Below are 142323 nucleotides of genomic sequence, written 5' to 3' on the forward strand. Positions count from 1 at the left end.
AGTTCCTTCAACCGTGACAATATTATACTATAATTCTTGCTACTGTTTGGTGATGTGATATAGGCCTTTGGAGTAGCTATTTAAAGGGCCCCTCCTGTCTTCAGATCCATGGGCTTGTTCAAGTGAAGTGCTCACTGTGTCTTGTTCAATCCTTCGGCTTCGTCGCCTTTGCTCTTTATTGAAAGCCGATGTTTTCCCTTCTTCTTCTTCTTCTTCTTCTTCCCTCTCTTTCTCTCTCTCTTCAACAACAGCTTAATAATAAGATCAAGGTCGGAAGATCATGGCTCTCCCAGTATTGGCCGCATCCTTCTTCTTCTTCTTGAGGAAGTTAAGACTCTTCTCAAGATCAAATATGTGCATGACATGATGAACCCTTACAAGTGTCTTCTTCTAGTGGGGAGGGGGCACCGTGGCTCATGAGTTCGGATGGGAATGGGTAAAGAGAGCTTCCTTCAGTCCACTCATCGGTGGGGATGGGGTTTCTTTAGCTGCCGACTCATTCATCCAATTACCAAGAAGCATCTTAACTTGGTAGCTGAGTGAATGATGCGGGAGGTAAACTGGATCCCGTGCTGCCTGTGCTTGGACTGAAGGGAGCTCCCTTTTTGGCAACTTCATGAAAACTCAGAACTAGGTTTATCATTACTTATTTCTTCATCGTATCCCCTCAGACTGCTCTCGGTTAGCTTTTTTTTTTTTCTTTCTTACCTTCTTTATATTTCCTTCCCTTTTGGGTACCAGATTATGGGAAATATTTTCATACCTTCATGTCAAAATACTTGGCTTGAGTTGCTAACTTTCTTGTTCAAGCTTTTCTGATCTGATCTTATCAATTTCTTTTTTGGTTATACTCTTACCTTTTTTTTCTTTTTTTTAATAACAAACCTTTAAGGTTTTGTTGTTGCATGTCGTATTGGCTTTTGAGTAACAAATGCTTTATCATCCTATTAAATGACCATTAAAGCTATGTGTTTTTCACCCGAGAACCCCATTTCTTGTTTTTGCGACTAATAAATATTGTGATATGATATGGAGATGATGGATGGGTTTGGAAATCTTTATTCCTCACCTTTCTCAAGATATCTGATTACGCTAATTATGCTGATTGAATCCATTTAGTTTTATTCTTCCACTTGTCAATCCAAGATATCTGATTACTCTAATAGTGTTGATCGAATCCATTTATTTTTATTCTTACACTACACTGGTCAATCCAAGAAAGCTGCTTTTGTTCGAGTGGGTTACGTATGACCTCTCCCACTAGGGCAAAAGTTCCAACTCTTGACCGACGCTTTAGTCATCTGATGCAAGCCATAGACATTAATTATGCCATTATTTTGGTAAAAGTGGATCGGATTCCTTTTCACCAATTTCGTTTGTGTGTTGCTTTTCTATCTTATGTTCCACATCTGAAACCATGGAGCTGACTGTGGTGGAGATGTTTGTCCACAAGAAGGGCAATGAACAATTCACGTGCACCCAGGTGGGTGCTCATGTGTTCCTCCGCTTGTTTATTCACAAGAAGACGTGCTCTTCCACAGAAAACAGCCACAATCGTGTGTGGAGAATATTTGCAGTATGGAACTGATGCGATCTCATGTAATGGAGTGATTCCGAAATATTTATTTAATGGATCCATGGATGATGGTATATGTATCAACTTGTCATGGCTGCGAAGACAATGGAAGAGTTGGAGCTGTTCATGTTCATCTTTGTGACATATGGGTGGCAATATGGAGTTGCCTCGTTTATCTTTTTTAACTCCTCTATTCTTCTTCCTCAGCTGAAAGACAACAGATGTCTCCATTAATGATTCTCCTTTTGTTTTGAGATTATCACTGTTACAATAATTGAATGACATTGGAGCCCCTTAGTGATGCTTTTCTATCAGGAAGTCGTGTCGTGGCCATGCATGCATCGGATTGTTTGCTAACTGTTACTGCATATGCTGATTAAAGAATAGAAGATGATAAAGAAGAAATGTTGGACAATTATTATGCTCGTGATGAAGAGGACCTTTGAATTCAGCTGCAAAGATTCTCTCGTCGCTTAGCTGCAAGTTGTGTGTGTGTTTTGCAGGATACTTCCTGTCAAAAAGGAATCTATCCAGTACGTCATGCTTTGGCTCTACAGTTGACGCAATGTATGGATCTGTATCTTAAAGTTAAACTAGTGTCAGATTAATCTCTGTTGCACCCTCCTCTGCATGAACGGAAACCCTAGTTCTGATCGATCGGTAGGACACCTGCTGGTGGTATCTCGATCGGGGAATCTCCCTGTTGCTGTTGCCGGTTTCCACGAGGAGCCGAGAAAGTTTTCGGGGACATAACATTCTTGTCTCTGTGGTCTTCGTGTAGGACCCGAGAAAGGAGGGCGTACGATGAACCAAAGCAGCTCTTCCCCATGCAACCGCACCTAAGAACTTCTACCACTTGTCACTGCCCTAATGACTCGCGTGTGCTGTAAAGTGGGATGCCGAGAAAAGGAACCACGCCTTTGGTGGTGTAATCGCAAGCACCACGATGTTTCCCTACATGCAAAAGAAGGAACCACGCCTTTGGTGGTGTAATCGCAAGCACCACGATGTTTCCCAACATGCAAAAGTAGGAACCACGCATGAGGTTACGTTAAATGGTGAGGAAAGTGACGACCTTCGAGCGACTCAGCGACGGAACAAAAACAACTGTTGACTCGAAGAAGAATGAGACGGGGTTCGATGCGATGGCCACAAATTACAATGAGACGATGGGTGAACAAGGTGCGTTTAGAGCCGTACTCATAGGGATCGATGGCCCTAATCTCCTACCAAATGTAAACCACATCGAAGTTGGAGGAGGAGAAGAATTGGCAATAGGTGGCGACAACAGTATGTAAGCCATCTGCTACGATCAAATGTGCACCTCAGAACAAAAGCATTAGACGCAAGCAACAGTGGTTTCATTATCATTCGTTTTGACTCGCATGTTAAACCAACGAGTAGTAGATGGAAATAAATACCTCACAGATTAGTGATGGCACAAAAAAGCTTGGCACGAATACATCATGAATGCCTTAAAGAATTGAATACTTGCTGTTATAACATATGATGGGATCAGCTAATGTACATTTGAAGTTTCAATCCTTTCCTCAGTGATACAACACATTGAAGTGAAAGATACCGTATACAGTACTGCTAACAGTGGCCAAAGCGTCCACAGCTGAGGATGATAAAAATAAAAAAAGAAACAGTTAGCACCAAAGGCCAACGGGAGCACGAAAATTTGGACATGCAGCACGAGTTAGCAAACGATTTCCTCGAAAGAAAATGGTCACCGGACTGTTGTAGTGTTCAAATGGTCAGCTTCGTCAGGTGGTGGTTTTATGTACTTGGCAAGCGTCTTTTGACGTGCCCGCTTCTTTATTCTCTGGATCTTGTCTCTGCTATGTTGTTTTCTTCTTTCTTTCTGCTGTTGCCGCATGTTGCGCTCCCGCTCATATACGCCCTGCCAAACGATCTCACCAGTGGAGGGCCAGAGCCATCTCCGATCAGGGTGGTCTGAATCAGCTTCCTCTGCCAGATCCTCATCTATACCTTTCAGTGTGGTGTAAGAGAACCAGCCGATCCACATCTGACCTCTCCTTTTCTTCAGCCTGTGCTGCTCCTGCATAGCCCCGGACTCTGGGTTGACATAGACTATCCGTCGTGCACTATGGTATGCCCACACATTGACAAGAAGCTCCAGCAGACGGGAATAGCATTGTCTGTCCTGTAACATGCAGTTTAAACATACTGGTTCTTAGTTCAGGCCTTCAAATCTATGGCAACTAGAACCATCGAAGCCGAGCATATCGATACATGTCTATAGTCATATATTTGTATGTGTAAACACATTCGATCATGCTGCAAAATATATCAATATGCACAATATATTCAATCGTAAGTTGCTTTCTTCGCTTGATATAATTCTCATGTATATTGCTAGTCTAACCGCATTTAAGATGAAAGTAGGATCTTACTATCAACAGTCACGATCTTTATTATTGCTATGGATTTATTGCTCGTATCTATCGGTGGGAATTCAATCCCAGTTAGATGGGCAGTGCATGAATATGTACAAGAGTTCGATCCAATTATCGAACGAGTACTTCTGTAAAAAAAAAGTAAATAACAAATGTATTTTTTTGAGTTAATAGTATAGCAACTGTTAGATGGGGAAGTTCAAGACGACAATGTCATCAAGTGGAATGAGGAATACATATTACCACCGAAAGACACATTAGGTAGATGGGAATCCTCAAGGACTATCTAGTTTTTACTTAAATATTGCACGCAGCAAAATGTATTGCACCATTATTCTAAAAGACTTACTTTGACAAGACTAGATTAAGTTCCGAAATATTTAAAATATCAAAGAACAAAAAATACTGAAGCTAATAGGAATGATTATTACCTTTGATATGCTCAAAAGACAATACCCGCTTGTGTTGTGTTCATCATACACCATTGCATCCAAGGCATCTACAAACATTCTGAAAAGGAAATAGGAAGCAATAAATACAGATAGCATGACTAGCAACATTGAAGTCAATAAATCATTACAAGACATAGTGACAACATATCACGGACTAGTTAGTCTGTCATTTCAGATATTATCACAATATTCAAAATAATTTAATAGAACTTCATGTGATGACACCTACCACAGGTTAGTTGACTATGAAAAAAGAAAGACCCTTAAACTTTATGTGAAGCAATTCGAATGTAATTTCTTTTATCACCAAGTAGATCTTCATAAAAAGACATAAATTACTTGCATAACTTGGCTCTTCTTGAAATTTTTAATTATCAGTGGGATAGTTTTAGTCAAACGTTAAGAACTTTGTGTCATGATTCTTATGAAATTAGCCGGTATAATAAAAGTTTCAAAAGTCAACAAGAGCTCCTACTTTACATTTTGGTTTGAGCATCCTCAATATTTATGTAGATTTATTTTTTGTCACAGAAGGAGCTTAGACGTACAATTAGATATATAAAATAGCCACTAGCTCCAATATGAGCAGTAAAAACTTTTGATGTACGGTAGGTACGTTGTAGCTTCATGTAGACATGATAGAACTCTCAATAACTAGGCTGATGGTACTGGATACCAAAAAAACACACAATGCTAGCTAGAAATAATATGTGGAATGGGAACTTAAATCCATATGTCACATCAGAATATTCAGGCTCTAAATTGTGCTCTAGCCCATGCCATCAGTCTAGCATGTAAGGCACATGCATAGGCAGAAAGAACATATTTGCAAGTGGACTTCCTCCCGTGTAAGAAGACCTTATGTGGGTCAAAAGGATTAATAAGCATCATGTATCCCATCTAATGAGCCTATCTCATGGCATAAACCAGGATAACTACCCATGTTTAGTTTGCATTAATCTTGTTAAACCAAAATTGTTGTTTCAGATGAAAAATGACAAAAATGCATTTAAAAAGCAGAACCATGTAGGTTATTTTTCATACAACATTAGCTACTGATTGTCATGGACAGCATGAAAACCATTTCTCAAACATATGCAAGTGGCAATTCAACATGTGCCAAGCCTGCGAAAACTATAATCATTTACAAAGATGTGTACCTTGAGAACATGGCAAACTCAAGGAAAGACCTCGTGGGCAAAACCCAGCTGTGCATCACAGACCAGAAATCCCCATCATTTGGCATCTGAGGTAATGAATCCCAATCATCTTGTACACCATACATTCTTCGGAGGATCTCAACAACAGCAAACCTTCATAGAGCATAAAAGTTTTAAATAAGTAACTAATCCTAGATATACATATTAACATACAAAGGGCACCTCCGTCCTGTCAATCTTTAAAACATAAACCCCAAGAAACATCTATATGGTGATAAGCAGCAGTTCCATGCTACAGAGTAAGATCTTGTGCTCCAAATTTTAAATTCAATGTATGTTGCTCAGATGAAACCAGTCACAAGAAATGTATTTAACAAAATCACATCATTAATTCCTACAAATGACTTCAGAAACATAGATAGAAGATTGGAAGTTGGTTGACTGTATTTAACAAAATCACATCATTAATTCCTACAAATGTAAGCTTTATGTCTAAGCGGTTTTCATCCTAAAATAGTGCATGACATCACAGGTTTCTCAACACACTTCACAATGGAGTAGTTGAAGATCACTACTATAAGATTATCTTATTCTGGTTGAAACTGTTTTGTATACTGAATTGTACTGACAAGAAATATATACAGGAATGACAAAAGCATTTATCTTACCTGCAGTTTCCAGCATTTATGGCATCACAAAAATCCCAAAATTCTAGTTGCCGAGGGTTTCTTGGATCTGTGTCCAGCCGAATCCAGAAGTAAAGAGCATCTCCATGCCTTTGTGTCTGAATGGCCTCCAAGAGTTTGGCCTCAGCTTCTTTAGATAAACTGACCTGTAGACAGTAGCAAAAGCCAGAGCTAATCCAATCCACTTGATCATGTGGGTTAAAAATAGTCAAGTTGCAGATTGTTAGTCTCTGTATATTTGATCTGCAACCACCACAACATTAATCACTGTGCTATAAGGTTTTAGATTTGAGTTTTCATTTGGAATTTCTAGCCTTCATGCTTCCATAAAAAGCATATAAAAAACCATATAGTCTGCCAAGATGTCAAGAGACAAACTAGTGCACTCTCCGCCTGCTACATTCTCCAAAATGGACAATGAACTAACTGCAAGATCTTCAATATGTCAACAAGGCATTTCCCTTTGCGCACAGTAATCTTTAATGACCATAAAGATCTAGCACAACTTATTGATATATACGTTCAGCTAGTTCAATTAGAAAGAACATCAGCAACCAGCGATAAACACATCAATACAAGAGAAGGCCTAAAGGAGAGCATAAAATACAAGGAAACAAGAGAAGGAAGAATGAGCTGCAAGATTAAAGGTGGTGGTTGAGTTGTAACACTGATTCTTATCAAAACCATCGTAAAACAAAGGCCAAAATTAAGGCAACAAAAGAGCATTACAAATAGGATATACCAGTAAAGAAATTGCAAGCAAGTGACAAATAAGCTGTCTTGCGTAATCAAAACAATGCATCATGGGAAAACCACAGAAAGTCATGTTGTCACCGCCAATTATATGAAATTTCTATGCCTTTAAAGCTTAGACCAAGACTTGTTCACAGAAGTTGCAAGCTGTAAAATATAAGATGACAAGTACAAAAAGTTTACAGACGTGTATCATAAATGCTATTATTCTTGTGCACTATGTTATGGCATTTAAACAGCCTATTATTGTGGAGCTTAGAAAAATGTACCTTTCTAGCTGAAGCTCTCCACGATTGAAAACCAATCCAAGCATTCTTATGTACACGATCAATCCGGTTAGCCAAAGCAAAAAATGCTCCACATTCACCAAGTGCATCTCGGTAATATGAATTACTGAGAAGTGGAAGACGAGAAGAAGCATCTACATCATCAGCTCCAGGCCTTCGTCCTTTGGATGACTATTAAATAACCATGCTTTCATGGTAAGCAGGCAAAAAAGGTTTTCATGTAGCTAACTATAATGATAGCAAGAATTATTTAATTGTTAAACACAAGAATTGTCATGTTGATGGCCACATTTGGAATGGGTGAGGACATGCCATCCTAGAAAGGTTTCAACATGAGGCATTTTTATTTGTGCCAGAGTGTGTGCCATCCTTCGTTTACAGGTATCATCAAAGCTAACTTGCCAAGAAACAATGATCTTTGGAAAAAATTGCAATCAACAAAAAGAGGTGTGTGCTGTCCTTTCTTTACAGGTATATATGGCAGAACGGAACAAGAAGAGAAGATCCAAGCTCCTTAGCACCAGTAAGCAGATCTTAACTTACCTTACATCTAATCATTTATCTTTTTATGTACACATAATTCCCTAATTTTTCTTGCATCTATAATTACTTCAGAGAGATGGCCGAATCTCCACATTTTATAAGCACAACATTGAAACTTTTGAACATATGATATAACCTTCTTCAACATTGACTACTATCTAACATATGGATACCAGAGTGTGAGGCAGCTATTTATCTCTGTCCTTTCAGGAATCATTTTCACCTTTCTTTATGATCATTATAGAACGATGTTCTGATAACAAATGTAGCATAAAATAAGATTCTCAACTACTTACTAAGCCAATTCCACGATAGAGTGAGGTTTGGTGCAGAAAAGGCCAAGCCCCTTCACCAAAATAAGGTTCGTATATGCACAAGGGCTGACCTGTCCGCTCAAGCTCCCTGTCATCTCTCTCATGCAACTCATTTCTTTCTCTGTCAGCTCTTTTAGCACTCCTATATACCTCGTCCCATGTTCCATGAGGCTGATCACTCCTATCCCTTAACTGCATTGAGTTTCAATAGAAAATGCTCTGAGAAGTGGTTTAAAAAAAGTCAATATATACTGCAAAATGAAAGTGAAATTTTATCAACCAAACTTTCTCACCTCTTCTTCTTCTATTCGTTTCTTAGCATTCACCATCTCAATGATTTTCTCTTCTTCCCAGGCTACAGAGGACAAGGCTTTGTCAAAATTTGCAGAAGTATTAGCAGAACTGCTGTGATCTAACTGCTCCTTGAGTTTGTTTAACATTCTATAACTTATAAAGCTTCTATTTAGATTGTTCATGTTTCTTAAATTCAAAAAAAGATCCCATTGCCATTCCTCACTTAGTCTCAAAGGGATCTCTTTGACAGGCTTAGGAAGTGCAATTTCTGATGGAAACTTGAGAACCTTTTCTAACAATGAAACATAGCCTTGAATTGTTTCAGATGCCATTAGGTTTCTGGCATGCCTTTTACCAACTGCTGCAACTTGCCGAGCAGATAGAGACAATTTTCCATTTGAAACTACTTCAAGCAAAATCTTTCTCAGCATGCCAACTTTCTCTTTAGAGAAAAGGTATGCATTTACCTCATTGACCACCTAAGCAATCAAACAATGTAGTTAGCAAAATACTATGAAAGAACTGGCAAATCAATAATAAGTATCTAAGCATCTACATACATATTTGCTGATCATGTCTAGGTCTGGAGCAATAATCAGCTTTCCCAGACTCATAGCTTGCATAAGAACACTGGGAAAGGATTGTTCCTCAAGAAATGATCCATATATTACAATATCTGCTATGTTAATAAAGTTGTTCATGTCTCCAGCAACAACAATATTCTCCACAATGTTGCTTGGAAAGCCAACATTTCGAGCAATTGCCTGAAATTATTTATATGATGTTAACATTGATCAAGAAAATATTAGCAAAAACAAGAACACTGGAGCAAGAACGATGATTGCGTTGAGAAAGAAAATTACCTCCAAAGCAGTCCTCTGTGCACCAGTAAAATTTGCACCCAAAATGCCAATTTTCAGAGAAGAATAAGAAGTATTCACATGCAGAAACTGTTGGTGCAGTGGCATTAACGCTTCCAGGATTATGGCATGCTCTATCAACTTACCACTATACAGGAACTGACTGCTGACAATAGCAATTAGAAGTTCCTCTGGTGAATGACCCATATTTTCTTCGGAATTATGGATTTTCTGTGTAGCTGAGTTAATTGCCTCCCATGCTTCAGAAGGAGAACCAGGAATAACCAGAAAGTTGCCAGCATCAAATGCCGAATACATCATCTGAAAGCATAGAAAAACATTGACAAACATTGGAAAATAAGTACAACAATTTAGATCTGAGCTCTGTACCAATCAATATCAGCAAAGTCTAAATATCATCAAACAGCTCAAAAGCATGACAAAAGTGTATTACCGGCATCAAATATGTCGGAAACACTACAACAGTAGCTCTGCTAAAAATTTGCTTCCAGTCATTCAAAAGCTGATCCTGACCATTTGCAGCATATTCACTTGAAGAAAGGTGCAGGACCATTTCGTGGATGGTCCAGATGACAGGTACATTTTTAAATGGCTCCTGCAAAAGACTGTAAGCCAGCATGAATATTCCACCTTGAAAGAAATAATAAGCATTTGCCCTGTTTAAATTGTTAACAACGTATCATCGAATTATCTTATCTAACAGCACATTTTTCTTACTCCTTTTGATATTTTCCTTATGTACTTTATATGCCCCATTTAAGAATATGGTCCTTCTATTCTGGAGACAGCCCCATTAGGTCAACGTGCCATCTGCATGGATAAACACGTATGGCGCCACCACTCTGGAAGATCAAGGTGCTTTTACCAGCAGCAAGATCACCAGCTCCGTGTTGGGAAAAAACCTGTTAAAGCAGAATATTCTTTTCCCTCTTTGTGTATCAAAATGGGTTCCTTATCAAAATACCAACTTGATATCCAAATAAAAATATCAACCAGCACAGCATAAACAATAGAGTAAATAATCAATCACACAGTGAGACCAAATCTTTTAACGTGGAAAACCCAATGTGGGAAAAACCACAGGACCGTAGTCCACCACAAACTTCCACTATCAATAGTAATGATAACAGGTTTACAATAAGTCTTCTCTAGAATAATCAGAGGATCACAATAACATCAAGAACATAGATCTTGGCTCTAGCATATCATCATATAGGATAGATCTCCTCAAAAGAGAATTCTAGGTCTCACAGAGTGGATATAGCAGGAAAGTACCTTAGAGAGGGTAAACTGTAGATCAACACCGTTAAGATTGTAGAGTTTGCTGCAAGGATTCTCCACATCAAATTTGGGCCAAAACTGACAACGTTTGGCCACCGATCGTCAAGCAGAAAACTCAGAAACCTAATCTTTCTCCCTCTTTCTCTCTCTTGCCATGTGCTGCCGCTACTCACACCACGTACGAAAAAACTTTCCTCTCTCTTGTTTTACCCTATCTCACATCTTTCTCTTTTAATTGCTGATTTGGGCTCAATAGGCCCAATTGTCCAAGCCCACATATGGGCTGGACCCAACAATTCTCTCTCTCCAGCTCATATGGTGGGCTGTACCAAGCCTGCTCTTCGCCTACATGCTTCAAGCTTCTCCTTAGGCAAAGACTTTGTCAACATATCTGATCCATTCTCATTAGTATGCACTTTTTTCAACTGTAATTCTTTCATCTCAAGCACATCACGAATCCAGTGATATCTCACATCAATATGCTTGGATCTAGAATGGTATGTTGAATTCTTGGAGAGGTGAATGACACTCTGACTGTCACAGTAAACAGTATATCCTTCCTGTTTCAAGCCCAATTCCTGTAGAAACTTTTTCATCCATAAAGCTTCCTTGCAAGATTCAGTAATTGCTATGTATTCTGCTTCTGTGGTTGATAGAGCAACACACTTCTGTAACTTAGACTGCCAAGAGACTGCTCCTCCTGCAAATGTCATCAAGAATCTTAAAGTGGACTTCCTGGAATCAGTATCACATGTCATGTCTGCATCTGTGTACCCTTATAACACAGGTTCATCATTACCAAAACATAAACATAACCTGGAAGTACCTCTTAGATATTTTAATATCTATTTCACTGCTGCCCAATATTCTTTTCTGGGATTAGAGAGAAATCGGCTGACAACTCCAACTGCATGAGCTATATCTGGCCTAGTACAAACCATAGTATACATCAAACTGCCTACTGCATATGAGTAAGGCACTCTGGACATTTCTTCTTTTTCTTTCTCACTTGTAGGACATTGTTTCAAACTAAACTTGAAATCATGGTCTGCAGTACCGAACTGTACCGCCCGGTACGGGCGGTATGTACTGGTCCGACAGGTTGTCGGTACGTGGACCGCCTGTTACCGGTCCGAGTGCACTGTAGCAGTGCTACAGTACTCGGCATACCTGAGTATACCGCTCGGTACACCTGGGTGTACCGCTCGGTATACCGTACGGTCCGTACCGTACCGGTACCGAGCGCAGGTCGAAATACCGGTACGATACGGTATTGCGAACCTTGCTTGAAATGACCTGCAAGTGGAGAATAAACTACTTTGGCTTTACTCATGTTGAATCTTCCAAGAACCTTTTCAATGTAAGTCTCCTGAGATAGCCAAATCTTCTTTTTCTTCCTATCACGAAGAATATTCATGCCAAGTATTTGTTTCACCGATCCTAAGTCTTTCATAGCAAAAGACTTACTTAGCTCTCTTTTAAGCTTTCCAATTTTTCTAACATCATGGCCAACAATCAGCATATCATCAACATATAGCAGTAAAATAATAAAATCATCATCTGAAAATTTCTTCATAAACACACAATGATCATATGTGGTTCTATCATACCCTTGGCTCATCATAGAGGAATCAAACTTCTTATACCACTGTCTAGGTGCTTGTTTGAGTCCATATAACCTTTTCCTAAGCTTACACACCATATTTTCTTTTCTCTTGACTTTGAAACATTCTGGTTGCTCCATGTAAATTTCTTCTTCTAAGTCACCATGAAGAAATGTTGTTTTCACATCAAGTTGCTTAACTTCTAAATTCAAGCGGGCAGCCAAACCAAGAATAACTCGGATAGAGGACATTTTCACAACTGGAGAAAATATTTCTTCAAAGTCAATGCCTTTCTTTTGACTGAATCCTTTCACAACTAGTCGTGCCTTGTATCTTTGTTGTGAGCTATTGTTTTTAGTCTTCAATTTGTAAACTCACTTATTCTTGAGAGCTTTCTTCTCTTTAGGTAATTTTACCAAGTCATAGATGTGGTTCTCAAGCAAGGATCTCATCTCTTCTTGCATGGCTTTAATTCACTCACTCTTATTCTCATGTAAAATAGCTTCTTGGTAAGTTTCTGGCTCTCCCCCATCAGTAAGCATAACATACTCATGTGGAGGATATCTAATAGATGGTTGTCGCTCTCTAGTGGATCTTCTCAATGGAATCTCAACTGGTGATGGAGGTACTTGTTCAGTTGGTTCAGCATCATCAACTGTAGATGTATCATCACTGGTATTCTCACCATAATCTTTTTGTTCATCTTCCCCATGATCATCATGAACTACAGGTGAAGGAACTGGACCCAAACTCCAAGGAATATAAACAGAGGTTTCTGACTTCTCAATATTATCACCATCATCAAACAATTTGTTTTCAAGAAACACAACATCTCTGCTTCTAATAATCTTCTTGTTCACTATGAACAAATGCTTTACACCCAAAGACTCTTAAGTGATTATAAGATATATCTTTTCCTCTCCATACTCTCTCTGGAACATCACCTTTCAGAGGAACTGATGGAGAAAGATTTATCAGATCAACTGTAGTTCTCATAGCCTCCCCCCAAAATAACTTTGGTAACTTGGCGTGGGAAAGCATACACCTAATCCTTTCTTCAATGGTTCTGTTCATCCTTTCTGTCACACCGTTCTGTTAAGAAGTTTTAGGAACTGTTTTCTCAAGCCTGATACTATGAAACCTGCAATAATTCTCAAAAGGGCCCCTGTACTCGCCACCATTATCTGATCGAATACACTTTAGTTTTCTGTCAGTTTCTCTTTCAACACTAACATAAAACTCCTTGAAAACATCGAGTACCTGATCTTTAGATTTCAAAGCAAAAGCCCACACTTTTCTAGAATGGTCATCAATAAGAGTAATAAAATAAAGAGCACCTCCAAGAGTTCTAGTTTACATAGTACAAACATCAGTATGAGCTAAATCAATAACATCTGATCTTCTAGATGATGGATATGTATGAAATACAACTCTATGTGTTTTTCCAGCTAAGCAATGATCACAAGATTTAAGAGATGTACCTTGCAACTCTAGTAAGAACTGCTTTCTAGCAAGAGTTTGAAGTCCTTTCTCGCTGATATGTCCAAGCCTCTTATGCCAAAGATCTATACTTTCACCTTTTTGAATTGCATTAATCTCTCCTTTGTGTAGCTTAGCTTCCATGACATAAAAAGAGTTAAGTTTCTTTCCTCTTGCCACAATCAAAGAACCTTTAGTGAGTTTACATTTGCTTTCACCAAAATAGTGTGCAAAGCCCTCATCATCAAGTCTACCTATAGATATCAAGTTAAGACGAATATCTGGAACATGTCTTACATCTTTGAGTATCAATTTGCTCCCAATATTGATCTCCAAGCAAATATCTCCAATACCCACAATCTTAGATGTACCACTGTTTCCCATTCTGACATTACCAAAATCACCAACAGTGTAAGATCTAAAGAAATCACCATGAGAAGTAACATGAAATGAAGCACCAGAGTCAATTACCCAATTACTGTCCTGAGCTACAAGACTAACACAACCGTCATCACAAACAATAGTGATATTACCTTCAGCAGCAACTGTATTGGTCTCTTTCTCATTTTTCTTCATGTCATTCTGTTCTCGCTTCCAAAACCTACACTCTTTATTCATGTGACCTAGCCTGTAACAGTGAAAACATTTGATATCTCTTCTAGACTTGGATCTTCCTCTATAACCATATGGGTTTCTACTATGACTTCTTCCACGTCTTTCTTGTTTTTTAGTAACAAATGCACCAGAAGAAGATTCACCATGTTCTTTTCTTCTGGCATCTTCATTTAGCAAACTATCTTTAACCATATCTATAGTTAGAGTTCCCTCTGGCATTGAGTTACAAATTGTCACCATATATGTTTCCCAACTTTCTGGTAAAGAGCTGAGAAGTAGTAATCCTTGCATCTCATCATCTATATTCATTTTCATAGCAACCAGCTTGTTTGCAAGACTCTGAAATAGGCTTATATGCTCAACAATATTACCACCATCTTTATACTTCAAATTTACAAGCCTTCTGAGGAGAGAAATTCTATTTCCCACTGTCTTTTTCGCAATGAGGTTTTCTAACATTTGCCAAACAACATCAGCTCTGGTTTCATCAGAAATATGCTCATGCAAGTTTATATCCATCCATCTTCTAATATAGGCAATAGTTTTTCTATGTTGAACTTCTCATTCTTCATCTTCTAAGATTTGCAATAGAGCAAATCTTCCATCAGACGCCTCCAAGTGGAATAATTTGATGAGTTCAATTTAATCAGACCATCTGACTGCTCCATTTCAATCACACAAGAAAAACTAGTACCAAACAACTTGTTGCTCTGATACCACTTGTTGGGAAAAAAATCTATTGCAACGAAATATTCTTTTCCCTCTTTGTGTATCAAAATGGGTTCCTCATCAAAATACCAACTTGACATCCAAATAAAAATATCAACCAGCACAGCATAAACAATAGAGCAAAAAATCAATCACACAATGAGACCAAATCTTTTAACGTGAAAAACCCAATGTGGGAAAAACCACAGGACCGTAGTCCACCTCAAACTTCCACTATCAAAAGTAATGATAACAGGTTTACAATAAGTCTTCTCTAGAATAATCAAAGGATCACAATAACATCAAGAACATAGATCTTGGCTCTAGCATATCGTCATATAGGATGGATCTCCTCAAAAGAGAATTCTAAGTCTCACAGAGTGGATATAGCAGGAAAGTACCTTAGAGAAGGTAAACTGTAGATCAACACCGTTAGGATTGTAGAGTTTGCTACAAGGATTCTCCACATCAAATTTGGGCCAAAACTGACAACGTTTGGCCACCGATCGTCAAGCAAAAACTCAAAAACCTAATCTTTCTCTCTCCTTCTCTCTCTCTCTTCTTTTCTCTCTCTTGTCATGTGCTGTCGTGTCGTCGTTCACACCACGTACGAAAAAACTTTCCTCTCTCTCATGTTTTACCCTATCTCACATCTTTCTCTTTTAATTGTTGATTTGGGCTCAATAGGCCCAATTGTCCAAGCCCACATATGGGCTGGACCCAACACTCCGTAATGGCCTTTTCGACTAGGATGATTGTCACCAGCAAGGACAAAGCCAAGGCTATGGAGAGGGCCCTGATAGGCTGCATGTTCATCTGTTCCCTTGTCCCTCTCCCTATGCTGCTAGCCATGACTGCTGTGACTACAGGCTGCCGGGAACTAAAAGGCAGGGAAGAGAGAGAGCAAGAGAAGAATGAGGAGATCCAGGCAAGGGATGCACAACAAAGGACTGGAGGATAAGAGTTTCAGCTTACCATGGTATTGCAGCATGAATGCTTCAAGTAAATTAACCGCTCAATCTATCAAGTTCAACACGCATACAGTTATATGTTACCATTACTTGGTTCAGTTAAGTTTATTCCAAGTTTCCAAACTATTAAATGGAAACCAAAACCAAAAATAACCACTTTTAACCCGCTCAAACGGATACAAATCTGAACTATGGTAGAAAATAAGCTAATTTTGTTGATAAGAGTGTTAGCTGAGGACCTAAAATCTATAAAATAAAAAAGTTCAACTAGGAAGATTCTAGAGATGGAATGTACATGGACTTCATGTTACTTTACATCTATAATGTTGGATTATACGTTTTGTATACAAATACGGCAATTAGAATCATTTTACAGCAACATAAGCCATAAAAGTATTGTGGGTCAGGATGTGTAATTTGGATTGCAGATGTCTAATATTCAATTCGTATTTACAGACTTGCAGGCAGACAAACGGAAGGCAATAAGCTGATTGAAATCAGACGGTGACTAATTGTTGATGGCCAAATGCATCTTTGGTGAACTGAAGAATGACAATAGAAATTTCAAAATTTGTAATTGTAATAGACCATCTTAAATGTAGACATGAGTCCTACATCTACAGTTATAGAATGCAGGAACCTCAAATGTGTTTCATGATAACAGCAAACGAACATGATAAAACAATATACACAGGTAGAATATCTACAGCAGTAATTAGTTTGACATAAAATATAGCAACACCTGAATTCTTAAATCAGCCATAATAAACTCTACCTGGAAATTGCAGGTTGAGACATTAAAGAGTGAAAATAGCATTTGAAGAGTAGAAGATGAATTTACCGTGAAATCAGAGGTCTAGACTCCAGAGAATTCATAAGAATGCCATTGTAGCTGCAAGAATGATTAAAAAATCCTGGTCAGAAAGCAATTCATTCAGTAAGGACTAAGAAAATACTTCTAGCTACTGGAAGCCACCTCAAGCTCATAAACAAAGTATGTAGTAATTTCAACAAGCTCCTGGTCAAGTTCATCACTTACTTCAACCAATCGACGGTGGTTTCTTGTGTTTTAAGCAGGATGTTAACAGAGATTCCTATAGCTTGCCAAACAGTATGAACAGGACCATCTTCAAATGAGAAAACCTGCACCATTTGAAACATATTGTTATAAACTAGCAGTTTAGTGTCTTTGGAGCAGCAGTAACGAGAACGTTTTCTATGTTAGTAAATGGTCTTCAATATAAAAAGTTAATTGATTCCTGAAAGAACAAAAAAGAGAACTTGAAAAAACAGAACATATTCTGAAGCATTTGATGAAGCAGAATTCCCCCACTACGTACACTGTTTTCCTAGTGAAAGCCCTTCAAAAATATGAGAAAGGATGATACAAGACTGCTTGTGGAAAGAAGCAAGAAAGTACATGAAATCGGAGCTTGTCAAGTTGAACTAGGATCATACCACATAGGCTTCCGGTAATGATTTTCATTTTCATTTAGTTAGTTTAAATAGGATGGGCAATTGCACTTGGGCAAGTTTTAACCAGCTGAAGTGAGACCTGATGCTTCCTACCAGATATATCCAATAGAAGTCAAAAGAATGTACATGTATGTGTACATATTCACATACATATGAATTAGGAAAAAGAAAGAAAAGAAGAGGACACTTCCTTCAGATGGGTTGACACATATTTCTACGAAACACCTTCTTTAAAACGCCAGCTAAAACTTGCAAGTGTGTAGTACTTATAGAAGATGATACCATTCGTTGATTCTGTAATTTTTTTGCAGCTTCAACTATACAAAGGCGAGCAATTTATTTTTCATTTTCCAGGGAAAAATTTGAACTTTTTAGTAAACTCCTTCGGACCAACATGCAGTTACTTCATCAATAGCAATTTATTTTTCATTTCCTAGGGAAAAATTTGAACTTTTTAGTAAACTCGGCTTCGGACCAACATGCAGTTACTTCATCAATAGCAATTTATTTTTCATTTTCCAGGGAAAAATTTGAACTTTTTAGTAAACTCGGCTTCGGACCAACATGCAGTTACTTCATCAATAGACCGAAAAGAAAAACATCAATCTTGATCTACCTAAAGAAGCATCAACATTTTTCTAGCAAAAGCGAGCATCCATCTTTTTTTCTGTGCAGACCTGTATATCATAACCGATCTCTTTGAGGACGACTGCGATGCTAACCATCTGCAGCTGCATGGCATCCGCGAGCAGATCCGGAACCACCTGCCCACCAAGAAAAAGAAAGGAAGCCTCACCCATGAGACGCCCAACCACAGCACTGCGGATTTAACAGAACTCACTCAAAGAATCAAGAACCACCAGAGCAAGCAGCGGGTTCCGAAGCCCGAACCGCCGCAGCGGCCTGTCGCCGAAAGCCGAGACCGACGAATTCGCCTCCCGGTCCTCCCTCTCCCACCTCTCCAGCAGCTTGACGGGCACGAACCGGATCCCCTCGCCAAAGTCCAGATCCCCGATCTCGCCCAGTTCCCGGCCGCCGGCGCCGCTCCCACCGCCAGGCGCCTCGACGGTGGATCCCGGGAGGAAGGCCTGGAAGAGAGCGACGACGAAGAGGAAGGCGGCGACGGTGAAGACCCACTGGAGGTAGCCGACCTTCTCGGAGAGGAGGAAGCGAGAGAGGCGGTGGAGGGAGGAGCGGCAGGCGGAGGGGGAAGGGTAGGGGCGGAGGAGGGAGCTCCGCTTCGGCGGAGTTCCTCCGGCCGCCTCGAGGGAACCCATTCTACTGGGGACGCATGGCGGAGGAGAGCGCGATGGAGGAAGGCAGGGATTCCACCAAAGCAGGTCAGTGAGACTGAGAGCGGCGACGAGAAGAAAGGCACGGTGCGGCATCCAACGGACAACTGTTACGAGGAGGCGAACGTGGATGATTAGCAGCCGTCGATCTGTTGTCCGGAAGCTGTCTGATATGATGACAGCTTCCTTAGTCTTCGGAGTTGGCGAGAGATTTGATTAAAAAAGAATGAATTGACTAAAATACCCCTTTTCGCTTGCAACAGAGTGATATGTCCAACAGGCAACAGAAAGCAGCAAGCCGGCCGCCGGAGACCGGCTCAGTTATTCAAGTGGCGTGAGCTAGGAAATGGCCACAGCAGGAGAAATTGGTAAAAGTACGTACAGATCAAAGAAAAGGTTTATAGCAACACCCAACGGTATGATCAAATAAACACAACGGGAAGGAGACGGACTGTGGTGTCAGTTTTCCAAGAGCTGTGAACTTGGCAATGGGTAAACCAAACACGACGGACGCGAGCTGCTCTCGGTCTCGGCGTTTTCTTTCTCTCCGAGTGCTGTCAGCCAGGAAATGGTTGGTTATTTAGCAGAAGCACTTGGGGGAGATGATAAAGCTTTTTTTACTGGTGCGCCGGCACTATAATAAACCAAACACGCTGAAAGGAGCTGCTCTCTTCTGTGCGGCGCGTGTGCGTTGTGTGTGTGGTGCTCATTGAAGACTTTCGGTTGGGAGAGGGCTGCCGCAGCATTGATGCTTGCGAGCTATGGGAGAGTGCCTTCATGTCAGAATTCCAATCACAAGTGGGGAATGAGCCGCGGCTTCCTTTTTCAAAGCCTGGAAAGCCTGTACGTTGCCGTAGTAGTGATAGTAGTAAATATAATATTAGATTTAGTGACAGCAGCCAGGAAGGGGATGTAGCTCAGATGGTAGAGCGCTCGCTTAGCATGCGAGAGGTACGGGGATCGATACCCCGCATCTCCAAATTTTTTTGTATTTTTTTATTTTTTTGATTTTTTATTTTTTATTTTTTTTATTTTTTTATTTTTTTATTTTTATTTTTTTTATTTTTTTTTTATTTTTTTATTTTTTATTTTTTATTTTTTTTATTTTTTATTTTTTATTTTTTATTTTTTTATTTTTTTTATTTTTTATTTTTTTATTTTTTTTATTTTTTTATTTTTTTGTTTTTTTATTTTTTTTATTTTTTATTTTTTTTTATTTTTTATTATTATTATTATTATTTTATATATTTTTTTCTTTTATTTATTTTTTTTTTGTGTTTCTTTTATTTGATTCTATGCGCTCAATTCATCATGAGATCAATTTATGATCTGGATCTACAAACAAAACTTTTCTGTAATTCCATGATTCGACATAAAATATTATGTTTCTAACACATTTGCAGCGTAGTAATCATATGTGTGATCTTTCTCTTGAAGAGAATCATCCCTTTCATTATTATGTTGCATTGTTATGATGGAGTCGTATCACACACACCAAGCCGAACTGATGCCTTTGGAGTTGTTACCACAGCACTCTTTTACTTGTATAATCACATGATTCTTACACTGATTGATATGCCAAAATGATAAGCAATGAATCGTGTAAGAAAGTATATGCCATTCCATTCACATCCCAAGGAATTATTTTTTACTCTTCAACCTGAAGGTTGCCGAGTGTTCTTCTCCCTTCGACCAAACTCATAAGTAGCGACACATTAAGGTTGTTGCTAGTTAGCTTAACAAATTTTGATGTTGTGAACGCCAATGAATTATCCGATTTGATTCGAAATTGTGTAAGAAGTATGATGTGATCGATCTATATATATAATGATCGAAATCGAATGAGTTATGCGACGTGATTCCTCACATACTCGAGTTAGTTCCAAGATGAAAAATCGAATCACAAATAAATTATAACTGATCTTAGTAATAATAGATTGATAAGTTGGCCCAAGAAAATATTTTGTGCTGTCACATTTGGAGTCAATCATAAATCACTAAAGATGGCGAACTTGACGTGTGTTATATATATTTAGCTTAATGCTTCTCTCTCTCTCTCTCTCTCTCTCTCTTTCACCTGTGTTATACATAGTACACTCAATTGTTTGACTCGTGGTTCCTCGTCCTTTTCACACCACTTTGAAGACTAGCCATTAGCTGAAAGGTAGACCTTTAGGATTGTGCACATAATCCACTAGACTCAAATTTCAGCAAGCACCTTTGGACAAAGAAGCTTCCGCGTCCTTTATCTCCGAGCTAAGTGATCTCAGATGTGCAAGAATCTTGTTGAATTTTGGTTTCTTCTGTGTGATGGCAATGGAGATGTCATTAGGGAAGAGGTCACGGAGGACGAAGGCATGAATGATGGTCGTGACGAGTAGAGCTGTCACAGTGAAGGTGGAGATGGCGGAGAGTCCAACTGAGAGCGACTGTGTTAGCACATTGGTGACTTTCATGGAGTACTTGATGGTGGCAATAGAAGCACCGGTCATCGGGAAAGTGTACGCCCACCAAGCAAGCGAGAACCTGTCGAATCAAGACCTCAGTCAGCGACAGAGGCATAAACAGCAACAGAAGTCAAGATTAAGAAAGAGAAATGTACCTGAAGCCTCGGAAGAAATTAATCCGCACAGCCTGCGAAACAAGGAAGAAATTTGCCAAATTAGTTGTTGGATGATCATCTTGTAGACACACAACTCTTTGATCGAGGTACTCAAGATGGGCAGCGGCATGGAACTTACGAGAGAAACATAGAGGAACAGAGCAATGAAGTATCCGATCTTTGACCCGTGTTCGAAGTCGCCGCGAATTCTCGCCCATGCCATGCAAGCCACACTCGGAGCAGCCACAAACAAGAAGAACACGGGATGAAGCTCCTTGGGAAGCGTTTCGTTGGTGGGCAGTCTCTGATAGAGAGTGACGAAGAGCACGATGTAGTGCGCTAAGCCGACCGCAAAGAAGAAGATTGGACCCTCTTTGAGCCCCATCGATGCGCCCAACAGCGCGCCGACGAAGTTGCCGACGATGGATAGGTGGTTGGAAGGATTTGCCACCTTCGAGAGCCTGCGCTGTCCTCCGGACATCCACTGGCCATAGATCTTGAGCTCGAGGAACAAGATGGGGGCCATGAGCACATACCAGAGGCCTGCGCGTAGGTATACCGCAACCGATGGCGGCACACCGAGTGCTAAGAAGAGGCAGGCGATCCATGGAGCGAAGAAGAAGTTGACGCGGACGGGGTGGTAGTACTCGCGTCGCACCGCTTCAAAGTAGAAGATGAGTTTGCACGAGTAAATGAAGGATACAGTTCCCATCAATGCAAGCGAGATGCTCCAGAGAACGAGGTTCACAGTCGGGCTTACATGCAGGAAGCTCATGGACGGAGATGTGGCCAACGTCTTCCATAAGATGGCTTGGCTACTGATGCCAAGGCACATACCGAAAGAAGATATGGGGAAACGAAGGAGGAAAGGCCACATCTTGTCTTCGGGAAGAACCGAAACCTCTGATGCCTGCAAAATGTCATGAGTAATAGGAATTATGCATCGATGATCAAACAGGAAGATGATTGATCAGGAGAAGAAGAAGAAGATGATGATGATGATACCCTTAGAGTGTCTAGTTCGGGTCCTTCCAAGGCATCAAAGTAGCGGTCGATCGCAGGAATGGCTGCTTCATTAGTACGTGAATCATTTGCCTCCAGATCTGGTTCTTGTGGCCTTCCTCGCAGGTTAGACAATTGCCTTTCGAGCCTTCCAGACCATGTCTTGAAGGAATCATAGGTTTTATCCCTCTGGTTGTCGCTCCTGATCGCCCTCTGATTACTCTCAAGTGAATCTGTGCTCGTCTTTACGTCTGAAACTACAATTTGTAGACTCTGAGATTGGAACTTGGACTGCTTTGTTTGTTGCGAGTTGATGGAAGCAGAGTCAGGTTGGCTCAGCTTCACATCATCGCCCTGTTCACCTTTGTCACCGAGCATGACCTTTCTGACCTGTTCGATGTGAAGCCCCGAAGGAGAGACTGGCAGGCTAAATAAAAGAGAGTACGACCGATGTCTTAATTGATCTTCCGGTGTTGCAAGCACTGCAGACTTGCCAAGAGAAATTGCGGAGCCATGAACGTTACCAGATTCGGACTCCTGATACAGATAATACATCAGAAAAGTAATTAGATGGTGAGGGCGATATATAGGAGAGAAAGCAGAAGGAACATTGGGATAAAGGATCCATCTGATTATATCAAACACAAGCGACTTACTTCGCCGAATGTTACAACTCCTCGAGGGACGAGGACGGAAGCCGCCTGAGGTTGAGAAGCCATGCCATCGCCACACTCCACAGCACCAAATCCAGTCGCTGCTGTGGATGCAACCTGGTCCGAAAAAGGTGGAAGCTCCTCGGGAGCCACACGCTTTGCCGAAACCTGGACCCGGTGGTGATCTCTGTTCTCCATCGCAGGTGATCACACCTGCACCATGCAAACAATGCAGCACACGAGAGGTTATCTCACGAGCACTGACTTTCTGCAAATCGTTGCATAGTCACCACTAGAATGCAAGAAAAATTAGAGAGACACGGGACAAACTGAAGAGATATGTGATAATAGGACTTCCAAAATATAAGAATGGAATCCAGCCAACCATTCGATCAATATCAAAGAAGGAATAGAAGGAAGAGACAAATAAAAAACACTTTCGTATAACAAAAAAGGACCGGTGGTCGAAGCATGTGTGTCTCTCAGAATCCCCATGCGCTTCCTAAGCCAGAACGCAACTCTTCTCAGACCAGAAGAATAAAGCATATTTCAAACGAAAAACTGGAGGCAAGGGGATGATTGTCCTGAGGACTGCAGGCATGAAGGTTGTGAATCCACCAGCAGATCAAATAGATTAATTCGGACTTACTTGGATTAACTAAGTTGACATCACAAATAATATGGCCATATTTGTGAAACGATTATTGTCGTACTCTGAAAAGCCATATTATTACCGAGTGTTCTCTCCTGACAACTTGACATTTGTGAAACATCACCGAGTGTTCACTCCGTGGTTCACTTGTTAGGTGTGACTGACCATCAGGTACGAGTAAAGCTTCCACTTAATTTAGCATGAAATTATAGGCAAAGTTGTAGAGCTGTCGAGCATATATTATTTACACACAGATACAGACTAAACCATAGGAGTTGGATATTCTTCAAGATAAAAAGCACACAGGAAAAGAAGCGGCACTTGTTTGGATTAAGGTTAGGTCACGTACCCTGTAGCCTTGGCTTCAAAGCAGGTGGAAGAACAAATACGAAGCTCTTCAGTTAACGTCAACCTCAACAACAATTCCTTGCGGAAGAGTTGAGCAATGGACTCGGTGAAGGATTACAAGTCTTCTGAGAGGATGTGATGGGGAAGAACAATAGATAGAGCACGTCGACACGAGGAGGGAGGTAGAGGAAGCAGGGAGGAGGAGATGGAGTTGCAAGAGCAAGTGCGAGAGGATTTATATAGAGGTGGACGATAAGAGGGCGAGGGTCAGGCACGGACACCACGCCGCACCAACCATGGAGAAAGTGGATTGGTCACGTTGCACAGCGCCAGCCCACGGCGACTCTGACGTCAGAAAGCGAGAGGCGGAGTTGGTGCGGGCCGAGTCAGAGTGCTAAAGGACAGTGAGCGGGTTAGTGATCCTGAGGAAAGGATGGCGAACGCTCGAGTGGGCTCGTCATCCCTGAGAATGCACACCAGAATAAGCATCGATGCCACACCTGTTTGATCGCTTTATCTTTACGGTGTTCCATGGGGATCACAAGAGCTGTTTGTTCTCTGTAAAGAGGAGAAACCTCCCCACTGTTAGATTTTCTTCCTTTTTGAGCTCTGAATAGATTAATCTCTCTTTATCACTAGTGTTGTTCTTGGCAAATTGCTTGCATCGGATGGGAGACACTCAGTAGCAGTCTCTGGCCACAACACACCGCAGCGCCCACTTGAGTTGCAGCAGTACGACCGAAGCTAAAGAACTCAGAGTGGGCATCTATCACTCACCCCCTCTCTCATCTATCTACCTAATTCGCCATGTATGTATGGCGGGCGTGGAACATGTTTGATCCATGTCATCGACCACATCGGATGTGCCCGCTCGGGGATTCGAGTTCTGCCGAGCTCAGCCGTCCATAGTGGAGCTCGCCGGTCGGATCGCGGGCTGGATAAGATGTGTTTTTTTCTTTCTTCGAACTAGTTGCAGTGATTTGCTCCTACAGATTTCCTCTTTCTTCGCTTTTTTTTTGCCCCTGCACCTTCTGGCTTCAACTTGTGGAGTCCAGTCGATTCGGTATTTCTTTGGCCACTGCGTGAATCTCACACCCTCTCCGTCTGGGAAGCATGAAAGATAGCACTCGAGAAGGGTGCAGAGTCAAACAAGTTGAAGAAGATTCTACTGTAGAATCGGAAACGGAAGACACGGTCTTACTGCCTATTCTCGTCCTCTGCCTCGTGGCTACAGACTGCACCCAACTGAATCCATCTTTTGGGCCTCGTCGCGCCTTACTGTCATCCATTCACTCGCTCCTCTGTTTCTGAGTTCCGACGTCGGCGAAGTAAGTGGATAGGCTGCATATAAGAGACAAGCCGAAAGTTGTGGCAACTTGGAGGATCGGACCATTACCAGGGCACGAAAAGTTGGAGGCAGCTGCCGGCAAGTGGTGATGAGGTGCATGCACGCCGATGAATCCAAGACGGTGGTGCGTGCTGCAAAAGAGATGGGAACGGAAAGGCGGCGGAGTTGGCATGCGAGCAGAGAGTAGATGGTGAGAGGGTTTTATCTTCATGGGAACCACCCGGTGAGACGTGACTGATCTGACGGAGATCATCAACTTGCTCTAAGATCCTAGAAGAAAAGTTTCACGCTGGATCGTGACAGGTTTTGGAACGTGCGAGGCTCCTTCCTGGCACAAGTATGATGATTCCTGTTATGTCCTTGCAATTGTTAGTCAACAATTTTCTGTATTGTGAGAAATCATTTGAGTTTTACAGTACTAAAATTTATATTATGCCCTGAATTATAAATATATGTATACATATAATATATTTTTTTCAAAGAAAATATATCGTAATACTCGATTCCATGGCTATTTTTCCTCTTTTTTTTTCACGGTAAAATTACGCACACACATATCCCTCCAAGTCGGTGATATCTGTATTGTTTCCCATTATAATTAATTTTAGAATATATATATATATATATATATATATATATATAGATTCAAAACTCAATAATTTATAGATTTATCTTACTAGTTAATCATTGATTGTTCCCCCGATGAGAAGGATTTCTGAAATATTATTATAATGAAATAAGTGAAAGCAATAAGGGATATTTTGAGTATAACATTTTCTAAAAGAAATCGTTATAATATTATTGCCGAATCCTATAATTTCACTACCTCGTCTCACATCACTCAACCTGACATTGATGTCTTGGTCTGACCCGACCCACTACAGTCATATGGGTTGCGAGCAAGAATGTAGCTTCCTCGGGCTTCAGCCCTTCAGGCCCTGTTGGACGTGTCTTCCATTAGCTTCAGCCCTTCAGGCCCTGTTGTTCCTTGGGAAGAAATCCCCGTGTGTGCGTGTGCGCGAGAGAGAGAGAGAGAGGGAGAGAGGGGGGGTGTGAGTGGGTAATCACTCTACCAAATTCGCCATGAGCCGGAGCTCGAGTTCAGGGATAAGGATGTCGAGACTACGCAGCAATAGACATTAATTCCATTTTATAGATTGGAATTTTGAAATTGGATTTTAGCATTGAGCCTGGCCTTCTCAAACAATTCTTCGTTTTCGTAGATCGATGAAGTCACTTTCTTACACGTTAAACATTGGTGCCATTTTAATGGTTGAGGAAAGAGACCCAACGCTGCCATCTTACCCTAACTATCATCTCTCTTCTGTTCACTGGACTACCGATATCAGTGATGTGAACCTAAACCACCCACGAAAATCCTTCTTCATCTGCTTCTCACAGATCCACGTCGCCATAAAATATGTGGCTGCTGTGCCTGCGTCCGTCCATCGTTGTATATTCAGAGTCGTCCTTCTAAGATGGTGCATTCATGCGGAAACATCAGGATCACCGTTGCAAGTTGACCGCCCGGAAACGCCAATGCCGATCAGTTGCCGAGTCCACATTTCGTGCCGACGATATTAGAAGAGTCGATCTCAGTCGAATACTAGTCATAGCCACCAATTAATGTCACAGCAAGGAAGTGTGGATTGCTCGTGGCCATGAAATATATGCAATCTTTATCAGTGCACTACTGTCCATGAAATTGCCTTCGACAGGGACAAGATTCTGTAGATATGTTGGAAGATCAAAAGATGTGGATGAATGAATGCAAAGTCAAAATACAGCTTCATGATACAAACAATAGAGGAAACATAAGAAGAAGCCAAATAACGAGGAGTTTTGCCATTACCGTTACAACCAAGTGAGAACGATAAAAAGAAGCTGCCGCAGACTCGCATAAAAGCATTCTCATTTAAATGTCTTTTCCTATTCAATAGTAAGTAAGATTTGGATGCCTGCAAGTAGGTAATTTACTGCAGATGAGTTTAGGATCTACTCGCCCGTTCAATAGTGAATAAATAAAAGATGTAATAGCATATATATATATATGATAATATTTACATGTTTTCTTTTCGGTAGATGTTGCAAGTGACATAAAGGCACCCTCAAATGGATGTCTTCCTTCCCTCTGGGAAGAGACAAGCTTCATTCCAGGGTGAACGAAGTGCTACCACGAAAAATAACTAGAGAGGGCTTGTCGTTTCACTTGTTTGCTTCCATGAAGACAAGCAGCGGCAGAAGGGTTTCAGATGGGTGACTTGGGGTGGATGGAGATGCACGCGCGACAGTATCACACGAACACCGTGCGACTGCTGTGCGTGAAATTGCGCTACACCCGAATAGTTCTCACGGAACCAAATCACTAAACCACGCATGGCAAAGAGCTATGCGGAGAGCGCACGGCAACACCTCGCCTCTTTCCTCCCTAGTGCCAAGTAGTATACTACAGAGCACACCTTTTTGATCTGCCCTATTCCTCTTCGTCTCGAGCTGACATGGAAGAAGTAACGTCGGAAGTAAATCGCACGTCACACAACAGGCGAGTCCACCAACATTCTCCATGAGATGATGATGGCCTGAGGACACACAAGTATCTTTTTAGCCTTGGTGACAAGATATATCACAAGGACATGCTGTTCCTATGTCTTTGCCCGGCTAGAGATGGGAAAGAATCAGATGCTGAAGGTGACAGTTACAGGGTTATGTGTTCTCTAAAGAGAAGACACCTAAAGTGGCACGATCTGTTCATGGTGGATCACCGAAAATGCAGGTGATATGTTTTTGTTCTTCTCTAATCCCATCGAAGCAGATACTGTCGATCGAGAGTAACATTATTGCATTTATCCCTCTAAATTGAAGTTCGGTATATCATAGGAAAAACCTAAAATAAATTGCATGCGTTGCGATGTTGATTAGCTGATAAAAGATATTTAAGAATATTTTTTGTCGACAACCAAAAGTTGGTAAGCTTTCTAAATGGATATATGTTGAGCAACTTTTGATTTAGAGAATTTGCAGTGATAATAAGATAGCCAATTACATACGAGTCGTCTTTCAGAAGGCAGGGGCACCATCAAGAGGCCCAAACTTGCGACTTACCCTACACTTGGCATACCTTCTCTTCTTCCCACCTCTTCTAGTATTGGATATCCTGAGTTGTCCACTTTAAAACCTAATCCTTGTCTATGCTCTTTACCTTTGATATTGCCATCCACAGGGGGGGGGGGGGGAGTCTTTGACCATTGATCCAATGGCATGCTTGGATGCTGTCCATGTTCTTCCTGAGCCCCAAAGGGGTACTTTGGATGATATCCAAAGTGTCTCCTTGGTGGTTTTCAGACTACACATCCACTACAAGTGTACTGTACTTGCTGTTCTCTCAAGCATCCAATTTGCTCTTTGTCGTAACGTTAATTGAACAGATACCTAAGACCCCACTTATATCCCAAAGGTAGGTCAACTCCACTGTACTGCATCACCAACACCTCGTAGGCCACCAATCTAAATCTAACACACAGTCCAACAAGTTAAAACACTTTTTATCTGTTCTTCTTGGCTTATAGTTGACTAGTTATTGCTAGGTAGGATCGAAGGACCATTAGAGACACCATATGCTCTTCTTATTTAAATGAAAACTTTGACCCTACTGGATTGGGCAGATGGCATCTATTTATTAAAAGTTGTGTCTCTCAAGACATAGGCCCCATCGTATATGGACAATTTTAGCAGTCAAGATGCATAAGAATTAAAGGGTGGATAGGAAAATCGTGTGAAGGTGGCTCAATGGTTCTTATTACATGATTATAGATAACTATTTCGATCATACAAATATTTGAATTAGCTGGAAATTGAGCTTAGCTTCATTTGTCAAATGGTATTCAGGGGAATGAATAATAATCTTATCATTATTTGGCATAATTATGCAGCCATCTTAGCCTAACCTGAAACTTGGTCTCTTTGGCGTCATCCTGCAATCTTACTCTTAACTTTCACATTAATCACTCTTGAAACCTTTGCATTGCAGTAACTACGATGTCATAAGAACATCAGAATCAAGTATCAAATAATCACTCGAGATGCATTCATGAGGTGATTCAGTCGGTCCGAATGGAAGAGCGCCGTCTCTCATGTCTTGCATTCCAAACGCCAAGTAAATTTTGTGATAATCTATCGAATATCTTCACTATGTTGGTGTGAAAAATAACTCCACGTCGTCATGGTTTTCTCTCAAAACCATGCTTTGGAGCAGATGCAATTGATTCTCTACCATAGAAAATGGCAGCTATGATACATGCGAACAAAGATTGTGCAACTTGCCATGTTGTATTAATGCTAAATGAACTTGGAAAATAAATGGTTAGGCAGGACAAAGAGAGCGATACATTAGAGAGTAGACTCACTTGAAACTTGCAGTGAATGCCTGCCACTGCTCTTGCCATGTTAATGTCCCCCCAAATATTTAGAGTCACGAAACTAGTCATCAAGCTATGAAACTAGATGACATAGAGATCTCAACTAGTCAATCGAAACCAGCCACAGAGAAATCTCATCAGGCTAGTCATGTCGCCGACATATTCGGATGACATGGAGATCTCAACAAACGCCATGAAACCAGTCATCAAGCTGCTTTCAATACCCTAAAAGAATTTGGTTTCCATCGCCCTCAATCGACTGGCTCGTCCCTCGCACATAACTACTTGTGCAGGAAGATCTGATCAAATGTTGTTTAGATTTTCCTTTTCTTTTTTTTTTTTGAGGAAAATAGATAGATTAGAAGTGAGCGAGTGCCACGTAAATTTTCTCTTTCGACCCACTTCAACTATAAGATGTGATCGAAGTAGGTCAATTAGCTTGGAGACGTTGTTCGAGTAGGGAAAGCACCATGCATTAAGAATAAGAGCGGGTACAACTTGGTCGTATTAGACCAGATGATATTTCACCAGTCACGATGCAATTCTAGCTATTATTAACTCGGTCGTGTTTATTTTCTAGGTACTTGTGGCCTTACACGCATGAATGACTTGGTAATACGTAGGAATGCATGGGGGTCGAACCTTACTGGCTTGCAGTCGGAGGCAGTCTACGTTGGGTGGCTGCCATATGATTAAGGAAGTGTACATCTACATAAAAATACACGACCTATATAGAAACATGATACAAAATTGTTTCATATGGTAGACTAGTCATTCGATGTTGACGTCAAGAAGAAGACGTGCTTTCGCATTGATTTGATGTGATTCATGTAGGTATTGAGCTTATTGTCAACACAACTTAATACGCCAAGCTTCCATGGTACAACAACATCTCTTTATTTCTGTATTCTATGGAGTCACATTCTAATACTTTGAAAGAGGAACGGTAGCTGTACGTATTTAGCATCCAGCTGCTAAATCAACCTAAAACAATAGAGGGGTGTCTTAGGCAATACGAAGGACGATATCTGCGATGCAGAAGAATTGGAGAAGCATGTGAAACTATATGTTCATATTCGTATATACATGTATATATTATATATAGTGTACAGAAGAATGAATTATATGGTTCATTGCAAGATTTTGTATAGAGTTATACGAATCTTTAAACTCAATATTTCTTCACACCTCGATCATCATCACGGCTTGCTAGGGTTTCTCTCGCCCATACCCAACAGTCGCCGGTATTCTTTTCCCTTCTCTCTTCTCGTCGCCTTCCCAACATGAATCACGTCGTCCCAGCACAAGCACAAGTCATGCATGACTTTGTCGACGAACAAGGGATGTGAGACCAATCACAATCGTCACCTCCTTTTGTCGTTATCGCAAGCACATGAAGTATGCTTTGAGTCATAGACTTCTGTAGGAGGCAGGTACGATGCCTGCCTACGCAACTTGGGTCTCTGATGCTCTCTTCTCTTGCGTGCATATTTACCATCTAGTTGATTGTGAGTGAAAGCACAACCATACTGTTTCTCTTGATACGCTTCTGCAGGATGCAGTCATCTTGATGTGATTGTCGCATCAGCTGAGTGCGAGCGAGAAAGCGATGAGGTTTGACTTTGGCTGATCGGAGGAGGTCGAAATCCATGGGTGGGTTGGGGTGGATAATCTAGAAGAACATCCAATTACATATATTTGTTTGAGTCGTATGAGATAGAGAAGTATTAGAATAATCATTTGACCAAGTCAAAGATGCTGAATTAGTACGACATCTGTTAGGTGTTTATCAAAATAGGTGTGAAAGATATTTCTTCTCCTAAAATTACTATCTCTCCTTTTTTTTTTTGTGTATATTTGTTTCATTTATTTATTTGGTTGCCACGGTGTTGATTATTATGTTTGGACGTATCCCTCACCTGTTCAAACCATTGTTTTCTTCTTTTTTATTTTTGAAACTTTAATTATTAATTAAAAAGTTAAAAAATTATAATTTTATATCTAAGTTTTTATGATAATGGCACCTTTAAAAGTATGGATGTATTCCAATATATGAGTCTTGATGACATAAAAAATTGATATAAAATTATCGATCGTTGTTGGCGTAGGATGTTTCGATCGTTTCTTCGGTTGAAATATTGGACAGGTATTTATCTTCATAGACGACCTCTTATTTTTATTTTTCTATCTCAACTGTTCATCTCAAATAGCTCCAAACAATCGATCAAAATGGTTTTGATCAATTTTTTCTTCTTTTTTTATAATAAAAACTCATTGATTGGAACCAAAAATTGGAATTGAACCATCAAAAACCGATTTTGATTTAGTTTGAAATTGACAAGCCATCAAGTTGATTCAGCTCCAATTCGATTTTAGAATCGATGAAGTTTGGTTTCGATTCCAATTCGAGCAAAACCAACTTGACCTATTTGGATGAGATGAGATGAAATTGACCTATCCTTATAGGTTTCGTATATAATTTTGTAAGTGGTCGTTGATGGTATATGATTTGATATATATATAAGAGTTTCAAAAGTAATAAGTCTTTTTATTTTTTTTTAGAAAATAAACCTAATTTAAAAAATAACATAAAATAAGATTATTTAATATAATTCTTTAAAGCTATTTTGTCCATACTTAAATCACACAGACAATAAGTAATGCCTTAATTTGTGCTGCAACTTTATGAAGTGATTTTATTTTTGTTATTTCAACACACCACTAATTTTGCGTTCTAAATATGAACATAGTAATATTAAATCTTTTTGGAATCGTAGTAATATTAAATCTTTGAGAAAAGTGCAAATATGAACATTTGCATCACGATCACGAATCGGTGCTTAGATACTTGTAACACAATGCAGACAATAATAATAATAACAACAACAACAACGACAATTGTGATCTTTTGGTGAGAAAATTAGAGACGTCAAAATCATCAACACCTCTCCTAATTGGATGCATCCGATACAACTTGTTTTTGCTTGGGACACACATCTTTGGGTTTTCAAGTAGTTGTTCCACAAGGCAGTGCTAAGAAGGTAATATTTCCGTCGTCAAGTATTACGGCCCTATGAGTCGCTGTTGTTCTTGAATTGGGGTTAGTATCCCATGTCGTCGTCGTGCTTGCGTTGGATTCACCGTGCCAAAGATTAATTACAGTCAACGATGTGGTTTATTTTCTTATGAGACGGGTGTGAACAAGAAAAGTAAGTGGCCAATAATTTGAATGTGCAGTAAGGTTCGTCCCCCCCATCATTTTATCTTGATGTTTGGATTTCTCCATCGACAAGTCCGAGTACGGTTCGTACTAATAACATCACGGTGGAGTCAACCAAATCACGGTAGGAGATTTTGTGTGTGTGTGTGTGTCAAAGTTAGAAGATGTAACGTGAGACAAACAATCAAAGAGATGAGCTAAGGATCGGTATATATAAATCAAGTTAGTTGTGTCGTAATCGAAACGACTTGAGAATTTTTCTGGATCGCAATATAAGTTTTTGTGACGAAACTTTGGGATAGTATGAGGTGCTGAGTATCGAATTTGCAAGTACATCACACGATTGAGATGAGATCTATGGACTAAGCTGCCACAACTAAAAAAAAAGAAGAAGAAGAAGAAGAAGAAGAAGAAGAAGAAGAAGAAGAAGAAGAAGAAGAAGAGAAGACGAAAGAAAACAATCCGAAGTATTATTTATTGATAAAGATTTTGAATAGCAAAATCTGAAGGGTCAAATTTCGTCAAGTCAAAAAAACATATTGGAGGATATTGTCATGGGTGTTAATTTTGCTAAAAGCATAGTTTTGTATGTGTGCGCGGTGTGATGGAAGCAGAGAGGCGGATCCATTCACCACCGGAGGTTCCCAAACATCACAACGGATGGTGACATCGTGTGTATCCGATCCCACCTCGGCCTTGGATCCTTCTCCATATCCCACCTTGCCTTCATACCATCTCTACATTGTATTCTCCCTCATACCCAATTTGTCTTCTTTTGGTTGTAAATAATCATGTATTCATGATCCACATGAATACATGTTATAATAAACTCAGATGATTGGACATGCCCAGCCCCTCCCTCCAAAATCGGATCAATCCAATCAATCATTTCATTCTCACTACTTCCTCCTCCTCCTCCTATCAGTATATAATTTATTTTTTTATATATTCTTCTTTTATTCATAATATATTTTTGTATATGAATTTGATTTGACATTTTAATCCAATTATAACACTATTTGTAATTATTTTTTTTGGGTGGGGGGGATGGGGGTTGGCGTCTCGGCCACCTGTCACCATTGTTGAGACACCGGGGATGGACAGTTAGTGTGACATGGAGATGCAGCTACCATGCACGACAAGGTAAGAAAGGGCCCTTTTTAATCGTATTTTATATCTGTTTATTCTAAGCCGTTGCGCACAAGGCTTTGTTTCCTCGCTCGCGCTATAAATTGATCCGCACTCCGCGGCAGCCACATAGCATCGGCAGGGCGAAGTGGCAGCAGGATAAGAAGAAAGCCGTTCCCTTTCGTGCCTCCCGATCACGGTTCTCTCGCGGGGAGAGAGAGAAACAAAGGTGAGAGCTTGATGCGTATGTATAGCAATCGTTTTCGCTTGGTTTCGCCCCCCTTTGCTCCTTCCTCGGAAAATAGATCACCTCCTGCGTTGAGGAGGCGCGCGTGATCGTGTTGTGTAGTCGTGATTGATCCGAAGACGGAGGCCTCTGATAGGGCGGGGAACCAGGAGGGAGCGGTTCTTAGCGGCTGGATTCCTTTTTTTTTACTTCGAGTGGTTTTGGGTGGAGCCGCTGGTGGCAGGTGCCCAAAGGCGAGACCTTTGTTGGATTTGATGCCTCTTCCTTGAGGATTCCTTGGCCTATCGCCTCTTGGTCGCGAGTTGGATATGCTTGGCTCTCCCCTGACTCACATGGCTTCGTTCGAAGGAAGTGGTTCCTTGAATTCGTTTCGGTGTTCTTGCGCATGTTTTTGAATTGCTTTTCCCTGATCTGCTGGTTTCGTATGCTAGTTTATATTAGATTTGCTTCACGTCCTGTCTTTCCTTTTTACCATTTTCACCGGTTAATCTAATTGGTCTGGAAAGTAGTATATTCTTGCTGTTCCTCTCGGAATTTGTCGCTTGCAGGAATCTTCAGCTGCCTTTCTGCCGTCTGAATCTTTTTTCTTCTGCAAGCTTTGACTCCCATGTCTAATCGAATATGGTTCTTGATTCCATACTAATCGCGCGATGTTTCCGATGCGCTTCTGCCATTTGGTTACTGAACTCTGCTCGGATGGCCGTTACTTTCTGCTATGCTGACATGAACTTTTTCTCATTTGCAGCAGTACCGATATCGCCTGTGAAGATGAGAGTTGTCAGCCTCGAGGGCGTGATAGACGAATTCGAAGCGCTGACCAAGGACGCTAGCCGGACACAGAGGGAGACACTCCAAAAGATTCTCGAGCAAAATGGTGAAGCAGAGTACTTGCACAAGTTTGGCCTCGGAGGAAGAACCGACCCTGAAAGCTTCAAGGCCTGCATCCCTTTGGTCACTCATTGCGATTTGGAGCCTTACATTCAGAGGATTGCGGATGGTGATACTTCTCCCGTTCTCACGGGGAAGCCTATATCTTCGATTTCACTCAGGTGATGATGCCTTTGGACTCGTGCCTCTTTGTGGTGTTGCCTCCGCCCACAGCGTCCGTCCTTGCTAATTCTAGAGAAGCTTTGTTTGCATTGCCACAGTTCTGGTACCACACAGGGGAGGCCCAAGTTTATACCCTTCAACGATGAGCTAGTTCGGACCACCATGCAGATCTATCGGACTTCGTTTGCATTCAGAAACCGGTATGGGTTTCGAACACAATTAAGGACCAATTTTCTCATCGTATTGTTTCGACGAACTTGCCATCTTCATCACTGCTACTACAAATTTGATGTCTGCAGAGAATATCCCATCGGGAATGGAAAAGCTCTGCAGTTCATCTACGGCAGCAAGCAGGCAAAAACTAAAGGGGGCCTTATTGCGACGACTGCTACGACCAATGTGTACAGGAGCGAACAGTTCAAGCGCACGATGAAGGATATCCGTTCTCAGTGCACCAGTCCTGACGAAGTTATATTTGGTTCGGACTTCCAGCAGTCCTTGTATTGCCACCTCCTGTGTGGGCTGATGTACTCGGATGAGGTGCAGATCATCTCTTCCACCTTTGCTCACAGCATAGTCCATGCTTTTCGAACTTTCGAGCAGGTGTGGGAGGAGCTGTGCACCGATATCAGAGAAGGGGTCCTCTCGAGCAGAATCACCCTGCCATCCGTACGTGAGGCCGTGTCCAAGCTTTTGAGCCCCAATCCGAGCCTGGCGGACTCTATATGCAGCAAGTGCGTGAGATTAAGCAACTGGTATGGTGTGATCCCGGAGCTTTGGCCCAACGCCAAGTATGTTTATGGCATTATGACCGGATCCATGGAGCCATACTCGAAGAAGTTAAGGCATTATGCAGGACGCCTACCCCTCATGAGTGCCGACTATGGGTCTTCGGAAGGATGGATCGGTGCTAATGTCAACCCGAGTGTTCCTCCTGAATTGGCTTCCTTTGCTGTGCTCCCCAACATTGGCTATTTTGAGTTCATCCCTCTGGAGAAACCCAAGGGGCAGCAGCTGGCGAAAACTGCCTCCACCATTCACTATACAGAATCTGAGCCGGTCGGCCTGACCCAAGTTGAAGTCGGCAAAGAGTACGAAATCGTCATCACCAATTTTGCAGGTATTACTGTGCTCCGCTCTCTTCGTTTACCTTTTTCTCCTTTTCGTTTCTAGTAGTGGCTGCAAATCTTCTTGTGATGAAGTGCTCGTTAACAAAATTGGTAAGGACATTAGAATCGATTTTGCAATCAGCAGTTTGACATGCCTACCTAGTATGCCAGAGTGGTGCAGAGGAAAGATGAAGAACTTAAAAGGGCAGTTTGAAATGGCCTCATGAACTTTACTGATATCTGTTCATGCTAGCTATTTCAGAAATAAGCAGTCTTGATTTTGCTCCGATGGCTAATTTGGATGTCCGTGTGTCCTTTTGGGCTTTGGTAAGAAGACTTAGAACAGTAGCCATGGGCGTCTTTCGAGTAAAGGGTTGGCATTGATTGAAACAAAACTAGTTTGGTCTTACTGTGGAAGAAAAGACGTTGATCGTGTAGGTATCATCATCAAGCTTAGATTGTGACAAATGCGTGGTTTGGACTTAATTGGCTGTGTTGGCATTGGGTTGTGTCCCACCCACCAAGCACACTGTTTACTTTGGATTCTACCCTAAAACCATTGGCCGCCGGAGCAATCTCTTCTTTATTTTTCACCAAATCTTCCAAATTATATGTTGTTAGGGATGGATGCACATGTCCTTCTTCTTATAACAGATGCTATCAGTTAGTTGTGTCGATTCGGTGTCCTGTCATCTTCGTATCTGGTTAAATGCCACCACTTACAGCATTGGATTTCTTTTTCATCCCACGTTAGCAGTAATCTGTGCATCGCCATGGCAGGTCTGTATCGGTACAGGTTGGGAGACGTGGTAAGGGTAGCCGGCTTCCACAACTCCACCCCGGAGCTTCAGTTCATATGCAGGCGAAGCCTGATGTTGAGCATCAACATCGATAAGAACACCGAGAAAGACCTGCAGATGGTTGTCCAGGAAGCAGCCAAGCTCCTGGCCGCGGAAAAGCTCGAGGTTGTGGATTTCACCAGCCATGTCGACACCTCAACGGAGCCCGGACACTATGTGATCTTTTGGGAGCTAAGCTCTGACACAGCCGAGGAAGTTCTCCGTAGCTGCTGCGATATCTTAGACCTGTCCTTCATCGACGCCGGCTACGTCGGATCTAGAAAGACAGGTGCCATTGGAGCTCTGGAGCTTCGGGTGGTACGCAGGGGGACGTTCGAGAAGATATTGGAGCACTACATTGGACTTGGAGCGGCGCTGAGTCAGTTCAAGACGCCACGCTTTGTTGGCCTGTCAAACAGCAAGGTGCTGCAGATCTTGTGTAGGAACGTCACAGGATGTTACTTTAGCACCGCCTATGCCATCTGAAACACCTCTTCTGTGTCTCCATCCTGTTCTGTGATGTGTTTCTTCTCTCTAGTCCTGTAAATATTCATGCTTCTACTGCAAGAACAGTGGTGCAAATCAATTGCGGTTGAAATTTGAATGTACGATGCGACAAAGTCGATTTCTGGCGCAAGCCTGGTGAATCTACTGCACAATATATACTCTGATGACATTAAATTCTTGATAGGAGACTCGATGTCGTTCTACGAGTGGCCAATGCATGCGTCAAATGATTTGGAAGATGCATGTTTCGTGGAGACCAGGCTCGTGGATTGATGCATTCATACACGGACAGCAGCAATCTCCTCCGTGCTTTTCGACGTTGCCCGACTTCGCTAGGGGACAGCACCCCCCCCCGGACACGAAGCGGAGAGCGAGCCAGCTGCCCTCCAGAATGATGTCGAGTACATTCCACTCATGCCTCTCCTTGTCGTCGTGGGGACTTCGATGGCGACAACCGAGTTGGTCCATGCCACCATTTCCACTCCACTAACCAACAGCACTGTGATCACGGCAAGGGGGCCCTGAGATTGACATCGATCTTGTTTTCTTCTGACCAGTTCTTCCTGTTTTAGCCGTGGACAAAACATGCCATGGAAAATTTGTGTGGTGAGCGAGAACAAACAAAAAATGTAGTCGAGATTCAAGCTCACCATAAGTGTGGTACTTACACCAGCCTGGAGTAGACGAGTGTAGCTGCTACACACTCTGTTCTCTCGTTTGTCCGGTGCTGGTTTCTGCACTCACGGGCTGCGTTTCGCAAGCCGGTATACCCGTGTCGGTGGCGGTACGTGTAACCTCTCGCTGCGTGTGGGCATCCGCCGCCCACGACATCGTTGACCATCTCTGCAAGGCAAGAAACACGACGAGCTAAAGCCCGATCCTTGAAATATGGAACAAAGTGACCTACTGACTCGTCCAGTTGGGTCCGGCGAGCTCTCTGCACGCGATGCGTCCTCTTCGCGCATCTCGATTCCCAAATACACGGCCCAATGGGCCCAAAGTTAGGGTTTGATGGGGGTAAGCGGGCCTACTAGTCTAATGCGCCCAATTGCCAATAGGCGATCAATCGATGGAGAAGAAGATATAAGATGGGGTCCGAGATATCATTAGTCGTGGACTGGTGGAAGTTGCGTTAGGAGATTATGGTATCCAAAATTGAGGATGAGTGAGTAGTTAATGGATCTAACGTTTAAGACGAAGAACCGGAGAAGCATGTGAATCGTGACGTATTGTCTTGCAGCGATAGATCCTAGCTATGCATACGCTGATCGAAGCGCATGAAGGGATCCATAAGGGTTCTCGAACAAGAAGATCAATGATAGTATAGGCATGATAAGTTTAGACTTTGCTTTTCGATCTTCCTTAGCTTTAGAATTAATATAATATACTGCATCATCGATCGATCTTATTGATTAGGAGCAGACGAGGGAACTTACAACTGCATGTCGAAGCTACCTAAATCGACAACCGGGAAACTCGGATCCCCTCTGCTCTCTTCCTACTCCTGACATCGATATGCATTTAAGAGCGAGCAGAAATCTAGTCCTTACATGGTGTAAAATAAGTTGGAGCATGAAACTGAGAATTCTCCGAATTGTGTGTCGAACTCCAGCAACCTGATATCTGCATCCACCGCCGAGTTGGGTGGCGTCAACGAATCAGAAACGTAGGAATCCGAAGCGAGAGGTTCAAGTCCGGCCTCGGAGTGACACAACTGGTTAGGTGATCCAGAGATGTCAATCAGCTCGGAGGCGGACGGGGATCTACCAAAGCAGCAGTTGTCCGGTTTGGACGGCCGCGACGAATAACCATTGATGCTCTCAGGCATCATGGCTTTCGCCGTCACGGATCCCAACCGGAAGGAAACGGAGCTCTCATGAGCATCCAAGTCCATGCCGGTTTGGAAGTCCACAAGCAGGTCTTTGTTCGGCAGCTGCACGCGCTGATCATTCTGTAGCCGACGATCGGGCTGGTTTTGTCGTCGCTCTTGTGCCGATATGCTCGCTGTCGTTGGCACCGGGAGGCCTCGACAGCACGTGTGGGTTCCCTGATAGATGACGTCGAAGGCTTGTGGATCCTCATCCGATCGTTGCACTTGCTTTGTCGCGAAGCAAGACTTGGTGTTACGATCCCTACACCTGTAGTAACTTCTGCAACGGAAGCGTATCTATTAGCACTACGTGGGAGGCGATGAACCATAGGAGCGAGAATTACACGCAGGATTTGACCTTTGAAGGTGAAAAGCAAAGATTGATTAGCACTGACCTTGAATGTTTGGATCCCAGGATATTTTTGTTCCCGTATTTTCTCCAGCTATAGCCATCATCAAGTGCAGCTGCAACTCCTCCTGAACCAACCTTCACCTGGATCTTCTTCTTGGGCAGCGTCTTCCTACAAACCAAAAGCATGGTCACGTAAGCTTTGAAGGTGATAGATGTGTAGCATTAATCCAAACATTCTAATATATGTGTACCTATTCTTGGACAAGTTGTTGCAGTTACGATGGAACACCGAATCGAAATTGCCAGCCGACGCGTCCTTGTTGGCGGACCGCAGAGGGTCTTCGGGGACGGTGTTGGGAAAGGCAAGCTGCTGCTTAGCTTCCGAGGTGCTCGACCCAGCGATGTGGATTAACTTATCTATGGATGACACTATGTTGGATGCGAGAGACTTAAAGGATTCAATAGGAGAATGCTGATCGCGATGAGCCACCAGTTGCAACGCTAGATGTTGCGCTCGAGCAAGCTCAGCAAGTAGCAGGCTTCGGTGCTTGCATCCCGTGCTATTCTCCATGCTAGCTAGCTTTCGATGCCAAGTCGAGAAGAATGATGAGAGGGAAATAATACAAGAGGATGAAGATGACGAGTTTAACCAAAGTAAAAAAAAAAAAAAAGTAGTGCAGCCTAGAAGAAACTAAAGTTCAAATAGCCCAATGGTTCCTACGAGAGATATGAAGAGAATAGCTAGGTCGAGAAGAATGGGTGGAAGTTGCTTCGAGAGTGAATGAGGGTGGATGAAGACCAACCACGATCTTAAAAAGGCATAGAATGGTAGACAGAGAAGCAAGTGTGTAGGACAAAAAGCGACTGTCGCTATTTTTATAACCAATCTTGTCTGTCTCACCAAAAGCATTGGTCTCGAGTCTTATCTCCCAAGGTTTGGCCAGTGGGATACGAGGCAGATAGATAGATGCACTTGGAGTGCATGAACCACAGCCACAAGTGGGTGACAACATCAACCTGTTCGTTCGATTACGATTTACACACCATGGCATCATGTCGTTGGCTCTCCCTGTCAATGTGTGTGTCTTCAACATCAAGTGAGCTGGTCAATTTGACAAGCCTTTTTTAAGGTTCCTCAATAATATTTTTATAGACACGAGAATAAGTGGGATTGCGTGGGGATGCTCGCAGTTGGGACATGCTTCGACCTATCGAAAATTTGTAGAGAGGCAGTGAAGAGAGAGAGAGAGAGAGAGAGAGAGAGAGAGAGAGAGGTGAGATAAGCAGGTGGGCCCTTCGCTAGGCAACCACAAAAAAAAAAAAAAATTGTTCTTTTGGAATCATCATCGTTGGCACCAACTAAAGACACCAGTCAGTGACTTGGTCTTCGAATTTGTAATAGAATAAATGTTTTGCTGATTCTCCACATCCTACGTTTCAGCATCACCCAAATCTCAAAAATCTTTGCTTGGTTTTTATAAAGTTGTATGAATTTTATTATCTGATTTGGTTACTTTCTGTGTGCCAAAGTCTGATCACTTCATTTGATACTTGTTGGACTGCTGAGTTGGTTTCATACCTGTGGCCATTTGCATCTCCAACGTATATAAATCCGACTTTCTATATATATATATATATATATATATATATATATATATATATATATATATATATATATATATATATATATATATATAGCTTTAGAACAGGTGAGATGAAATAGAAAGTGAGTTAGAATGGTTGTGATGAATAAAAGAAAATGTAGTAAAGTCTATTGTCATTTATTTTCTACAAATTATGGAATCAGCCTTTCCTTCTATAAACCGGGAATTGTTCCGAGAAGGTTGCCGACACGCTGGCCGTGTACAACGTTTCGAGTTGAGGTTCCTTATCCTCTGGAGTGACTAAAGAAAGCGTTTAGATTCCATGCCATTACAAAGATCGATCATGACGATGATGCAAGGAGATGAATTAAATATTGGGTACGTAATGTGGAGGAACGAGTGGTGTGATGACCAAATACATTGCCTTGACTATTCCTTGCTAACTCCCTTTGGAAGCTTGATGAGGGAATCTTTGTTTTAATATTAGGAATCTTTTTGTCTAAAACTATCTCGATCTTTACATTTTTTTAGGAATCGATTTGTTTTTGTAGGAATCGATAAGATGGATTTTGTTTTGTTTATATATATATATATATATATATATATATATATATATATATATATATATATATATATATATATATATATATATATATATATATATATATATATTCTTTGAATGAATGGCTAATATCTTCAAACAAAATTTAGCAGACGAGGTATAAAATTTGTTTGTCGGACGAGATTTCAAACGCTCGTATTTTAATATATTGATTTTAATAAAATAGAACAATCTATAGGATGTTTACCAATTTTATTTGTTCTAAACATGACCAACTTGAAGAATGGTTCCCAAGTAGATTTCTGGATACCAAACGGACTTCTTCATGTACTAATCTCAATAGTGTTGATTTTCACTAACATCATCATCTCCATTTGTGATCCTTACATATTCGTGGGGTGACCTCTTTATCTTATTCGAGATAAGGAGATCCACCTCTTTGTCGAGATTATCTGATAAAAAAGACTATGCAAAACAAATAATCTAAAACTATAGGAAAAGTGGGTTGAAAATATTAAAAATCTAAAACTCTCATAAACATTAGATACCAGAAAAGGAATTATTTATATACGTAAAAGAGATCTCGGGCACCCAAATACTTCAGCTAGCAATTGGGAAATTTAGTTCCTTGAAATCTGAGGTAGAATGGCAACCAGAAGCAAGCAACATAATTGGGGTTGAGGCACAGACCGCTCAGCGAAGAGAAAGAGAAAGAGAAAGAGAAAGAGAAAGGCCGAGGCACAAAAAAATGAAAAGAGAAAGCGAGGGATCGTGCGATCAACTGACTGACTCTTCAAATTCTTGCATTAGCTCCTTCCCACCTCAATCCACATGATTCATGACCAAACTACCGTACATTGTATATTATTTTGCTTTTAGTGCAATTTTAAATTCATAACTAATCTACTACACAACATACATCTCCTTTTACCATCGACAATCCAGATAGAGATCCCTTGTGGACTAAAGCTATTTTTCTTTCTAGTGAACCTATCTATTTTTGTTTGTTCCTGGCATGTAGTAGTCAAACATGTGCTCATTCATTGGTGATGTACATAATTCACATTTCATTATTCCTTTGTAAAGACATTCATTTAATCATACATTATATATATATAAATATATATGATCATCTTGAGTAGGCTTCACCATAGGAGCTTGAGAATGATATCCTTTGATGGACCGTATTTTCTCTAAGATCAAAAGTTTAGCTAATTAGTAGAGTGTGTTAGGTAGTAAGTGATACCCCGTCATGCATGCATGGATGGATGGTCTAAAGTTACGTACTAAAACCATGCAATAATACACTTTTACGTACCGTCGAAGCTGTCCCAATAATTTGTGATGGATAATACTTCCTGTTTAGGTTGGGTGTAGATTAGATATATATCACACTCATCCGATCCACCGTTCCACCACAGTTGGAACAATTCTACTTTAGCATTCTTAAGCCGTAGAAAGCGACTCCTAACCTGACTAATTTCTCAAAAGGTAGAGAGCAAACACTTTGTGCAATCTTATTTTTGTTTTTGCACGAGGCAGCTTTTGTATAGATTTGTTTAGTCAACTTCGCATCGGTGCAGAGGGACCATTCATCCACTGAGCTATAGGTTTAGCCATATCTTCATCCCATACCGCATCCCATTGTGGGTAAAAGACATTTAGACAGCAACTGTTGCCAAACAAACACTCGAAAGGCACTTCCTAGAAAGAGTACATTCCTTTTTGTATTGTGGATTTGTCGCCGAAGAACTAACCCTCCCTTGTTTCCCGGTAAGATGATAACTAGTGATGACCTCATCACATTTTAGTTGCAAGCAAAGATTTTTGTTAGCCTCCAAAGGGAGCAGTAACATTCGGTGAACCTGTGATTCGAAAGTCGAAACCAAGGTGATGTTTTATGCAGCAGGGCAAATTGCTATCTTCCCTTTAGATTTTGGTCTTAGTTTCCGAACCTGTCAACCACTATTATCATGAGATCTTGAAGCACAAATGTTTTATTCTCATTTGTCAACAGGTCAAAACATGTCCCTACAATGAATGAATATTTGACAAACAAATGGGGACATCAGAGGGCATTAGTACAAAATCTAACGCCATTCACGCTCGTCAACTCCGCGCAAGGCGATGGCTGCACCTCGAGAGCGCCACCGCTCACATCGGCACATGTCCATGGCACTTCTCGCGACGAATTGAATTTGAGAGTCACATTGGAGAGGCAAATATGAGTGAAGGGAGAGTCCTTGATACCCTGTATCGAACCAGGTTGCCGGACACCGACACCCCACACATTCTTGATCGTCAACCCATCAACAACCGGAAGAGCATTCGGATCGTATCCATCGTCCGGGTGGTCTCCTGCCTTACCTGAGATCTTTAATGCCTTGCGAACATTGTTCAGATTCACATCTGAAATGGTTATGTTTCTGATGAACCCTCCCCTGCCGGAATTGGTCTTTATATGGATCCCAATGCCGGAGTCGAATATATCCAAGTTCTCAGCAAACACATTCTCTATTCCACCGGAAGTTTCACTCCCTATAGCGATTCCAGCAAATTGGTTAGAGCCTGTTACTCGCCGAACAATTATTCCAGAGCTAGGACGAGCATAAGCAATGCCGTACTCATCCCAACCACTCTTCACAGCCACCAAGTCATCCCCTGTTGAAATGTAGCAATCCTCGATACAGACATTCATGCTCGAATCTGCAAGATACAATAAACTTAACAATCAAAATGGCTCGAGGATCAGAAAAGCCAATTAGCCCGAAAGAATTGCTACGATGCTTATGAGCTCATAGACCTCGATGACGGATACGAAAATAGAGTCATGAATGGTATCTTGAATGAAGGACGAGGCAAGATAACATACCTGGATCGACTCCATCAGTGTTAGGAGAATCATACGGAGCCAAGATGGTCACGTTTTTCACCACCACATTGCTGCAATGATAAGAGGACAAGATGTCGTGGAGATAGATCCAACCTTTGTTTCAGATTTTAAATAACAATCACAAAACATCATAGCTCTGTGGCAGTCAATATTTTCATAATCGTCACCATTCAAGATTGTAATCTGAATTATAATATCGACATATCTGCTACCTTGCAAGTCAGTGGGCCTCAGAATTACATCCTCCCATTCCAACAATTTCATCGTAACTATAATACGAGGTAGCTTTGAAATTTCATGCTATACAAAAATTTTCACGAAAATTGCAACCATAAAAGCAAAAGATTGATCCAAATCTCCAATGGTGTCATGAACCTTACCCGGTGACAGAATGTTCCTAGCATTTAACTAAATCTGACCACTTAGAAAGTTCACCCAAATTGGGCTTTTCATGAGGTTGCGTATCACGACAAAAGTAATATATCTAAAGTCACGGCACCTTTTAACGAGGAGGAGGCTAATCAAAGTAACCAAACATATCAAGTCATGATTGGAGGCTGTGACTGCATCCAAAAGTGTCTTGTCCTGGACCCCATCTCCTATCACCCACAGCACAGGATGTGACATGAAGTAGTCTCAAAGACACCTACGTGCCATTGATAGAACTAGAACAATACACCTTTAAAGAAAGAAAGAAAAAATAAAAAGTAGTAAATAAGGTTTCTTTTTTTACCTGCAATAGACAGGGTGAATGTTCCAGAAAGGTGAGTCTTGGAAAACCACATTAGATATGATGACATCTGTAGAATGCATAAGCTCCAGGAGATTTGGTCTCGTAAAGCGCAGAGTTTTCTTTCTCCACATATTCCACCACATTTCACCTTGCCCATCGATTGTTCCGTTCTCACCTGCAGAATTAATAGAATGCTTAAAAGAATTGTTGTTTTATATAAATTCATGGTAAATCCACTGAGCAAGTGCATTTTGAGACAAAACATATTAAAGCAGATAGGAGGGAGGCAGGATTTCACTAAAATAATGTTGCACATACTGAAGTACTCGAGATGTTCAGTCTTGATAATGTAGAAAACCATGAACTCTGAGAAAAAAACTACACTAGAGCTCAACGGGGAAAAAAAGGAAAAGAAACTATTGGTTCGCATCAGTTCCCAAATTTAGAAATCTTTAGAATCATATGATCTACAAACTCTCTTTTTCTGACATCAATCAAGCAAACTGGCAAGATGGTTTTCCTTCCTTTGTTTATCATATATGAAAGCTATTTCAGCTTTATGGTGTCTAAGAAAACTGACTATAGAAAAATTATTATTACTTTGGTAAGTCATTTTGAAAACCAAAACACACAAGGCATTTAGAGATTTGGAAAACATATCTAGTCATTTTTGTTTTGAAAAGATATAGAATGGTCAATATTTAAATATTTTGCAAGCAGCCGACTTGAAGTTCTTTGATGCAAAATATATCTACTCATATTTTGGGTACAGCAGTTTCTTAGATCTTCTGCCGCTGCCTTTGGAAAAAGTTAGTTAAAGACTATTTTAATTCTATGGAAGCGCAACTATGGATTTTGATCACAATGAAAAGATGTGTCTTCTTCCAAGCTAGCCTCAACCCAAACAAGAACACATTAACAATAACAATATACATAAAAACTTTGAATCCACGAGCGTACCTGTTATTATCACGTCCCGAAGCCCATTGCCATGGATCAAACTCATGTATCTCCCACCTGGTAGCTCTCGTCCTCTTCCATATGATGGTAAAGGATCAATCAGTGGCCAATTCGAAGTATCCTTCGACAACCAATAACAAATATGAGAAAAGAGAAAACATCAGCATCCAAGCACCGATGCAAATATATCCGGTAAACGAAGTTAAACATATATCAAGTTGAGATGAATGAAATAAATGAACGATTACACGTATTCATGCAGCAAAATTCAAAAATCGCATGTCCCTTATCCTGATACTCGCGCCGATGACCGATTCTGTACTTTGTCTTGTACGTATATAAAACAGACATCACGACAAGGAGTAGGTAAAAAGAGGTTTTTTTAATTCTTTTCCTTGGAGAAAAGACCTCAGAGAGGAGATATGATTACAACCTGGGTGGCCTTGATGACGGCATCCTTGGCGAGGAAGAGCGTCATGTGGCTGGTGACGTTGAAGGCTCCGGTGAGCCATACCCCAGCAGGGATATAGAGAAGGGTTCCACCGGACGCATTCTGTTGCACAATATGGGAGATGGCGCTCTCGAAGGCCGCCGTGTTGAGCGTTTTCCCATCCCCAACCCCTCCGAAGTCAGCGATCGACACCGTCTTCTCCCGGCTCTTCATCGGCACTATCCCAGAGCACGTCGCCTCCCCTTCCGCCACCACAAAGGCGCCGCCTTTAAGCACCGCGAGGAGGACAGCTACCAGAGCCGGCACCACCAGCAGCCAGCGCACCATTTTCTATCAGCGAAACGAGAAAAGAGGCAGCGTTAGCGACTCGTCCGATAACATGGAAGGCTCCGAGGCGAGATTATTTAGGGAAATGTTCTAAATCTCAAAGGAAGTAAAAGATAGGGTTCTTATCCCTTTCTTTGTGTGTCATCTCATTTGCACTGCATATTTGAAGCCAAGAGAAAGGTCCCAAGAAAGGTTTCTTTAGAAATTATACGCGAAAAGATGGTGTTCTTGAAGAAGAAGCGACCTCCGAAAATTCAAGATTGAACGGTGTACAGACAGTTGCAACATGCTGCTATCATATATATATATATATATATATATATATAAAGGATTATAACATCTCTCTACGAGTCACTTCAACAACACTTAACAGCATAAATCGTAAATATTCATTATACTGCAATTAAACTGACATTTAATCCTCACTTAATCGATTTGAGACCATTATATACTAATATAATTTGAATATGAATGAATTCAATTTAGATCAAATAAATTTGAACTAGTCAAATCGATTCAAAAACATTTTGAATCGATCTGAACTTGTCAATATTTAGACTCAAATCAAGTATAAAAAATAAAAAATTAGACTAAGCTTGGCCAACCTTCATGACTATGGATCTCGATCATGTAAGCTACGTGTGTTTATCCAAGCAGAGGGCAATGAGTTAGACTGAAATAAGCCGCATGAGCTCAGCCATGGTGTTTGGCCTGTAGGTTGGATCTCAGTTAAATTGAGTATAGACCCAACCAACCTTTGTCAATTTAATTTTAAATATTTATTTAGAATTATTAAATCATCGCAACATAACTAATAAATAGCATCAAGATGAAATTATATTTAAAAAGAAGAGAAAAAAACATTTTTAATTAATCATCTTTATTTAAAACCTAAGTGTAAAATTAAGTAATACTTCGACGACTAACATAATGCAGGATATATAATTTTTTTAGGAAAAAAAAAACAACTAAACATAGCATCAATGATACGAAATAACTACCATGTGATTTAGATCTAAATTTTAATATAAAATTTTCAAACAATTAAAAGAATAAAAACAATTTTACTTTTAAAAAAATATAGAAAAAATTACCTTTCTTTCGCTATTAGGGTTGGTGACAAAATGAATTGAAAGAAATTGTCTACCCTTTAATTTAAATAGGAGAACTTGAGCATTCTTTAAAAGATAATATTTATTTGTATTTATTTTATTTACTAAATTACATCAATAAATTTGGAATATCGAATATTAGTTTCCTAAAATTTATTGGAAAAAATAGAATTAGAAAATCTGCGAATAATTAAGGGTATTAATTACAAAAGATATACCGAAATGGTTCATGGAAGGTGTAGAGAAGATCTTTCCCACTCTGGGATCCTTTTAAAAGGTAGACGCGTCTTGGAACCGAGAAGGCTCCAAAAGCAGCAGTCCATAAACAAAAGGAACGTAGATAGGCTCGAAGAAGAAGATCACAGAAAGGGGAAAGATGCCAACGCAATAGAAGAAGAAGAAGAAGAAGAAGAAGCATACCGGCGACAGAAAGAAGAGGTTCGTCGGAGGCTCGCAGCGTTCTCCCCACCCCGCCTCAGCCTCGCGATGGAGCAATCGCGTCGCGGTCTCACTCCGGCAGGGGTATGCTTATTTCTTGCGATGCGTATTAAGATACCTGATGGCTGTTTTCATCGGAAACACGCCGGTGCAGAGCAATGACCCTTGTCTGAAGCACTCACGCAATCGCAGGATAACATCTGGATCCAAAGACTGCAGTATAGACCATCTTACGGTATCTTATTCGGATTGTTCCAATCTACCTAACAGGAATATTGAAGAATAGTCAACGTGAAAATTGACCGACCGACCACTGACCACTGCACCGGGCACTGTTCCTTCCACTAAATACGAACGGGAACAGCGAGCTGTGGGACTGACACCTCGTATCATAGGCAGCAGTAATCATAAGATTCGGGGATGATAGAAAAGATGGATGAAATCATAAAATTACTCCTTGGTTTATACGGGAAGCACTTGTGTTCTTCCCTGCTCCCAGAAGTATTTTGGATGATATAGTATACATGGATAAAATGCACACAAGACTGTATATCCAATCTCCAGAATAAGAATGTCGAAGCATGATGGAGTCGATGGGAGGCAGAAACAACAGTGCTTATTATTGAAAGTGACCAACCACTGACCATCTTAACGCCTCACAAGTAACAATCACGGTCCTCTTCACACCCATGGAAAATGGTAAGACTAAGAACAGGAAATGGGGACGGGCTCGTGGGTCGGACCGATCTGTCACATCCGTGCAAACCCAATTGGATGGAATGATATGAGGTTCTTATCGTGACACAGTGGTCTCTGTCTTCACCATCGTATGGACCGGAGAATTGAGGTGGAAAGGAAGATGGGGAGAGTGATATGAGGTTCTTCTCTCACAGAGTTGATGCAGTCATCTAATTAGCTCATAAGGTTGTATTGTAATGGTGAAGCATGAGCGTTAAGCAACATGAGAACCACATATATAGGGCAACATCCTTTGGGAACGGTTCCCACACGAATCATTAGGTGATGGATTCACTGCTGATCGATCTGTGGTTTGTGGAAGTACTCGTTAGCAGCCACCGACAGTTCAGGGAATGTACTTTCACCGTTGCAGAAGCCTGCTTGTACCAGTAAAAGGAGATGATATGAAAGTCAAACATGTTGTATCTTTCTCTACCGTTCTGTACTACATTGGTCAGACATGTTGTGACAATTGTTCCGGATAGACAGCACTCTCTCTCTCTCTCTCTCTCTCTCTCTTCGTTGGAGGAATTGCTCCTTTCGACATCATCACGTCCGGCGGTAATAAGCTGTTGGCTGTGAGCAGATCGGGGAAAGCAGTAAATGTAACTCGGAATCATCTTCCTCCTCTTACGCTTCTTTCGGTTTAAATGGCAACTTTAGCACTCTGATCGTTTCGATGCGAGGTGGCGATCAGACATATACATCGAACCTTGTTCTGGCGGGATGGCTGAAGTTGCGTTGTAGAGAGCCATTGCCATTGGTGACGTTGGTGTTGCTTCTAACTTGTGTCTCTGGATTGATGCAGACGTCTCTTATACAGTGTTCCAAGCTTTAACCAAGCCAGTGAGTGGATTGTGTTTGTGATTCCGGCATACATGCAGTTCTTGCTGGGTGATTACATTTCTAGGAAGAAAACATACCTCGTAAAACTTGCCAGTAAATCCGATTCGACTAAGTTGGTTGGCTTCATGTTTAGATACTTTGGAGATCACAATGGATCTATTGTAAGAAGTAGTTTCAAGTTTGTTCTTTGCATGTTTGGTTCAAAATTATAATCCATAAGTTGTGTGTTTATGTTAAAATTCTTATATTAGTTTATTTTTCTTGGGCAATTTACCAAATAAAATATTTACAGTCGATTTTTTTAATCAGATGATGCACATCGTAGTCGTTTTTTACTTTGTGACACTTATTTTTCATAAAAAAATTTTTTATCCTCATAAAAGTTTTGAATCGATGTAACTCAAATCTCTAAACCCCCCTCCCTCCTCCTCTTTCCTTTTTCTCATCCTCCTCTCTTGCTTTTATCTTCACCTCCATCTCCTGCTACTCCACCTTCTCCTCTTTCTAATTCATGCACTTGGATCGAGTCTCGATGTCATTCAAGCTAAATATTGACATCATTTTAGTCAACATTGAAAAACGAATAGAAGCATCATCCGGCAAAAAACAAGTTAAAAATCAATAGTAAGATCTCTTTTCTGTAAATTATCCTATTGATCTATATTTTGATATAGCGAAGGTGTCCAACCAATTGAATCTCTTAAACGACATTAAAGGTAAAGACGATGTGAGGAGGGATGCGTAGCCAACAGAATAAAGTATCTATTCCCTGCTTTGCGTGCACTACTATTCGCTCCGTAACCGCCTCTTCGCCTCTCTCTCTCTCTCTCTCTCTCTCTCCTTCTCCTTCCCCTCTTCAACTCCGATTCCCGTGGCTTTCGATCGTCATAAAACTCTAACACCAAACTCCCTCAACTCAGGTTGAGGGAGCGGGAGCGAGAGAGAGAGAGAGAGAGAGAGAGAGAGAGAGAGGGAGAGAGTGCGGCGTCGCCATTTATGATGACCGCCGTCCAGGCCTCCCTCCTCTTCCGGCCCCTGTCTTCGCCCTCCCTCTCCCGTCCCCCCAAGCGCCTCTCCCCAGCCTTCTTGATCCCCTCTCACCTCCATACGTCCCGCTTCCACCGCCGCCTCGCCCTCGGCTCTGTCCCCCGCGCATTGCCTCCCGAGAACTCGGACCCGGCCCTGGAACCCTCCTCCCCTGATAAAGATTCCTCCTTGGATGCCCAACCCTCCCGGGGCTCCCAGCTTTCGCAGGAAACCGGTGGAGAGAGCTCGAGAGGGGAGCCCGATGCGGCCGCCGTGGTTGGCGCGGTCGGAAATGGTGCTTCTTTTGTGGATAAGTCATCTGTGGAGAAGACAAGGACGGAGGGCAGGTTCCGCCTCATGGCGTTCTTGATGGGAGCCCTCGCTTCGGCCAGGAAGGGTTTGGATGCGGTTTTGATGTCGGAATGGCTCAGCTGGTGGCCCTTTTGGAGAAAGGAGCAGAGGCTGGAGTGGCTGATCGCGGATGCCGATGCAAACCCCAGGGATGCTGCCAAGCAAAGCGCTCTCCTTGCGGAGCTCAATAAACACAGGTCCAGCTGCGGCAATCATCATCTCTCCTTTCATCTATTTTGCTATCTTAATTGCTTTTCTTTTTGATTGGCAGTCCTGAAGCAGCTATCAGACGCTTTGAACAAAGAAATTATGCAGTTGATAGCAGAGGAGTTGCAGAATATATTCGAGCTCTTGTTTTAACTAATACCCTCGCAGAGTATCTTCCAGATGAGAGTTCAGGAAGACCTTCCAGTCTTCCAACACTGGTATTTGTTTGCCTCATTTCATCTTTATATTTCTGCATCCTGTGTATGGATGGTCAACAAGTTGGGCTTACATCATGCCATAATTAATAACCCTCTTTTTTATTCCATTTGTAGAACTTAAACTTTAAGATTCAAATGAATTAAGTAATCACATGTGTAGATATACCTGATTCTACCACCAAAACGAATGACGGGACTCCACGGGTGGTGGATCGGGGTCCTTAATCCTATGTATCTGTATATTAAATATGTTTGTCAGACCTAATCCTGAAATTGATCCCACGACATAGTGTATTGATACACCATATGCCATTGTGTATCAATGTAGTGATGGTCGTAGGTTGTTGGTCGTGAATCACATGTATCCGAGGCGGCTCCTGAGGTATGTATTGGTGAATGTTAGAATTTCTACTTTCGCTACTGATCTACTACTCCGTATCATGCTGTTACTCGGAGAAGTATGACCAACTATTACCGTACTACTGTTGGCTATATGGTTCTCCATAATACGATGACCGTGAATACGAAGAGTTTCATTCTGTATCTACATCGTGTACGCTCTATCACATCTACTCAAAATCATTCACTGGCTTCTCCTTTTTCTTTCGTGCATAAACTTGACCAGTATCTCGTCGAGTTCCATGATCTGAATCTTGGGTGGCATGTGTAAAAGATTGCTCCTCGGTCCATGCACCACCCTCAAATTGTGTAGACGAGACCGACGACTCCTCGGCGTCATTGCCATCATCGGTCGAGGGATTGTTGTCTATGTCGCTAAACCATCCGAGCGAGTTGCTGAATGCAATTGTGTAGGTGTCTCGTTACCCGACGCAATTCTTTCCAACAGTGCAGCTGATGCTATTATTTTTCCCTTTGCCTTTGCCTTTGTACGTTGGGTGGACGATTGTGACGGTTAGGTGTCTCTAGTTCCTAGAGTAGTTTGACTTGATCTTGTTTGGCTCCTTCCACCATGTTCTGATCAAGGGGGATTTTCCTTTTGCTGGGAATGTGCTACCTCTTCTTCTATTTCCTCGGTGATAAAACACGAAGGACGTTGAGGATCTCCTACCTCATTAAGTAGAGGATCCTCTTGGTTCTCCGTCGCTTCGACTCACTCTAATATCGACTCTGAATCTTCGTTGTAGAATTGGAGGTCGATGGGATCAATCTCTAGTTCCTCTAGCTCCTTGTCCAGCTCGAGCCGCTGCAACCTTAGCTGCATGTTATAATAGTGGACATTTACTAGTTTGTCCAATTGTCTATACGATAGTTTGTTGCAGACCTTTGTGTGAATCAATACGAAGGGTGACCAATTATGTTCGCAACCATTAGATGTCGCCGTTTGTGACAGTACACGAATGACAACCTTCCATAAATTTGGTGTGTCCCTTCAAAATGTAGCTACCACTCGACTACAAAAAGATATAAATAAGACTTTATTAGCATAATAAATAATTAATATCAAATATAATTAGTAATTAATATGTGTAATTTTTTCTCACCAGGATCCATAGTGTAACTACACGATACAACTACAACATCGGAGAATGAACCAATTGTATTTCGGAATAATCAGCCCTCTATAATAGCATTGGTTGCACCAGCAGTGTTTGACAAGAGTCGATTTATAATATTTCTTAACGCCGTTAGTAAATTATTTTGCATTCCAAGACTATATTGATATTGAATTGTCAGGTTTAGATAATGCATTGCAAGACATAATTTTATTAGTAAATTTTTTTTATGTAATAAAAATTATGAATCAAATTACACTGAATATGAATTTACCTGTATTATGGATATCTTGATCCATATAAACTTCAGTTCTACGATCAATGATCTGTAAGTATTGGTCGGCCTTAAAATCATTTTTGAATGTTTTCCTAACCTCATTTCTTGCTATAATTATCATATGTTTAAGATAAGACATCTATAGATGCTTGTCCATATCGACCTTTTATAAATTCAATCACAGTCTCCCAAAATCTAAAAGAAAGAATGATCTTTTCCATCTTCTTTCTAGTGCTTAATCTCGAATGCCTGGAATCGGGTCATTCCTGTAAGGTGGTCATTGCCTTGAGACCCTATCTCTTTTGCTGTAATGACTTTAATGCAATGAAATTGGTAGCAAACCGAGTGACACCAGGTCGGAGTATCTTATAATGTATATACTTTTCCATTAAAGAGTGGATTCAATAATGATTATATATAAATTTTGTAATTGATTGTGCTCGAGCTACACACTTACTGACTGCGTCTATCTCGCCAATATCCTTTAGCATTAGATCCATGCAATGAGCTACACATGGAATCCAAAATAATTTTTATTCTTTTTTCCATCAATTTTAAATCAACCTTCTTGAAATTCGATCCATTGTCGGTGACTCTTTGAACAATGTACCGTGGTCCGATCTTCTCCACTACGGTGTCTATCGAGCTCTTAATATAATTTGCATCTTTGATCTTGTCAGAAGCATTAACTGACTTATGAAATATCACCCGTCTGTTGCAATAAACAAGAAAGTTGATACTCATTCTTGTTGGCCCTGTCCAACTATCACACATCAGTGTCACCCCATATTCGTCCTATTGTCTCTTGAAAGATTTGATCTAATCCTTCGGTTCTGCCACCTCATTTAAATGTACGCCGTGAATCTCCCTCGGTGTTGGAGATTCGATCCCTGTGCCAGACTTTTGAATAGAGATCATTCTTTGGTAATATGTACCTTGGGTTGTGTTTGCTGGAACCTTATGAGAGTTGAATCATTTTGAAATTGTCTTTCCAATATCTCACTTATTTTCTTTTGTATATGCATTGTCAATCTGTGTCTGCCAATGATTTAAAAGGCGCTCGGCCATCTAGTGCTTGAGCTGTGTCGCTCTGCCAGGCCAGTCCTAGTGCCCGAGTAGTGTTGCTCGGCCAGTCATATGTAGTCAATTACCGTTGCTCGGCCAAACATGGGCCTGAATAGTGTTGCTCGGCCAAGCCAGTACCCGAGCTACGTTGCTCGACTAAGCCAATCCCCAGTGCCCGAGTAGTGTTGCTCGATCAAGCCAATGCTCGAGTAGTGTTGCTCGGCCAGTCATATACAGTCTGTCGCTGCTTGGCTCAAACATTATTCGAGCAGCTGCTTGGCCAAACATGGGCCCGAGTAGTGTTGCTCGACTAAGCCAGTGTCCGAGCCATGTTGCTCGGCTAGGCTAGTCCCCAGTGCTCGAGTAGTGTTGCTTGGCCAAGACAGTGCCCGAATAGTGTTACTCGGCCAGCCATATGCAGTCCATCGTTGCTTGTCTCAATCATTACCCTAGCAGCTGCTCGGCTAAACGTAGGCTTGAGTAGTGTTGCTCGGCCAAGCTAGTGCCCGAGCTACCTTGCTCGGCCAGGCCAGTCCCCAATGCCCGAATAGTGTTGCTTGGCCAATCATATGTAGTCAATTGTCGCTGCTCGGCCAAACATGGGCCCGAATAGTGTTGCTCGGTCGGACCAGTCCTTAGTGACCGAGTAGTGTTGCTCGGCCAGTCATATGCAGTCAATCGTTCCTTGGTTCAATCAACTACCAAGCAATCGCTCGGCCAAATGCGGGTCCAAGCGGTGCCGCTCGGACAAGTCCACACCCGAGCAACGTCCTTCAGCCACCTGGGTGTTCAGATAGAATCATTCAGCCAACCCTATATCCAAGATATGCAGATCGATTGGCCTCGCCCCCGGGTGATGTTCCTCAACCTATTTGACACCAAGTAGGAAGTCCCCGACCGACCAACGATTGAACCACTAATCCCAGCACAACGGTCGACCCGACCAACTAGAGGCACCGTGCCATTCACCGAGCCCCTCTTAGAGGAACTCGATACATGGCTCTTTGAGGGGGGGAAGAATGATATGGCACGTTTCAGCACCATCCACATGGCAACAGGCGGCGACCACGACAAAGGACCTCCTGGCTGATACGATGCAACGCCTCTGACCCAAACGAGGCGACTACACGCCCTTGCGTTGTTCGATGCCGTACAAGTCAGTGCCAAACACCATGAAGGCATCCTAGAAAGCTCGGAACGACGTCGCACGACGCTGGTCCGTACAGGTTGGTCGACGCTCGTCTACAGGGTACAAGTCATTTTCCCGAGGAGTTGACAGCCATTAAAGGACCATGTACAACCAACCCTCCTTCGTAGGTATAAAACCCAACCCCCTGACCAATGTCGGGGGGACTTCGAGCATTTAACTCACCCTTACTCCACTCAACACTAACTTAAACTTCGGAGGGGTTGAGTCGGGAAATCCCCCTCCCGACCTCGACCTTTGTGCAGGAGCTAGTGACGGAGAAGCAGGCGACGAGGCCCGAACTCAACTCGACCCAATGCCCACTTCCACCACCCTAATCTCCACATTGTCACACACTTAGCTGGTTTTGCCTAAGTCGTGCGGCGCACCCTTGCGTGTTCGTTCGCAAAGGTTAGCCTCCCCGAAACCTCTTATGGTCCCTTAGGACCTACAAAAAAGAAAACTGGTTAGAGAAAGGGTTTCACTCGGGATCTACAAGCAATCATTTCAGTGAACACTTCATAGCTAATGCAAATTATAAACAGACTTCACAAGCTCTGAACGGTTGCACAATAAAGGGTCCAAAATGATCCACTACAGATCGAAATCTCCACAAGTGCCCACATGACACAATCTTTGTTTGCAAGCCTAGGATGGTCACCAAAACCAAAGAAAATAGGGCTTCTAAGGCTATACTATCAGCCCTTTACATGCTGTGCAAAGTATGAATAAAACCGAAAGACACGGACATACATGAGCATTACATCAAACATCCTGTTTACAGTTTTGTCTGTGACATTCTCCCCCACTTATTTCTTCGACGTCCTTGTCGAAGCCTTTGTAGATGCTGCATCTCCTCGCCTTTGTTGAGTCTTCAATCTTCTGCTCCAGTTGCAATGCGCCTCTGGGCTCGCAGCTGCACTCCATCGTTATTGTTGAATAGTCGAACTTTGATTCGCTATGCTACTTCAACTCGCTAATGACTCTTGACTCTAGGGTGGGGTCAGTTGAGTTATGTTGATCCCTATTAATTTCTATAGATCTCTCAGATGAAGGAAAAGACCATCTTTAGTATGTGCTAGTCTCTCAAATGTCTCATGTTGCTTGAACTAGGTGGATGCTTGTTGGAGCTTTAACGAGTATCGCCTCGCAAACTTTAAAGTTTTTGGGTCTTAACTCCGTAAAATTTGCCCATCGATTCTTCTTCCACTTAGTCGTCACTTCCAAGTAGGTTCGCATCACTTCCGCTTTCGATTGACATTCTGTTGGGAAATGATGCAGATCATCTACTCTTAGTAGCACTAATCACCATTTGTGAGAATTCGACAACTATTGTCTTCAACTAGGTTTCTTCAAAGGGTCTTTGAACCTATGCAGAGCTCCTCTACTAGATAGATAAGAGAATTAAGATACTCGGTTTCGCCCATTCTCTTAAGAGTTGAGAAGGCAAAGGTTACTTTGATTTCGCTCGCCTCCTCGAGGGTTGAACTCTATACATCGAGCTACTTACTAGCCTTCGCTTGCTCTTTGCTCACACTTTTGAAGGACTCGAAGTGTTTGCACTCCTTGCGTTAAGTTAACTACTATGATTCACCTTCTCAATATCATCGAACTTCTGGAATGCAAGAAGTTTTCACCTTAACTTTGAGCAAGTTTAGTAGTTTTGGTTGCCTTTGGGATTGTACCGTCTTCTCCATCATCTTTGCTGCCTACTCCTCTGAGTTGCTAAGGTGCAACACCACGTATCATCTACTTCGTTTCTTGGTTAAGCACTCTTGCATCGACCCGAAGTCCTTCACTTTCGGCTATCTTGAAGAGAATTCGTTGACACCGGTCTTACGAAGTTCTCTGGCCTCTGCCCTTCAGCTTTGTCTTGGTACGTGGAGTTTGCCTCTGCATTCTCCACCTCCTTGATCGTTTTCACGACCAAACGCTCTCCCTCTATGAGAACAAGGGATTGATGACTTCACGGAAGTCCTACCTCTACGGTACCTTGGCGTTGCCCTGCCAATGGCCCTACTATCCATCGCCTTGCATCTGCGCCCCTTTCTTCGTGATCGGTATATCTGCCTCTGTGGTATTGTGGCACTCCTCCGAGTCCACCTTTATTCTAACTGATGCTTGGTTTTGGGTAGCTAAGTCCCTCTGGACTCGTCGTCGCTTCCTCGCCTCTTTCAACCCCCTGCTTCAACACCTTTGTGTTCTCCGAGCAGTTCCCCTTGGTCGATAGAAAGACAGACTGCAACTCCCATGCTTGGCCTCCGCCATCATGTTGTAGGGTTTGCACTGATTCTGTTCTCCTTAGTTTCCTTGATAGTAACGTTCGTTTACTCGGCCTTGTCCTCTGACTTGCCAGGCTCTCTTAAGCGAATATGAGCTCTGGAGTAGTCCAACTCTCAAACCGCTTCGATCATACCACTGCATGATTAATTCCCCCCTCCCCCTCGCCCCGCCCCCATGGGACTCACTGGTACTTGCATTCGAAATTCTCCATCGGTAGTACACAACCCCCATATGCTGACGACAAAAGCTTTTATTCGATGCAAAATTCGATGCATCCACGCAAGACCCATCTCTGCGATATCATGACTTTATTAAATCATCATTAAAACCACTAATCGCAGCATTAAATAACTTTATTAAAACCTAATTAAATCTATTTTACTACTATAAACATGTTAAACATATAAAAGATGCATTAAATACGAGGTTAATTACGATGAAATCATCATTAGATATACTAATTGCTATTAACATAGTTAATTATCCACTAATTACTTTTTTTTCAATACTATAAACATGTCAAACATCCTAATATGTATTAAAGACATTGAATTGACCCAATATCGATAAAATTTCGATTAAATCATCATTAAAACCACTAATCACAGCATTTAATAACTTTATTAAAACCTAATTAAACTTATTTTACCATCATAAACATGTTAAACACATAAAAGATACATTAAATACGTAATTTTGATATAATATATGTTAAATTATGATGAAATCATCATTAGATACATTAATCACACTATTAACATAGTTAATTACTTCGCTTTCAATACTATAAATATGTCAAACACCCTAATAGGTATTAAAGGTATTGAATTGATCCAATATCGATCAAATTTTGATTAAATCATCATTAAAACTATTAATCGTAGTATTAAATAACTTTATTAAAATCATTAATCACAGTATTAAGTCATACATCACATAGAATAGGCTTAATCATCTTATCAATCAATAAAAATCTAGAGAGAGAATACATGCCTCTTGATTAAAAAATTCTTCCTCGTAATCCTCCTAAATTTGATTCAATCTACAAATCGTTGCTTTGTTAAGTTTAGGAGAGTGAAAATATAAGAATAAGAGAGAAAATATGAGAATAAATGAGTTTTAAAGAGCTTAAGAGAGTGTGAGAGTGAAATAGATTGAAATAGTGGGGAGGAAAGGGTTTAAAAACCCTTGAGGAGTGCTCCAACGGTCAAATTGATCGTTGGAGCACTGTTACCATTCGGAAATGGTCGGTTTCGAATGGTAACGATTGAAATTGACCGGTATCAGTCGGTACAGGTCGGTAACAGTTGAAATTTCGACCGTTACCACCCTGCACAGCCCGTATTGCCCGATACGGGGCCTAAAGCCTGATACCACCCAGTAGCTGGCGGTTCGTGTACCAGGCGGTACGATACGATTTTGCAATCTTTGGTTGACTGATATTATAGTACAGTCATGTTTTTTTGGAATCATAACCTGGTAACACAGCACATTGACTCATTTTCAGATCACATTTTTTCTACTTATTACATGGATTGCATGATTAAGGTGCTAACATCAGTCTTTCCATTTCTTGGTGTCAAATGTCATGTTGTGGTGATTGCTTAGCTTATATGAAATTTGGAGAATTTGTAAACTTAGGCAATATTGAAAGGAAGGCAGAAAAGAGTTTCCCTTGATGGCATGCTACCTAGAGTTTCCCATTGAACTGTTATTGTTGTGGCATGCTACATCTTTGATCTCTTTGAACTTAAAATAGTTTTATGTCAGTAGTTGCAAGAGTTGAAGCAACGTGCATCTGGAAGCGAGGACAAGTTGCTCTTGAATCCTGGAATATCAGAGAAGCGGCCACTTCATGTTGTTATGGTAAGTGTGTTGCCTTCCGGCTTATTTATTTTTCCTGGACAGTAATACTATAAGAGACACTGTTTCTATATCATGAGACAACATCTGCTCTGATGTAGACTAAATGTTCTAGATTTTGCTTCACAGGTTGACCCTAAAGCATCAAACAAGTCACCACAATTTGCTCAAGAACTCCTTTCAACCATCTTGTTCATCGTTGCTGTCGGCTTGATGTGGTGTGTATTTTGATCTTCCCCAGCTTTATTTCTTCTTGATGTAAAACATGCTCAGATTCCCTGCAGTACGTTATCTGTTTTATCCAAATGATAACCTTAGCAATCCGACTTGTACAAGTTGCATTGAGATCTATTAAAATGTTCCTTTACTGCAAAATGATGACTATAAATTGAGGATTATGAATAGAGGTGGAACCAGCTGTTTATGCAAGCGGGGCTAAATAAGCATGATAGATATGGTGTTAAACTTTATATATTTTGATGAAATAGGTATTGACATTCATGAAAATTTAAATAAGTTTACATGATGATAGGACAACAACAACAATTTGGCACAATGTCCCAATTATTTAAGTTATGCAATGTGAACCGCCAGTGTGCTCTAGAGGTAGAAATAGCTTGATGATAAAGCTAAGTTATGCTAGGTGTACATGGCATGGATTTTTTAGTCGTGGAACCCAATCAATAACTCTGGATACCATTGACCTATAAAGCACATAAGAAACACTTGTGGAAAACAAATCAGAGAATCAGCATGAAGCTACTAGGCCAGCTAGTTCATTATATGCCCTAAGCTTGTTTACAAGAGCAGATTTCAGATATTGGATTCTTTGTTCTGCTCTCTGTACTGTTGCCCTTTTTTTTTTTTAAGATCATGAACTTCATGGCTTTTTTTTGCTGTTGTTTCACAAACTGTGGTTACTAACTTTTGAGGCCTTACCCAAAATTTCTTGCGATAGTGTCAAGCTGTCTTTCCTATTTTTTTATTTTCTTGCAGTTGTTAATTTAATTTTCTTGTTATTTCGATGACAAGGGTATTAGGTGCAGCTGCACTGCGAAAGTATGTTGGCAGCTTAGGTGGTATTGGGACTTCTGGTGTTGGTTCGAGTGCCACATATGCACCCAGAGAGTTAAACAAAGAAATTTTACCAGAGAAGGTAGTAATGCTTGTTTCATGCTTACAATGGAGATATGATTTGTATTAATATTTTCCAAAGATCTTAAATATTTTATGTGGCATGTTGATTTTGGTCTGGTAGTTCTTTCTTATAATAAAGAATACGTAAGTTCTTGTTTTTTTTTTTCTTGTTGGATGACATTAAAAAAAGTTGATTGTGCTCAATCTGAGGCACCTGCCATTATGGATAAATGCACATTTCCCATCATATTGAAGAACTATTGAGATGTGCACATTGAATCCTGTGGCATAATTTTGATAAATTGCTTCTCGAAAATCCTCTATGCTATCTAAATTGATTATTGTTTTTGAGATCTTTTTGGTAAAAGTAACATATCTGCATGTATAACTTTGTAAAGGTATTGTGTTCTCACATATATGTTTTGGAGGGCCTTATGCTGATCCTTTAATGACAGTGTTCTGAAAATTCTTGCTTCAAGCAACATTTGACAATGATCACTGCCAAAAAATTGACTTGCTTTAATGGTTATGCAACTTTACTTTCTGAATCTCCACAACTTATATAGGGCAAATCACTTTCAAATTATTATACTTGCGCCCGAGGTTTAGACTTTAATTTCATCTTCTGGTATAAGACAAAAGCATGTATGGGCAAAGAATTTTTTTTCTTGGTTTGATAGTTGCGGATTAGAAAAAAAAAATTTAGAAAATAAAAAATGATAAATATAAGAGTCACTCTGGCTCAAGTACCAACTCCTAGGGACAAAGACATTGTATCTTCGTACATCATCATATGAATTGTATTTATATATATGGTTGAATGAATGAATGAATATGTGTTTTCCCACAATATATGTAAAAGAGATATATAAGCACAATTCATATACGTGAAAACACATTCATTCATTCATTCAACCATTAAACCATATATATAAATACAATTCTATCTCTCTTTAAATAGACCTCCCAATGAAAAAAAGGCAAAATATATTTAAATAAACATATTCATTTACTGAAGGACAATCAATCATCATTATACTATTTTGATAATATTCATTTTCACTTTTGTTCTAAACAAGGTATGCAATTTCGAATAATACCGTTTGGTACCGACGGTACGTACCGGTCCGTCTGCTGATCGGTACACGGATCGCCCATTACCAGATGGAACGAAATATATATTAATATATATATATATATATATATATATATTAATATATATAAATATATAAATATTTATATAAAAGGAATATTTATAAAAGGCGACATCGCCTTTTATAAAAAAATAAAAATAAAAATAAATAAATATATATATATAAATAAATAAATAAATAAATATATATATATATATCGAGCGGAATACCGCTCGGTATACAATATCTTACCGTACCGAGCGAACATCGAAACTCCGGTACGGTACGATATTGTATACCTTGGTTCTAAGGATGCCTTCTTTATCAAGATATTTATTTGGTATTAGTTTCCTCTCTTGCGAAGTATCTCCGATTTGGACAATCTTGGAGTGGAATAGAATTACACAAGATGTTGTTATGTGAAAACTTATTGCATTTATGAAAACCCACCAAAATACTAAAACCAGTGTAAAGAAAAATTAACATGATAGGTCTTGGATCATCTTTTTCTACGTTTTATAGGATCTCATCTTCTTTGGGTATCTTTTATTTCACTTATAATACTAATATTTTGTTAGGTCCAAATTCTATCCATGTAGATGAAACCCAACTATTCTCAAATAATATATCTCTTTAACATTGGGCACATATGTTTTAGACTTGACATGGTTTGGGTAGCCTTGATCTTGGGAAGAGAACCGAGATGCTTGAGTGCTCTTGGGCTTAGGAGAATACCATAAAAAAGGGTGGCCCACTGCACAAAATTTGAAGTCATTATGGGATTTAGGGAGGGTCAGTATATGTGGCCTCACCCCTACAGAAAAAGTGATTGCTTTGCCGCAACGTGGGAGTATAACATTATTGACAATATTTTATAGTTTAAAATATTTCATTCAGCCAATTCTATTTATGCAGACTATGTGGTTTCAGTTCAATAAAAGTCTGTCTTCTTTTAACATCTCTTATGTTTGCTGCAGTTGTTGTATCCTCTTTACTAATTTTACTATATTCTGGACTTCGTAATTTTGAAATCAAATTGTAAATGCTAGACTCCTCTGCTTTATCTTGTAGTCAAATGTCATCAGCACTATTATGCTTGCTTGAATTTCAGTTTCAAACTTAATTGGATAAGGGATCAAAAGAATCTCATATTCTTGTTTTACGAATTCTTATGCAGAATGCTAAAACCTTTAAAGATGTTAAAGGTTGTGATGATGCAAAGCAAGAGCTTGAGGAAGTAGTTGATTATCTTAAGAACCCAGGAAAGTTCACTCGCCTTGGTGGGAAATTGCCTAAGGTTTGTGCAAAGTTTTCTTTGGCTTTGGGATTTGCATGGCTCATCTGTATGTTTCTTCTATATATTCTATAACATAATTATATGGGTAGTATATGGTCCAACCCTTTGTATAATATCACTGTGTACTGTACCCCAAAATTTAAGGATCATGTCAGGGACCTATTGTAGGTCTGTCATTCTAATATTGATTGTAATGTTTGATGGACTTTTAATTTTTTATCCTTCACCTCTTCTGTACAACACCTACTATTTTGTAATGCTCAACTTTGGTGAAGATGCTGACCTTATTTAATTCAAATCGTAAGAATGCCATATATAGCATTGGTTTCAACTTCCAAGCACCTGTAAACAATAATTTGTATTTTTTTGATATTATGTACTTGGAACATGCTCTTTTGCAGGGAATTCTCTTGACTGGTGCTCCTGGCACTGGAAAGACTCTTCTTGCAAAGGTGAGAGTATGCCACTGTATTCAAAATAGTTTATTTGTGTCTTCATAGATAAACAGTTCTTATGTGTTTGCATATGTTTGTACATAAAAATTCATGAAATTATGATATAAAGGGACTTAGGATGGTTTCATGGACAGTTTTCTTTAGCTATATGTTGACAAAGAGGCTCAAACCCAACGTAATTTGAAATTTTACAACCAACACTAGCTGCTGTTTTTTAGTTCAATAGTTTCATATATTTACAGGTCTTTACACTGTAGATTATTTTGGTCGTCAATGCTGCAATATACTTGACCTGTATAACTTGTTTGTGCTTGTGAGATGTGTATGCTGGTGATCTTCTATATTTTGGAATGTGCTTAGTCTCACAATTCCCTTTCTTCAACGTAAGAGAAAGTTTTCTTATAAAAAGCCACACAGTCAAGGTAACTAAGGTTTCATGTTTGCTCTATCCTTTCTACATATGTAGAGAAGCGATGTTGAAAATTTCTGTTATTATGTCAGGTATAGTCAAGGATCCTCTTGTCATGTCATGAGGCACATGCCGGTTTTGAGTGGGCATGCTTCAGAATAGTAGTTCTATGAGAGAGCCAACACAGCTTGATATGCATATGCGATACTATGAAATGGCTGGCATTGTCTAAACATCTAACTGTCCCTAGTATGTACTACCTTGTCAGTCTAGATGCTGTTGGTGTGTTATGATGCTAGACTTTCTTGTGGGTGCAATTTTCCTTTATAAATCAAATTAATCTTTGGTTGGTATGTACATGTATTAAATCATTCTATCACTGTGACTAGATCTAGTTTGTGCAGGCTGTTGCTGGTGAAGCTGGTGTGCCTTTCTTCTACAAAGCAGGTTCTGAATTCGAGGAAATGTAAGAGAACTTACACAAATAAGAGATCTCGATATGTTATGATGAAATGATTTAGTTATATCATGGAACTAGACTAGAACATATTCTCAAGTGTACTATTGAAAGATCTTTTTGAGATAAACTGCCAAAGCTATAACATGGGGATCTTTCTATCACAAACTTTAGTTTATCACTCTTTTTTATTGTTGTTAAAGTTGTGCTCGGGAGGGACTAGAGGAACAAGAGAGATGATTAAGAATTAAGAGGAACAAGTTGACAAGGTGAACTAGGTGTTTGAGTTGATTTGCTTTTTAGTTGCACCATCCTATACCCAGAAATTATATTATAAAAGGCGTAACCGAGGAATTTGGCCATCAGTACATTGTGAACTACATTTTATTAGTATCAAAGATATCGTAATCCTGATTTTCTGAATTGAGTAAAGAAGGAATTTATTTTCATAATTTGCTGTCTTTGGTTTTGATTTCATTCGCAGCTGTACTCTAATTTTAATTCTTAAGATTGTTGTTATGTGTCTAGTTTAATTCCATTTTGAAGCATGTTTACTTGTTCCCGAAGCTTAATATTATTACAAAATGGTCCTCGCTTTGAGACACTCTGGCAGTCTTAACTTCATTTTGTAGGGCAAGGAAAAAGTTTTTACTAACTCTACAATTTTATATTAGTTGATATGAATTGTTGCATCTATTTACAATTTGACTATCGTTTACTGTGACCTTAACGTGGCTCCTTCTAGATGTTCATTAGTGGTGCAACATTTCCTTGCTATAGTAGCTTTCAAGTCAACTTTTACAAGCTTGTCATTTTGTTGAGAGTTTTAAAGGCATCAATGATTTTACTATTCCACTGATTACCTTTTCAGTTGGTTTACATTATAGTTTTGCTCAAGAATATCAAGTTAAAAACCCTTTTCAAAGAATCTTTTCTGACTTACCTTCCCTGCCAGGTTTGTTGGAGTTGGAGCTAGTCGTATGAGATCATTATTTCAGGCGGCTAAGAAAAAGGTGAACTTACAGATAACTTCTGTGTTTCAGTTTATTTATTTACTTATGAATTATAAGTTCACTATTTCAAACATGATAGATAGTGTATTATTATACATCTCTGTTGTTTCATCATTGGAAAGAGATTATCATTTTCGCTAGTTAATTTTTTATTTTATATGTAAAGGAAGTCAAGATACTAGCTAACTTCTGTTTATAAAAACTTATACAGCTTGTTTATATTATTTGAGGCCATCATTTATTGATTATTAAAATACTTATTTTAAAAAGTGGTCAATGTGGCTGTTTATGTGGGCCATATGCATATGTGGTGTCATATGACCACATCATACAAGGCCTATGTAGCTTCAATGTGCAGTGCAGTTGCATATGCGGTGTTTGCAGCTGGATGTGACTGAATAGTTGGTGCATATTTGATCCGCATAAGTATGAACATGTAATCACATATTGGTTTTTATTTGGTTTGGTCGCTACTAATTCTACTGTAATGCTATACTATTATTTATAACAATATTGATGAATATAATTCGTATTACATGTTTCTTGTAGCTTAGTACTGATTTCATATTGGTACCATTCCATAGTTCATGATTTGTTTAGCATATATATATTTGTTTTATTTTATTTTTGTCTGTGTTTGTTCTTTTTCTAAATATTTTGACATGAGTAAGAACCCATATTGCCCATATCTGCTTAATGATATTTTGATCAGTTGCATAAAGTAGCAAAATTATTGTATAAGCCGTACGAGAAATGATGAGATTTGACATTCCCATATCCATCTCTGCTTGAACAAAATATGAGTGTGAAACTGAAAATATAAAAAATTATCAACTATTCACTAAAGAAATGGTAATAACCCCAAGGTTTTATCATAGAAAAAGAGGGAGAAAAGAGATGATCACTTCGAGGGGATCGGCCTCCTTGATCACTTTGAGGGGATTGGTCTCTTAGAGTTTGTCAAAAGACTAGAATAATATTTCATTGATAGATGAAAAGAAACAGATACATCCTTATTTATAGAGTTCCACCCAGAGTCCACTAGGACTTCGACTCTTAATAAATAAATAAATAAATATCAAATAAACCTCTATTCAACTCTTATTGAACTAGACAAACTTAATAAAATATTATTCAAAGCTCATAAAATAAAGGGATCCTAACAATTCCTCCCCCTTCAAATCAGTCTTTTCCTCAAGGCTGAGCAACATCAAACTCGGTGAGCTTCTCTTTCAGCACTTCAGTCACAAGGTATCTGTGGCGCATCATAACCCGTTGATCAAGTAAGTACGGTCTCCACTTCTTGATAGTGTAAACAATAGGTCGGCCTTTGGGTTTAATAGTCATTGCAGTCTTCTGAAGAACTATTTCCATCCGATGGCTAGTGGCAGTTGTGACCTTACTTTCACGTCTTCCCTTTAGGATCACATATTTTTCATTAATAAAAAACTTCATGATTAGTTTAGAAAAATTCAAGAAACATCACTTAGGGTTGATAGCCATTTAATTCCAAGCACCACTTCAAAGTCTTCCAAGGGTAGCAAAAAGAAGTCCACAAGCAACTCTTGGTCTTGTATAATCAATTTTATCTTCGAACATTTGCTATCACAAGTTAAAATCCGTCCATCAATGACATTTACTTCGAATTTGTCACATTCTTTAATGTGGTAGGCCAATCAGTCAACAACCTTACTGTCCGTAAAATTGTTAGTGCTACTAGTATAAATCAAAATTGTAACATGCCGATGTTCCAAAGTTCCTCCAACTTTTATAGTTTGCGGGTTAGAGTAGCCGGTTAATGCATGCACTGTATGCATGATAGGTCCAACATCTTCATCAGAATCCATACCTTCATGATCGAAGTCCACATTGTTAGCTTTCGGTTCCTCCCCAATTGGTTCAATCATCAGAAGTTGCCCTTGTTTACACTGATGCTCCCTACTCCATTTTTCATCACAATGCCAGCACAAACCCTTCGCTGATCTTTCCTTGACTTTTCTCGGGTTAGTCTTCGGGTGTTAGGGTTTTGGTTGGGAATAGATAGGGCGGGTGGCTTGCTGATCATCTGTTTGTTGTCACTTCTGTTTCGACAATTTTCTCTGCTGATTTTTTCGTCATGCAAACGTGCAAATGAGATTGCAGCTATCATAATGCGGGATTGGCAAGCTTTGACTTCACACCAGATATCTAGATTAAGTCCTTCAATAAATGTTTCCACCAATTGTCGTTCGGATCAATCTCTGGCTTGATTTGACAATCGTTTAAATCTGCTATGATATTCTAGCACTGTAGAAATCTAACGAATTTTAGCGAGCTGCCCATCAACATTCTCATATTCAAATGGTCTAAAGCGAACGAGAAGCCCTCTCTTGAATTGCTCCCACGAGGGGACCCCATGACAGGTTTCGTTTCAATCATACCATTGGATTGCATCTCCATCTAATTGGATTGAAGCTATTTCCACATTGGATTCTTCTGGAGTTCTGTGAAAACGAAAAAAAAATTGTACTCTAGAGATCCAATTGGTCGGATCTTCATCTTCCCATCTTGGGAATTCCACCTTCATGCGTAGGTAGCTTGTGTTCTATTCTTGGTTCCTTTTTTCTGTGTCTCCAGATCGGTTCAATATAAGACTTGAACCTTCATCTTGTTGAAACTTGCTAAAGCTCTCCAATAGATTCTTTTTAAAATCATTAAGGGTTTCTTATATCGTGTTCTCAATTTTGGTTTCCAAGGCTTCTAATTCGGCTTTCACTGAGTTGTCAATAGCCATTGTGTAAGACTGCAGATCTGTAATCTCCAACTCCTGTTTCTGGTGTCAGGTCAAGGGCATCAATACTGCCCTATTCGGTGCGGTTGCTGTGAAGTTTGGTCCGGGGCAGTGTTGAGGGCGTAAGGGAATGCGAAGCTGTCGAGGAAGCAGACATCAAGGGTAGCGTAAAGGCTTGTTGTGGTCGCTAAGAGGACACTACTGCTGAGGCTGGGAGGCATCGTGGGATGAGACACTGGGAGCAGCGATGGCCAATGCTCTGTCGAGGCTAGTAGGCTGTCGCTACCGAGGCTGGGAGGGTTGCTGCCCTGTTTCTGTCGCTGCATGGGGTGAGAGCGCTGAGGGATCGCGAGCGGTCAGGGGCTGAGGCTACAAGGGCTAGAAGGCGGCGGCGGCGGCGTGGGGAGCGACTGAGGGTGGCTACGCGGAGGATGGGATGAGGAACTGCAACGGAAGGTCGGATGAAGTGCGGTTGAGGGCGACTACGACGGAAGGGGTTGCATATGTCGATCACGCATGGTCGTTGTGTGCGCAGGCAATTGTGTCACCGCAAGCGGCTCAGGGCTGGAAGTTGCCCTGTTTTGGTCGTTGTGAGGAGGGAAGGTTGCTGCCCTATTTTTGTCACTGCGTGGGGTGAGAGCGCCGAGGGACCGTGAGCGGCCAGGGGCTGGAAGGCGACGGCGTGGGGATCGACCGAGGGCGGTTGTGTGTGTGGTTGCGGTTGCTGCGACTCAAGGGGAGCGATTGCCGAGCGGTCGGGGTTGAGGCTGTGATCCAAGGGGAGGAAGGCGGCGGCGTCGGCGTGGGGAGCGACTGAGGGCAACTGCGCGTGTGGCTGTAGTTGCTATGACCCAAAGAGAGCGATCGTCAAGCAGCCGGGGTTGAGGCGATGGTGCCCTTTCTTGCTCGAGTGGGATGTGGCGTGGCTATCGGCTTCAACCCCTTTTCCTTTTTTTGTTTGAGATGATGATGGCTGATGACATCTGCGACGATGAAGTGACGTGAGAAATTACAACGGGAACGTCGAGGATCATTGCTCCGATACCAAATGATAAGACCCCTAGGGTTTTATCGTAGAAAAAGAGAGAGAAAAGAGATTATCACTTCGAGGGGATCGGCCTCCTAGGGTTTGTCAAAAAACTGGAATAATATTTCATTGATAGATGAAAAGAAACAGATACATCAATATTTATAGAGTTTCATCCAGAGTCCACCAGGACTTCGACTCTTAATAAATAAACATATATCAAATAAACCCCTATCCGACTCTTACTGAACTAGACAAATTTAATAAAACATTATTTAAAGCTCAGAAAATAAATGGATTCTAACAAGAAATTGCCAATGACACATTAGTTGTTCATGTTGCTAAAATTTTTCATGAAATGCTAAGGTGCACCATGAAAAGCATGGTATCCATTTTCTGATGAAACTTATCCACTGTAGATTGGCTATTTGACAGATAAGGGGTGAACAAAGATCAAAACCCATAATTGATGTGTTTTGAAATGATTTTGAGCTTCAGTTAATATGTTATTAAATTCAAAGCAAAACTGGTAGAACCTCCAAAGGCATGAAAACGGAAAATTCTGAAAGTTTTAAAGAATCTTGAAGTTTTTTTAAAATTGTGAACATTTCTCTCCCCAAATGCAATTTCTTTACTAATGCTTGAGCTATGGTATCTTGAGAATTTTATTTTTTTAAGAATATGGTCTCTCCATGTTTTCTTTTTATGTTCCGAGTTCTAAGAAATTTTCTTTCTTGTTAGTCATTGTTTATTATCATCTCCTAATTTTTAATTACCCATCATTAATTAAGACCTTCTCTCCTGTTCCTTGATATATCCTGATTTTGTTTTTATTCAACCGTTCTGATTTTATCATATCTTTGTTTCTTTTTGTGCACATAACCAAAACGAAAAACTTCAAAAGCTAATTCGGAACTCCAATATCAGTGAATTGTTTTAGTTTAAATTATTGACACTGAAACTGAAATTGAGACTTGAGACCATGGTCAGAACAGCTAAATGTATAGTTGCATGCATCTGAACATAAGATGGGGCAGAAATAAATAGAGGATATCTTCTCCTTTCCATTTTTTTTACTTCATCTCCATCCTTTTCACTTTGGTAACTTTCTGATTATTCAAATAGCTCACACTTGTCAACTATTATCATTCACAGGCACCTTGCATTATTTTCATTGATGAAATAGATGCTGTGGGTTCCACTAGAAAGCAGTGGGAGGGACATGCTAAGAAAACGTTGCATCAACTGCTTGTGGAAATGGACGGATTTGAGCAGAATGAGGTACATCGTAAAGAAAAACAGTATTGCTGTTTCAAGTGCCACAACTGTACTTCTCAACATCTGTTATGTTCCTTTTCAGGGGATAATATTGATGGCTGCTACGAACTTGCCAGATATACTTGATCCAGCATTGACAAGACCTGGTAGATTCGATCGGCATGTAAGTTATATCGCTCTTTCTGTATGTAGTACATTTCTTTGGTGCTTTAATATTAATTGCTTCAACAAAGAACAAAAACATATTAGTTAACAAGGTGTAGCACTGCAATGTATAGATTACTTGTTTGACTCATGACTGTACTTTTAGGTTGCCACCTTACTCTCTTATTGCCATATGCTAGTTGAGACTGAAGATTTAGGGAATATCAGATGAAAAGTTTGCTTTAGCTTTGTGAGTTGGTGGTCATGTTACAAACTGGTTCTTCTGGCTCGGCTAAGCAAGTGACGCAGCGGGCTTGTGAAAGAACAAGACGACGACGATAAAAATTGAGAGGAATGGAGATGAAATGAGGGTTAGGTTTCTATTATACAGTGGAAATCTTGTGATTATAGAAAATGTCTTAAGATACTTTGAAAATTTTAAAAAATTTTATTAGCATCCTGCAAATGCTGAAATGCTAATGCTACCATAAGGTAGGACCAGCATTTGAGCATTTGCAATACGCCATCCAGGCCAAATGCGATTTGACAAAAAAAAAGTTTACCAAATACCCATTCACATTTGAAATGTGCATTGGGCCCTTAATGCACATTTCAGATATGTTCTCAAACGACCTTGTGTATCTTATTTAAAGCCATGCCAGAAGTATAAAAAAAAAATGAATCCTTGATATTGTGAGGCACAACATTTATTCTAGTCAGTAAAGCAGCATCATACTCACTTCACATTTTGTTGTTACTTTGGCGCAATGCATTTTTTAGTAATATGTGCTCATAGTCATTATAGGTGGAAAGGAACTATTCTGGACATGCACTAAACCATTTTTATTCTTGCAGACTACTATTATGATATTCTTGCTCCTGGATCCATTTCAAAAAAAATCTAATAAAGTCTACTTTCTAGATTGTTGTTCCAAGTCCCGATGTGCAGGGTCGACAGGAGATTCTGAAGCTTTACTTGCAGGACAAACCATTAGCTGATGATATAGACGTAAATGCAATTGCTCGTGGTACTCCTGGCTTCACTGGAGCAGGTTTGTTGTTTTAATTTTATCGTGTAAAGTATATTTTCTGATGCATGTAATCATAGATAAACTTGAACGGCCAGTAATCTGTTTCCATTTAGTTAAACATTGGGGTGTATTATTTTCAGTATGTATGATGAAATTGTGTCAGCGATTTGTTTCTTAGAGAATAAGTGACTCAACTAAAAATATTTCCTGAATTATTTGTTAGATCTTGCAAACTTGGTAAATATCGGTGCCATTAAGGCTGCAGTAGACGGCGTTGACAAGATAACTGCTGCGCATTTGGAATTTGCAAAGGATAGGATGATTATGGGTACAGAAAGGAAGGCCATGTTTATATCTGAAGAATCAAGGAAGGTATCCATGCCATTGTTACTCTTGTTATTTTTGAAATATTCATTTGCCATTCTGGATAAATTCTTTATGCCCATGCTTATCTTATCTTTCAGCTCACTGCTTACCATGAGAGTGGTCATGCCATTGTTGCACTCAATACTGATGGTGCTCATGCTATACACAAGGCAACCATTATCCCCCGAGGTTCTGTGCTAGGGATGGTAACTCAGCTTCCATTTCAAGATGAAACATCTATCAGCAAGAAACAGCTGTTAGCTTGTCTTGATGTCTGCATGGGGGGGAGGGTAGCTGAAGAGCTCATCTTCGGCGAAGAGAGTATTACGACTGGTGCCAGCAGTGATCTCCGGACAGCCACAGAGCTTGCTCACTACATGGTATTGTTTTTCAGTCTTAGCACAATTGTCCTAATTTTTTTATCATTATATGTTGAGTATATCTGCTGCCTGGCAGGTGTCAACCTGTGGAATGAGTGATGCGATTGGCCCAGTGTATGTTAAAGAACGACCAGGTTCTGAGCTGCAGTCACGAATAGATGCAGAAGTATGTTTCCTTTATTAAGGTTATTTGTCAGTTCTAGAGGTCGAACACTTGAATATTTCTCATGATTCCTTCCTTCAAATTTCAGGTGCTCAAGCTCTTGCGAGAAGCTTGTGATCGAGTCAGACGGTTACTGCAGAAGGTTTGTCTTGTGATTTATGATTCGCTTTTGATGTCTTGTAACATGATCCTTGTTGTCAATCTTCATGATATTACTTGCTTTCTCAGTGCATTCTGCAGAGCGCACATGATCTTCTCATCAAATTGATACTCTAATTCTATGGGGCTAACAGGCTGACCTGATGCTTAAGAAATTTATTACCTGCTTACTTCCCTTCATGTTTCTGGTTTTTTTGGGGGGAATTTTATGTATTCTCATGATGTCAATCGGCTTTTCTGTTTCTCACATGATTTTAACTATTCTTTGCAGCATGAAAATGCATTACATGCGCTAGCTAATGCGCTACTTAAATATGAAACTCTCAGTGCGGATGAGATTAAAAGAATCCTAAATCCTTACCAACAAGTACAGCTCCCTGAACAGCAAGAGGAGCTTGCTTTGACTTGAGAGAACGCCTTGACTATTTGCAAAAGTCTTTCCTCACTGTAAAGTAGTGTGTACAGTAATGCAATGTAGGTCGATTTTTTGAACAGCTTGTGATAATTCTTGGTATATATATCAAGTGTGGAAAGGAAACTAGGAGTTACTCCTTTCAAGTTCACATCAAACTTTGCTGGGGAACGCAGGAGAACGAAATCCTTTTGCTGCGGGATATGATTCTTTTAGCTTGGTTGGTCAGAGCGGCCATATTGAGTAGAAAAAGGAAGGAAAGGGAACATAATTTTCGAGTTGGGATAAGATCTGCTGAAGATCTATTTCATTTTCACATTTGTATCTACAATGAAAGAGGTGTACAAAAACAGGGCAACTTTCCAAGAAATTTATCCGTTCCTGAATGTTATTTGTGAGGGGGTGGCGGTATTACATCAAATCTTGGTAGGAGCCTCGATATTTATATGTTGAGCATTAATAGATTTGGAGCAATTACAAAAACACCAAGAACTTGATGTTTTTTTTTTTTTCTTTCTGTGAATCGAATGTCTGTGCCTTTCGGAACACAATTAAAAGCTTACACAGTCTGAACTCCAGACAGAATAATTGGAGCGACCATAGCGGCACGGCAGTGAGATAGATGTAACATCGCGCACCGGTTTGTTCCACCAAAGGATAACATTTGCCTCTGCGATACATCCTTGGATGGTATTAAGATGGTTCGAGGCGAAGGAGGACCGACGAAGCGTCCTTCACCTCCACCCCCTAGCCATTCGATCCACCATGGCAGGACCTCAATAATTGGGGTGGGGTCACATGGACCCCTCTCGCTTACGACGAATCTGCACAGCTCATTGCATTCATTTGGAGGTCATACCAAAGTCAACAAACAACCATAAGGTGGGCAGCGGAGCGTGGCAGAAAACAGTCTCACCCACCATCGTACCACATATTTGCGGGTGCAACATCAAAATGCCCATAATAATAAATACCATGACCCTAATCCATGTCGATCGAGCCATCTGAGGGTGGTAATATTCTACATGTGAGAAAACAGACAAAATCCCTAAAACATCTCGAGATCCGTCGTCCAAGGAATGCATGTAATCTCATCGCTCCATGCGTTGCGCGTTCTGCACTGCCAATCGCTCCGACACATCAGCTAAAGATTTGAGGTTGCATTTGATCAATGCCTCCACGAAGTAGCACGTCTCATCCTTGGTGTTGCCGTCGGGCACATCGACCACAAAGGATTCGATGACCAGCGTCCCTGGCCTCCCGTCCATGACCTCAGGATGCGCGGTTATGATGGAGGAGTAGTTCTGCAACCCAAGCAAAGATTGGAGTTGGAAGCCTGTGATGGTGAGTCCACACTGCATCCAAAGGGTGGTGTGCAAGTTACAAGTCGTCACTGATAGAAATTAAGCGAAGAAGATAGAAATTGTAGAAGAAACTATGAAATGTATAAGATATAATTGCCTAATACATTTTGATAGTGAGTTCTTGACAGCCATTTATACACACTCAGTAGGGAGGTTATACATGGAGGATTTTTCTCAACTGCTGAGAGATTTCCTCAACTGCCTTGAGGAAATCTTATCTGCTTATCATGCCCCCGCAAGATTGAGCTTCCATCAAGGATGCCGATCTTGGACCGATGAGATGAAAATAGTTTACGGGCGAGAGGCTTTGTGAGTGAGTCGGCTAGTTGATCTGCTGTATGTACATGAGAAACTCGGAGTTGATGTCTGGCAACTTGATCTCGCACAAAATGGAAGTCGATGGCTATGTGTTTCATGCGGGAATGGAACACTGGATTGGCACATAAATAAGTAGCTCCAATATTATCACAATATATTGTAGGAATAACCGTGGAGTTGACGTTGAGTTCCTTGAGCAAATTTGTGACCCAATTGAGTTCAGCAGTGGCGGTGGCGACGGCACGGTATTCAGCTTCAGTTGTAGATCGTGCAACCGTCTTTTGTTTTTTAGAACTCCAACTGATTGGAGTAGCTCCAAGGAAGACAATGTATCCGGACGTAGATGTTCTATCATCAAAGTTCCCTGCCCAATCAGCATCAGCAAAGGCATGGAGATGGAGTGAAGTATTTTTGCAAAGAAAAATGCCATGATTAAGAGTCCCTTTAAGATACCGCAAAATTCGTTTGACCGCAGACCAATGCGTAGTAGATGGTCGATGCATGAATTGCGATAACTTATTGACGGCAAATGAAATATCTGGACGGGTGAGAGCCAAGTACTGTAAGGAGCCAAGGACTTGTCGATACTGAGTCGAATCTGTAGCAGGACTTCCATCACATAATTTAAGTGATTCACTGGTAGAGAGAGGAGTTGTAACCTCTTTCGCATCCTGCATGTTTGCCTTTGATAATAAATCTTGAATATACTTTCTTTGTGATAGGAAGAGACCTGAAGATGTAAATGTTGCTTCTACTCCCAGAAAGTAGCTTAAAGTTCCTAGATCTTTGAGGGAGAATCGATCGGCCAAGTGCTTTAGAAATGCCTGAGTCTTCAAAGGATTATTTCCTGTGACAATAATATCATCCACATATACTAAAAGATATATTATGCTTCCATTGTGCTGGCAAATGAATAACGAGGTATCAGACTTTGAATTGATGAAGCCAATTGAGGTCAAAAACAAGCCAAGCTCGTTATACCAAGCCCTTGGAGCTTGATGAAGTCCATAAATAGCTTTTTGAAGTTTGCAGACATGCCTCGGATATTGAGGATGAACGAAACCAGGAGGTTGTTGCATAAAGACATCTTCAGTAAGTGACCCCTGTAAAAAGGCATTGTTAACATCCAATTGTCGTATGTTCCAGCCCTTTGAGATAGCCAAACTCAGGATAAGACGGATTGTTGTGGGTTTAACAACGGGACTAAATGTCTCTATGAAGTCGACACCAGGTCGTTGATGAAATCCTTTGGCGACTAGACGTGCTTTGTATCTGGCAACGGATCCGTCTGGGTTCCGCTTAATTCGAAAGACTCATTTACACCCGATGATATTTTGTGTGTGATGAAAGGGTACTAAGGTCCATGTAGAGTTATGGAGGAGAGCATCATATTCGTCACACATGGCTTTACGCTAGTGAGAAGATTTTTGAGCTTGAGTGATTGTAGTGGGTTCACTGACCTCAGTGGAGGAATTTGTTATAGCATGCAAGTCAAGGACTTGACGTGGTTTGAAAATACCACTTTTGGAGCGTGTTGTCATTGGATGTCTAGGGGGGGTGGAAGTGGTAGATTGTGTTGGTGGTATAGCCGAGGGCGAGTCACTGTCATGGACCGGGTCAACCGTCGGCACAACAATGTCACTAGATCTAGGAGAAGGTAAAGCCAGTGGCAATGTTGCCGAGGGTATGACTTCATTAATAGGGGAAACTTGTGAGGAAGGGAGTGGAGGAATAGAGGGAGTGAGAAGCTGTTGAACTGGAGTAATAGTAGTATGTGAATCTTGAGAGTAAGGACTGGACGGTGTCATTGGAGGTTCGTGTGATGAGATCGGAGGGATATTCCAGTGATGTATGTTTATCGGAGTAGTTTGCATGGTAGGATTATTTTGAAAAGGAAAGACAGACTCCTCAAAGATAACATGACGTGATATAAAGACCTTTTTAGTTTGGGGTTCATAGCATCGAAAAGCATTATGTTCAAGAGAGTAGCCTATAAAAGTGCAAGGCTTAGATCGTGGTGTTAGCTTATGTGACACATAGGGACGGAGCCATGGATAACATAAACAGCCAAAAACTCTGAGTTTATGAAGGTTTGAAAGTTTGTGGAATAATTTTTCAAATGGTGACTGGTATTGTAAGACTAGAGTGAGCATACGATTAATGAGATAAACTGCAGTTTGAAAAGCTACTGACCAAAAAGATGGTGGCATGGATGCTTGATGTAGAAGGGAGAGACCAGTTTCAACGATATGCCGATGTTTGCGTTCGGCAGAACCAACCAATTGGGGAGTATGTGGGGGTGACTTGAGGTGTTGTATACCACAAGCAGAGAGACAGGATGTGAGGGCTTGATATTCGCCTCCACCATCAGAGTAAACTGTTTTAATGGAAGATTAAAAAAAATTCTCGACCAACTTTCGAAAGTTGATAAATATAGTAGAAACATCAGACTTATGATGGAGAGGATATAACCATGTGTACTTAGTAAAATAATCTACAAAAATGACATAAAAACGAAACTTATCAAAAGAAGGAATTGGGGCAGGGCCCCACACGTCGGTATAAATGATTTCAAATGGTTTAGAGCAAGAAATGGAGGTTGTCCCAAAAGGCAGTTTATGACTTTTATTGCAAAGATAAGCATCACAATGATTAATAGTGCTATTGATTTTCAAGGTAGGAAGAGAATAACGAGAAAGTAATTTTTGCTGAATAAAAGGGGAGGGATGACCAAGACGACGATGCCATACATCAACCGGAGCTGCGATTGAGGAGTGAGCAGTAGGAAAGGTAATTTGTGAAGTGGATGGCCACTCATAAATGTTGTCTTTGTTCTGGCCCTGGACCAAGGATGCCCCCGTGCTCAAATCCTTGACAAGAAAAAAGTTAAGAAAGAATTCAATTGATGTATTATTTTGTTTACAGAATTGAGAAACGGAAATGAGGTTTCTTTTAATGTTAGGTGCACACAAAACATCATCGAGTGTAAAGGTTGTGGTAAGTGAACTAAGCGTTGAGGAACCAGAATGAGTAATAGGAATTCTTTTACCGTCACCGATGATGATATCTTCATTTCCGTCATAGTTGTTGTGGATGGACAAGTTTTGAAGATCAGAGGTGATGTGATGAGAGGTGCCCGAATCCACAATCCAATTAGGTTGAGTAGGAGTTGGAGTAGCCATGAAATTCGCCTGAGGCCACTGTGATGGAGTAGGGAGTCTGGGACGAGACCGACAGACTTTCGCGGAGTGTCCAACTTTATCACATAGTTGGCAAACAACTCGTTGGCGGCCTGTGAAGTCAGGACACGACGACTGAGTATTATGAAAGTTACCACCTTGATATGGGTAAGGAGGGTTTGGTCTGGGCCCCATAAGGCTAGGAGGCAGCTTAGCCAAATCGTTGTTGACGTGCTTATTATACTGGTTGCTTTTCCTCTTGGATTTTTGATTGACCTGAGCTGTAATAGGTGGTCCGGGCAACTTATCATCACGCTTCAAGTACGTCTCATAGTCGATCAACTTATCATAAAGTTTTTCGAATGATATTGGTGAGTCACGTGCCCGAAGTGCTGCTGTTAGTTCTTTGTACTCGCCTCCTAAGCCATTGAGGGTATGGATTAGGACTTCTTCATCGCTGAGAGAATGACCTATCAAAGCTAAATCATCGATGATAACTTTGATATTTTGTAGATAATCAGCAATAGTACTTCCCTCTTGTTTCATTTTCATCAGATTGGAGAGAAGTCCGAGCATGCGAGTACGCGAGCGATTTGCCAAAGTTGTTTGTAATTTGCACCATGCTTCTGCAGCAGTCGTACATGAGGATATCAGCGGGGCAATGGATCCAGCAACAGAAGCTTGAATAGCTTGGAGGATGAGGCGATCTTGACGTAACCATAGTTGGTGGGCTGGATTTGGCACTGGATTGGGTTCGCCTGGGATGTTGATCACTTCAGGTGGACACTGGAGAGAGCCATCAACGTAACCTAAGAGATCATAGCCAAATAAAAGATTAGAAAGTTGTGCCCGCCAAGATGCGTAATTGCCGCCTTTGGATAATTTGAAGGGAATGAGTGCTGCAGCATTGATGGTGATAAGACTTTGAGAAGTGCTCAGAGTCCCTGCAGAAATAGGGACAGGAATAACGAAAGAGGAAAATGAAGACATCCCAGATATTTTGTGGCGGGTCAAGTGATCTTTATAGAAGATGTAAAGATATAGGAGGAAGGGAGGAGGAGAAAAGCAGATCGATGCGCTGCAGAGAAGGCTGCAGCGTGATGAACTGCAGAGAAGGCTGCAGCATGATGAACTGCAGAGAAGGCTGCAGCATGATGAACTGCAGAGAAGGCTGCAGCATGATGAACTGCAGTGATGGGCGAGCAATCTGCAGCAAGAAAGGCAGCGATGGCTGTGGCGAGAGGTAGATGATGAAGACGTCAGATGTAGAAGAGTAGTTGTATGCAATGTCGAAGAAGGCTGCTGCTTCTTCCAGAGGCACTGGTAGGCTGCAGCGATTCAGAGTGCAGGAAAGATTGTTGCAGCGAGGTGGAAGAAATCTCTGCAGCTTGCAGCGATTTCTGCAGTGATGCTGGAGAAATCTGCAAGGTTGGAGATAGTTGCAGTAATGCAGTATTGGAGTTTGGTGGCCGGAAGAGCGCGGAGTTTTCAGCGGAAGACTTCGGTTGGCAATGGAGCAACAGCCGGCGGTAGAAACAAAGGCCGTGACTGTGCTTCCTTTAGGATCTGATATTAGCAGCCGCAAGTGCTACAGTAGGCTGCAGCGAATGGCTACGACTGAGGGGCGGAGGCGTCGCCACGAGAGGGATGGTTGGATGGTTGGACTCCAGAGAAGAGGGCTTGCTCTTGACAGCCATTTATATACACTCAGTAGGGAGGTTATACATGGAGGATTTTTCTCAACTGCTGAGAGATTTCCTCAACTGCCTTGAGGAAATCTTATCTGCTTCTCAACTGCTGAGAGATTTCCTCAACTGCCTTGAGTAAATCTTATCTGCTTATCAGTCACCACACAGGAGTTCAAATGAATCCTGGCTGGCAACTCATCGACGTGCGTGGATGGAGCGGAGTCGTCCCCAAAGCTTCGGAAGCAACAATACTAATCCAAGCCAAGCCAAGCCAACACAAACAACTGTGGAGAAGGAAGATTACCAACCCTTAGTCTGTGATCACCGCCGACGATCTTGACGCTGAGGACGTGCTCTTGGTCGTCGAGGACTTCCAATCTCTCCGTGCTGGTTGTGACCGGCAGCCCCGATTTGACGTTAACTTCTCGAACGCTGCCGATCGCCAGATCGCCCTGCACCACGCATCTGCTGATGAAGGGCTTGTATTTGTGTGGCTGGTCGAATCGCCTCACCAATGACCAAACCTGTCATCACAACAAGAGAGCCCGCGCTCAGAGTGCTTCCGTTTGATCCAGGTTTTCCTCTCTACAGCACCACTATCGACATGCTCCACCGACGAGCAAAAAAAGACGACAACTTGGACGCCCAGATCGAGGAGAAATGAGGGAAAGACATGTGCTTCAGAACAGGGAAGTCGATTTCTCGAAAAGAAACTTCTTTTTCTTCCCCTGCTCCGACTGCTTCTTCTGATTCCTCGAGCATGCAGGGTCCAAGTAAGCAGGGAATCGATCGACCAGTCCATTTCTATAGAAAATATTGCATATATCTCAAACCGGAAAAAGAAATCAAATCGCCAGAGCTCGGTTCCGCAAGATCAAGATCGAGAGATGGAGAGACGAAAGGGCGAAAGAAAGAAAGAAAGAAAGATAAACAGGGGAAGGAGACGATACGAGATGGACAGGGGCCTTGATGTGCTTGACGAGAGTGGAGCTGCACTGGTCGTCCCTGGCCTCCTGCCTGTGGTGCCTCCTCACGTACTCCTCCTCCATCGGCCAGCATCCGCCGCTCATCTGGTCGCACCACCACCAGTCGACTTCCTCTCTCTCTCTCTCTCTCTCTCTCTCCAACCAGTAACCGCCTCTATCTCTCGGAGAAGAGGAAGCAGCCTCTTCGCCGAAGCTTATCCACTACATTAGTCCTCTTCTGCAATTCCCGATCGCTATAAGCTTGTTGGGTTACACAGGTCTTGTCTGCGCCACCACCCCACCCCACCCCACCCCGTCCTTGGAAGGCAAAAAGCGGAAGCCGTAAGGGTTCGAATCTTAACTGTCCGACACGTCTCGTGTTTCTACTGGTTCTCGCGGGCCCATTCCTTTTATAAAATGTCGCGATTCCTACCCGAAGAGGTACCTGCTCTCCTAACCATGGAACTCACCGGTGGGTCCCAGATTCGTTAGTGGCCGGATACGTACGACAACGTCGTGGCTCATTCTTCTTGTAAATGGACCAGCGAAAGCTGATGCGTGTTCGCTGCAATTTGCGAATCGCTCCGCTCCGTAAGCCGAAGACGACGGGTGGGACCCGATATACATTAAAAGATTGGACCACGGGATTGGAAGCCCCGTTCTGTTGATCCCTACGGATCAAGTGAATCACTGTGCTTTATGATCGGCCATAAAGCCCTGACTCACGCACCAGAGATCTCGCAAGCCTCCACGCACGCACATCTCTACCCATCACACGAAAGTGAAGAAGGATGTGACGAAGGGCGTTCCACCATTACGTGGCCGCATCTCTGCGGAAGTAGGGACCCGGGGACTTGCCAGGCGCCGCAAACCCACTCACTTCGTCCCGTGGTCCCCTTCTAAAGCACGTGTCGTCACTATCCTTTATATGATGATCGCAGAACTTTTCCGGCTTCGGTTGTCGGACAAACTTATCTCCCAACAAGTCACCCGGTGTTCATCATGTCTCCAGGTTGATTTCACCCTAACGGTAATGAAAACCAAGCTACTGCCGACGGAAGACCGTAACCCCGATGTTCGTTCACCATCTCCATGCAATTTGGGTTTCTGTCTTTTGAGTTTTATGGGTCGCTTGTACCGCCAGAATACAGAAACTGCACGCCTGTGGATGGAGATATCATACGACGAGGACGAGCAGAAACAAAACGATATAGTAAAAGGAAACTAGAATAGGAACTCTCAGTGCTATATTGACAAACAGTTGAAGCGCAGATAATTGTATATTGCCTATCTGCATCGACTCCAAATCGTGGATGCCTGCCCGAGGTGGATCGAATCGACTTTCTTTCTTTCGTGGCACGGACGAAGGCAGTCTCCGTCGACTTCCGAGCTGCAGCAGCATCGGGTTCGATCCTCCTCCGCTCTCACGGGATTAGCAGTCGTTTAAGACAACCTGTTCCAACCATCGATTTCGTTTTGATGGAGCAGCGTGTCCAAGTATGATGGATGTGTAAGCTTGAAAGGAAAGGGAAGAACTGCAATAGCAGGAGAACCCACCAGCCCACATGGCAGCTCCGCCGCCATCCTCGATTCCCCTGCACTCATCAAAGGAGTATGTTATTTACACGGTGTGTCAATTCTTAGAATCCACTATAATTTAATTTATGTGCAGTGTCGGCCAGTCTTTACCTACTATCGCTATCGAGCAGAAGGCAACTGTGACTCCGGCAGTGGTGACTGACAAATCGTCGAAAGACAGAAAAGGGGCTTAGATCACAACGGTGGAGAGTTGGAGGAGGAAGGTGTGAAGGGATACGTAGGTGTTCTGGGTGATGTATGTTCGTCATTATTAATCATGCATTCTGATTGATATACACGAAGCGGTTGGGTGAACCAATCACCTTCTGAATCATGCATTTCCTCGGTCTAACGTTGTCATCGCCCACTGGGGCCTTCAAATATGGTCCGATCGGAGGATGCCGACCTGTTTCCGGAACTTGCTGGATGCAGCTCGATTTCGGTGGATGAAGCATTGATTTGGCGTCGCGTAGACTACACATGGTGCCCGTTATGTGACATACACGTTGTCCTACCTTAATATATATATATATATATATATTACATGTGCTCCGCGTCGTTGAGATGCTCACTCAACATCTCAAATATTTTTAATCACTCACCCCCATAAGAGCACGTTGATATCGTTGAGATGCTTATCCCTCAAGGATGACATATTGAGCATCTTCGAACACTGACCCACATAGGGGTGCGTCGATACCGTTAAAATGCTCACTCCATAAGGGGGACTGTATCGAGCATCTGCTAGTCATAGGTGTCCTGTAAGTTAATTATATGAATAATGACATATGTGACATGACAAACAATTTTTTTGCTTATTATTATTACAGTATTTTCTTACTTTATATTGCTTATTGTATGAATATATTGTGATGTCCATGGATCTGTGCAATGGGAATCAGATCATGATGAGATCATGATAATAAGACCGATTCACCTTTAAACACAGACCCTAAATAATCCTGGTTATAGGTTACTCGAGAGGGACATCGAGATAACCGGACAGACTAGTGTGCTGTATACTCCTCCATATGATGAAGGTAGCTAGTCTCATAGCTACTCGTGTGGGGACACTATGGCTACAGTACAGGTGCTCATTTGAGACTGAGTTCACCGATTGATCCGCTCAATGAATGTTGGATGGTTAATGATATCTCATTATCATACAGTGATTCTGTTATCCCAGTGGTGTACTATTGGGAAATCTTGGGGGCGGCGTCACCTGCATAGTGGAAGAACAGAAAACAAAATCCCCAATTTCCCAAAGATATGTTCGTCATCGTGCGAAGATTGGTGCACAAAAATCTACAAAAGTTAAAACTGCGCATAAGATAGATTATGTTACCTAGAGAGATCATATATCCCTGAATCCCTATAGATTTCTAGAAGAGGGTGAAGGAGGTCAAGTGCTATCCTCTCTAGCGGTGATCCACACAGCAAGACTATGACGATGCTCCTCAAAACTCGAGGCCTACTTTGAGGAGGAGAAGGAGAGGAGAATAGAAGAGGCAAACCAAAAAGGCTCTAGCCTATCAATCACTAATTTCCTCCTATTTATAGAGATCTCCTGTCAACTTAACCCTAATGAATCTTGCCCTATTGGGTATTGGATCTCCATCCAACTACTCAAGCCTCTTAGATTAGTAGGGATCTCTATCCAATAATCTCTCATGGGCTCTTATTAGATCTCATCCATAAGATCCAATAATTCATGAGCTTATTAGACATCTAATAATTTATAGGCTTATTGGATATCCAATAAGATAGGAGCTCCGACGGATATCTCATATCCGAACTTCTACTTATCGCAATGCCTACAATATGTGTGTGACCCTCTATGCCCAATATCGAGCTGGTCGTGAGTCATACATGTCATAACTCCTTCTAGATCAGTGAATTATTATCTCCATAATAATTTACTCGACTCATCGACTACGGACGTACTAGGCCACTACGTCGCAGTCCCCAAATGATACAGGGGAATCCAATCCATTAGACATATCTATCCTCAGTTACCGTGTACCTATAGTCCCTCATCCATCTAATATCTCAAAAATCATATACCGGGCATAGTGCTGTCAGACCTATACGGTTTTTATTTGAGTCTTGCTTTAATCGGATTCTCTCGGAGAACTCTTTTTCTTCAATCTGAACGACTCTGGCTAGAGATTTGTCTGAGCAAGAACACATGGGATATTCCTCTCATGACAGCGAGAGTGGATAAACTTTTATCGACACTCAATAGTCCTCGTAAGGTTGGTTATCACTCCCGATGACCGATTATGCTAGATCTGGAACCTTTAGACCTATAAGTCTGGTATCAAAGAGTGGAGTACTCATACAAGACATCTTTGGTGTCTCAAGTCTAAAGACCAGATACACCACTAGGACTACTAAATCGCTGTCTAATAATAAGGCATCATCAACCATCCAGCATTCTATAAGCGGATCAATTAGTGAACTCATTCTCCAATGAGCACCTGTATTGTATCCCTAGTGTCTCCACACGAGTAGCTATGAGACCAGTTGCATCCATCATATGGACGGGTATACAATACATAAGTCAGTCCGGTTATCTCGATATCCCTCTTGAATAACCTATGACCGAGATTATTTATGATATGTGTTTAAAGGTTAATCAACCTCATTATCGTGATCTCATCACGATTTGATTCTCATTACACATATCTAAGAACATCATAATATATATATATATATATATATATATATATATATATATATATATATATATATATATATATAAAATAGGCAAAAAAGACTGCATGTGACGTCACACGTGTCATCACTCACATGATTGGCTTATAAGACACCTATGACTAGTATGTACCTAGTCCTTAGACTTGAAACACCAAGAATGTCCTATATTAGTACGCCACTCTTGGATACTAGACTTATATGTTTAAAAGTTTCAAATCTAGTACAACCAGTCATCGAGAGTGATAGCCAACCTTACGAGGGCTATTGAGTGTCGATAGAGGATCATCGACTCTCGATATCATGAGAGAAATATCTCATGTGTTTTTACTTAAATAAATTCTTAGCCAAGGTCATTGAGATTGAGAGAGAGAGAGTTCTCCAGGAGAATCTGATTAGAGCAAGACTTATGGATAAACCGTATGGGCCTTATAGCATCATGCCTGGTATACAATCTCAGGGATATTAGATGGATGAGACTATATGTATATAATAACTGAGGATAAATAGGTTTAAATGATTGGATTCTCTTGTATCGTCTAGAGACTATGGCGTAGTGGCCTAGTACGTTCGCAGTCGATGAATCGAGTGAATCATTATGGAGATAATAATTCACTGAGTTAAAAGGAGTTTTGACAGGTATGACTCACGGCCAGCTCTATATTGGGCCTAGAGGGTTACACACATATGATAGGCGTTGCGATGAATAGAGGTTCAAATATGAGATATCCACCGGAGCCCCTATCTTATTGGATATCCAATAAGCTCCTGAATTATTAGATCCTATGGATGGGATCCAATAAGAGCTAATGAGAGATTATTGGATAGAGATCCACTAATTTAAGAGGCTTGGGCAGTTGGATGGAGATCTAGTACCTAATAGGGCAGGATCCATCAGGGTTAAGTTGATAAGGAACCTCTATAAATAGGAGAGAACCAAATGCCCATAGGCTAGAGGCTTCTTAGTTGCCACCTCTTATTCTCCTCTTCCCGTCTCCTTCTAAGACAATAAGTTTGGAGATTTGGGCAGCAATTCGAGGAGTGTCTTTATAGCTCCTACCGTATGGATTGTTAGGATCGAGAGCACTAAGAGGGGGGGGGGGGTGAATTAGTGCAGCGGATATTTTTCAGCGATTAAAAAGCGAAGGCTGCGTTCGTTCGACAAAGACTATTTTGATGCAAAAACCGATTCTAAGATTACTTATGATTAAGTGCAGTTTACGTTTAAGCGCAGTTAGCGTCTAAACGCAGTTAGCGTCTAAATGCAGATTGCGTCTAAACTCAGATTGCGTCTAAGCGCAGTTTGCGTCTTAGCGCAGATTGCGTCTAAGTGCAGATTGCGTCTAAATGCAGATTGCGTCTAAGCGCAGATTGCGTCTAAACGCAGATTGCGTCTAAGCGCGGATTGAGCAGAAGTATAAAGACAATGTGCTGCTGTTGTACAGCTCAAAAGGTAATCTGCAAGAAAACAGATTTACGTCTAAACGCAGATTTGCGTCTAAACGCATATTTACGTCTAAACGCAGATTTACGTCTTAAACGCAGATTAGACGCAGATTTACGTCTGAACTTTGAAACTCGTTTGTATATTCGCAGAGGGCAATATGCAGTTGAAATCAAGACGTAAACGTAAACTGAAATCTGACGATTGTGCGAGGAAAGCCGATTTACGTCTAAATGCAGTTTTACGTCTAAATGTTGAAACTCGTTCGTAAAATTGCAGAAGACAGTTTGCAGTTATAAATAGAATCAAACTGTAAGTGTAAACTGCAAAGAAACTCGTTCGCAAAGGCACAGAGAACAGTTCTGCAGAATCAAAACGTAAACGTAAACTGTAATGTACTAAAACACGACTTTACGTCTGAATGCAGATTCGGAAGAACAGCACTTAGAACTTGTTCGTGAAAGCGCAGAGAGCAGTAGTAGTGGAGGAGGTTTGCAGTAAAGATAAAGTGCTTAAAAATAAACGCAAACCAGAGATTTAGAGTGGTTCGGTCAGTCCTGACCTACTCCACTTTTGGCTTCCTCCACCGACGAGGTTGCCGACGTCAACTAGGGGCCTTCCTTCAATGGGTGAAGGCCAAACTGCCCTTTTACAGTTTCTCTCCTTTTGACAGGCTCAGGAGACAACCTTTACAGACCTTTCTCTCCTCACTTTACAACTGAAAACTTGAAGAACAGAAGGAGGAGACTTAAAGGCTTTACAACACTTTTGAGCTCTTAGAATCACAGAAAAGATCAAGATTTCGGTGTAGGTCTGTATCTTTTCAGTGCTGAATGGGTGGGGAATTTATAGGCCCCAACCCAATTCAAATTTGGAGCTCAAAACGATCAAATCCCGGAATTCCGGGATCAGGCGGTTGTACCTCTTGACTGGAGAGGTTGCACCGCCTGGCAGAGCTCGAAGACCGAGCTCAGGCGGTGCCACCTCTCTGCCAGGGAGGTTGCACCGCCCAGTCTTGCTCGAAGACTGAGCTCAGGCGGTGCCACCTCTCTGCCAGGGAGGTTGCACCGCCTAGTCTAGCTCGAAGACTGAGCTCAGGCGGTGCCACCTCCCAGCTGGGGAGGTTGCACCGCCCAGTCTCGCTGGAAGACACAGCCCAGGCGGTGCCACCTCCTGGCCTGGGCGGTTGCACCTCCTGGTGCAATCAGGGTCCGAATGGTTCATTCCATTCGGCCCAATTTCAGTCCTTCAGGGGCCCAATTGCCCCAAGATTAAGCCAATGGGATCACCTCCCATTTTCCAACTTAATCAGCGTGCTAACTACGATTAAATCTAAGACAATTTCTGCAGCTTTGCTTCGGTGCGTCAATCGCTCCTTCCGGCGAGTTTCCGGCGAACTTCCGTCGATCATCCGATGAACCCTCGGTGATGCTCCTGCGGACTTCCGGCAAACTCCTGGACTTTGCGACGATCCACTTGGCAAGTTCCGACGAGCTTCGCTTGGCAAGCTTCTGGACTTCTCGGATCTGTTCTCGCAGAACCTCCGACGACCGTCCGAACTTCCGTCGAACTCTCGAACTCCCAACGTGATCATGAACTTGACTCCGGCGCAACTCCTGCTGCTTGTCTAACTTTCATCGTAGTTAATCCTGCACACTTATCTCAACACATAGATTAGACAACAAATGACAATTGACTTCATCATCAAAATCCGAGATTCAACAATCTCCCCCTTTTTGATGATGACAATCAATTGATAATGGAGTTATCCTTAACTCCCCCTGTCTATATGCCATAGTTGAGATAAGTCAACCTTGAATTCAAAACCTGAGAATTTAAGTGACGTATTGATAAGTTAGATCAGTTAAACTTATCAATACTCCCATCATGATACTCATCATGATGTATCTCTTCAAAGATGATGTCAGGGCTTGACATTCATCATCAAGTTTGTATGATTGTGTTTGTAACCATTCATCATGTAGTATGAACATTATCATATAAAGCTGTGAAGCACTATTACATGATGCATACATTTGAAATATACTATCAAGTTTTTGCATTTTCTTCACATGATAACATATCAACTCAGGGCATAATGCAAACTTTAGCACATGTTTTTGTATCTCTTGGTGATGCAAGGATGGCATAATCATAGCAGTGTTTATAGCATCACTATAGTATTGCAGTGTTTATCAATTCATATATATATCTCCCCCTTTGTCATCAACAAAAAGCATAATAATCATGATACCAGGAAATTAATCAAAGCAAGCTTATAGAGGAATTTCACATAGATTGCTATAAATACTTCTTCCCCTTTGTGTTATAATCCATTGTCCATGTAAAGATTTTGCAGGATGGAATACATACACATGAATCACTTCATCAAATCTATTTCAGATACTTATTTTTCATGAAAGTGTAAGAAAAAATCTGGTTTATAGCATTCGAAAAATAAGATGCATTCGGAGAAGATTTTGTTGCATATAATCATAGAGACATGGCAATCAAGTGATTTGATCATACAATATAGTCCGAAAAATAATTTTAACAAATTTAAGTATTCGGACATATCAACATTCTTCGAATGAAATCAAAGCACAAGGTTTTCAAAACTTTTCGTTTCAAAGCACAACATTCTTAATTTGGACATATCACATGCCAAACAGTAATGATACCATAAAAATCTGAGATAACTTTTACCACAAGGCGCAAGATATATGTTTACCACGATAGATGTTTACAGCCAGTACATCAGAAGTGAGTAACATAAGAAGTTTACAACAACAACAGGTGTTCAACAAGTTCATTGATGAGGTGGAAAATTAAAGTGCCTAAACAAGGAGTCAAATTGACTATGAATTTGCTGCAACTCAGATAGGATTTGATCTTGTCTTTGTTCAATCCGTTCTTGTCTCTGTTCGAATCGATCCATACGAATCCCAATTTCTTCAATGGATGTATGAGTTTGCTCAACTGGATGTGTTTCCTCAAAGGGAAGGGTCGGAGGAGATTGGGTACCCCTAAATACTGGTGTTTCCGGTTCTGGTTCAGGTTGAGGGTGATCAGTCCTTCTAGGGAGTCTAACCCAGTTACCGTTTCTATAGTAACATCTTAGTCGGTGAAGTAGATTTTTGTTTATTATGCTGTATCGATCTACTTTCATTTCTTCTTCCTCTGGTGATATTAGAATGTCGTAAGCTTTTATTATTCTAGTGATTATACCACCATATGGGAGCATCATATCCTTTTTTGATAATTCTAACATATTTTGTTGAATAAGATAGCCAAGACAGATGTCATGTCCCTTCATGATTGAGTACATAGTTCCTAATTCTAGTTGACTAATTTCATCATGATGGTATTGTTTAGGAAGAATTATACTGGTCATGATATAATGAAGTATCTTAGTGTTCAAAGGCAATAGATGTTCACAACTTTTAGGAACCAATGCTATGTTAGGATTGGCAAAGATTGTTCCTAAGGCTTCAACATAGGATGTTCCAATACTTTCATCATCCCATGATCCTCTAAAGTAGAGTCCTATGCTTTTTATGGGAATGCCTATCATATCACAAATGAACCTATCAGTGATTGAGATGTGTTGTCCCAAAAGATAGGTGGACATCCTTCCTTCATCATCTATTTGTATGTTATTGTAAAATAATCTAACAAGCCTAGGATAGATGGGTTCGTTAATCTGCAAGATTGGAAGTAGACCTAGGTTTGCAAACCATTGGATAGTCTCTAAGTCTCTTAGTTCATTTAGATCTACGTATTTTCCCTTACTGATACATCTAAGTTCGAAAGAGGGAAATTTTTCAGCATGGTATTTTGAATCAAAAAGATTGAAATCAAACTCTTCTACTAATCTCCTCTTCCCCTTGTCCCTTGAGGTTCTTCTAGATCCCATTACTACTGCTGTTTAGAGGGATGATGATGAGCTAGAGTAAATGAAGATCAAAACAGAATTTAAAAGCTTCTTAAAGAGTACCTTTGTGAAATCTTCAAGAGAGGGAAGGATTCTTGATGTTTTGCTCCGAAATGGAAGGTATTTGGACGGCTTAGAGGAGTGAAATGAGAGTGGAGGAGACTTGGAAGAGTAGAGGAGGAAATGGGAGTGAGTTGGGGTCGGTTTCACCGCCGGCCCTAGTGTGGGTTTAAAAAGGCAGAGTTGCGGGCGGTTGCACCTCTGGCTGGAGCGGTGCAACCTCTGGCAACCCGTGATAGCTGGAGGTGCCACCGCCAGCTGGAGAGGTGCCACCGCCTGCAGCCAGTGAGCACCTAATATGATTTGATCAGGGAGCCTTTGCCTTGAGGAGAGTTTCAGAGCAATTAATGTATGTTACGTGATTTCGTATGAGTTTTTATTTAAGGAAGAAGCTCTTGTACGATCAAGATAGATCTTTTAACGTGCACACGTATGTTGATAGTTTGTTTGGTATCCCTTTTAAGATCATGACATATTTAGTTTCTTCATGATACAAGAATTAATTCGTAGATGATAGTGTTAACGGGTTTTGAAGATCAAGGGGATATGTAAATTTGGATATCATATGTTTCTAATTAGGTTGTATCCAAATTGTATTTGTGATTTCATAACTTCCACTTGTTACTTAAGCGTTGCGAGTTTATGATCATCGAGAGTCAAGGAGCAGAATATTATTTCTTGCTCCGGCCTAAAATTTTAATGTTTTTATAGGAAGGGATGATCTTTAGGAACCCATTTGCTTTTGGGTGCCTCATAAATAGACCTACATTTTCTATCATGTTGCATCGAGTTTATCATGGTTCCTTTAGGAACCCAAATCAGTTTGTTTGGACTTATTTTCTTGAATGGACAACAATGTGTCCTATGTCCAGATTTGCAACAAAAGTTGCACTTGGTTTGGTGTTGAACATGTAAGATGGAGCCTTTTATAAAAGTCGTTGGATTTTGGTGAGGACTTCTCACAAATCCAATTCCGCTCCTTTTTGGAACGTGACCCTTGTTTGCAAGGATCATGTTCAACGACTTGCTACCAACCTCGAATTTCTTCAAGGTATCCTTGAGTAGCAGGTTTTCTTTTTGTAAAGTTTCTAAATCATGACATTTGATACATGAATTTAAACTATCATGATGTTCGACTTTTAACTTATCAAACTCACAAGTAAGACTATCATGCACCTTTTTCAGCAATTTATATTTTCTACTTATACTCTTGCATTCGTCAAATAAGTCATTGAAAGCATTTAATAATTCATCGAAAGATAAATCAGCATTTAATGAATCCGTTACCTCCTCTCCGATAGCCATTAAGGCGTAATGAGCAACTTGCTCGGTGTTGGACTCCTCTTCCTCAGATGCGCTTGAATCATCCCATGTTGCTTGGAGCGCCTTCTTCTTTGTTGTTCTTTTCTTGACTTGGGGACAGTCACTCTTGTAGTGTCCCGGCTTTTTGCATTCATAGCAGATTACTTGGTCCTTTTTGGGTTCAAGTTTATTTTTTGCATCATTCTTAAACTTGTTTCTTTTAAAGAACTTTTTAAACTTTCTTGTTAGGAGTGCCAAGTCATCATCACTTGAGTTTTCTCTTAAGTGGCATTCTGAAGTTTTGAGTGCCATATACTTCCTGTTCTTTGGAAGGATGTCTTCTTGCTCTTCATGAGCTTTACAAGTCATTTCGTAGGTCATTAATGACCCGATTAGTTCTTCAAGAGGGAAATTTCGCAGATCTTTTGCCTCTTGAATAGCGGTGACTTTAGGATCCCAACTCTTAGGAAGGGATCTTAGTATCTTATTAACAAGCTCAAAATCCGAAAAGCTCTTTCCGAGTCCTTTTAGACCGTTGACGACATCCGTGAAACGGGTAAACATGTCGCCAATGGTTTCACTCGGTTTCATCCGAAAAAGTTCGAATGAGTGTAACAGCAAATTGATTTTTGACTCTTTTACTCTACTTGTGCCCTCATGGGTCACTTCGAGTGTGTGCCAAATATCGAATGCAGTTTCACAAGTTGAAACACGGTTAAACTCGTTTTTATCAAGTGCACAAAATAAGGCATTCATAGCCTTTGCATTTAGAGCGAAAGCCTTCTTCTCCAAATCATTCCAATCGATCATTGGAAGAGAAGACTTTGAAAAACCGTTTTCGACAAGATTCCACAGTTCAAAATCCATAGAAATAAGAAAGATCCTCATTCGGGTCTTCCAGTAGGTGTAGTCCGTCCCATTAAACATGGGTGGACGTGTAATAGAATGGCCCTCTTGGTTTCCGGCGTAAGCCATCTCTCTTGGGTTTTAATCCTTTTGAGAGTTAACCGTGCTCTGATACCAATTGTTAGGATCGAGAGCACTAAGAGGGGGGGGGTGAATTAGTGCAGCGGATATTTTTCAGCGATTAAAAAGCGAAGGCTGCGTTCGTTCGACAAAGACTATTTTGATGCAAAAACTGATTCTAAGATTACTTATGATTAAGTGCAGTTTACGTTTAAGCGCAGTTAGCGTCTAAACGCAGTTAGCGTCTAAATGCAGATTGCGTCTAAGCGCAGATTGCGTCTAAACGCAGATTGCGTCTAAGCGCGGATTGAGCAGAAGTATAAAGACAATGTGCTGCTGTTGTACAGCTCAAAAGGTAATCTGCAAGAAAACAGATTTACGTCTAAACGCAGATTTGCGTCTAAACGCAGATTTACGTCTAAACGCAGATTTACGTCTTAAACGCAGATTAGACGCAGATTTACGTCTGAACTTTGAAACTCGTTTGTATATTCGCAGAGGGCAATATGCAGTTGAAATCAAGACGTAAACGTAAACTGAAATCTGACGATTGTGCGAGGAAAGCCGATTTACGTCTAAATGCAGTTTTACGTCTAAATGTTGAAACTCGTTCGTAAAATTGCAGAAGACAGTTTGCAGTTATAAATAGAATCAAACTGTAAGTGTAAACTACAAAGACACTCGTTCGCAAAGGCACAGAGAATAGTTCTGCAGAATCAAAACGTAAACGTAAACTGTAATGTACTAAAACACGACTTTACGTCTGAATGCAGATTCGGAAGAACAGCACTTAGAACTTGTTCGTGAAAGCGCAGAGAGCAGTAGTAGTGGAGGAGGTTTGCAGTAAAGATAAAGTGCTCAAAAATAAACGCAAACCAGAGATTTAGAGTGGTTCGGTCAGTCCTGACCTACTCCACTTTTGGCTTCCTCCACCGACGAGGTTGCCGACGTCAACTAGGGGCCTTCCTTCAATGGGTGAAGGCCAAACTGCCCTTTTACAGTTTCTCTCCTTTTGACAGGCTCAGGAGACAACCTTTACAGATCTTTCTCTCCTCACTTTACAACTGAAAACTTGAAGAACAGAAGGAGGAGACTTAAAGGCTTTACAACACTTTTGAGCTCTTAGAATCACAGAAAAGATCAAGATTTCGGTGTAGGTCTGTATCTTTTCAGTGCTGAATGGGTGGGGAATTTATAGGCCCCAACCCAATTCAAATTTGGAGCTCAAAACGATCAAATCCCGGAATTCCGGGATCAGGCGGTTGTACCTCTTGACTGGAGAGGTTGCACCGCCTGGCAGAGCTCGAAGACCGAGCTCAGGCGGTGCCACCTCTCTGCCAGGGAGGTTGCACCGCCCAGTCTTGCTCGAAGACTGAGCTCAGGCGGTGCCACCTCTCTGCCAGGGAGGTTGCACCGCCCAGTCTAGCTCGAAGACTGAGCTCAGGCGGTGCCACCTCCCAGCTGGGGAGGTTGCACCGCCCAGTCTCGCTGGAAGACACAGCCCAGGCGGTGCCACCTCCTGGCCTGGGCGGTTGCACCTCCTGGTGCAATCAGGGTCCGAATGGTTCATTCCATTCGGCCCAATTTCAGTCCTTCAGGGGCCCAATTGCCCCAAGATTAAGCCAATGGGATCACCTCCTATTTTCCAACTTAATCAGCGTGCTAACTACGATTAAATCTAAGACAATTTCTGCAGCTTTGCTTCGGTGCGTCAATCGCTCCTTCCGGCGAGTTTCCGGCGAACTTCCGTCGATCATCCGATGAACCCTCGGTGATGCTCCTGCGGACTTCCGGCAAACTCCTGGACTTTGCGACGATCCACTTGGCAAGTTCCGACGAGCTTCGCTTGGCAAGCTTCTGGACTTCTCGGATCTGTTCTCGCAGAACCTCCGACGACCGTCCGAACTTCCGTCGAACTCTCGAACTCCCAACGTGATCATGAACTTGACTCCGGCGCAACTCCTGCTGCTTGTCTAACTTTCATCGTAGTTAATCCTGCACACTTATCTCAACACATAGATTAGACAACAAATGACAATTGACTTCATCATCAAAATCCGAGATTCAACATGGATCACCACTAGAGAGGAGAACGCTTGACCTCCTTCATCCTCTCCCACAGATCTACAGGATTTTAGGGATACACGATCTTCTTAGGTAACACAACTATCTCATACATGGTTTCTAGCTTCGTGGATTTTGTACACCAATATTTGCAAGATGATGAACACCTTTTTAGAAAATATGATATTTTATTTTATGTTCTTCCACTGCACATGTGATGTAGCCCTTAGATTTCTCAATAGTATCTTCGGATGCTCACTCTCATAGGGGGTGTTAGTGCTATTGAGATGCTTAACCCCAAGGAGGATGCATCAAGCATTTTTGGACGCTCGCTCCTAAGGGGGCATGTCGAGTGATGTTGAGATGCTCACCCTCGATGCATGTCTTATTGAGATCGATATAATTAACGCACATCCATCAATTTTAATTGGATCTTTTAGCTATTGAATCTCGGATTTTGATAATGAAATTAATTAGTAAATTATTGATCTAATCCATATGTTGGTATAAGTGTTGCAGGATTAACTACGATAGCAATGAAGGCATAAAGCAAGATGTTGGGCTGGAGTCAAATATCAAACGATACGTCGAAGATTCGGACTATGTGCCGATGGTTCATTGGAAGCTCTCCGAGAGTTCGTCCATAGCTCGCCGAGAAGTTTACCGGAAGATCACTAAGAAGTTTATCAGAAGCTCATCGAAAGTTCATCGAGAAGTTCGCTGGAAGAATAATTAACATACTGGACCAAGATTGCTTAGTTAATATCTTAAATTATCACTTAGACCATAAGTTGAGTTAGGATTAGGATAAAATCTCACTAACTCAGTTAGGGGCCAACTAGGCCCTTAACAGGGCTGAATTGGGCTAGTTGAACAACCCATTCAACACTTGAAGTCATGGTCGACGGTGGCACCGCCTGGGACTGGAGGTGGTACCATCAACAGTTAATGTTGCTAGGCGGTGGTACCACCCTGTCAGGTAGTGATATCGCCAAAGCTCAGTCTCCGAGCTTTGTCAAGTGGTCGTACCACCCAGACTGAGCAGTGGTACTGTCCAATGTTAGTCTGCAAGCGGTGGTACCACCCAATAATGGCAGTGATACCGCTAGTACCCCGAAAATCCAAGATAATATACTTTTTGGCTCCAATTTTGAATTCATTGGGGCTTATAAATATCCCACAATTTTCTACATAATAGGGCATGAAAGTGTGAACAATATCATGAAGTCTTGGGGTGTTAAAAGTGTTGTGAAAGAGCTAAGAGTTCTCCTCCTCCCTTTCTAAATCTTATGATCATTCAAGAGATGTGTGAGGCTTGTAAGAGTTATCTCCTAAATCCGTGAAAATGAGAAAGTGCTGTAAAGAGGGTAGTTGGTCTTCGTCCATTGAAGGAAGACCATTAGTGGATGTCGGTGACCTCGACGAAGGAGGAATCAGAAGTGGATGTAGGTCACAACGATCGAACCACTATAAATTTCGGTGTGCTCATTTCTATTCTGCTTTTTATTATTGTTATTACTTTCTAAGTTAATTTCTAGTTCATTTACTCTAAAGTCAATCACTTTCCAAGATTGGTTTTCAACGAATGAATATCTTACAAAACCAACGATTTTTTCGCTGCACTAATTCACCCCCCCTAGTGTCACTCTTGATCTTAACAATTGGTATCAGAGCAAGGTCACTTTCATTTTGGTTTGAAACCCAAGAGAGATGACATTTGTCGGTAACTAAGATGGTCACTTAATTACATGTCCACCCATGTTCAATAGGACGGATTACACATATTGGAAGACTAGAATAAAGATTTTTCTAATTTCTATGGATTTTGAGTTATGGAACATCTGGAAAATGGCTTTCAAAAGTCTTTTCTTCTAATGAACGATTGGAATGAGTTGGAGAAGAAGACTTTCGTTTTAAACGCCAAGGCTATGAATGCCTTATTTTACGCTTTAGATAAAAACGAGTTCAATCGAGTGTCTATTTGTGAAACGACTTTCGATATTTGGCACACACTCGAAATCACTCACAAAGGCACTATTAGAGTAAAGGAGTCTAAGATAAATCTTTTAGTTCATACTTATTAATTATTTTGGATGAAGCCAAGAGAAACTATTGTTGATATGTACACCTGTTTTACGGATGTCATCAATAGTTTAAAAGCTCTTGGTAAATATTTTTCGAACATTGAACTTGTTAATAAAATATTAAGATCCATTCCAAAGAGTTGGGACCCTAAAGTAACGATCATTCAAGAGGCCACGGATTTGAATTATTTTCCTCTCGAAGAACTTATCGAGTCATTAATGACCTATGAAATAACTTGCAATGCTCATGAAGAGCTTGAGAACAACATTCTAAAGAACAGGAAGGATATGATACTAAGAATTCATGAAGACCACTTAAAAGAAAATTTAAAATGATGAGGACTATGATGATGACTTAGCACTCTTGATAAGAAAGTTCAAAAAATTCATAAAAAGAAATAAATCTAAAAATGACACTAAAATAAAATTGAACCCAAGAAAGAACAAGTTATATGCTACGAATGCAAGAAGCTAAGATATTTCAAAAGCGAATATCTCCAAGTAAAGAAGAAGCAATCAAAGAAGAAGACTCGAGCAATTCCGAAGGCGAAGAACAAAGCAATAAGGAGATCGCCAACTACACACTAATGGCTATCAGAGATGAGGTAAGTAGTTCATTAAATACAAATTTATCTTTCGATGAGCTTTTAAGTACTTTTCATGAATTATTTGATAAATATATAATGTTAAGTAAAAAGTATAATTCTTTAAAAAAAGGAGCATGCCATTTTAAATATTAATTTAAAAAATTTTAAGCGTGATAATCCTTCTTTGCCTCTATGCACTAAGTGTGAACACTTAAAGACACTTAGAAGGAAAACTTACTACTTAAAGAAACTTTAGAAAAGTTTGAGGTTGGTAGCAAGTCCTTGAATATGATCCTTGCCAATAAGAGTCACGTTTATAAAAGAGGTGGAATCAGATTTGTGAGTAGCTCTCATCAAAATCCAACCACTTTTGTAAAAGGCCTTACCTTGCATGTATCACCCCGCATCAAATGTAACTTTTAATCACTAAAGATATGATAAAAAAAACATGATTGAACTATCAACAAAAGATATGATGCTTCCTTATGGTGGTTTAATCACTAGACTAATGTGTGCATATAATATAGTTATTTCATTTGATGAAAAAATCTTAAAACTTGATCGATTTAATGTCATCAATGGAAATCTATTAAAGAGATTAAGATGCATAGTAAGAAATGAAATTTAGACTAGATTACCTAGGAGGACTGAACCTCTCTCACCTGATCGAGAACCAAAAACACCTATCTATAGGGAAAGTCATTCTCCTCCTATCAATCCTCTTAAGGTAGCACCTCCAATAGAGCAAGCACCCTCCTCATCCGCCGATCCAATAGTGACTCGATTGGATCGAATTAAACCGCATCAAGATCGAATTAAGCTGCGTCAAAATCGAATCTTAACCGAGACGCAACAAATTCGTCGGCAATTGAATACTCTGCTTAGGCATTTTGATTTACCACTACTTTAATATGTGATGTATTTTCTTTTGCTAATAAAAGGGAGTAGAGAACTAAAAAAGTACCATGATGAGTTATACTCTTTGATATACTATACTTCTTACATTCTATGACGTAACCTTTGACATCATGTGCTTTTCAATATTATGATGTGCTCCTTGATGATGGTTTAATGCTTGTATCACTCTAAGAACTAGACTTGATAAATCTTTTGAATACATAAATTCCGTGATACATTCTTTAAATTTCTCGGTTGTCTTTTGAAATCAAGAACGTTTTTCTTTCTCGTGATATTTACAAAAGAAAATATTCAACTTTTGGTATTTACAACTTGATGTATTGTTATTTATAAAGTTAGAAATGTTAAACTATCTAAATGTATAAGTTTGTTGTATTTCTTTTCCGGACTATCTACCTTTTAATTTATTTCATGAATGGAACTTTTATGAATTTATTTTATTTTTATCTTCCTCTTAACTTGGTATCAAATTTACTTCATGCCCTTGCTCCATCACTTAGTGATTTTTGATATACTCAATCACTTCACTCATGGAATTCATTGACAAATATATATCTCACGGATTTCACTCTTGTGAATTTTTAATAAGAAACATATTTGATTTATGAAGTTTTATTCGTGAATTTTTTCCCCTTCATATGATGCTCCTTAAGAAAGAAGAATTTTATGAATTTTTAATATATGATGATCACTTGCAAGAATGAGGATTTGATTTTGTATGGATATCTTAATCCTTTTCATGAATCCCTTCTCCTTGTTGAACTAAAAGCTTGATTCAATGAAACTCAATTTATTTTCATTTGACTTGGTTCAAATCCTTTCATGAATTTGGTTATTGATAAATTCCTTCCCTACCCTTCTTCCTCTTCATCTTATTTTTATGAAAAAAAAAGAAAAAAACTTGCACGTCTCAAGAAGAACTAAAAAGCTTTTGCACATCTAAAGTAAAAATGTTATCATGCAAAATTTCTGCTTGACTTCTCATTTTTGCTAACTTGGATAACTTGGTGTTGAACTTAATTGATCAGTTTTTTTTTTTAACACTTGCCTTATTGAATGATTTCCATTTTGTTGATGATAAAGGGAGAGAAATATGGCAAATTGATGACAATATGAAAACTGAATCATAAATGCTTGAATTTATTGTGAATGCTTAAAATATGGCTAGTTTTGTCAAATACATAAAAAATATCAAAATGTATGATTGATTTCTATCGTAATGTGGCATGGATACTTGAAATTATTTATTCTTAAAATCATGCTTGATTTTATGATAAATGTCCATCATTATGATGAGATATCAAATTTATCATGCTATTTACAATTAATATCATGTCTCGGAATGATGAATTCTCATCTTTTATCGAGAATTATTATCTTGTTAAATTTCATATTTGAAATTCATATCATATTTGAAAATGATGATTGTCTATCATTATTGGACTTAAAAATGGATGTCATGCCTTTGACATTATTTTTATTGATAAATACATGATATTATATTTTAAATTGGTAAATCATGATAAGTATCATGATGTACATGTAGATAAGTTTAAATGAATATAACTTATCAGTTTGATGGTTGAATTTAAAGGCCTTGAATTCAAGAGTGCCTTTTCTCAGGAATGACATATAGATAGGGGGAGTTAAGGTTAACTTTGTTATTATAAAAAAAGGAGAGATTGTTGAATCTCGGATTTTGATGATGAAATCAATCAGTAAATTATTGATCTAATCCATATGTTGAGATAAGTGTTGCAGGAATAACTACGATAGCAATGAAGACATAAAGCAAGATGTTGGGTCAGAGTCAAATATCAGACGATACGTCGAAGATTCGGACTATGTGCCGGTGGTTCGCCGGAAGCTCGTCGAGAGTTCATCGGGAGTTCACTGAGAGTTCGTCAGGAGTTCGCCAGAAGCTCCTCGGAAGTTCGTCGGAAACTCGCCGGAAGAATAATTGACATATCGGACCAAGATTGCTTAGTTAATGTCTTAAATTATCATAGTTAGACCATAAGTTGAGTTCAGATTGAGAGGTAATCTCATTAACTAAGTTAGAGGCTAACTAGACCTTTAATAGGGCTGAATTGGGCCGGTTGAACAGCCCATTTAGCACATGAAGTCACGGCTGACTGTGGCACCACCTGGGACTCAATCTCTTAGGTGGTTTGGGTAGTGGTACCATCGGCAGTTAATACTGCCAGGAGATGGTACCGCTAGAGCTCGGTCTCCGAGCTCTGTCAAGTGGTCGTACCGCCCAAACTGAGTGATGGTACCGCCCAGTGTCAGTTTGTAGGTGGTGGTATCGTCCAATAATGGTGGTGGTACTGCCAATATCTTGGAAATCCGGGATAATATACTTTTTGGCTCCAATTTTGAAGTCATTGGGGCCTATAAATACCCCACCCTTTTCTGCATGAAATGGCATGAAAGTGTGAACAATATCTTGAAGTCTTGGGGTGTTAAAAGTGTTGTAAAAGAGCTAAGAGTCCTCCTCCCTTTTTAAATCTTTTGATTATTCAAGAGAGGTATGAGGCTTGTAAGGGTTGTCTCCTAAACCCGTGAAAAGGAGAAAATATTTTAAAGAGGGTGGTTAGTCTTCGCATATTGAAGGAAGACCATTAGTGGACGTCGGTGATCTCAACAGAGGAGGAATTAGAAGTAGATGTAGGTCACAATTACCAAACCACTATAAATTCCGGTGTACTCATTTCTATTCTGCTTTTCATTACTACTATTACTTTCTAAGTTAATTGCTAGTTCATTTACTCTAAAGTTAAGCACTTTCCGAGATTAGTTTTCAATGAATGAATATATTACAAAACCGATGATTTTTTCACTGTACTAATTCACCCCCCCCTCTTAGTGTCGCTCTTGATCCTAACATTAACGAGTATAATATTAGCAAGCCATTAGAGATATTGCATTTCAAGAAAAACTTCAGCACCTAACTACTTATCTACCTTATCACCAATGACTTACTGGCAATCGAAGGCAAACTTTTAAGAACTCTACTTCACTAGGCACACCTTAGGTGAGATATTAAGATGGTAGTGGCTTTTGCTTCGGTTTTTAACATGACTCTTTATGCTTGCTCTATACCATTATCTCATGACGATATATTAGTTGGCTTTCTAGAGTGTTCTGGGTATCATTATCGTTGGCCTCTCTATCAATAACTAGAAGAGTCAGAAGGACCTATATCCCATCATAAAAGTTTGTACAAGGAGCAACGGATAACCATCGGCTATGCCTCATGTATTATTTATGAATCGGGTGATGAAATCCAGGAGTGTCTCTTCATTACTATTGTCGAATTCGGAGGGCGTATATTTCCGATGAAATGTTATCCAAACCCTTTTGCTAATTAGCCTAAATGAGATAATCGAGAGTGAATTTAAGTAGGCATACTACTCTTGCATTAGGCCTCGTAGCATAGTACAAAATGTGTGACACATTAGAGCATCTATCATGTCGTATAAATACATATGAGCATACAAGGCTATGATATATTAGGTTGGGTTAACACAGCCAACAAATTCCTTAAAGGTTAGGAGGAGATCTATTGAGCTCTATGGTTAAGGATTGGGGTACCCCCTCTACTAAGGACTCGATGGGCCTCATGCATTCTTAAGAGGCCGAGGCCATGTTAGGTTAGGGAATCTTGATGGGCATAAGTAGTATTATGTACAATTGTAGGATTGGAGGCACTATTGATCGGACTAATTGAGATAGGAGTGGGGTGATGATTTATAGTATTTTCGTTAGTATCTAAACTTATTGAGTGAGGTTCAAGAAGACCTTAACATAGATGAGCATGTGGGTCAGGATCATCATTGGGGGAGAGAGGCCTGTGACATTAAATATACGAAAATACATCATTAGAGTCTACGTCGAGGTTCCAAAATGCTAGCTACTACCCCCCATGAATAAAGTACTTTAAGTTAGGGGTGAAGCTTCCACACTCGAATGCTCATTGAGTGGGTGAACGAGCTTACGTTTCTACGACATGACCCTTTTACTAGCACCAAAATATTAGAAAAAAATATTTTTGATGTTCAGGTTAGCCCATCATGGTTTGACTATACATGCATAGAAATAAAAAAATGCTATTGAGGTGATGTTGAAGGTCTCGTGGAAGTTAATCTGGGTGCGCTAGGGTGCTCCGACGAGAATGTACATGAAGACCGATGTCGAGAGTGAGTTTCTTGACTCGATCATTTTGATGCCTAAGTTAGTCCTAAGGTGAAGTAAAGTGGAAGTGGTACAAAGGTGATTGATCTTGATTCCTATGCTTTCGTGAGGGGATAACTCTCAATAACCCATATTGGGCTATTGTTTATGTAAATGACAATAAGAGAGAGACAATCAGTAATCGTTTACTTTCGATTTATGTTCACACAAATTAAGGGGTAAGTCTTATCTCCCTTAGGTCAACTTATTGTCACATGTAGATCACATGATAATTGATCGATAATATTTATTTATTAAAATTTATTTTAAATATAATTAATAATTACGTCGGCCTCTATACTCCACGCCCCTCCCCTCCCTCTTTAAATTTTTTTTAATTATTATTATCATTTAATGGTTGTAAATGTAGTTTTCATGAAGGCGAACCTGTTATTTTCTTTGGTAGTCCACACTAGAGGACGTCTAAATCTGATTTAAATGGACCAATAAACCTGATAATAAATCTCTTTCGCTCTCACGTCTCCACCGACCACCATCGTGGAACGCTCTCCGAGACACGAACACATGGGTGCACAAACTATGTCTCGCGCATCTGTCAACGAGTCAGAGTTACAACTTACAGCTGCCCGTCGATGCGTTTGCAATTGAACTGCTCCAAAAAGAGATTCCTTTGGCAATATCTAAAAGCGACTGCCGACGCTCAAAAATCACACGATGAACAACAAGAATCAATCAACCCCAAAGTAAAAGGATTCGAGCGAGACACCATTAGAGGGGGGGGGGGGGGGGGGGATCTTTAACCTTTAGAGAATTCAAGGACCCGTTAAAGTACCTTTGGATGGCACCCAAGGCGATGGACACGAACCCGATTCACCTCATTAAGTGGATCGAAGAAGCCTTTTAGAAAGATCACCGACCTCACTGCATTAGTTTTGGAGTCGAATTTAAATGGAAAATATTGGGAGGATTCGGGTACTCACGAAACGGCTCGGTTGGTCACGCGTCACCGTCCGTCCCCGAGCATCTTGAAACGTACAGCATTGGAGCTAAACAAAAAAAGAAGAAGCGGTAATTAAACCGGGATAATGCGCCGATTCCGATATATTGTTAGTGTTAAGAACAACAACTGTAAAGGGAAAAACAGACTTTTGCAGCGGAGCGCCTCGTTGGGGAATCCTTTTCCTTGCCCTCCTCACCTTCTCCGAGAAGCCATCGTCACCTTCCCCAAAACCCCAGCCAAGCCCAGCCCCCTTTTAAATCCCCTCTTCTTTCTCTCGTAACCCCATCAGTCCGAAGCACTCGGGAGGTATGAATGAACCCTAGGCGACGATCCCCTCCATCTCCTCCATCTGTTTTTTGTTGATTCGCGGTAGGGTTGTTGGAGGTGTTTGATTGTTGATTCTCTTTCTTCTTACTTGGATCAGAGGCTGGAAACCCCAAGGAGGAGGAACAGGATCCATGGCGGGAGATGGCGCAGGAAACGGCTCAGATGCTCGCAGGACCCCGGAGGAGGAATTTCCTCCCTGCTGCAGGAAGGCCAGGGCTTCGGCTCCCGAATCCGAAGCTAAGTGCCATGAGACCGTGGTGTCCGGGTGGTTCTCCAATTCGTCGCTCTCTGGTTCGTATCTTATGGCCCTGTTGTCGAGAATCTTTTCCTTGTCTAACGATTGTCTGTCAACGATGCTCCGCATGTGTTGTGATGATTAGATTGGGTGAATCCGTCTTTTAATGGATGTTTCTGCATGTGTTGGTTGATGCTTGTCTCTTATTTTTCTTCCTCTTGCGATGACTGTTTGGATTTCAAGTTGTTCATCATTTCTTCCGTCTCCTGGGCAGATAAAGACGGCAAGTTCATGTACTTCAACAACCCTATGTGGCCAGGTATCCTCTTGCTCCCTTCTTTATTAGCAGTAGCTTTAAATCATGCAGGATGCAGATACAGCCTTGATATGTGCATTCTCCTTATAGTAGGCGAGCGTTTGACATATATGAGAAAGGAGCAACTTTTTCATGTTGATATAACACTTCGTATCTTCTTTGTTTTGCTGGTGTCAAACCTTTAGCTGTTGTTTGTTCGAGCATTAACTCTTTTATGCCTTTCGTATTTGTGGGACATACGTATGTCATGAGGTTTTAGATATTGTGGGTATCTTTTCAGGTTGCGTTTGCCTACTGTTCATGTGCAATTTACATTCTATGACAGTCTGCCTATTCGAATTTCTTGAAACCAAAAACGCAGCTACCGGAATATCTCTTCAGTTGGACGATTCATCTTCAGGATTTACCCACTTGCTCTCCTTCATCTTTTATGATCCATTATAAATTCCATACTTGATATAGTGATGGCATTTTAAGGATTGCTGTCCATTTTGGAACTCACTTTGTGTAGACTGTAGAGTATCTTTTGTTTGATGGAGGCGTCTTGGCAATTTCCTTAAGATGATTCTTCTTCATCATCTCTCTCTCTCTCTCTCTCTCTCTCTCTCTCTATATATATATATATATATATATATATATATATATATGTTCTTATGAATATAAATGTATCTATGCATATGCATAAGCTGATGCATTTATATTTGCAGGAGAGGCTCATTCTTTGAAGGTTGAAAAGATTCTATATCAGGGGAAATCAGAGTTCCAAGAAATTCTGGTCTTTCAGGTTCTAATAATTTTTAGATACAGATGCATATACTTTTAAAAAAAAGCTATTTCTAGTTTTGCAGCTTTATACAGCTAAGGAGTTATATATCTGTATATCTTTCTGCAGTCCTCAATGTATGGAAAGGTTCTTGTGCTTGATGGCATTGTCCAGTTAACTGAAAGAGACGAATGTGCCTACCAAGAGATGATTGCCCACCTTCCTCTTTGTTCAATTCCATCACCCAAAACTGTAATTTACTAACCCAAACTTTTCACTATTTTTTGTTTTTGACATAAAAAAAATTGTTGGGTTATAATTCCAATTTAATTTGTAGTTATAGCACTGACTACTCATCGATGGCTTTTGTTCGGACATAGCATTTGAAGCAGTCCCCACAACCAGCAAAAGAAAAACAATAGTGTATTCAATGATTTAAAAAGGCGCTCGGGCGCTCGCCTAGGAGCTCGGGCGAGGTGAGGCGAGGCCCGAGCACCTCACTTCATTTCTAGGCGGCACACTTCAAAGAGATGCCGCCTGGGCGCTCGCCTGAGCATAGGCGTCGGGCGCTTCGGGCGAGCGCCTGGGTTAAACTAGGCGATCGAACCGGCGTTTTAGGTCTGGTTCGGTCTCCGGTGTTTTAGTTGGTTCAATCGAACCAACTAAAGCACCGATATCAGCGTGACTTCCCCAACCCTAACCCTGCTCGTCATTCAAGCTACCGCTGCTGCTACTCGCTGCCGCTGTCATCGCTCGCTGCTCCCGCTGCTCGTTGCTGTCGCTGCCACTGTTGCTGCTCGCCACTCTCGTTGCCGCTGCTCACTTTTACCGCTACCGTTGCCACTATCGTCGTTCGTCGCTGCTCGCTGCTGTCGCTGCCACTGTCACCGCTCACCGCTACCGCTCCCGCTCCCGCTCCCGCTGCTCGCTACTACCGTTGCCACTACCGCTGCCACTTCCACTTTTCTCAGTACCCTCGGTCTTCCCTTTCACTCTTCTCTTCTCTTTTGCTTCTCCTCTTTCGAAAGTATATTGTTAACAGTATACACTGTATAATATACTGTTAACAGTATACGCTGTACAGTATACACTGTACAGTATACTGTTAACTGTATATAGTATAACACTATTATTTTGATTTTAATACTAGTAATTTTTATTTATTTGAAATTATTGTTAGGTTTCAGGATAAATGACAAGTGTACAGAGCAACTCAATAGAGTTTCCAATGACATCAAAAAAATATCCTACATGGAAGTATAGTTATCTAAAGGATCCGAAAGGTCCTAATGCAGTGACTTACATGTTCTGCGATAAGGCTACTAGAGGTGGTATTTTTCGTGCAAAACAACATCTGGTAGGAAATTTCAAGAATGCAGCAACTTGCAAAAAGTGTCCACCTGAGGTAAAAGAAGAGTTGCTGAGTTATATGAATAAAAAGAAGACACAAAAGAATGAATCTTACAGGAATTTATCAGAAGACAATGTTGAACATCTCAGGGATGAAGAAGAAGATTATTCTATGAGTATTAACTCAAGTGGGAAAAAAGTATACGACAAAAAAGGAAAAGAAGTTATGAGTACTAAGAAGGGTAAAAAAAGACCGATGGATCTATATATGTTTCAAGGATCATAGAAGCAACAAGGGTAAATAAGAGGCTCAAAATTTAGACAAACAAATATAATTGATTCTTGTGATAAAGAAATAAGAGGAAGAACAATTCAGCATATTGCTCGCTTCTTCTATCAGGCTGGTCTTCCCCTTAGTACAACTCGTTTAGACAGTTTTAAGGAAATGATTGAAGCTATTGGAAGATATGGTGCGGGATTAAAACCTCCAAGTTATTATGAGATGCGAGTTCCATTGTTGCAAAAAGAGTTAAATTATACAAATGACTTACTAAAGGGTCATAAAGAATCATGGGCAATACATGGTTGCTCTATTATGTTAGATGTTTGGACTATGTTAGATGGTTGCTATATTATGTTAGATCATATTCGAATTGAGTTTGGTTTAAGTTAATTGAGCTATTCCAATTAGGGTTTTGGTTGATTGTGGACTATTGAGAGATTGATGTTTCATGCATTTATAATTTGATGAATTTAAAGATTTTATCTGAAGATGTCATTTGAAAATGATTATTGGTTTTCTACTTTCTTAAGTTTATGATATTGATATGATTATTATCATGTAGTAGATATGACTAGGCTAGTAGGTCACATTGGAAGTGTAACCTATGAAAGGAGCTACGGGCCCATGAGCCACCAATGAACATAGTCTAGCAGATTTAAATCAAGTATGCTCTCTCATAATATTTAATCATATTGATTTCTTGATGTTTGCGTGAGTGAGTGGATGAGTGTAAATGAATGACCATGGATGTTTATGTATCCTTGCCGAGGGCATGTATGACGATTCCCTTTGGGGATTAGCGGGCCGTCAAACGTGATAGTTAGACGGTTCCTCCATCTGCTGTTGGGTGGAACGTGTCCCCACTTGGGCGGGTGAGGGATACCACTCCATCCGCTGTTGGGAGGAATCCATCCCATGGAATATGTCTCTCCATCCGCTGTTGGGAGAGTGCACCATCACGTGATGTACGCTTTTGTTATTATGTATGTGTTGCATGTGGTTGATGTATGATTTTGTTTATTATGTAAGAAATTATCATCGTTTTTCTGATGCATAAGTTTTATGATGAATCAATATATTATCATTTCTTATTGAATTATTGATATTTATTTTTATTTCATGAATATTGAAGATTATTTTAATAATTATTTTGAGGTTCTTATCAGCATGTGTAGTTGCTGATATATTTTTATCTTATATTTATTTTCAGAGTAATCTACTACTTTGTAATATATTTGAAGCTTGGGCGGAAGAGTCTTGTGACCCTACCAAGAAGATGTGGCCCTTTTTCTAATTAATAGAATATTTACTATTGTAAAGACAATGATTTGAATTCAAAGACGAATGAAAAAAAAGGGAGTTTATTATATAAATTATGAATAATAAATTATTGATTTATTATTCTTTTATAAATCCGGGATGTGACACCCGCGTTGCGTTGTCACAAAACTTGAGGGCACCCGAGCCGCATTGCTATGGGGTTGCCAAGGATGCTAAAGAGCTAGAGAATTTCCTATTTGACATGAAACAATACTTCCGAGCTACGAGGCTCAATTATGAAGAATCAAAGTTTCGATAGCAATCATATATCTGAATGAGAATGCAAAACTTTGGTGGCGAACCCGTTAGGAAGAGATCCAACAAGGTCGGTGTCGAATGGACACATGGGAGGACTTGGAGCGGGAGTTGAGAACTCAGTTCTTACTCGAGAACACAGAGTTCGTCGCAAGAAGGAAGATGAGACAACTACGTCAAAGTACTTCCATTCGGGATTACATGTAGCAATTTTCTGCACTGATGTTGGTCATTCAGGACATGTCCAAAAAGAATAAGCTATTCAGCTTCCTCAATGGCCTAAAGCCATATGCACGACAGGAACTGCATCGAAGGAATGCCATCAATGTGATCGGGGCAATTATGGCCACAAAAAGGCTCACTGACTTTGTTTCCTTGGAGGACTCGGGGAAAAAGAAACAATGCCAAAATATTCTCGAGGGAAGGAACCTGGGGGCGAACAATGGAAGAAGAGTTTCCACAAAGAGCCAAGCTCGAAAGGCAAAACCCCAAAACCTTGGCAGATGCTTCTTGTGCGGAGGATCACACATGCTGAGGGAGTGCCCACAAAAACAAGCACTCGATGCCTTAACGACATCAATCCACCCCCCCCAAATCGGACAAGGGCAAGGTTGTTGCCCTTAGTTCAAGTAGTTTTAATCCAACAACGATGATGAGGAGTCGCAAGGACCCCGAATGGGAGAAATGCGTTTGTTGAATGCGTTGCGGGGTCAAGTGAGGAAGAACTTGAAGACGAAGCCACTGAAAGAAAGGAGTAACGAACTGATGTATGCGGACATCAAGCTTAATATGGCTAAACAATCCGTGCGATGGTGGACATGGGCGTCGCCCACAATTTCATTGCCAATAGAGAAGCAAGGCTACTTGGGCTAAACTTGGAGAAAAACCTAAGTCGGATGAAGGCAGTGAACTCGGAGGCTAAGCTGTCACGACCCGAGTCTGATGAGCTAACTGGCCAATAACTCCATTTTGGTCCTTCAACCACGGACCAAAATGCTTAAGCGGGAGTTAACGTAGTACACTCATCAGGCCCTTATAAGCTAATCATACACATTGCCCACTTCCGATGTGGGACTAATAGGATGTTACAATATCCCCAACTCAATTAGCTTGACGTCCTCGTCAAGGCCCGACATAACCCAGATCGAACCCTAGCATAGTGCATGTGAGGTTTAACTCAGTGGTGGCTCCACGCCGTGATGAGTTCTCGACTCCATCCACGGGTAGCCCTTTCCTACTCGAGCCCTCTCACCCTGCCCAAATGCTAGGTCGGCTCTGATACCAAATGTCACGACCCGAGTCTGATGAGCTAACTGACCAATAACTCCATTTTGGTCCTTCAACCACGGACCAAAATGCCTAAGCGGGAGTTAACGTAGTACACTCATCAGGCCCTTATAAGCTAATCATACACATTGCCCACTTCCGATGTGGGACTAATGGGATGTTACATAAGCGGTTCTCCGGGTTGGTAAAGACAGTGCCCATCAATATCGGGACATGGAGCAGAAGCATAAACATGATGGCGGTGCCATTGGACGATTTCCAAGTGATTCTCGAAATGGAGTTCATGCATACGACAAAGTTGGTGCCATTGTCATTCCTAAACTCCTTATGTTTATTGAGAGGCGACGACCCTTGCGTGGTTCCTAATTCTCGAGGAGGAACCAAGGACCCACAACAGCTATCGATAGTACAACATAAGAAGGGGGTACGAAAAGGCAAATGAACTTTCGTGGCCACTGTAAAGTTGGAGACACTTGATGGGGAGGCCATTCATGAACCTGTTGTGGTAGCAAACATTTTGAAGGAGTTTATAGATGTCATGCCATCCGAGTGGCCGAAAACTCTGCCACCACGTAGAGGCGTGGATTATCGTATCGAGCTGGAGCTGGGAGTGAAGCCTCCAGCGAGACTATCATACCATATGGCCCCTCGTTAGATGAACTGCTAAGCGGTGGTCTCATCCGTAGTTCCAAAGCACCATTCGGAGGGAGCTCTAGTCCTCTTCCAAAAGAAACAGGATGGGGCCTCCAATTATGCGTCGACTACTGGGACCTAAATAAGGTGACGGTGAAGAACAAGTACCCCATCCCGCTCATCGCAGACTTGTTCGACCAACTAGGCAAAGCAAAGTATTTTTCAAAACTCGACTTTCGATCGAGGTACTGGCAGGTGCATATTGCTAAAGGCAATGAAGCGAACACTACTTGTGTGACCGGGTATGGAGCGTTCGAGTTCGTGGTTATGCCTTTCGGTTTAACCAACACTCCGGTCACATTCTGCACTCTCATGAACTAACTATTTAAGGAGCATTTGGACAAGTTTGTTGTCGTCTACTTGGACAAAATTGTTGTTTACAGCCACATGCTCGAGGAGCATGTCGAACACCTTCGAACAATTTTCAAGGTTCTCAGGGAGAACACTCTATTCGTGAAAATAGAGAGGTGCTACTTTGCTCATACGAAGATTTTGTTCCTTGGGGCACCGAATTGGCGATGGTTCCATTCCGATGGATAAATCAAAGGTGCAAGTTGTGACGGAATGGTGAATACCAAAGAAGGTGTCGGAATTAAGATCCTTCCTTAGTTTCGTCAACTACTATCGGCACTTCATAGCTAAGTATTCAAAGCGCGCAGCTCCACTGACAGAGTTGTTGAAGGAGCAGCCTTGGTGATGGTCCGACAAATGCGAAGCAGCATTCCAAGATTTAAAGGCTGTTGTGTTGGAAGAACTAGTACTTAAATTGTCGAACTATGGGAAGCCCTTTGAAGTTAATATAGATGCTTCAGACTTTGCTATTAAGGGAGTACTCATACAAGAGGGGCACCCGGTGGCCTACGAGAGCTGCAAGCTCAACGAGACCGAGCAGCGATATCCAGTGCACGAGAAGGAGATGACAGCGTTGGTCTATTGTCTAGGAGTTTGACGACATTATCTTCTCGGATCGTGATTTGTGCTAAGGACGGACAATATCGCATTGAGTTACTTCCAAATTCAAAAGAAACTCTTCCCAAAGCAAGCACGATGGTATATTTCCTGGCTAAGTTTGATATGGCAACAGAGTACAAGCTTGGAAGAGCAAATGTCGTGGTCGATGCATTGAGCCAAAAAGTGGAGTTGGTGAATGCCATGCAGTTGGAAGGCGAAAGCCAAGCAAGTCAGTTGCACTCCAACTTCCTTTCCAGAATCAGGGACAGACTGCACACTGATTCCCAAGCAGTAATCTTGATGCAACAAATCATAGAAGGTAAGACACGACGATTTTGGATCCATGAGGGACTCGTCTACACCAAAGGGTATAGGGTTTATGTTCCTCGAGCGGACAATTTGAGGCGTGAATTCTTGAGAGTGTTACGATTCCCTTTGGGCTGAACATCCGAGCATTCATCGAACATTGGCTCTCGTGGTGAGAGCTTTCTACTGGCCGAAGATGGGGACTGATGTGAAGGAATATATTCAAACATGCCTTACTTGCCAACAAGATATGGTAGAGCAGCGGAAGCCGGTGGGACTTTTGGAGTTGTTGCCCGTACCAGAAAAGCCATAGGAGAGCTTTTCTTTGGACTTCTTATCAAGTTTGCCGACAATAGGGGGACTCGAATCGATACTCTTGGTGGTCGATTAGTTTTCGAAGTATATAATAATCATGGCTGCACCCCTACACTATTCAGCAGAGGAGGCGGCCAAGTTAATAATGAAGTATGTGATGAAGTATTAGGGAGTCCCGCATAACATTATCAGTGATCGAGATGCTTAGTTCTTGGGATGATTCTAGATCGAGCTATTCAAATTGCTAGGGTTCAAGTTATACTTCTCCACGAGCCTCCACCCCCAAACGGATGACCAAACTAAAAGAATAAATTCTCTCGAGCAATATCTTCGGCAGTGCATGAGTGCCAACCAACGGGATTAGGTGAAACTGTTGGACATTGCCCAATTTTCCCACAACTTGTAGCGGAGTTCTGCGTCCAACAAGAGTCCCTTTGAGATCATTACGGGACAACAACCGTCGACTCCTCACACCTTAGCGATTGGTTATACTGGGAGTAGTCCGTCAGGATATCACTTTGCGAAGGAATAGTACCGAAATGTAGATATTGCGCGGGCTTACTTGGAGAAGGCGGCCAAAAAGATGAAGTAGCCAAACTTGGGAAGGTGACCACAGGAGTTTAAAGTTGGTGACTTGGTGTTGGTGAAGCTTCAACTAGCATCACTCGAGTTCTTTAAGCATAAAGTGCACAAGGGATTGGTGCGTAAGTACGAAGGATCCTTCCCAATTATTAGCAGGATAGACAATGTCTCCTATAGGTTGCAACTGCCAGCATGGCTTAAAATTCACAATGTCTTCCACCCAAGTAACTTGAAAGCATATCATTAAGATCCGCAAGATGTTTCCTAAAGTGTTCCAACTCGGCTACCCCCCATTTTAGTGAGTTGAAATCAATTTAGCGGATCGCAAGACTTAGCTACCCAACGGAGCAGAGCAAACCAAATACCCGGTGAAGTGGCGAAAGCTTCCTTTAACAAAAGCTAGTTGGGAGCCTAAAGACGCCCTACGACACGAAGAAAAAGTTATCAAAGCCTACCAGCAAGCGTCGACGAGGGCGTCGACAGTTTAAGTGGGAGAGAATGTCACGAATGGTCGTCACGCACCCACAATATTTTTGCTCAACGAACCGTTCGTCGCTTTTGCATGCTTGTACAGATGCTTAGCAGCATGTTTTGTCTTGGTTTTATGTGTTTTTGCTTGAAAAATGTAAGCAAGAACAGTTCATAGTGCTGCAGTGCGACCGCTCACCACACTGGGCAAAACCTTTCCCAAAATGGCTTCGTTTTCGCATGCCACGACCTGTTTTCTGCAGACCGCAATCGCGCGTGAAACATCAGCCATCTTAGACCCTTGGAACCCCATGGGTGGATGGGGATTCACGGTAGTGTTAGGCATTGATCGGTTTACATAAGTTCGCACGTTTAAGTTGACGGGAATTTGCTATCGCGCCTGACACCCGGTGAGCAGTCGTTTGTGGACTTGCAATTGTTTGTTTTGCCTTCTAAAGTCCTTGTTTTCTCCTTCCTCTCTTGCACTCAGGGTATTTGCTGAATTGCTTGTAAAGCTATCATCTTCGCGAGACGTCGGGACTTGTTTGTCGCTGGCTTTCGAACTAATCAACTTGCTCTTTTATAGGTCCTACGGGACCTGAGCGAGGTTGCAACTTGGCTTACCCTTTACGAGCGAATAACGCAAGGGCGTTTCATGATTTAGGCAATCTTAGCTAAGTCCGAGAAGTTGGCGCAAGGGTGCTTCACGACTTAGGAAACTCCAGTTAAGTCCATGACTTTGCTGCAAGGATGCCTCACGACTTAGGCAATTCCAGCTATAAATCTGTGACAATACGGAAAAATTCTACCCTCTATAGCATAACATTTTCTAAATGCTTTAAGCTTTCTCTGCAAAAGTTTAATGAGTATCTTATTGCAGGTCTTGGTCATAGGAGGTGGTGATGGTGGCGTACTTCGGGAAATTGCTCGACACAGTTCTGTGGAGCACATCGATATTTGTGAAATTGACAAGATGGTTATAGATGTATGCAGTTATATCTACATGTGCATATAGCAAAGCTTACTTTGTTGCTTTATCTGTTGATCATGTCTTGTCTTTCTATAGGTTTGCAAACAATTTTTTCCTGATCTGTCTGTTGGTTTTGATGATCCTCGTGTTCGACTACATGTTGCTGATGGTAGGCTGAGAAGTTGTTTCTCTTTGAAGTTCTAGTCGCAACACTTTTCATAGAGCTAGTTTACTTTATCTTTTTGTTCTGCATGTGAAATGTAATTCCATAAAAAGCTTTTATATTCTGTAGATAGCCTTTGGTCTTTCCATGTGTTAACTTTTTCAAATATCTGTTGCATGGTCTTCTTACAGGGATTAAATTCTTACGAGATGCTCCTGAAGCTATGTATGACGTAATTATTGTTGATTCGTCTGATCCAATAGGTACATTGCATGTTTCTTTTCTTGAAACTCAAAGATTTGTCTGATCTCAATTGCACAAGAGGGGTGCATTTGGAAAACACTTGTGAATTGAGTATATCTGATAACATGTGCTAGGACATAGCAACTTTTTAAAAATTCTTGCAAGGTAAAGTATCATGTGCACAAATATGATTGTGATAAGAAAATGTAGAAGAATCAAACTCTTCACCAATGATATAAATCAAGATCTGTTAACAATGACTAACCTCCCGCTTGAAAAGATTGAAATACGGGTAGAAGAAAAGAGCACCGGCCCACGAGCAAAGGCCAACATCTCCTTGGTACCTTTCCTTGGAAGACTCCGTATGTTGCTAGCAAATCCAAACAACTTTTGTCAAACAAATGGTGGCTAGTTAACATACAGAAAGCATGGCAACTCATATTTGTAATATTGTCTTCCAACATCCAATTTGTTGTTTTTATCAGCCCTTTGATGCCATTTTTCCCAAAAATGTTTGACCACATCACTTGTTTCATTTGTGATCCCCATTTTTGGTCAAGGGAGCACTGTGCTCCTTGAGTTTCCTAGAAAGAATTGGGTAACCTGCTGGATTGCAATTAGAAAGGCAATATAATGAAGGTTAGTTGTGTTAATTTGTTTCTGGCTTTCGAATATTTTTTCTTGTCTAAGGTATAATTTGGTTTTATTAATGCATTATATAACAGTGATTGCTGGAATCCTGGTTGCAGCCACAAATATATTAGCAGCTTAAATATTCTTGGGAACAGAAACCTATCCTTGTCGGTGGTCAACAGTTTCTGATGGTGTATGCTACATAGAGCTTGCAGAAAGTTTTGTGACTTTATCAATTCAGTTGAAGACTCGATTTACAAAGATTGCTTAGATCATCAACTGATTTTAATGTTGGCAGAGATCATTTGAATTCATATGCAATTGCTCATGTTAGTATACTACCAGAAATATGCTAGCCTCATCCTGTCTGTATTGGTCCCTGGAAGGGATATAGGTATGCTTATTAGAGGAGCTAAGAAGTTGAATGTCTCTCAACATATTGAGATTTGTGCCAAACCAGCGAAAAACTGAGAGGGCTCAGCCCATAAACCTGCTGGTGTATGAGGTAGGCAAGACTATGCAAATTAACCAACTGCAATGTTCTCAGAATCTTTATACATCTCTAGAACAACATCAATATTTTGATCCTTGTGAAAGTTTTTTCTAATATAAATATTTGTTTTTTGTCTTGACTAAACATTTCAGGTGTTATTTTATACCTTTTTTTTGCCTTTTCCTTTTCTGATTGTTTCTTTATCCTGTAAAGCTGAGGATCAAGTAAATAACTTCTATGCAGATTTGTACTTTTTAGAGCTTCAAATCAACTTTTGGTCTTCACTTGATTACTTCATCATGACTATTCGGTGATTGTAGGACCAGCTCGAGAGCTTGTCGAAAAACCATTCTTTGAGATGATTGCAAGGGCCTTAAAGCCTGGTGGTGTTCTTTGTAACCAAGCAGAAAGCATGTGGCTTCACACACATCTCATTCAGGATATGCTCTCAATTTGTCGTGAAATTTTTAAGAGTGTCCATTATGCCTGGGCAAGTGTTCCTACGTACCCAAGGTATTTAAATATTAATGTCCCTTGTTTTATCCTGAAATTCATTTTCTTATTTTTCGTGAAGCCTTTTGGGGACCACTGATGGTAAATCATGAGTTTTAAGTTGTGAACTCTGCTTTCACACTTGTAATTGTATGATAAAGCACAAGATTCTGCTAGATAGAGAGATCCTGGTATGGCAGGGGAAGCCTACTTTAAGCAGCGTGCACAGACTAAAATATCGGTTTTGGTCGTACATTCACTAGATGGCATTGTATGTAGCGTCTGTATAGTTTTCATTTGGAGTGTCTTAGTGGTGTGGAATATGGGGTAAATGGTGCAGTAATTTTCTTCTTGATATAGAGAGTTCAGATAGTATCCAGGCCAAAGTTCGGATAGATCTCAATTGGTTTGACCTCTTTTAGTTATTGATGGATTTTTTTAACCTCAGACCTATCTTTTGTTTACCAGAAGTTTTTGCCAGTTGCATGGTAGAATTAAAATTCATCCCTGAATGAATTAATCGAGTTTCTTTTACTTGTTTGTTCTTGGATTATATTTTCTTACAAATTTGTATGGCGCTTCAATTTGTCACTGGAGAATTTATATCTAGTTTTACCAAATTCGAGTTTCATTTAATTTACCTGTGTTTTTGCCAATTCTGTAACTTTTCACTAATGATACCAAGTTATTGGATGTCTAGCCATATTTTTGTCTTGTTCTACTTCTATTAGATTTTGCAGCAGCAACGTATATATGTTGTTGCTCTAATAGCCTCTCTTTGCTTCTGTTAGGTTCGACTATTAGCGAACATATTCCCAATATCTGTTTTCCTCTTATAAGGCTGCTGTAGCCACTGAGGTTATTACTATTATTTTTTTGCCTGAGAAAACAGCATGTTACCGTAATATCTTCAGTTTAGAATTATTTATTGATGAGAATCATTATGTAGCGGCGTGATTGGATTTTTGTTGTGTTCGACGAATGGCCCACCTGTCCATTTCTTGAACCCAATAAACCCAATTGACAAACAGGAGACTCTTAAATGCAAGAGGGAGCTGAGATTCTATAACTCAGAGGTACTTTCGTGTCTGCTTGTAACTTCCTCTCTTTTTGGTTGATGATTATAATCATATTTTATGGATTGATTATTCCTTTTAGGAGCTTATATTTTATAAAATATTATTGCTTTGGTGCAGTTATCAATTTTTTAGTTAGTCCTAAATGATACCTTTTGAACCACTCAATGATGTTTTAGTTATTAATCTCTTACTAATTAGGAATGAGATTTAGATGGCTTGGATTAAAGATAAGTCTCTTTAGTCATGGTTAAGTATCCCTTAACAGGTCTCTTTACTTTGTCAAGGGAATCAATAGGGCGGTTGAGCGCTTAGAACTTTTGACAAGACTGGCTTAAGACGACCTTTAAATTAAATAGTGTTGTCTGCGACATTGAGATAATATATTAATCACTATCCCACCCTTAGTGCATGCTCCTTGAGCTTTTTTATTATTTTAGGGGCAAGGTTCCACATAGTAAGGGGCCTGCTTTGTCTTCCTCTCCTCTCCTCTCCTACACCGGGTTTTTTGCCTGCCTTTTTACAGATGAGATATCTCCCTTGCTTAGCAGCCCCCAGCGACTCACTATGGATAAAGAAAACTGCTTATAAGGCCATAAAAACACAATTGTTCCCACTTTCTTACAAGGGGAAAAGGGTCGTGAGCACAGGATATTGCTATCACATGTTTGTAAAAATTTTACTAGTGGTTGATGAAAATAGGGTGTGGCAATCATGGCATGAACTAAACATGAGTTTGGGTTGCTTGTAAAACTATGGCTGTTTTCTGGTTTCCCTATTTTACAGTAGTATTCGTCAAAGTTTTACTTTGCACTCTCTTTATATGCATAAATGGTTTTTTTTAAAATCATGTTGCCAATGATATATATCATGACAATGACTGCTCTTTGGGTATGTGCAGATGCATAAGGCTGCATTTGTTTTGCCATCATTTGCGAAAAAGGAATTGAGCTCGTTTCTCAGCTCACCGCTTACGGTGTAAATAAATATTTTAGATACTTTTGCTACTGCCCCGGTGGTTGGTTGCAAAATACGAAGCTAATTAGCGGTCGGTCTTGTGATGTCGTGGCCTGTTGTGTTGTTCCCCAAACTTTTGATATTGTTGTAACAGACTTTTAATAACATCTACCGAACAATCCTAAGCATCGCAGGTGGCACTTAATGTCCATACGATATAAAGTGAAAATTTATGCAACGAACGCGGCTACATCTGTGTCAGCTGGATGTTGCTTGCTTGCTTTTGTATTCTGAGAAAAAGATGTGAACCCAATATCCCATGTATTCGCAAGTGCAGACGAATGATGGAATGCCGAGATACACATTATTATTATAATGTCACAAGTTGTTCGTGTGATAACCGAACAAAGAAAGATATTCCCGGGATACAAGTGTGAGATACTACCTATTATTATATGGTGGGTGGTATGTTGAGGAGTGTTGGCTCGTTTCACGGAATGATTGAATTACGAATTACGAGTGCGGTGATTGTTGGTGGGTCGAAGAAGGGAAGGCACCGAGGTAGATGGGGGCGAGAGAAATCAAGAGGAATAGGAAACTAGCCCGTGGGGAGAGGGGTGGATGAAGAACGCAAAAAGTGACAGATGACGTCACCCCCGCCTGGTATTGTCCCAGGGGTGAGTCACCGGGTCTTGTAGCGGAGAGAAAGAATCAGGATGCCTGTGGCTCTGACAACCCCCCGTCCGTGGCTATATAAAAAGGCTGGACACCTTTATCGCTCTGAATGACTCGACTCTTCTTCCTCCGCTTCTCGCTCGCAGTTTGGCTCCTCGGTCTCTCCTCTTTCCGATTAGGGCTTCGCTGATCCAAGAATTCCAAATCGAATAAAAATTCTTTGATCCTTCCATGGCGACGACCTACCTACCTACGAAATCGTCGTCGAGCTCCTCGATGGCAGAACCCATTGGCCTCCAGATCCCCTCCCCCACCCTCTCCGGTGAATCCCTAAGGCGCGATCCCTCCGATGAGACGCTCATCTCTCCGCCTCCCACGACGGCGAATTCCCATCCCTCCGCCTTCCCGGTGGGAAGGGAGGGTTCGGCTCTCTTCTTCGCGGCGCCGCCACCAAGGCCGGCCAGAAGAAGACCAACAACTTGGATCGCCACGTGAATTGCCGAGAAGAAGCTTGGGGAGTGGATGGCTGAGGCCGAGGGGCGGAGGCTGGAGAAGCTCGCGGAGGAATTCGTGAAGTAGAAGGCCAGGGAGGTGAAGAAGAATTCTAGTGCTGCCGTGGAGAGGTACCAACCAATATTTGCGGTTGTTCAAAACAGAAACAGTTGCTGAGAGCATCAATATTTTCAGTCTGAAGAAACCGCCGAACCTCGAAAATTATATAACTCAGCAGCAGAATAGTGTGTTTTGTTATTTATGATGCAGCCAGCCTGAGTGTATTAGTAGTATGATGCACATTGTTTGTTTACGAATCTCTCTTACATGCAACAATTAAGCCCATTATGATGATGTTTCAAAAGATGGTTTTATTGTCCGTAAACATAATGGCTGTGTTTGGAACTCTGTATATGTTTGAAACTGGCAACGCTGTATATTCATCAGCGTCTACAAAATCAATATATGTTGACCTAAATTCACGAGGTTCACTCGGTGGACGTTTGTCCAAAGAATCAAGCAACGTGGTCCATTGATCTCTACAACCAACGTGCTGATGCCGTGTGTGATAAGCAGCATTAAACCCACAAGGTACATACATAATCGCTGTCATGTCATGTTACCAACATTCATATCTCCCTCCCATTGGCAACAAAGACTGGGACCGGGTCACAACCTCGGGTTCAGATCATGCATCAGGCATCATGGTCCACTGCCACTGCGACCTGGCAGTTGCATCCAACGCGATTCGGATCCAACTGTTGGCGTGCGTGCTATACATTCCCAATTCCCAACTTGTCTTCTACCTCAAAACCACTGAATTAAGAGAGCTAGCAGTCCCGTCGTCGGCCTCATCTGGTTCGCTAAATAAATGTGTAGGTGGGTCATGCGTCGATAGCAGCCTTACAGGTTGGTGATGGGTCAGGGTGACACCTTGCCGTGGTTCTTATCTTTCCACGATAAACATGCCAGGCGGACGCGCACGGAGACATAAGAAATAGTCACAGAGAGAGAGAGAGAGAGAGAGAGAGTTACGCCTCTTCATCATCATGATCATGTGCCATAGATGATTAGATTTTCCAGTCATCACAGAATCATACTGATACGTGATTCAGTAGTTCGTCCACTCCGAGCGCGTTTGACAGCGTCTTTGCAGACTTTTTGTCTCCAAACACAATAATATTCAGAGCCACTAGTGTGGGACAGGCTGCAGTCATTTGGCACCGAGCATCGACGAAGTAGCGTGATGAAGTGACTACCGACGCGTTTATTGAACGAGTCCTCAGGCAGAGAGTCCACCTTCCAAAGGTGGACTCCCATCAGTACTCGGGAAAGAAGAGACCTCCACCTTTAACCTACACATCCGTCGACAAGCTATACTCTCAACATACCCTTCGTGTTAGAGCAAAGATCAAATCGACAAAAGAGGAACACTAGGACGAAGCCTAAAAGGTAATCGCCATCAAGCAAGATTGAGGAACACTAGTGTTCAGACCGTTTCGCTCTCGTCTCGCGCGCATACGCACGAAAGAGGGAGTAATTCCAGAGATGATGTGAATCAATTAGTTAATACTGTTTACATACAGCTACCGAACTACATGTATATCCTCTGATCGATTGCCTTTAATTACAAAGGACGAACGTGTCCAGCGAAGACACCTAAATTGAACTGTAGCTTCACAGCGCACGCTGTGGCATGTTTCCATCGACCTCACAACTCATCCCCAGCATCAGTTCTCTGGTATGCTCTCGAGCGCCGGTCTCCAGCAGTCCCTGTCGGATCTGGCGGGGCTTCGACTGCACCCTTTCTCTCCTCCCAGCTCGCAGAGCATGTGCTCCAGTGCGCCCTCGTCTTCGCCGGCGAGCATGGCCAGCAACCGAGCTGCGTCCTTCTTCGTCAGCATCATCTTCACTCTTACGACGTCCTTTTTGCCGTCGTCATCCGCGAAACGAACCGAGCGCTTGGGGCGAGGGGTTGCCTTCTCCCTTTGCTTAGGCGCTTGAGCAGCCTGTGGCGGCCGCCCCTTCTCCGGCTCATCAGCCACGTGGTCTCTAGGAGCCACGGCACATGGAGATCCGCTCGCGTTCCTCCGGGACTGGTGAGTCAAGCAGTTCCCCATGCGTATGTGTGTGTGTGTGTGTGTGTGAGAGAGAGAGAGAGAGAGAGAGAGAGAGGAGTGATCGAATTGGGCGGTGGCTGATGAGCGTTGAGTGGTGGAGGAAAGCGGGGAGAAGCGGAGCGGCTTTATAGTGCGGTGAATGTGATAGTAAGGTGGAATTTAAGAGAGCGGTTGGAAAGGGGAAGAACTCATTCGTGACTCGTTCAAAGCTGAAAGCGAGAGGGATGTGACGACTACGTAGACATTGACGGCCCGGAGAAATCCCTTGGGATGAGGTCGGCATGACTTCATGTGTGCGTTCCACGAATCAGGATCCTTGCACAAGATAAATCGGGACGAAATCTGGTACGTGCAGCGAGATGCAATGGGAACGTATTATAAACCTGTTCAAGTAAAAATAAAGTCATAAAGAGATTAATTTGAAATATTCATTGCAAGAGGAAAATTTATTATATCAAGAAGAAAATATAGATTAAATATCTAGACAAGTAAAATTGATTATTAATTTTTAAAAAGATTTCTTAAAAATAATTTATTTTGAATATAATTAATGTAATATATCTTTGGAAACTATATAAACCTCATATGTTATGTTAGGTCATGAAACAAAGAGTTTTTGTAAAGAGTTTCTTGAGATAAATATAGAAGATAGAAGCTTATCCTACTCTTTCTATGTTCGATAACTCTATCCTTTTTCCTATCAAGTTCAATATTTGGTATCAAGTTATGGCCTCTTCCCCAAGTACCATCCAAATTCAGATCCTTAGATTGACAAAAAAAAATAATGATATATGGTGTATTCAAATGAAGATTCTTCTAGGTTCCCAAGATGTATGTGAGTTTGTAGAAGATGAATATGTTAAACCAAGTCCAGCAGAAGAATGAGCAATGAATGCAGAAGCAACAAAACAACTCAAAGATAGAAGGAAGAAGGAGAAAAAAGCTTTGTTCACGATCTATAAAGGTAAAGGGCTTGATGATACAATGTTCAAAATCATCGCTTTAGTAAATACTTCAAAGGAGGCTTGAGAATTGCTTCAAAAAGCATTCAGTGTTGTTGATAAGGTAAAGAAACTTCGTTTATAAGTTTTACGAGTTAAGTTTGAAAAATTACAATAAGGTACTTCTGAAACTATTTCTTATTACTTCTCAAAAATTATTTCTATTGTTCATCAAATGAGGTGAAATGGTGAACAAATAAGTGATCAAAGAGTAATAGAAAAAATACTAAGATCTCTAGATCTACATTTTGATTTTATTGTTGTTGCGATTGAAGAATCTAAAGATTTAGAAAAAATATCTTTAGAAGAATTTATAGGTTCCCTTCAAGTTCATAAACAAAGGATTACAAAAGAGGAGAAGACAAAACTATGGAGCAAGCACTACAAACTAAACTTACTCTTGAAAATAAAGGTGAATCAAATTCTTAAAGAGGAAGAAGATGTGGACAAAGAGGAAGAGAAGGCAGAAATCAGACTAATCAAGAATCTCCAAACAATGAAGATGGTAGAAAAAATTTTAGCCAAAGAGGCTGAGGTTATGATCGAGGACGTGGCCGAGGCCGAAGACATGGTAGAAACTCTAAAAGATCTAAAATACAATACTATATTTGTAAAATCTATGAACATTACTCCTATGAATGTTATTATCATCCTAACAATCAAGGTGATAAGACATTTTATTGAGGAAGAAAAAAATAAAAAATCAAATTTTGCTAATGAGTTATGATAATTTGAAAGATGATCAGTTTGTTAGGAACGAGTCAGCACTAGGGGGGGGGTTTGAATTAGTGCAGCAATAAAAATCAAAGTTATGAAAATTCTTTGTTTCGTACGATAAAACTGATTTCAGAAGATGTTGACTTGAAAGCGTATTCGTAAATGTATTGAAAGCAGTAAGCAAGTAAGGAGATTTGCAGTAAGATAAATTGCACAAAAAAAAGGCAAACCATATTTTTATAGTGGTCCGGTTGTCGTGGCCTACATCCACTCGGCTGATTTCTCTTCCGTCGAGGCCACCAGCACCCACTATCGATCTTCCTTTAATATGCGAAGATTAACCTCTTTCTTACACCCCTCTTCTTCTTTTCATAGGTTTAGGAGACAATCTTTACAAGCACACACTCATCTCTAAACAGAATTCTAAGTTTAAGCTAGAGGAGGGGATTTCTCAAGAGATTTCTACAGCGTTTTCTCACTTTTAAACTCTTTGTGCTTGTGTTAGTTAACTAGGGATGAAAGGGGTATTTAAAGGCTTTAAGTTGATTCAAACTCAGAGCCTAAAAAGGTATCATCCCAGGTTTCCTAGGTACTGGCAGTACCACCACCGTTCTTGGACGGTACTACCGTCGTAAGATCTGCCACTGGGCGGTACCACCACCTGACAGGGGCGGTACCACCGCTAACAGCATTACTGTCGACGGTACCACCACACAGAATACCTGGGGTGCTATTCCCCAGGTGATGCCACCGTCGGCCAAGGTTTTAGCACCTTGGTTGGGCCTTGAATTCGGTCCAAACCAGCTTAACTTCGGGCCTAGTTGGCTCCTAACAAAGTTGATGGGATTACCTCCCAATCCCAACTCCAATTATGTGCTAACTACGATTCCTAAGACATAATCTAAGCAAGATAAGTCTGGTTTCTTCTACGAGCTTCCGGTGATCTTTCGGCGAGCTTCCGATAATCTTCCGGCGAACTTCCGACGATCTCTTGGCAATGTTCCAACAGTCTCCCGGCAAGCTCCTGAACTTCACGATGATCTTCTTGGTGAGTTCCGATGAGCTTCTTTGGCAAGCTCCTGGACTTCTTGGTTGGTTCCGGCAGAACTTCCGACGAACTCTCGAACTTCCAACGAAATCATGTTCTTGACTCCGGGACTTCATTTTGCTTTATGTCTTGCTATCATAGTTAATCCTACACATACAAAAACACAATTCGATCTAAACAATTATTACAAAGCATGAATCATGTTGTTCGGCATGTCATTAGTCCATCAACGCTTCGTCTGATTCTTTGGCGCATCGTCCGATCTTACGGCTTATTGCCCGATCGACCAGTTGATCTCCATAACTCCGATATCCTTAGCATAATATCCGCTCTTCTTGGCCCGATGCCCGAATCTATGGCTCGAAGCCTTCTGTCGATACGTTGACCAATCCTCCGGCCCGACGTCCAATCTTCTAACATATTTTCCTCTGGCCCAATATGATTCTTCCGGTTTTAATTGTCTCTCCCTGATCAAAGCATCCTACGTCACTCAAAATGCGGATCAAATCATAAATACTATCAATTGGTTTCATCATCAAAATCCGAGATTCAACATAGTCTACGACATGGTATCTAGATACAGGAGCCTTAAATCACATGTATGGCATTAAAGACCAGTAAGAGGTGATTCATCATCAAATCAATGGATACAAGTTATTCCGGGAACATTACATTTGGTGATTTATCTTAAAAACCAGTAAGAGGTGTTAAATCTCGGATTTTGATGATGAAACCAATTGATAGTGTTTATGATTTGATTTGTATTTTGAGTGATGTAGGAAGCTTCAATCAAGAAAAGATAATTAAAAGCAGGAAGAATCATATTGGGCCAAAGTAGAATATGTTAGAAGATTGGATGTCACGCCGAATGATCGATCGATATATCGACAGAAGGCTTCAAGTCATGGGTTCAGACATCGGGCCAAGAAGATCAGAAATTACGCTAAGGAAATCAGAGGTACGGAGGTCAACTGACCGATTGGGCAATAGGCCGCAAGATAGGACGGTACACCGAAGAATCGGACGAAGCATCGATAAACCAATGACATGTCAGACAACATTTGATTCAAGCTTTATAATAATTGTCTAGATCGAAGTAGGTTTTAAGTGTGCAGGATTAACTACGATAGCAATCAAGGCATAAAGCAAAATAAAGTCCCGGAGTAAAAAACGAGACTTCATTGGGAGTTCGAGAGTTCGTCGGAAGTTCGGACGTTCATCGAAAGTTCTACCAGAATTGACCGAGAAGTCCAAGAGCTCGCCAAAGAAGCTCATAAGAACTCGCCAAGAAAATCGTTATGAAGTCCAAGAGCTTTTCGGGAGTCCGTTGGAACGTTGCCGAGAGATCGTTGGAAGTTCACTAGAAGCTCGCCGGAAGAAACCTAGACTTACTAGACTTATTTAGCTTAGTGTATGCCTTAAATTTGTAGTTAGTACATAATTGGGTTAGAATTGAGCCAACTCAATTAGGGGCCAATTGGGCTCAAATTTGGGCTATGTTGGGCCAAGTGAAAGGCCCAAATAGTGACCGAACAAGTGAAACCGTTATGGCATAATCTCTGAGACTGTGTTAGGCGGTGGTATCGCCCAAACATAGTCTCTAAGTGACTGTCAGGCGGTGGTACCGCCTAGTGTCAGTGCTGCAGGCAGTGGTACTACCCAGCACTGACGGTGGTACTGCTAGTATCCTGAAAACCCGGGATGAAACATTTTTAGGCTCCAAGTTTGAATCCACTTAAGGCCTATAAATACCCCTTTCATCCCTGGTTAATATACACAAGAAGAGTAAAAGGGGTTGTAAATGTTCTCTCCTGAACCTGTCAAAAGGAGAATCGAGTTGTAAGGGTAGTTAATCTTTGCCCATTGAAGGAAGATCATTAGTGAATGCCAGTGGCCTCGACGGAAGAGGAATCGGTGGAGTGGATATAGGTCATGATGATCGAACCACTATAAAACGGTTTGCATTTCTGTTTTGCTATTTACATTTATTGCAAACTACCATACTTCTCCATTACTTTAGTTGCACACTCGAACGTGTTTCAAGTTAATATCTTTCCGAAATCAGTTTTAATCAAATGAAATATTTTCGAACCGATATAATTTTATCCGCTGCACTAATTCATCCCCTCTTAGTGTCAACTCGATCTTAATAGTTGGTATCAGAGCCATGTTTTTCTCATTTGTTTTAATAGGCAAGAGAAATAGCTCTTTTTGGCTTTCAAGAGAGCTTTTTTATTATTCGACCTCCCATCTTCAATAGGACGGACTACACATATTGAAAAACTCGAATAATAATTTTCTTACTTTCGTTGAATCTCAATTTATGGAATATAGTCAAATTTGGTTTTCAAAAGTCTTCTACTCGAATGAACGAATTGAATGATTTAGAGAAATTTTTTTTTTCTTTGAACGCTAGAGCTATGAACGCTCTATTTTGTGCTTTAAGCAAAAATGAGTTTAATTGTGTTTCTATTTGTGAAATGGCTTTCAATATTTGGTGCACATTCAAAATCACTCACAAAGGCACTAGTAAAGTTAAAGATTCAAAGATTAATATTTTAATGCATGATTTTGAGTTGTTTCGTATAAAGCCAAGCGAAACTATTATTGACATGTACACCCGTTTTACGGATGTCGTCAATAGTTTAAAAGCTCTTAGCAAATATTTTTCGAATTTTGAACTTGTAAACAAAATTCTAAGATCTCTTTCTAAAAATTGGGATATGAAAGTAACCGCAATACAAGAAGCAAATGATTTAAACTATTCTTTACTTAATGAACTTATTGGGTCTTTGATGACCTATAAAATGACTTATATTGAATATGATGAACATGAAAATTACCTTCCAAAAAACAGGAATAATTTAACACTTCGAACTATAGAATACCATTTGAGTGATAACTTAAGTGATGATGATGATGACCTTGAACATCTCATAATAAAACTTAAAAAGTTCTTAAAACACGAATCAAAAAGTAAAAATAAACTTAAAAAGAAAAAACTACCAAAGAACAAGAAAGCACTCAAGGTGACTTGGGACGAAACGAGTGTATCCGAAGACAAGGAGCAAACCGATGAAGATGAAGTGGCGAACTTCGCTTTGGTGACTCTCGACAATGAGGTAAACAACTCAAATGAAACTCCTTTACTTTATTTTGAAATTACTTGATTTTTTTCATGAGTTATTTTTAAATTAGTTAGTAAAAAAATAAAAAAATTATCATGAAAATTGCATGCTTTATGACAAAGGAACAAAATGTTAGATTTAAATCTAATATTTGTACACCTAATAAGATTAATCCTATGTATGTTTTTAAGAAGCAATAATGTGTATCTCGATGATTTTCGTATTGCTTATTGATTTTGATTAAAAACACTATATATTTAATGAAGTCATGCTTGATGAAATAATATAATGATGATTTGAAGTCATGCTTAATGAGTTTATATTTTCAAATTATGCATAATAAATTTTGTGATTTATGAATTATTGATCTTTGTCATAATGAAAGTTAAATTTTTGGTTTTAAACTTGATGTATATTTTAATTTGGCATAAATGATAAAAGCATGCTTGTATGAAACAAAAAAAAGGGAGGAAAACACTTTTCTTAAAAATTTCTTAATCTCTATCTTATCGAGTTTTCAGAAAGGAGATTGATGAATCTATTTGTATAAATCTCTTAGACTATGAAAATGATTTTAATGATTTGATAAATTGAATGAGTTAAAAATAATGATGGACGTTTTGAAAATAAATGTTTGTATCATATTTGATGATTTTATATGATGAGTTGAAGTAACGATGATTTAAAAAAATATTTATTCAAATATATGAATCGATAATCTTTTTGTCACATGAATCGTGATTCCTCACTTGATGACTCTATTCCTCATGCATGATGATTTTTTTGTGATTTGTGGCTTTTGTACGGAAGATTAGAGCATGACATCAATCATAAAACTTGGAACTAAAAGAACTTTAGTTATTTTTAATCGTATAAGAATCTATCTACGTTGCTTTCATTGAATTTTTCAAAAAATTATTTTGATGATGATTTTGGTTTCTTTTCGTATGATTCGTTTTAATAATAGGATGATATATCCAATCGAATCATTTATCAATGTTTACAACTTGAGATGTATTTTATATGAAATATTTTTCTTAATTCTCGTATGATTCCCTCTTTCAAGAGAACATTCATCTAAACAAATCATGATTTTTTTTTTTGACGACTTGAAAATTCTTATGCATGAAACAAGATCATTTATTTGTTCTCCTACAACACTTTTGTTGTTTACTAAAGAGGACATTTATCCAAATTAACCATGATATGTCACTTGAGCTTTTAATTTTTATGACTTGAGTTTTATTATGTAAAATTCCTTGTATTCATGAAGTATATATCATCACCAAATTTTTCTTGATATTCTTCATGTGATGATGTGAAACTATGCAATACTTATGATTTTTTTAAAATAATGTAAAAGTCAACAATTATCATTTTATGAAATAATACCTTATTTCAATATGTCATATTGCAATAAGAATGACACTTTATCTTTGTCATAATTTGAAAATTGATATAAAGGAAAATGAATTGTACCATTGTTTTATTATTCCTCTCTTTTTACTAATGACAAAAGGGGAGAAAGAATTGCTAGTGCACACATCTCAAAAGAGAAAAGATTTGCTAGCTTGCACAATTCAAGAAGATGCAAAAAAATATGCTAGCTTGCTTATCTTAAAAGAGAAGCAAAGATTGATAACTTGCATATTTCAAGAAGCAAAAGTTGCTTTCTTGAACATTTCAAATATTGCTAGCTTATATTTTCTAAAATGATGTAAAAATTTGCTAGTTTACATGATATAAAACTTGCTATAATTGCTAGCTTGAATATTGTAAAGGAAGCAAAAATTACATTTCACAAAAGAGAAGAAAGAACTCACTAGCTTGCATGTTCTAAAGTGATGTGAAATTTACTAAATTCCTAAGCTTTATCTCTAAATCTTGAAAGTTTTACTTCTCCTTTTGGTTGATGACAAAAAAGGAGAAGTATGATGATGTTATGCATGGTTTTATGTTAACATATTGCTTGGATTTTTGAATCCAAGAGTTCTATCAATATGACATATTGATAGGGGGAGTTAAGGTTAACTCTGCAATCAGTTAGTTCTCATCATCAAAAAGGGGGAGATTGTTGAATCTCGGATTTTGATGATGAAACCAATTGATAGCGTTTATGATTTGATTTACGTTTTGAGTGATATAGAAAGCTTCGATCAAGGAAAGATAATTAAAAGCAAGAAGAATCATGTTAGGCCGAAGTAGAACATGTCAGAGGATTGGAAGTCGTGCCGAAGGATCGGTCGACATATCGATAGAAAGCTTTGGGCTATGGGTTCGGGAATTGGGCCAAGAAGAGCAGAAATTATGCCAAGAAAATCAGAGTTGTGGAGGTCAACTCGCTAATTGGACAATAGACCGCAAGAGAGGACGATGCGTCAAAGAATCAGACGAAGCATCGATAAACCAATGACATGTCGGACAACATTTGATTCAAGCTTTATAATAATTATCTAGATCGAAGTAAGTTTTAAATGTGCAGGATTAACTATAATAGCGATCAAAGCATAAAGCAAAATGAAGTCCCAGAGTCAAAAACAAGACTTCGTTGGGAGTTTGAGAGTTCGCCGGAAGTTCTACTAGAATTGACCGAGAAGTCCAAGAGCTTGCTAAAGAAGCTCATCAGAACTCGCCAAAAAAATCGTCGTGAAGTCTAGGAGTTTGCTAGGAGTCCGTTGGAACATTGCCGAGAGATCGTTAGAAGTTCGCCGGAAGATCGTAAGAAGCTCGCCGGAAGAAACCTAGACTTACCGAACTTATTTAGCTTAGTGTATGTCTTAAAATTCTTAGTTAGCACATAATTGGGTTAGAATTGGGCTAACTCAATTAGGGGCCAATTAGGCCCAAATTTGGGTGGTGTTGGGCCAAGTAAAAGGCCCAAACATCGTGGCGTAATCTCCAAGACTGTGTAAGACTATGGTACCACCAGTCTGGGCAGTGGTACCGCCCAAACATAGTCTCTAAGAGACTGTCAAGTAGTGGTACCGCCAGACTGGGCGGTGGTACCACTAGACTAAGCGGTGGTATCGCCCAGTGTCAGTGCTACAGGCGATGGTATCGCTAGTACCCCGAAAACCCAGGATGAGACACTTTTAGGCTCTATGTTTGAATACACTTAAGGCCTATAAATACCCCTCTCATCCTTGGTTAACATACACAAGAATTGAGAGCAAAAAAGTAGAAAAATGTTGTTGTAATCTTATGAAAACTCCTCTCAAGCTTTAAGTGTTAGTTTTATTTAAGAGAAGAGTAAAGGGGGTTTTAAAGGTTCTCTCTTGAACCTGTCAAAAGGAGAATCGAATTGTAAAGGTAGTTGATCTTCTCCTATTGAAGGAACATCACTAGTGGATGCTAGTGGCCTCGACGGAAGAGGAATCGGTGGAGTGGATGTAGGTCACGATGACCGACCCACTATAAAACGGTTTGTATTTCTGTTTTGCTAATTACATTTATTGCAAACTGCCATACTTCTTTATTACTCTAGCTGTACATTCTTATGAACGTGTTTCAAGTTAACAGCTTTCCGAAATCGGTTTTAATCGAACGAAAGATTTTCGAACCGACATAATTTTATCCGCTGCACTAATTCACCCCCCCTCTTAGTGCCGACTCGATCATAATAAGAGGCAAAGGTAAAATTCTCCTTGAATTTAATAATGGCAAAGAATTATATATTTTAAATATTTATTATGTTCATAATATGAAAAATAATATTCTAAGCTTGGGATAATTATTTGAAAAAGGTTATGATATTAAGATTAAAGATATGACTCTCTCAATTCGTGACAAGAATAAAACATTGATATTACATATAAAAATGGGAAAGAATAGAATGTTTCCTCTGCATTTATATATTTTTGATCAGTCAAATTATTTTAAAACTGATATTGAGAATATTTCTACACTATGCAATATTAGATATGCTCACTTAAATTTTGAGATTCTGAAACTTCAATATGGTGACAGGAATGCCAAGAATTGATCTTCCATCAAAATTATATAAAGTATGTGTCATGGGTAAGCAAGAAAGAAAGTCTTTCATACTCAGAAGAAAAAAGAGCATGACATCGACTTGATCTTATGCACTCAAATGTTTGTGGCCTATAAGTCTAATATCACTTGGAGGAAGCATATATTTTCTTACCTTCACCGATAATCACAGTGGCTAAACTTAGGTTTACATGTTAAAATAAAATAAAGAAGTTTTAAGCAAATTTAAAAATTTTAAGGATTTGGTTGAATAACAAAGTTGTTGTAAGATTAAATGTTTAACAATAGATAGGGGTGGTGAATTTATATCAAAGTTTTTGTAGAAATAATAGAATTCTATATTAATTCACCATATTATACACATCTCAACAAAATGATGTTTCGGAAAGAAAAAATAGGACTATCATTAATATGGTCCGATGCATGTTAAAGGAAAGTAAAATTTCTAAAGAATTTTGAGGAGATATTGTGCTTGTGTAGTTTATTTACTTAATAGGTTTCTGACAAAGCGAATTGGTAATGTTACACCAGAAGAAGCATGAAGCTTACAAAAACCAAGAGTTGATCAATTGAGAATTTTTGGAAGTATTGCATTTGCTAAGATACTAGAAGAAAAGAGAACAAAATTACAAGATAAAAGTCATAAATACATTTTGCTAGATTATCTAGAGAATTCCAATGGTTACAAACTCTACAATCCTATCACAAATAAAGTTGCGATGTCAAGAGATATTGAGTTTGATGAACAATAGATTTGGAACTAAAAAAGCTATAGCTTCATAAGAGAATGATATAGTACAATCAAGCACCAAAGTGGCTTTGCTAGAATCATCACCTAGATCAGCTAGGTCATATGATTCAAGAAGTTCGATTATGACAAGATCGATTCATGAACTATATGATGTGACTCGAAAGATTGATACTAACAATGATGAACTTTATTTATTTTATCTTTTTGCAGGATATGATCCATTAACCTTCGAAGAAGCTTGTAGAGAAGAAAATTAGCAACAAGCTATGAATGAAGAGATTCATGCCATTAACAAAAATTATACATGGGAGCTTACTACACTTCCAGAAGGCCACCAAGCGATCGGTGTTAAGTGGATCTTCCAAACAAAAAGAAATATAAAAGAAGAGGTGGAGAAATATAAGACCCGATTGGTTGCAAAGTGATACAAACAACAATATGGGATCGACTATGAAGAAGTATTTGCACTAGTTGTTCAAATTGAGACAATAAGATTACTTATCTCTCTAGCAGCTCAAATGAAATAGAAAATTTTACAAATGGATGTCAAATCAGTATTTCTTAATAGAGTTAAAGAAAAGGTATATATTCAACAACCTCCTGATTTTATTATACATGAATAAGAAGACAAAGTATACAAGTTAAAGAGAACTCTTTATGAGCTTAAACAACCTTCATGAGCATGGAATTCTTGAATAAATATATATTTTATTCAAAATCCTTTTTCTAAATGTCCACTATACGAAATCTAACTCTGATGGAGATATCTTGTTTGTATGCCTATATATAAATGATTTAATATTTACAAGCAATAGTAGTTCTATGATTAAAGATTTTAAGCACTATATAAAAAAGGAGTTTGAAATGACCAACTTTGGCTTAATGACTTTGGTTTGAAAATTTTTATCTCACAAGAAAATTATGTAAAGGGGATTCTAAAGAAGTTTTCTATGGAAGATTATCATCCTACAGATATACCTGTTGAATATGACACTAAGTTAATCAAAGAAGGTGAAGGTAAATATATTAATCCAACTTATTATAAAAGTCTAGTTAGATGTTTAAGGTATTTGACATGCACTCGACCTAATATATTATTTAGAGTTGGTTTAATAAGTAGATATATAGAAGCTCTTAAGACATCTCATTTAAATGTTGCTAAAAAAAATTTACGATATATTAAAAGAACAATTGAGTATGGAATATTCCATTCATCATATAAAATGTTGGAGCTTATTGGATATAGTGACAGTGATTGGGCCGAAAGCTATGATGATCGGAAGAGTACAACTGGATTTATATTTTATTTTGGTGAAGCTACATTCACTTGGTCTTCAAAAAAGCAATAGATCATTGCTTTATCAAGTTATGAAACGAAATATATAGTAGTTTCTTCTAGTGTTTGTCATGCAATCTAGCTAAAAAGATTACTCCAAGAACTTCATATGCCATAGGAGAAGTCAACCAAGATTTATGTTGATAACAAATCAGCTATTGCTTTAGCCAAGAATTCAATCTACCATGAAAGATCAAAGCATATCGACACAAGATTTCATTTCATGAGAGATTATATCAAAAATAAAGAAGTTGAGCTATATCATGTCTGAACAAGTGAATAAGTGGTCAATATACTTATAAAACCTATCAAATTTGAAATATTTCAATAACTTTGAAAGAAACTTAGCATGTTAGATGGAACAAGTTTAAGGGGGGAGAATATTAGAATTAAAGTTGTTCAAGTATTATAAAGAAATTAATTTAATCAAAAGAAATGTTCATTGTATCAAGAGGGAGATTCATTACATCAAGAAGAAAAAATAGATTAAATGTTTATGGAGGGACAAGTCAAATTAGTTGTTGGTTCTTGAAAAGATTTCTTGAAAAAGAATGATTCATTTTAAATATAATTAATATAATGTATCTTTGGGGACTATATAAACCCCGTATGTTGGGTCATAAAATAGATAGAGTTTATCCTATAGAAAATAGAAGTTTATCCTATAAAAAATTTATTGAGAAAAATATAGAAAATAGAAGTTTATCCTATTATTCTTTTATTTAATAACTCGATTCCTTCTTGGTATTAAATTCAACAGACGTGTCACGCAAATTTTATATCGGATGGATGTGATGGATTTTGGGAAGACAGGACCGGGTCTTACCCTCCCTTCTTCCTCCGTGGAAGATGGACAGGACCGGGTCTTCCTCCGTGGGAGCGGGGGGGGGGGGGGGGGAGGAGGAGGCGTGTTGATGTCACCTATGGATTACAGTGGTCCAGCACAGTGACTAGATTCACGATCCACTGGACCCAGAATTGGCTGCATCACATCATCGCCGGTTGATGATTCAGTTTTTGTTCGTTCATAGGAGAAGATTTCAAATGTGTTGTCTTCGTTTGGAACAAAAGGGACTAATTATGTTTGAATACTGCCTTTACGTCTTGCACATCACTTGTAAAGCAGTACTTCATATCGAGGATTCAAACCATTTTGGCCGTCTACAGCCAGGCATCGACGTCGTACATGATAAACGCACTATTGTTTTGTGCAGACACCAAAAAAATCCACGAGGAAATGAATTACTTGATGTGCGTGAAGGTGGCATGTTTCCGCTTTGTCTTTCTTTGATAGAATTCCTCGAACTCCGCCTACCAAAATAATTGAGGTAGGCCATGGGGCTCTTTTGGTAATAGGAACTTGGATGTACGTCCAAACCCCCGATGCCATCGCCCACAAACGTGAACCGGACCCTTTTGAGAGCTTGGTAATGGATGCTCCATGACCAAGTGATGTTGATGCAAATGATGTGCTCCTTGAGAAGACGAGAGAAACACTCGCTATGCTTGGTTGAGAGGATCTATGAAGAAATAACATCGATTTTTACACTACCTTGGGTGACGTGACTGTGGATGAGCAGAATCGATGATTTATGATTTGTACAAGAAGAAGAAGAAGAAGATTATGGACTCGGGGAAGGGCCTTGGGTGACTACACGCTTCGAGAGAGAGTCTCATGGAGTGCCAAAAGATCAATAGATTTTGAATCGTGCCCCTGATGCCATGTTACAAGAGAAGAGAGAATGAAAACACTTTGTTGATGATTGCTGTAGGCAAAGTCGTGGTGGAGGAAAGGGATCTATCCGATCGCTGACCAATAGAACAACCATCGACACGCTCAAATCTGAGAATCAAATGTAGGGATTTGCACCGATGGGGGGCAGAAGAATCAAAACTATCGTCTGCTAAGGCCACGATCGAGTGCTGCTGCTTGATAATAGAACAATGGAAGGAACCAATTGGATGTAGCGGAGGTGGAAGGATTCGAATATGATGGAGTGCATCGCCACGAACCGACCGTAGCTCGATAAATAGCTCCCTCGCGCGAGGGAGAAATATCAAAACTGAAAGAAGATCAAAATCAAGACTCTGATACCATGTTCTAAGACTTAGAGAAGAGAAGAGAAAAAACAAAAACAAAAAAGACGACAGACTTTATTGATCATAATTCTGAATATAGAGTAATCCTCTTTATAGGATGAAAGAGAATCTGATCAATATAATTCAACTAAGAAATCAAGGGATATCAAATCCCTATAATTCGGTAGAAATCATGGAATATACATGATATCATCTCAAGGATATGTAATCACTTTTATATAGCGCACTTTAACCTTAGCGTATTACATATGCCTTTCAAACATCAACAGCTTCTAATGGTATGTTATAGAATCTAATGAAGACGTAGTAACTGTGGTATAAATATAATTAGTTCTCCAGCATGCTGCTGGCAACCTCTGCTCTGCAGCAATCCCTGTGTGAGGCGCACCCAGCTCGGGCTTCTTGAAGCTGGCTCAGCACGTCCTCCTGGCTCCTCTCTCTACCGTCATCGAGCATGGACAGCAACAGAGACGCCTCCTTCTTTGTCACCCTCATCTTCACTCTTGCACTGTCCTTCACGCCATCCCCGCCCTCCGCAAAGCGTACCGATCGCTTCGGGCGAGGCCGATCCGTCGCATGCACCCTTCTCCTCGGCGCAGCAGCAGCAGCAGCAGCAGGTTGTGGCAATACTCGTCCCCTCTCCGTCTCCTCCACATGATCCTTTGCCACACCGGAGCAACGAGATCTGCTCTTGTTTTCGTCGCATCTCTTGGACTCATGAGCCAAGCTAGGCAAGCAGTTCCCCATATGTGTGTGGTGAGGAATAAGGAGATGATATCCGGTGAAATGAGAAGAAGCGCATGCGATGCGGTAGCTTTATATCATAGGGAATAATAGGGAAGAAGGTTTGAGAGTATTAAACTGGAAACGGCCTACATTTGTACAAACCTTGTCATGATAATATGAAGTCCTTTCTGATAACAGTCAAGATCTCCCTTGATAACAGGATCTTCCCAACTACATAAGAAAATATCGTAAATCTGCTGAGGAAATTCTTCCTCAATGATTATCTTCCTTAGTATTTTATTTCTACCATGGTATCAGAGCATTTCTTCCTGGATAGCTCTCCCCTATGGATGTAGGCAACTCTGTCGAAGCCTTCTTCCGTGAAGTGTCCACTGCTCATCTGGGTGTCAATGTGGAAGCCGGAAGAACGACAAGCACTTCCACCGCTGCATCTTCCTCCCCCTTTCGGCCCTTCTTTCTTAGAACTCTCCAAGCCATCTCTCGACGGCAAGCGCTTGGAGAGAAGCAACAATCGAGTGATAGTTGGTGATCGAAGAGAGGTAGTGCTCGAACAACGGGAGGTTGTCGGTCGCCTCCTCCCCTTTCGACCCTTCTTTCCCCTTTGCCAGCCTCTCCTCTGTGCTCGTAGCTCGCTCGACCCTCTACTGCTCCTCTCTCCAGTGTAACCGCTGTTGTTAGGGCTCAGTAGCATGTCCCCATAGCCCGAGCACTCCCGATAAGCACCAGAGCCACCAAGAGATGAAGGCCGACCGACAACATCGCCAGTGGAGAGGCACCAAATCCACCGACAGAAAATCGTTGCTGACCGACTCCCCCATAGAGTCGTCGGCTTCTCTCAGAGTGAGAGAGGTTGAGATTTGATTCATAAGTTATCTATCTAGATAGTTATCATGATTTAGTGGTTACATGATGATTTCAATAATCACCTCAATCATGATCTAGTAGTTATAAAGTGGTTTCAATAACTACCTCAATCATGATCTAGTAGTTATAGGGTGGTTATCACTAGGTCCTATAAATAGGACTATAGTTCATGAAGCAAGGATATAGAGAGTGTGTGCACTTGGAAAAATCTTGTAAGTGTTCTTGTAAATCCTCCTGTTTTTAAATACTACATCAGTTTTCTTGAATCGTAGTATTCTGTTTTTTCCTTGCTCCTCCATCCCATTTGTGGTATCAGAGCCTAGTTTCAATCTGAACTAAGCATTATGGCTTTCAATGGCAATTCCATGTCTCAACCTCTTATCCCCATCTTCTCAGGCAAAAGCTATGAATTTTGGAGTATCAAGATGAAAACTCTATTCAAGTCTCAAGATCTTTGGGACTTAATAGAGAATGGATATGCAGATCCTGACGATGAAATCAAGCTGAGAGAGAATAGAAAGAAGGACTCAAAGGCATTGTTCTTCATTCAGCAAGCTGGACGATCTTCTCAAGAGTTACAGCAGCGACAACCTCAAAGCAAGCTTGATTGATACTTCAAAATAAATTTCAAGGCTCATTAAGGGTGATTGCGGTAAAACTTCAAACCCTCCGTCGTGAGTTTGAAATTTTGTTCATGAAAAACAATGAATCGGTGCAAGATTTTCTTTCTCGAGTGACTGAAATTGTTAGTCAAATAAAATCTTATGGTGAACATCTTCCTGATCATATAATTATTGCAAAAGTTTTGAGAAGTTTAACTCCGAAATTTGATCATGTTGCTGCCACAATTGAGGAGTCAAAAGATTTATCTACTTATTCATTTGATGAACTAATGAGTTCCTTACAAGCACATGAAGTAAGGTTGAACAGGTCACTGGAAAAAAGTGAAGAAAAAGCATTTCAGGTTAACGGGGAGTCTTGTACTTCAAAAGAAGAACGTGGCAAGGAGGATTTCATGGTAGAGGAAATGGAATAGGAAGAGGAAGAGAACACTTTGATGGGCATGATAAACAAAGGCAATCAAATTATGATCAAAGAAATTACAAGAGTGGAATTCAATGTCACTATTATAAAAAATTTGGTCACATGAAGGCAGATTGCTGGAAAAGAGAAAAGCAAGCAAGCTATGTGGAGGAAAATAAAGAAAATAGTAAGTTGTTTATGACTCATTCACAAGTTCATGATATTTCAAATGATATTTGGTTTCTGGATAGTGGATATTCTAATCATATGTCAGGCATAAAATCAATATTTAGAGATATTGATGAAACTCACAAGTTGAAAGTTAGACTTGGAGATAGCAAGCAAATCCAAGTGGAAGGGAAAGGAACAATTGAGGTGAAGACAAATCAAGGGAAGGTAAAATACCTTGATAATGTTTTCTTTGTTCCTACTTTATCACATAACTTGTTGAGTGTTGGACAATTGATAGATGATGGATATTCAGTAATATTTGATGATGGTTCATGCACTATTAGAGATAAAAAAAAATCTGGTTTAATTATAGTAAATGTTTGCATGACACAAAACAAGATGTTTCCACTTGATGTATCAAATATTGAAAGACATGCGCTTATCATAACTCAAAAGAATGAGTCTAGTTTATGGCATTTAAGATATGGACACCTTAATATTAAGGGTTTAAGATTGTTAAGTCAAAAATGAATAGTTTTCGGATTGTCTAAGATTAATACACTTGATGTATGTGAAGGATGCATTTATGACAAACAAAGTAAAAAATCATTTCCTATTGGAAAAGCATGGAGAGCATCCAATTGTCTTGAATTAATTCATGCTGACTTATGTGGACCTATGAATACAAAATCATTTGGTGGAAGTCAATATTTTTTATTGTTTACGGATGATTATAGTCGCATGAGTTAGGTATATTTTTTGAAATTAAAATCTGAAACATTTGATAATTTTTAAAAATTCAAAGCATTTGTAGAAAGGCAAAGTGGTAGATATATAAAAACACTTTGGACAGATAGAGGTGGTGAATTTTTATCTAATAAGTTTAATTCTTTTTGTGAAGAAAATAGTATTCACAAAGAATTAACAGCACCATATATACCAGAGCAAAATGGTATAGCTGAGCATAAGAATCGGACTGTCGTTGAAATGGCAAGAAGTTTGCTTAAAGGAAAACATCTTCCAATTTAGTTTTGGGCAAAAACAATTGCAACAGCAGTTTATTTGTTGAATATTTCACCAACAAAGGCTGATATGAATCGAACTCCTTTTGAGGCTTGGTATGGTATGAAACCAAGTGTTAGACATCTAAGAATTTTTGGTTGTATTGCTTATGCTTTGGTGAATTCACAAAATCATCACAAGCTTGATGAAAAATCTGAAAAATACATTTTAATTGGTTATTCTTTACAATCAAAAGCATATCGATTATATAACCCTGTTAGTGGCAAAGTTATTATTAACAGAAATGTTATGTTTGATGAAAGGTCAAGTTAGAATTTAGAGACCAATAAAGATGGAACACAAATGCAGATTCCAGCAGAACTAGAAATTTCAAATTTATAACTCAACATTTGCTTTGTTTATTTCAGATCCAATAACTTTTGAGGAAGCGGTTAAAAAAGAGGAATGGAGAAAAGTAGTGAAGGAGGAAATCAAGTCAATTGAGAAGAATGAAACTTGGGAGCTAATGGATCTACCGAAAGAAAAGAAACCTATTGGGTTAAAATAGGTGTTCAAAACAAAGTTTAAATGCAAATTATTTGGTTTCACTGATAGTGATTGGGCAGGAGCTTTAGATGATCGAAAGAGTACTTCAGGCAATGTTTTTAGCCTCGGATCAGGAGCTATATCTTGGAGTTCTAAAAAGTAAGCAACAATTGCGTTGTCGACATCGGAAGCAGAATATGTAGCCGCAACATCAGCAGCTTGTCAAGCAATATGGCTTAGAAGACTTCTTGAAGTTCTTCATCAAAGAACAAAAAGAAGCAACAGAAATATTTTGTGACAATAAAGCCACAATTGCAATGACGAAGAATCCAACATTTCATGGAAGAACGAAGCATATAGAGATACACTATCATTTCATCCGAGATCTTATAGCAAGTGGAGATATAATAATAAAGCATTGTGGAACAGATGAACAAGTTGCGAATATCTTCACCAAGTCGCTTCCAATTCAAAAGCATGTTTATTTTATGTCGCAAATCGGTGTCTGCAACTATGAATCAAGGGGGAGTATTGAGATTTGATTCAAAAGTTATTTCTCTAGATAGTTATCATGATTTAGTGGTTATAGGATGATTTCAATAACCACCTCAATCATGATCTAGTAGTTATAAGGTGGTTTCAATAACTACCTCAATCATGATCTAGTAGTTATAGGGTGGTTATCACTAGGTCCTATAAATAGGACCATAGTTCATGAAGTAAGGATATAGAGAGTGTGTGCACTTGGAAAAATCTTGTAAGTGTTCTTGTAAATCCTCCTGTTTTTAAATACTACATCAGTTTTCTTGAATCGAAAGGATTCTTTTACTTGCATTGTAGTATTCTATTTTTTCCTTGCTCCTCCATCCCTAACAAGAGAACCCATCTATTCCACCATGGTGGGCTCAGCGTCGAGGGAAGGGTGATCTTCTAATCTTGCACCACCAGTTTTCGGTTCGTGAACTAGTCCATGAAGAGGGGGAAGTAGAGCAGCGGCACCTTGCACTTCATGAACTGGTCCGTGAGGAGGGGGAAGCAGAGCAGTGGCACCCCACACCTTCTCCGGCATTGTGCTTCTCTTACTCCAATGCTCCTTCTCCCCCTCAGGCGGCATTTCCCTAGTCGAAACTACTCTCCCTAACTTTGATGTTGGCCATCGGACGCACCTTGACGTTGTCAATCTCTCTTATTGCTCACTGATCTGCAACACAACAAATCTAGTCAATCCTTAGAATTCGACCACCAAACTTGATTGCAAGCTGTAATATGCACTAATTGCAGCTTGCGTCGCCTATTGCAGACTACTGCCTCGCTATCAACTGCCACAATATTGCCACATATGTCCTTAT

The 142323-nt window shown here is 40.4% G+C and overlaps 8 protein-coding genes, 1 long non-coding RNA gene and 1 other non-coding gene across 20 annotated transcripts; 4 read left to right on the forward strand and 6 right to left on the reverse strand.

Annotated features, from left to right (window-relative positions):
- Positions 1-3047: 3047 nt before the first annotated feature.
- LOC135610055 (uncharacterized) lies at positions 3048-18889 on the reverse strand. The gene is made up of 14 exons (XM_065104017.1): positions 18364-18889; positions 18181-18267; positions 17067-17170; positions 16869-16919; positions 9803-9974; positions 9352-9669; positions 9049-9252; positions 8488-8967; positions 8177-8386; positions 7320-7508; positions 6280-6443; positions 5612-5764; positions 4431-4509; positions 3048-3746 (listed from the first exon to the last, which is right to left on the reverse strand). The coding sequence occupies exons 1-14, from the start codon at positions 18778-18780 to the stop codon at positions 3309-3311; spliced, it is 3066 nt and encodes a 1021-aa protein (XP_064960089.1). The 5' UTR covers positions 18781-18889; the 3' UTR covers positions 3048-3308.
- Positions 18890-19701: 812 nt separating this feature from the next.
- On the forward strand, positions 19702-19774 carry TRNAA-AGC (transfer RNA alanine (anticodon AGC)). Its single transcript has one exon. It is a non-coding gene; the product is annotated as a tRNA-Ala (tRNA).
- A 981-nt stretch (positions 19775-20755) lies between these two features.
- LOC135610056 (S-type anion channel SLAH2-like) lies at positions 20756-24606 on the reverse strand. The gene is made up of 6 exons (XM_065104018.1): positions 24054-24606; positions 23056-23265; positions 22403-22936; positions 21537-22307; positions 21398-21429; positions 20756-21321 (listed from the first exon to the last, which is right to left on the reverse strand). The coding sequence occupies exons 2-6, from the start codon at positions 23248-23250 to the stop codon at positions 21003-21005; spliced, it is 1851 nt and encodes a 616-aa protein (XP_064960090.1). The 5' UTR covers positions 23251-23265; positions 24054-24606; the 3' UTR covers positions 20756-21002.
- Positions 24607-34234: 9628 nt separating this feature from the next.
- LOC135610057 (jasmonoyl--L-amino acid synthetase GH3.5-like) lies at positions 34235-38045 on the forward strand. Of its 3 annotated transcripts, none has more exons than XM_065104020.1 (5): positions 34235-34392; positions 35156-35459; positions 35559-35660; positions 35760-36580; positions 37350-38045. In XM_065104020.1, exons 2-5 carry the CDS (start codon positions 35179-35181, stop codon positions 37892-37894), a joined length of 1749 nt encoding a protein of 582 aa, XP_064960092.1. In that variant the 5' UTR covers positions 34235-34392; positions 35156-35178; the 3' UTR covers positions 37895-38045. The 3 variants fall into 3 exon arrangements, with proteins under 3 accessions (XP_064960092.1, XP_064960095.1, XP_064960091.1); XM_065104023.1 differs by having other exon boundaries at positions 34247-34392; positions 35159-35459; XM_065104019.1 differs by lacking the exon at positions 34235-34392 and adding an exon at positions 34453-34761 and having other exon boundaries at positions 35159-35459.
- Positions 38046-39350: 1305 nt separating this feature from the next.
- LOC135609035 (probable WRKY transcription factor 41) lies at positions 39351-40777 on the reverse strand. Its single transcript, XM_065102122.1, has 3 exons — positions 40389-40777; positions 40181-40306; positions 39351-40065 (listed from the first exon to the last, which is right to left on the reverse strand). The coding sequence occupies exons 1-3, from the start codon at positions 40706-40708 to the stop codon at positions 39462-39464; spliced, it is 1050 nt and encodes a 349-aa protein (XP_064958194.1). The 5' UTR covers positions 40709-40777; the 3' UTR covers positions 39351-39461.
- Positions 40778-44277: 3500 nt separating this feature from the next.
- LOC135610059 (probable polygalacturonase) lies at positions 44278-49724 on the reverse strand. The gene is made up of 6 exons (XM_065104024.1): positions 49200-49724; positions 47323-47670; positions 46890-47010; positions 45930-46104; positions 45176-45246; positions 44278-45009 (listed from the first exon to the last, which is right to left on the reverse strand). Exons 2-6 carry the CDS (start codon positions 47665-47667, stop codon positions 44372-44374), a joined length of 1350 nt encoding a protein of 449 aa, XP_064960096.1. The 5' UTR covers positions 47668-47670; positions 49200-49724; the 3' UTR covers positions 44278-44371.
- A 1857-nt stretch (positions 49725-51581) lies between these two features.
- LOC135585888 (ATP-dependent zinc metalloprotease FTSH 9, chloroplastic/mitochondrial-like) lies at positions 51582-74504 on the forward strand. 2 transcript variants are annotated; one of them, XM_065104025.1, is made up of 17 exons: positions 51582-52375; positions 52450-52603; positions 60702-60794; positions 60921-61009; positions 61824-61947; positions 64239-64358; positions 64760-64810; positions 65627-65688; positions 66635-66692; positions 71645-71770; positions 71850-71930; positions 72834-72963; positions 73166-73314; positions 73407-73688; positions 73765-73854; positions 73940-73993; positions 74282-74504. In XM_065104025.1, exons 1-17 carry the CDS (start codon positions 51798-51800, stop codon positions 74417-74419), a joined length of 2379 nt encoding a protein of 792 aa, XP_064960097.1. In that variant the 5' UTR covers positions 51582-51797; the 3' UTR covers positions 74420-74504. The 2 variants fall into 2 exon arrangements, with proteins under 2 accessions (XP_064960097.1, XP_064960098.1); XM_065104026.1 differs by lacking the exon at positions 74282-74504 and adding an exon at positions 74080-74262.
- Positions 74505-75319: 815 nt separating this feature from the next.
- LOC135610060 (abscisic acid receptor PYL8-like) lies at positions 75320-82245 on the reverse strand. Of its 3 annotated transcripts, XM_065104027.1 has the most exons (4): positions 81922-82245; positions 81280-81495; positions 78855-78974; positions 75320-75777 (listed from the first exon to the last, which is right to left on the reverse strand). In XM_065104027.1, exons 1-4 carry the CDS (start codon positions 82039-82041, stop codon positions 75514-75516), a joined length of 720 nt encoding a protein of 239 aa, XP_064960099.1. In that variant the 5' UTR covers positions 82042-82245; the 3' UTR covers positions 75320-75513. The 3 variants fall into 3 exon arrangements, with proteins under 3 accessions (XP_064960099.1, XP_064960101.1, XP_064960100.1); XM_065104029.1 differs by lacking the exon at positions 78855-78974 and having other exon boundaries at positions 75320-75726; XM_065104028.1 differs by lacking the exon at positions 78855-78974.
- A 902-nt stretch (positions 82246-83147) lies between these two features.
- Positions 83148-83890, reverse strand: LOC135609036 (uncharacterized). 2 transcript variants are annotated; one of them, XR_010485671.1, is made up of 3 exons: positions 83626-83890; positions 83494-83531; positions 83148-83389 (listed from the first exon to the last, which is right to left on the reverse strand). It is a non-coding gene; the product is annotated as an uncharacterized LOC135609036 (long non-coding RNA). The 2 variants fall into 2 exon arrangements; XR_010485670.1 differs by having other exon boundaries at positions 83148-83531.
- Positions 83891-104917: 21027 nt separating this feature from the next.
- LOC135583943 (spermine synthase-like) lies at positions 104918-119524 on the forward strand. 5 transcript variants are annotated; one of them, XM_065104030.1, is made up of 11 exons: positions 104920-105091; positions 105210-105403; positions 105622-105666; positions 106371-106447; positions 106556-106678; positions 115117-115221; positions 115303-115375; positions 115561-115632; positions 117059-117251; positions 118180-118306; positions 119208-119524. In XM_065104030.1, the coding sequence occupies exons 2-11, from the start codon at positions 105244-105246 to the stop codon at positions 119286-119288; spliced, it is 1056 nt and encodes a 351-aa protein (XP_064960102.1). In that variant the 5' UTR covers positions 104920-105091; positions 105210-105243; the 3' UTR covers positions 119289-119524. The 5 variants fall into 5 exon arrangements, with proteins under 5 accessions (XP_064960104.1, XP_064960103.1, XP_064960102.1 ...); XM_065104032.1 differs by lacking the exon at positions 106556-106678 and having other exon boundaries at positions 104918-105091; XM_065104031.1 differs by lacking the exon at positions 115561-115632 and having other exon boundaries at positions 104919-105091.
- Positions 119525-142323: the final 22799 nt, after the last annotated feature.

The sequence above is a fragment of the Musa acuminata genome, chromosome BXJ2-4, assembly GCF_036884655.1.
Source record: "Musa acuminata AAA Group cultivar baxijiao chromosome BXJ2-4, Cavendish_Baxijiao_AAA, whole genome shotgun sequence".
In the NCBI taxonomy this organism is placed as follows: domain Eukaryota; kingdom Viridiplantae; phylum Streptophyta; class Magnoliopsida; order Zingiberales; family Musaceae; genus Musa; species Musa acuminata.

What these genes read in the sequence shown, in the direction of transcription:
- LOC135609035 (XM_065102122.1), bottom strand. Translation starts at nt 40,708, where the DNA reads ATGGAGAATAGCACGGGATGCAAGCACCGAAGCCTGCTACTTGCTGAG. An exon ending in AACAACTTGTCCAAGAATAG is followed by an intron (nt 40,307 to 40,388) that starts GTACACATATAT and finishes TTTGGTTTGTAG; the next exon opens with GAAGACGCTGCCCAAGAAGA. An exon ending in CTGGGATCCAAACATTCAAG is followed by an intron (nt 40,066 to 40,180) that starts GTCAGTGCTAAT and finishes CTTCCGTTGCAG; the next exon opens with AAGTTACTACAGGTGTAGGG.
- LOC135610057 (XM_065104019.1), top strand. Translation starts at nt 34,719, where the DNA reads ATGCTTGGCTCTCCCCTGACTCACATGGCTTCGTTCGAAGGAA. An exon ending in CATGGCTTCGTTCGAAGGAA is followed by an intron (nt 34,762 to 35,158) that starts GTGGTTCCTTGA and finishes CATTTGCAGCAG; the next exon opens with TACCGATATCGCCTGTGAAG. An exon ending in ATATCTTCGATTTCACTCAG is followed by an intron (nt 35,460 to 35,558) that starts GTGATGATGCCT and finishes GCATTGCCACAG; the next exon opens with TTCTGGTACCACACAGGGGA.
- LOC135610056 (XM_065104018.1), bottom strand. Translation starts at nt 23,250, where the DNA reads ATGGAGAACAGAGATCACCACCGGGTCCAGGTTTCGGCAAAGCGTGTG. An exon ending in CCGAACTAGACACTCTAAGG is followed by an intron (nt 22,308 to 22,402) that starts GTATCATCATCA and finishes GACATTTTGCAG; the next exon opens with GCATCAGAGGTTTCGGTTCT. An exon ending in AATTTCTTCCGAGGCTTCAG is followed by an intron (nt 21,322 to 21,397) that starts GTACATTTCTCT and finishes TTGATTCGACAG; the next exon opens with GTTCTCGCTTGCTTGGTGGG.
- LOC135585888 (XM_065104025.1), top strand. Translation starts at nt 51,798, where the DNA reads ATGATGACCGCCGTCCAGGCCTCCCTCCTCTTCCGGCCCCTGTCTTCG. An exon ending in GAAAGACTCTTCTTGCAAAG is followed by an intron (nt 64,811 to 65,626) that starts GTGAGAGTATGC and finishes TAGTTTGTGCAG; the next exon opens with GCTGTTGCTGGTGAAGCTGG. An exon ending in TCAGACGGTTACTGCAGAAG is followed by an intron (nt 73,994 to 74,281) that starts GTTTGTCTTGTG and finishes TATTCTTTGCAG; the next exon opens with CATGAAAATGCATTACATGC.
- LOC135610055 (XM_065104017.1), bottom strand. Translation starts at nt 18,780, where the DNA reads ATGGGTTCCCTCGAGGCGGCCGGAGGAACTCCGCCGAAGCGGAGCTCC. An exon ending in ACCACCGTCGATTGGTTGAA is followed by an intron (nt 16,920 to 17,066) that starts GTAAGTGATGAA and finishes TCATTCTTGCAG; the next exon opens with CTACAATGGCATTCTTATGA. An exon ending in TTCCGACATATTTGATGCCG is followed by an intron (nt 9,670 to 9,802) that starts GTAATACACTTT and finishes CTATGCTTTCAG; the next exon opens with ATGATGTATTCGGCATTTGA.
- LOC135610060 (XM_065104027.1), bottom strand. Translation starts at nt 82,041, where the DNA reads ATGAGCGGCGGATGCTGGCCGATGGAGGAGGAGTACGTGAGGAGGCAC. An exon ending in GCGGTGATCACAGACTAAGG is followed by an intron (nt 78,975 to 81,279) that starts GTTGGTAATCTT and finishes TTTCTTGTCAAG; the next exon opens with GATTTGAGCACGGGGGCATC. An exon ending in CAATCGCAGCTCCGGTTGAT is followed by an intron (nt 75,778 to 78,854) that starts GTATGGCATCGT and finishes CTTTGGATGCAG; the next exon opens with TGTGGACTCACCATCACAGG.
- LOC135583943 (XM_065104030.1), top strand. Translation starts at nt 105,244, where the DNA reads ATGGCGGGAGATGGCGCAGGAAACGGCTCAGATGCTCGCAGGACCCCG. An exon ending in CAACAACCCTATGTGGCCAG is followed by an intron (nt 105,667 to 106,370) that starts GTATCCTCTTGC and finishes TTATATTTGCAG; the next exon opens with GAGAGGCTCATTCTTTGAAG. An exon ending in AGTGTTCCTACGTACCCAAG is followed by an intron (nt 117,252 to 118,179) that starts GTATTTAAATAT and finishes ATCATTATGTAG; the next exon opens with CGGCGTGATTGGATTTTTGT.
- LOC135610059 (XM_065104024.1), bottom strand. Translation starts at nt 47,667, where the DNA reads ATGGTGCGCTGGCTGCTGGTGGTGCCGGCTCTGGTAGCTGTCCTCCTC. An exon ending in CCGTCATCAAGGCCACCCAG is followed by an intron (nt 47,011 to 47,322) that starts GTTGTAATCATA and finishes TGGTTGTCGAAG; the next exon opens with GATACTTCGAATTGGCCACT. An exon ending in TCGGGACGTGATAATAACAG is followed by an intron (nt 46,105 to 46,889) that starts GTACGCTCGTGG and finishes TTAATTCTGCAG; the next exon opens with GTGAGAACGGAACAATCGAT.